The sequence below is a fragment of the Schistocerca piceifrons genome, chromosome 10 (assembly GCF_021461385.2).
Source record: "Schistocerca piceifrons isolate TAMUIC-IGC-003096 chromosome 10, iqSchPice1.1, whole genome shotgun sequence".
Classification (NCBI taxonomy): Eukaryota; Metazoa; Arthropoda; class Insecta; order Orthoptera; family Acrididae; genus Schistocerca; species Schistocerca piceifrons.
In genome coordinates this window covers 103,099,502-103,243,680 of record NC_060147.1, presented here as the reverse complement: position 1 = coordinate 103,243,680, position 144,179 = coordinate 103,099,502, and positions in this window count along the sequence as shown.

Below are 144,179 nucleotides of genomic sequence, written 5' to 3'. Positions count from 1 at the left end.
AGACCCACATTCCCAACATGTCCACAACACTGCATTCGTAGTGCCCCTAATAGATGTTTGCCCGTCATACTCATTACTCGTGGCAGATTAATCTACCAAGTCCCGTACGAGTTCGGGCATAGCGTGTGCGTTCGCACAAGAAGGTCAATGGCCGGGAAGCCATATTTTAACTATATATGACGGTAGTATCTGTTCCAGCCTGTTGCAGCTAGGGTGTCCGTTTAATTATCATTTCATTCCAGGAAAGCTGCATGAACAGTAACTATTCTTTCGGGAACAGGTACTACCGTCATATGTAGACTACAAGTACGTTAAATTATGTCGGTGGTGTTTTGTTATGTTTGCTTACAGTGTGCTTGTGTTTCACTTGAGCACATTTCGACCTGCTAGTCAGTTAGTGTGCGAGAGTCGTGTGTGGACGATGAGATTTACCAATGCAAAAAAAAAAAGCCGACATGCTCGTGGTGTGTGGAGATAGTAAGAAGAATTCAGTTCGTTCTTGTACGTTGTAAGAGCGGCAAGATGTCACAACAGAAGTCAACCATATCGGCAGTTATTTATCAACCTCTTCAACAAGTTACGTGAAAGTGATAGTGTAATAACTAGACAACGTGACAGAAGGAAACAAGTGACGACAGAAGAGGGGCAAATTAATGTACTTGCTACTCGTGCTGTTGATCTGCCCATTACTCAAGCATGTGTTTTACGCATTCTCTGACGACATAGGTTCCACATCTCTCTCCATCAAGACCTGCATGGAAATGACTATGTGAATCGTGTTAGCTTCGGTACATGGGCATTAAGACGGCATATTCCAGATGTACGAGGGTTGAGTGAAAAGTAATGCCTCCACCCTCGTAACTCTTCAACAGTTGGCAGCATTGGTATGCGGCAGGTACTGGCATGTTACGTAGCCTCTTCTCTACAGCTCCAGTTGGTGGGTAGTCTTAGCATTGAGCCGGCCGCGGTGGCCGTGCGTTTCTAGGCGCTGCAGTCCGGAACCGCTGGACTGCTACGGTCGCAGGTTCGAATCCTGACTCGGGCATGGATGTGTGTGATGTCCTTAGGTTAGTTAGGTTTAAGTAGTTCTCAGTTCTAGGGGACTGATGACCTCAGATGTTAAGTCCCATAGTGATCAGAGCCATTTTGAACCTTAGCATTGAACGGTTGTGTTGCTACAGTTAAAGTATGGAACCCTGCGCAGACTGTCGGGCAATGCGATTTAAGCAACGTGCAGTCATTGAATTCTTGACACCAGAAGTTCATGGTGATTGTGTTGCTGTGAGTACTGTGCGTCATAGGGCGAGTAAGTTTAAAGATGTTGAGGCAGGAATATCTGACATGCGTGACAAAGGAAGAGTTGGACGTCCTATGACAGTAACCACCGAGTTTCACAAGCAAAATGTTGACAGAGTGACTCAGGACGATTGTTGTATCACTCAGAGAGAAATTGCAAGCACGATCGGCATTTTACAAGAACGTGTGGATCACATTATTGATTTGCTTGGCTAAAGGAAGATCTGTACACGATGGGTATTCTGGATGCTGCTTCCTGAAATGAAAGCGCACAGACTTGAAATTTGCCAGGAACTCCTTTCGCGTTACGAGAATTGTGACGGGAGACGTAACATGGGCACACCATTACGATCCGGGGACGAAACGTCAGTCTATGGAGTATCGACACAAAGATTCGCCCAAGAAAAAGAAATTCAAGACGCAGCTCTCAGCTGGAAAAATCATGTTCACAATGTTCTGGGACGCAGATGGTGTTATCCATGTTGATTTCCTTGATCGTGGAACAACAATAAATTCAGAGCGTTACATCACAACGCTGCGAACTCTCAAACGACGGCTAACAAGGGTCCAAAAGGGAAAGGGAAATGTTTTCCTGCAGCATGAGAATGCAAAACCACACACTTCACGTGCCACCACAGAAGAACTTCAGAGACTGACTCTCACCACCGTACGGCATCCTCCTTACACTACAGATTCAGCACCGTCTGACTTCCATCTGTTCCCTATAATGAAAGACGATCTGCGGGGACATCATTATGCTTCTGATGAAGGCGCTGAGACAACTGTGAGACTGTGGTTGCGGAAACAGAGTGTCGACTTCTTCCGTGACGGCTTCAGAAAACTTGTTCATCGTTGGCAGAAGTGTATCCCATTGACTGGTGATTATTTGGAAAAGAGAATATTGGTAATAAAAAAAATCACGTTCTAAGGATTATTTCTGCGTTTGATTTATTAAAATATTCCCATCCAAATCCAGTTAACGAAGGTGGAGGCATTACCTTTCATTCATCCCTCCTATCATGTGTTTTGTTTAGTGATGAAGCCATATTTATCAATCTTACAAAGATAAACCGCCGAAAAATTCACTATTTGTCTGCTGACAATCCCCGTTGGCTTCATCAGGTGGAACGTGAGCGTCCATGGAGTGTAAACGTTTGGTTTGGGATGGTGAATCATCAGCTCATAGGCCCGTGTTTCATACACCGAACACAAAACGCGCAGAATTATCACTGCCTCCTAACAGACCATCCTTCACGGATGATAGAAGTTCCTCTGCACACTAGATGGAACCAGTGGTGCCAACATGGTGCTGCCAACATGGTGGCTGTCCAACCCATAGTGCACAAAGAACTACAGCATGTCTTCACGAACAGTTTCCGAATCGTTGGACTGGACTCAGAGGACCCGTCCATTGGCGAGCCGATACCCGGAATTTCATGCCTGTAGACATTTTTTTCTGCGCCGAAAACTGAAAGACGCTGCCTACAAGGACATATTTACTACACCCGATGCTATGCAACGACGTATTGCTGCGGCCTGCTCGGACATCTCCACTGAAATGCTAGCGCGTGTGCAGCAGTTGTTCCATACCAGACGTGAAGCGTATATTGCCGCTGCCGGTGGTCATTTTGATCACATCTTGTGACGGTCAGTTGTCTCGTTACTGGTCAGAATCCAAATAACTGTATATGCACTTGTGTTCTTTAGTGTAGCGGGTATTGTGCAAGTGTCAGTGTCGGAACTTTTCAAAATACGATGCCTCGTAAGCGACTCGCACTAGAAACCCTGCAACAAACGTCACCGACATTAAAATTTACTCAACTTTTAGTCTGTTAATGTCAATAGACATTGTTCTATTTAAAAAGTGTCTGTTTGCACAAAAAATACACTTCCTAACTTTTATTACAATATTCTTACTGGCTAACAGTACGAGCCCCTGATCACCAACACACTGTGTGGAAATCGCACATTAATACCACTTTCCATTCCCGCAATGTCTGCGATGTTGAATATGCCTTCCAGAAACCACGTTATGAATAGAGGTTCTGTCTACATCTACATCCATACTGTGGAAAGATCTGTGAAGCGCATCTCGTGGGATAGATCTACTTTCGACTGCACCACGTATTTTATTATGGTTGTTATCATTCCTGTACAAACCAGTAACCTCACAGCGAGACCCTTAAAGCATCTAACTCCCACGTGTGCAAACGTTTCAAACTTATGACTGCTCTCCAAATGAGTTAGTGTGCCAAATATTAGACGATGAAATGAATGAATATAGCATCCCTCATTTACGCTCCGTTTTGAACAAAATCTTACTTTTCAAGAACCTCAGTATCTATGACTTCATATTTCCTGAGTTATATGACATAATTTTGTATGCATATTCAGGGGTATGTGAAGATACTGTCTTCAAAATGTGTTAGTTTTTTTTACTTAGTTTCATGTTCTATGGATCATTTGCACGATAAATCGTAGTGATATTGAATGAGTTATTTTACATTCACATCGCAAATTTCTTTGTAAATTTAGATACATGGTAAACATTTATAAGTTTCATTATTATTTATTATTATTATTATTATTATTATTATAACGATTGTTCCCCTTTAGGAGAGCGATTGAACTTGAATTCATAATTTCATCTTCGGATGTTTTTCTTCTTTGCTTCCCAAAACCTCCTCATCCTCTCAGAATGCTCCTTCTTCCGTTCCTCTGTCCATTTTTTACCAGGCTGACGCGATGTTCTTTCCCCAAACTTCACACTTGTGATTTGATGCCGGCACTCGGTGCGATCTTCGAGATTTTTTATGTTGATCTGCTGTAGGTCCCTCTGGACTTCTTTCAGCCATTCTGTGCCACATTTACTCCTTGTTATAATATTGAATAATTTCTTTGCTGTTCTGGAGTCTTCCATCCTGTAGATGTGTGTATAAAATTTGGCTCGGCGCTTTCTGATTTCATCTGTTACTGTGCTGATCTTTCTATAGAGTTCGTTTTGTGGTCTCTCCATCCAAATGCCATTTTTATTGATTGGACCGTAAATCTTCCTGAGAATTTTTCTTTCCTGCTTTTCTATTTCCTTAATTTTTGAATGACCATCAATCACCATTGTTTCAGCTGCATAGATTGCTTCTGGAAGAATCACTGTTGTATAGTGCCTTAATTTTGCGTCTGTCGAAATGCACTTCTTGTTGTAATGCTTCCATGTTAGCTTGTAGGCCTTCTGGAGCTTGGTGATTCTTTGTTCATTGGCAATTCGGTTTAATCCTGAGGACTGTATAGTTCCACCGAGGTATTTAAAATGGCAGACTTGTGCAATTTTACCATATTTTGTTATTAAAGGGGATTTATTTTCTGGCTGCCTTTCCATATATTGGTTTTTTTCATAAGATATCTGTAGTCCGGTTTTTTGTGAAATTTCATGTAGTTTTTCCACTGTGTGAATCGCTTCTGTTCTGTTATTGGTGATAATTGCAATATCGTTAGCGAAAGCAAGGCACTTGACTTTAATTCGGTTCTCTTTCTTGATACCAATTTGGATACCCTTTACGTGAGCTTCCCATTCCCTGATTATCTTTTCTAGAACAATACTGAAAAGGATTGGGGATAGTCCGTCCCACTGTCGGACTCCAGATTTGATTTCGAAGGTTTCTGATACTTCGCCCATGAATTTCACTTTGGTCGTTGATCCTGTAAGTGTCTGTTCTGTGATTTTTCGTGTCTTTCGGTCGATCCCAAATTCTTCCATGATTTTAAACAGGATTCCAAGGTCCACTGAATCATATGCTTTCCTGAAGTCGATGAATGTAACTGCTGTGTTTCTGCATTTCCTCATTTGTAATATTGTTTTTAAGCACCAGATCTGTTCCGTACATGAGCGACCTTTTCTGAATCCGGCCTGGTATTCACCAATTAGTGTATCTGCTTGGGATTCTATTCTGTTTAAAAGCGCTTTGGAAAGGATTTTGTAAGCGACTGGGAGCAGGGAAATTCCTCTGTAATTGTTCATGTCTGTCTTGTCGCCCTTTTTGTGCAGCGGGTGAATTAAAGCGCATTTCCAGTCCTCTGGTATCTGCTCCGTTATCCATATATCTGACATTATATGGTGTAATTTCTGCATAAGTATAGGATCGTTTAGTTTCCAGAACTCAGCAATGATCCCATCTTCTCCTGGTGCTTTGTTATTTTTCAACTGCTTGACTATCTTCATAATTTCTTCAAGATCCGGGGCATGTGAGTCTGGGTGTGTGAATACTGGAGAAGAGAAGACAAGTTTTTCTTGGGGTGGTTCGCAGTAGCGGCGGGAACTGAAATATTGGGCTAAGATTTTGCAGTTAATTTTCGTGTTGGTTTCCAAAGAGCCATCGGGTTTCTTGAAGCACCAGCTAGGCGCTTGGTATCCCTGTAAGTTTTTTCTGAAAGTCTTATAAAAATTTCTTGTATTATTTTTGATGAAATCCTGCTGGATTTCAGAGAGTCTGTTGTTGTCATATCCCCGTTTTCCTTTTCTAATTATTTTTGAGGTCTGTTTTTGAGTTTGAAGAAAGTTCTCCCAGTTTTCTTCAGTTTTGTGACTGCTAAATTTTTTCCATGAAGTTATTCGGTTGTCGACTGCCTCATCACAGGTTGCATTGCACCAGCGATGTTTCCTGTTGCGAAGGGGTTGTCCTAATTTGAGGGCTTCCTAAATTTTCTCTGTTAGTTTCTTCCAGTCTGTTGATTTTTCCTGATTAATTTGCATGATGACTTTTTCTTTGTTGAGTTGCAGATATTCCGGATCTGGTTTGGTACTTTTGGGTGGTCTTTTTAGCATTCTGTTGGGTTGGAATTTTGTTTTTATTTGGAGATGATGATGATCTGATTCAAAGATACCTTTGCGGGTTCTGATGTTTTGAATTTCTTTTATGTTTTCTTTGGAAATTGCGACCTGGTCTATTTGGTATTCACCCTGTCTAAGACTGGGTGATCTCCATGTGGTTAATTTATGTGCAGGTTTTTGAAACTGGGTACTCATTATTTTAAGTCCAAAGTTTCTGCAGAAGTCGATTAGTTTTTCACCATCCTTGTTGGTACGTTTGTGTTTGGTGTGGGGTCCAGTGGTATCTCTGAATTTTTCATTATTATTATAATAATTATTATATTATTATTAGATATACCGATGTGAGTGAATAATCCTTGCCGAACACCAACTACACAATAATAGCAGTTCTTTTACGGAATAGGAGTTTTAAATGATAACATTCTTCCGTTTTTTTATTTCAAATTTTATTTTTAGTTTCAGCATTGTGCACCCAGTTTTGTGCTAAAGACAACATTTATAGAACGTAACGTTCTAGAGAGTAGGACCTGAATAAAAGGACGTGCAGGTAATGGCTCAAAGATTCTCGAAACACGTCAATGCATTGAAAAGAGCAGTTGTCTGAATGGTTCCCTCAATGTACCCTGCAAAAATGGCTGCTACTAGAACTTCAAAACCACATAACGATTAAAAATCACACTTCACAAATCTGGTGTACGTAAACTAACCTGTGACAGCTGTTACTATATAGGGCAAACAGGAAGAAACTTTGAAAATCCGATGTAAAGAACTCATTGACGCATTCAGCTTAAAAAGCCTCAATAAATTCTGTTTTGCTGCCTACCCAGCACAAACAGTCACTCCATTACAGACATAAAAAAAATCCGATCTTCATATTTTACACACTCTTGACAAGGGAGTAAATAGTGACTTTCTGGGACAATTAGAGATTTTAACTCACAACATTGAACCACACGACAGTCTCAAATGAGCGAAGTGATTTAACAAACAATGCATATTTCAGAATTTTAGAGAATCCTTAACTTTTAGCAGCTAAGAAGCTACTATGAAGCTACAGACCCAGGAGTAAAACACACACATACACACAATCCCCCCCCCCCCCACCCACAGACACACACACACGCACACACACACACACACACACACACACACACACACACACACACACACACACTAAAGACCCCTTACCGTACACCACCCTCCTAAATACCTCTGTAACTTATCATTTCATTAAATGAAGGCACCAGGATCCTAAGCTCGGATGTTTATCTCACAATGAACGTGTATTAACCAAGACTAAACATGTTAAACGTCATTGAACTAAGGGAGAATGTTTTACCTTGCAACACTTTTCATCCCTGAAATAAAAGTTTAACGTATTTTCTTGTTCCTTATTCAAATGACAACATTCACTTCACGCGTGCTGAAGCCTTTTTTCTGAATTCACAAAAATTGCTCCACAACAGTAAGTTTTTTCCAAATGTGAAAAACTGTTCCAAGGTACAACATGGTCATGCACTTAACAAAAAAATATTCTATTCACATTAAAAAGTTAGCAATCTAGAAAACCTTGTCAGTATTGTATTTAGTATTCTATGTGTTACATATTACTCTCATAGTCACCAATAATCAATCAGATTAAGAAGAAATATCATCAAAAACCAGTTACAAGTTAAAAACTTTGTGAAATGGAAGCTATTAGCTAGTAACACGAATTGTCATTCTGAAGGCGAGGAAAACGGATAAGACATTAAACTTCCATTTCAAGGCCCAAGATGGTGCACGACCACAGAAGTGTAGTTTGACGATCATTACGTTATGTAACTAGTTTTAAAAATATACAGAATTCTGCTCACCATACACTTGTGTAAAACAGTTTCCTCCATATAGCTTTAATGTATTACTCAGCACTCAAATATGTAGAAATCCTAATATTTACAGATACTGCACAAAAGACAGCCTCATGTCTCACGACAATAGAAGCAGTGGAAAATGTCAGAAACTGCTTATGGCAGTTTCTAGTGCGAATTTGTTCATGTGAGTCTAAAATCAATCATTAGAAGGAAAAGCCGACTAGGAAACATTATGTGTTCCTAGGAACATAGTTCTCCAGATACAACACTCTCCCCTAAAGACAACGAATGATCGTGGGGCTTTAATGGCCGGGAGGCCCCATCCACAGAAGTTCTGCCGCTGGGTTACAAGTCTTATTTCAGGCGACGTCACATTGGGCGACTTATACGTCGGTGATGACGAGAGGATGATGACGACAACACAACAACCAGCCCACGAGCGGAGAAAATCTTCAACTCGGCCGGGAATCGAACCTGGACCAGTTGCATGGTAGCCAAACACGTTAGCACTCCTTTTATTATCCGAATGACTTGGTACTATCATGACACTTTAGTAGACCATAGTCAAATCATCATGTAATATAAGCTGCAAATGTGAAAAAAAATTAATTATGATAACTGAATAATAAATAAAAGATGAAGGGAGAAAAAGAACCGAGAACGTAGCCGACAAACCACCACCAAGCCCACATGATATGTATCAACAAATATTTGATATGGTCTTTAGTAATTTTATACTTTTTTATTATTTTGTGTGTTTATGTATTTTTTATAGTATGTAATAGAATTTAAAAGGAGAAGGAAAAACAAAACCAGATTGCATTAGAAAAAGCAAACTAATGAAAATCCCAATTTGATTGCAAGGATTGTAGACACTCATGTGTATCTATACTTAATATTTACACACTTTAAAATAGAACTGGAGCGATGCTGAGTCAAAACACAAAACAAAACGAACAGGGAAACCAGGAGAGGACAGGCCGAAGCTACCACATGGAAATATACGTAACAAAGAAAAAAAACTTATCAGCGGAAAAATTAAATTAACCCACACCTTGCTGATGCTAAACAAGATTCAACATGTTGGCGAAGAGGTCTCCATATCGAGGCATTCGCAAGCATGTCCAATAGGCAGTGATTATGTACTGCACGAAGGTCATGTGATCTTCCCCTTCGCCTTCTATAACATAATAAACGAAGTATCCCAGTAACCACATAACGGTATGGGTTTTCGACCGTGGAAAGAAAGAAGAATCTGGGCTCGGTATCATGTCCGTAATGTACGCAGTCTCAGAAGATCGAGTAAGGAAAGCCAATGGTGTCCTGATCCAAGACCAGTTTGCCATATGACCCCCCACAAGTAAAGCGATGTCGTCTCGTATCTGGAGACGTACAACGACTACATAAATCCGTGTCATTAAGCCCAATACGGAAAAGTCGCTCGTTCGTTGGAATCAAGTTATTTACTACCTTATACTACGAGGACGCTACGTGCATCGGCAAAATCGGAAGACTGACACTGAATCTGTTGTCCAGGTTGTTTGGGCGATTCTCGTTCAACGAGGTTCGGGCAAGGGATCGCTTCCCAACGAGTGTTTAGGAACCTCATGGTGAGGACAGGTCTCCGTAAGATGTCAGCCCCTAAATAGCTCACCGCAAGAAAGAAGTCACGAATATGTTTTATATTTTATGCGACAAACATCAGTAGAGGGTTCAAGACTAGCAGGACGCACACAGAGAAATAAATGAGACGTGAATGTGTGAGTTTCTTGGGTCATCGTCAAAACAGTACGACGCACATATAGCATCTGCGTCTTCCTTCGTATATCAGGTCCAGCCTCGTGATCACCTCACACCGTAACCGAAATATATATCTTTTCCATAAGAAACGACCACGCAATTGTTGTAGTTTCTTCGCCATTATCGAGGGAAGCGGATAAACTTGGGCCACGTAGTAAGCTTTGCATAAGACATATGTCTCCAGTACTCGGACTTTCTGGAGCAGAGTAAGAGAACGCCTTTCATGCTCTAGTATCGCTCCTTGAATTTTTTCCGTAACAAACTTCCAATTGAGCGCCGCCATTCTGAGTGGACAACGATCGATGATGATATCGAGAGACGTATGCCGATCCAAGGCAGTAGCCCATGGAACAAGCACGTCATCAAAACCTCATAATGCAAGAAGCTTCCATTTACCTTCATTAAGTTTCGCACCTGAACTCTGACAAAAATCATCGATTACAGCCTTCAGCCGAAGTATCTCAGCAGGTTACTAATTAGAACCATCACGTCATCCGCGTATGCACGAACAGCTATAGTCCCGCCGGAAAGCGTCCAACCTGTCAGCTGGGATGCTAGCATACGAAGTAGGGGCTCCAGAGACAATGCATGGGGGCTTAACTAAATGCAATAAGATGCAATAATTTTAGTAGCTGTGTGACCGCCAGATGATTTGTTCACTGTACCTGTGACCAAGAGTCATTGTCATTAAAGAAAACTGTAATACCTTTTTACCTCATTATATATTGACGAAAATTTTCCATTACACCAGCATAATAAATCAAAAGGCCATCTCCTTTCTCAAATACACTGTGATAGTTGCAACATCTTCCATCTATACATTACACTAACCGAACAGCATCTACTCTCTCACCCAACAGCACAACAACTGCAGTCAACATCCTCTGAACTACTACTGCACCAGTGGAGGCGGCGGAATAATAATCTTTGGCGCAATCTCTGGCGCTGTGACCCAGTGTAGCCACCTTGACAGCGGACTTCTTTGAGGCACTCCCTTACGGATATTTATTGGGTGTGTCAGTGGGCCGGTAACAACTACCGAAGCCGAAATACCCGTAAACAGATTTGAGAGCACTCGCCGTGTGTCAACAGTGAAACCAACTGGTTCGAGAATTCGAAGCAGAAAGTCGTGATTAACACGATCAAATGCCATATCGAAGTCTACAAAAACAAGTGCACAAGGGGCGGACGTTACAGCAGCAACCGAAACCGAAAACATCAGTCAGGGGCAGCCGGTCCTGTGCGTTTCGGGATTAAAACAATTTTTCCCACTTTGAACGAGGTCGGCACTACTCTACCCTGTAACACTTCATTCAAAAGCGAGGTAAAGGTAACACCCAAACTCAGCTAAGCATGTGGCCTCTTCGAGAGTCAAATTGACTAGTATTCCAAAAATCGCCTGCAAATGGCTGACAATAATGGTTTCAACACAATGAAGTCGCGCACTGTCTGTATCACCTATATTTTAAAATATCAGCAAAGACCAGACCGGTCTCTAGTACGACGCATAGACTCGTCAGGGTATTTATAACTGCAGTTCACGGAAGTTCGACGTGCAGCCCTTACAAGGGAAAGATGTTCCAATGGATAGTTTGTCAGAAACTGAACACACATCAGGCATGAAAGCAGGAAGAAGGTGTACTGAACTGTGAAAAAGGAAGAAAAATAGAAACAGGGGCCAGTCCAAGCTCAAGATGTGCAACATAGAGCAAACTGCGTGGCCACATGATTGTGTGGTTACGGTTTTGGACTTCAAAGCAGAAGATCCATGTTGAAATCTTCTTGGTGCCCCATTTTTAAAATTATGGAGTTTCCATCCGGTCATTGACGTGTGTGTTCTCCTCGCAATTTTGACACTATACATTGGTTACGGAATACGTGTCATGTGATAATAATGTATTACTGTTGCAAGTAAATGTGATGAATAGTGAGAGCAGGTGAGATGCTGCATAGTCCTCTCACTGAAGTGAAAACTATAAATAAATGGGTATGAACTACGTTACGACACAGGAGTTCAAGAGTCAAAATTTCCATAACGGGACGCAAGAGTCGTAACGACGGTACTTGTATAGAACAAATAGGAGGTACGCGCATCTGGAGGTCCTTTCCTTACACCTCGGTGTAGCAAACGGACGTTATACCTCGACACAGACAAAAATTTGAATGCAGCGTACAGACACATCAATGACCCGACATACAGTTCTTAATTTTGTGAAAAAATGATTGGGGCACGAGTGAACACGGATCTCCGCCTTCGCAGTCCTACACCGTGAGCACATAATCACGAGGCAGCGACTATTGACAAGCGCTCGATGTCCCACATCTTGAGCTTGGACCCTTAACTATTTCTAATTTGCTTCTTTTTCACAATTCAGTACACCTTCTTCCTGTTTTCATGCTCGATCTGTGTTCAGTTTGTGACTGGGCCATCTTACCACTAGATCTGAAGGGATTGCGCTGGGGAATTTCCCTCGTCAGACCAGCTGGACACCATCTTCCACTGTGCGTGCTGTGACACGCAGGGCGCACGCAGGCCTGTTGCAGGCGACCGCAGGACCGAAACAAACGCATGCCTGGTGCAGGGCGGCTGGATATTGGCGCTAATTGGTCGCTGATGACGCGCCTAATGACGTCACGTGGCGCACCGCTGCCCTGGCTACGCGCTGTGATCCGTCGCGGGCTCGGCGGCTGTGTGCAGCACACGCGAAGCCAGCGGCGGCGTAACAGAGATCAGACGTGGAGCGAGCATGAGCGTAGTGCTGACGGCTGGTGGTAAATGTGAATACGTTCCTCAAAATTTTTTGCAAAATGAGTTAGTAGTATAAGGGTAATAAATTGAAGTCATGGACGGTGAGGCTGTTTCACTCCATAAACTGCGAAAACAGTGGTAAGCAATAAACTCCTTCCCTTTCATATTTAGTGGCGGGTGTCAATGAGAACAAGTCTCGTTGGGGTTTAAACTTTGCGGAAATTATGTCGCAAGTGACTATTTGATCTCGTTCTGAAATTGGTTATTTCAAAAATGGTTCAAATGGCTCTTAGCACTGTGGGACTTAACATCCGATGTCATCAGTCCCCTAGAACTTAGAACTACTTAAACCTAACTAACCTAAGGACATCACACACATCCACGCCCGAGGCAGGATTCCAAATAGATCTATTTCAATCACACTTGGTACACGTTTCCCTTACCAGCGACCGTAGCAGTCACGCGGTTCCGGACGGAAGCGTCTAGAACCGCTCGGCCACAGCGGCCGGCTCTCGTTATTTGTGTGGCATGAGTTAAACTCCTTTTTCACCCCTACCTACACCCATCTGAGTAGTAAATGAGATGGTTCTTACCCCCCCCCCCCCACTCCATGCCGTGATTCTTTCCAGACAGTAAGTGATACGTGTACCAAGTAGGACTGAAACCGATCTTGTTGGATTGTACACAAATGTATATACGGGGTGAGTCACTAACTATTGTCACCTAGAATAACTCCGAAAGTATGATAGTAGCTGAAAAGTTTGTGGGACAAATGTTGCATAGGACAACTGGGGCCATAATATGACGTTGGTTTTTTGTTGCTAGGTAGGGTCGCGTCAGAGATATGTAGGTCAACTTTCTTTTTTCTAAATGGGATACTATAGTTTGGTATTTTCTGATAGCGGCTATCGAGACGAATCCAATGATGTGTAGCAGTAAGGTCTTCGAAGGTCAACGAAGGTCGAAAAGGTGGCATGATGGTCCATTTACAGAGGGTGTTAGAAGTGATGACCATTGGTATCAATGCAGTGCTGCAATCTTCTTATCATGGATTGAGTGGTATTCTTTTTCTCTTCGGCACTTATCTAAGGACATGCTTTGACAATTCTCTCTCGTTTATCGTGCAAATAGTAAATATTCACCGAATACGGCGTGTCGATCTAACGTGCCATTGACATGTAAGCACCATTCGACGGCTTCGCATTACGACATTAATAGGAACGGTAAGACTCGTCGAATCACGCGAATGTAAATGATGTATTACTTCGAAGAACAAGTCGATATGCTTCTCACTTACGGAGAATACGAACGAAATTCAGTGAGAGCTAGAGACTTATACGCTGAAAGGTACCCCCAACGTACTCACCATACACGTACATTTAAATATGTGTATGATAAATTGAGAACAACTGGATCATTAACGCTTCGCAAACATATTCAGTAAAGGAAAGTTACTAACGAGAAAACGGAAACTGGTACCTTTGCCAATTCATCAAAGGCTATCGGGTGCGTCCTGTTGTCCTAGAGTCAGGAAATTTGAAAAGAAAAACGATTTCACAGTAAAAGTACAACAAACATACCGAAAATTGTTTATTTGACATTATACCACACGAAAAAATACTTTTTGTTGTTTTTTATACGTTTATCTGTCCATCTGTTAAGATCCTTTTTTGTCAAAGACGGGTAGGAGTCACATACGACAATTTGCGTCACATACCAAAGTCTAGCCTGTAAGGCTAGAGGGTAGGTTGTGGTGAGAAGTAATTGTTCAGAAAAAATTAGATACGTTGCGCCACTTTTTATTTAATTGGCATTAAAGTTAGTCAATCAGGCCGTTGCGTGAGCCAGTGCAAAAGGTTCACCAGAGACGGTGGCGCCAAACGAGTCCTTTATTTGGTTTCCTGAAATAGAAGATGAAAGCGATAATAAAATTGCAAATGGGACGATAGTAAGAATGGAAGCCGAGCGAAAGGCTGAGCAGTCTTGTGCGCTGTCAACTGCACTGTGAGAACTGTCATCAAACGTATCTGCCAGGACGCCCGAGACTGAGCGTGCAACTGCCTGACTGGCTAACTTCAATTCCAATTAACTCGGGAACCGAGCAACGAATCTAATTTTACTCTCAACAATTATTTCTCAACGTAACCTACACCCTTACGAGCCTTCCAGTTTGTTTCTCATCATCCTGTATTTTGATACAAACTCCCTAATCAAGACTTACAGCGTACTTCCCGTTGATCCAGAATCACGAAATTTGGCGAGATGCAACGTTTCACAGCACAAGGAAAAAAATGTGATAATTCTTAAACTGTTATTACATCACATAAAAAAATTGTTTTTCCATTAGATCTTAGAGAACATTATCATCCGTCGATAGTATAACAGAAAAATGTTACTGCCTACACACGTAAAAAGAAAGTTGGAGTCAGATTTTAGTAAGTACATAAAAACATTTTATTAAACCTACTCATTTCTAAAATGAAGCCTCGCTCGCTTCTTCTTGTATGCCAGGGCTAGTGTCAGGAACTACTGTAGAGATTTTGATATTCCCACCGAAAGCCTGTCAGTATCGATACCGAAAATATTTAAAAATTGTCGAGACTCGCGATTCCTAAAGTGGATGAACTGCCTATATACGTAATTAGTGTTGTACAGAATCATAACTATGTGAATCCTATTCGTACTTCGCCATTTTTTTATTTGGGACACTTGGGTCAAATGACAAACGCAAAATTTCATGTACATTTTGTGTCTTACCATCAGTGTATCATGCCGATACTGCATCAGATGAAAGTCTCTGGTAGACAGGTATTATTTTCAGCAATTTGGCAGCTGTCAGTGTGCCACAGAAACCACCCTCCCCCCCCCCCCCCCCATCCCCAGCGGTCCATATTTCAAATATTTCTTACATGACTTGTAATTCGAATACTGTCAAACGCTTTTGGGCTTAAGAGTAAATATTCCAAAGCTGTGAAACAGCCATTAAAACTTTTATGAAAAAAAAAGCTTTAGGGTAGAGTCTCCTGTTAAGACCAATGTTTGATACTAGTAGACATCTTTCTGCAGGAATGCCATCTCTGCTTGCGCTAGTCTCTTTTTTTCTGTCCTCCTTGCTTCATACACGACGTGTATTTTGTTTCGAAAGAAGGAACATGTCTTTATCCAATCTATTTCGTAGTCCTCAGTTTTCACGTTAAGTTTTTTTAGACCACTCATCATTACCTAAGTCTCTCTTCTTCTTACTATAAATATATATTCTGTGCTCATTAGACTCGACACACCATTCAACAGACTCTGCAGTTGTTCGCTTTAACTGACTAGAGCAATGTCACAAAATGAAAAGAAAATTGAGTATCTATTAGATGTCGATTAGTTTGGCTGTAGGAAAGGTAAAGGAAGTGTAAAATGGTGCAAGATGTTCGAAATTCTCAAAAAATAGAGGTAAGTTATAGGGAAAGGAGGGTAGTATATAGTATGTACAAAAACTAAGAGAGAACAATAACACCAGAAGATCAGGTAGGAAGTGCCCGGATGAAAAAGGGTGTAGGGGAGAGGTGAAGTCTTTCACCCTTTCCTTTCAGTCTGTACATCGAAGAGACACTGACGGATATAAGGGAAAGGATCAGGAATGGGATTAAAATTCAGGGTGAAAGGATATCAACGGTTTTCTGATGACATTTTTATCTTGAGTGAAAGTGAATAAGAATTACAGAACGAGCCGAATGGAATGAGCAGTCTAGTCAGTACAGTAGATGGACTGAGAGTAAATCGAAGAAGAAAGTAATGAGAAGAACCAGAAATGAGAACAGCTAGAAACTTAACATCAGCATTGATGGCCACGAAGTAGGCAGAAAATAACTAATGACAGATGGAGCAAGGAGGACATCAAAAGAACACTGCCAATGGCAAAGAGGACATTCCTGGCCAAGAGAAGTCTACTGGTATCAAACATAGGCGATAATTTGAGGAATAAATTTCTGAGAATGTGCGTTTGGAGTACATCATTGTATGATAGTGAAACATCGACCGTGGGAAAATCGAAACAGAAGAGAATAGAAGCATTTGGGATATGACGCTTCATAAGAATATCGAAAATTAGGTAAGCTGATAAAGTAAGGAATGAAGAGGTTCTCTGCAGAAACGGAAAGGAACATACGGAAACCACTGACAAGAAGAATCGATAGGATGATAGGGCAGGTGTTAAGACATGAGGGAATAACTTCCGTCGTACTAGTGGAAGCTGTAGAGGGTAAAAACTGTAGAGGAAGAGAGATTGGAATGAATCCAGCAAATAATTGAGGACATAAGTTGTAGTGCAACTCTGAAATGAAAAGATTGGCACAGTGGAGGAATTCGTGATGGATAGCATGAAAACCATTCAGAGGCCTGATGCCTCACAAAAACAGCTTACACTGTTTTTATAAAACACAGATCTTGAGATGGTCATTGTAGACCGAAACCGGCAATCTGTGAACAAAAAGTTTGTGACCATAGATGTAAATTAAAGGAAATTTATTCTATGTACGGGTCACTGTTTTATTCGAGACAATGTCGCAGCTTGTGAAAATAGCTTACTCCAATTTTTCGCTGAATTTCGAACATCTTACAGCATTTTAAAAGGCCTAAAGCTTTTTCTAGGGTGACTGATCCCCAAATTTCTCGTGTGTTCTTACTCGCTCAGGGCGACGAGCAGGCGCCCAAAAGTATACATTAGTCGAGTTGATTCTGATCAATCATAACATCTTACATCCGAAGCAGCAGTGAGGCAAGGAGAGTCTTTTGCTGTTCTCCGGGACGTGGCAGTATACAGTGACACGACGTCGGCAGAGAACGGAGGAACCATGTCGGTACGTTATCACTTGTCCATGTGCTATCCCCTTGCACGCCATCATAGTCTCACAGAAGAATTATGCGTCAGTGGAAAACCGAACGGTTTGAAGTGGTGGATAACAACCTGGGGTCACTCAAACCGAGCACGCATGCATAACGTACTTTATACCAACTATGCCGATGGAAGGAAGTGCTGCTCACCAGACTTATCATGGGGCAAATTTTCTGGTGTACCACTTCCGGTTCAGCGTGGTTTGGCTTAGTGTACCTTACATACTGGTATCAGGACAACCCTCGGCTTGGCTGGATATACGCCCACCATCCTCGCCGACCCCGCCACCAGTGTAAGACGACGTTTTGACATTCTGTGATTCGTCGGTCCGCTTCCCGTAAGTGTTGCAGAGGGGAGGTCAGCGAATTCCGAGTAGATAGCTCGCCCGAATAGTTAAGCATTTATGTTCATTTATGACAATAAGAGTTGTAAAGCCGGCCGCTGGTGGCGGGAGCGGTTCTAGGCGCTTCAGTCTGGAACCGCGTGACCACTACGGTCGCAGGTTCGAATCCTGCCTCGGGCAAGGATGTGTGTGATGTCCTTAGGTTGGTTAGGTTTAAGTAGTTCTAAGTTCTAGGGGACTGATGACCTGAGATGTGAAGTCCCATAGAGCTCAGAGCCATTTGAACCAAGAATTGTAAAATTACCATAGGCTACGATAGACTGTCGTAAGCAAGCATAGACTGCAGTAGTTCTGCTAGTAACTTTGGTAAATCAAAATCGCAATTGCATTACCTATATGTTACGTGTGATGCATATGTATCGAGAGTTACTTCATTTCGATTGCTTTGTTTGCTATGCGATCTGTGTCTTACTAGATTTCATAGAAACCGGAAGCACTGAACCACCTTGAAACTGAGTGTGGATATATTAAGGGCCGTGTAACCTACAGAACATTTTTGTTCTACATGTCTGTTAATTAAAAATAAACAGATTTCATGACAACCTTGAAACTTTCGTTGTTTAGTTGAGGTTTCATTCGAAAATTGTTGATTTTTAACGTGAAAGGTAGGGATCTCGTCGTAATTTTTTTTTAAAAAGACACACATTTCTCATATGGCGCTAAAAACGCTACTACTAAAAAAAGAGGGTAAAATTAAAAAAAAAATACAAAACAAAAAGATATCAAACATTGCTTTAGTGCTTCGTCGCGCTTATATAAAACATGTTTCTGTTATTGGTAACCAACTTCCACTCTTATCAATAAATATAAATGGAAATTCCTCCCTTTGATCACGATGAAAAACGTCCCATTGACTACAAAACAACAATAATTATATTGTTTTTTTGTGTTTGTGCATTTAAACTGTGCTTGCATAAAAAGTAAACGCTTTGGTTACATAAAAGAGTAGCAGTTTCGAGAGGAGCTAATTTTTATTAGTTATGAAATGCAATTTATATTCTGCAACGATATAAAATACACAGTGAATTAACACTAAACGATATGCGTTTCTAATTATGTGCAAATTAAACAAAAGATAGTTCCTCTCTCCAACATTCATTTATGTTCCTTTCGCTACCAATACAGCCGGTAATCCTACTATTTGTGTATTGCACCAAAATTACCGAACCGTACTTCTGGCAGAGAACAAATCTCGTCATAATTTACTGCACCATGGCGGCGGATTTTGTGAGTTAATCGTATATTTTTAATAAGGCACGAGTCTCAAATTTGGTGACTTTGAGTTTGTTGTCCCTCCAGATACTAAAAATGTAATTGTACAAATTGACATTCAAATGGTTTCAGTCCGTCCGTTAGTGTACATTCTGTGGGAATGTGAAGAACGATGTTTTTTTATACGGGCATCAATCAATGACTTACGTCCTTTTAAAGATAGAAAGCCATCGGTCGTGATTCGTGCCCTTTTCTAAAGAAAAGTTAAATAGCAGCACCGATGATGCTGCATATCTGAAATCTGGTTTCGGAGGATAGAGCGGATCAGGTTATGGTTGTGGAGGGAGCCGTAATCAGTTACAGTCAGTTGCACGAAACGCACAAACTTTTATTTTCCTAAGAACCACTTAATCACACATTGCATTAAAAGGATCGAAATAATATGGCTGAAGGCCTAGTTAAGAAAACTCGAGATACCTCCTGGGCTGAAGGCTCAAAACCACACCAAAACCAAGAACTGCTGAAGGCCTGTTGAGTCCTGGCGGCAGGACTCAACAGGACCAGCCATACCTCTGAGGATGTCCAACGTAGTATTGGACGAAACGTTAGGAACAGAAGTATTCCATGGACCACGGCCATATAACCCGGAAGAATTATCAACAATAGTACGATCCGGTAGTGAAAGCCTTCATTGTATGACAAGCTACACATGGTTCCACGAAAACACTTGTATAAACAACTCGAACAATACTAAAACCAGTGACTGTGGAACAACAAGGCCGAATCACAAGTCGACACAGACGGAGAATCCAGAAGCGGTCGGCGACCAAATACACGTCGTCCGATGACACGACCCACCGAACGACCAACCAAGGTCGTCCCCACTCAAGCAATGGTTGGGCGAGTCATGGCTGTCCGGACGTCACCGCTGCTCCGTCCCTAATCAACTCCGGACACACAACGATCCGCAAATACTAGTGGTCGCTCTGAAGATAGTACGACGGTGCTCTTATCGATAGGCGCTGCTGCTGCCACTCATGGATAGGCAAGCCAGCAACTTAGTGACGCCAGTAAATCAAATAAGAAACGGGACGGCAATACCGCAAAGACAAGATGTCAAAGAATAAACGGCACGAACATGAGCTGTGCAGAGCTCAATATCATTTGACACTTTCTACTCGCTTCTCCCCCTGTCCCCTCCCTGCCATCAAGGTATTTTTGCATAATTTCTGCAATATTCACTGAGGTGACAAATAGAATGGGATAGCAATATTTACATGGGCAGATGGCAGTAGTATCGCTTACACAAGGTATAAACAGTTGATTCGTGTGAAACGGTTTCTGGCGTGAATATGGCCACACGACACGAATTAACGGACACTGAATGCGGAATTGTAGTTGGAGCTAGAGGCATGCGACATTCCATTTCGTCGATGAATTCAACATTACGAGATCCACAGCGTTACGAGTGTGCCAAGAATACCACAGAACAGGCATTACCCCTCACCAAGAACAACATAGTGGCCAACGGCCTTCACTTAACGACCGAGACCAACGGCGTCTGAGTAGAATTGTCAGTACTAGCAGACAACCAACACTGCTTGAAATAACCGCAGAGATCAATGTGGTAAAGAATCAGTCAACGTAATGACTACATAAAGTTGTTGTTGTGGTCTTCAGTCCTGAGACTGGTTTGATGCAGCTCTCCGTGCTACTCTATCCTGTGCAAGCTGCTTTATGAAGCCTACATCCTTCGGAATCTGCGTAGTGTATTCATCTCTTGGTCTACCTCTACGATTTTTACCCTCCACACTGCCCTCCAATACTAAACTGATGATCCCTTGATGCTTCAGAACATGTCCTACCAACCAATCCCTTCTTCTAGTGAAATTGTGACACAAACTCCTCCCCAATTCTATTCAATACCTCCTCATTAGTTATGTGATCTACCCATCTAATCTGCAGCATTCTTCATTAGCATTACATTTCGAAAGCTTCTATTCTCTTCTTGTCCTAACTAATTATCGTCCATGTTTCACTTCCATACATGGCTACACTCCATACAATTACTCCCAGAAACGACTTCCTGACACTCGATGTTAACAAATTTGTCTTCTTCAGAAACGCTTTCCTTGCCATTGCCACTCTACATCTTATATCCTCTCTACTTCTACCATCATCAGTTATTTTGCTCCCCAAATAGCAAAACTCCGTTACTACTTAAGTGTCTCATTCTCTAATCTAATTCCCTCAGCCGAGTTAACTCGACTACATTCCATTATCCTCGTTTTGCTTTTGTTGATGCTCATCTTATACCCTCCTTTCAAGACACTATCCATTCCGTTCAACTGCTCTTCCAAGTCCTTTGCTATCTCTGACAGAATTACAATGTAATCGGCGAACCTCAAAGTTTTTATTTCTTCTCCATGGATTTTAATACCTACTCCGAATTTTTCTTTTATTTCCTTTATTGCTTTATCAATATACAGATTGAATAACATCGGGGAGAGGCTACATCCCTGTCTCAGTCCCTTCCCAACCACTGCTTCCCTTTCTTGCCCCTCGACTGTCATAACTGCCATCTGGTTTCTGTACAAATTGTAAGTAGCCTTTCGCTCCCTGTATTTTACCCCCGCCACCTTCAGGATTTGAAAGAGAGTATTCCAGTCGACATGGTATAAGTTTTAAAAAAATTCTCAATTTTCCATAAATTATATTTGTGTCGGGTGACGTGCAATGGATAGGTGGAGTGCACTGCATTAAATGCATTTTAAGGTGCTTCGTCTGTGTGGACAGCGTATGACCCCGCCCCAACAAGCACCCAACCACTACCAGAATAACTGATCCTATGAATGTGTTCCGAGTATTCTGGAGCCTTTAATCTAACATAAATCGAATCATCTGAGCTGCAACTTGGTGCCTTTACGTTTCCTACAGCCATGTCATCTAACAAAGGGTTCAAATGGCTCTGAGCACAATGGGACTTAACATCTGAGGTCATCAGTCCGCTAGAACTTAGAACTACTTAAACCTAACTAACCCTAAGGACATCACACCTACATCTACATCTACATCCATACTCCGCAAGCCACGTGGAGGTGTGTGGCGGAGGGTACCTTGAGTACCTCTCTCGGTTCTCCCTTCTATTCCAGTCTCGTATTGTTCGTGGAAAGAAGGATTATACTGCTTGACTCCTCGGTGAAGGTATGTTCTCGAAACTTCAACAAAATCCCGTACCAAGCTACTGAGCGTCTCTCCTGCAGAGTCTTCCACTGGAGTTTATCTATCATCTCCGTAACGCTTTCGCGATTACTAAATGATTCTGTAACGAAGCGCGCTGCTCTCCGTTGGATCTTCTCTCTCTCTTCTATCAACCCTATCTGGTACGGACCCCACACTGCTGAGCAGTATTCAAGCAGTGGGTGAACAAGCGTACTGTAACCTACTTCCTTTGTTTTCGGATTGAATTTCCTTAGGATTCTTCCAATGAATCTCAGTCTGGCATCTGCTTTACCGACGATCAACTTTATATGATCATTCCATTTTAAATCACTCCTAATGCGTACTTCCAGATAATTTATGGAATTAACTGCTTCCAGTTGCTGACCTGCTATATTGTAGCTAAAAGATAAGGGGTCTTTCTTTCTATGTATTCGCAGCACACTACACTCGTCTACATTGAGATTCAACTGCCATTCCCTGCACCATACGTCAATTCGCTGCAGATCCTCCTGCATTTCAGTACAATTTTCCAGTGTTACAAGCTCTCGATATACCACAGCATCATCCGCAAAAAGCCTCAGTGAACTTCCGATGTCATCCACAAGGTCAGTTATGTATATTGTGAATAGCAACGGTCCTACGACACTCCCCTGCGGCACACCTGAAATCACTCTTACTTCGGAAGACTTCTCTCCATTGAGAATGACATGCTGCGTTCTGTTATCTAGGAACTCTTCAATCCAATCACACAATTGGTCTGATAGTCCATATGCTCTTACTTTGTTCATTAAACGACTGCGGGGAACTGTATCGAACGCCTTGCGGAAGTCAAGAAACACGGAATCCGTGTCTATGGCCCTCTGAGTCTCGTGGACGAATAGCGCGAGCTGGGTTTCACACGATCATCTTTTTCGATACCCATGCTGATTCCTACAGAGTAGATTTCTAGTCTCCAGAAAAGTCATTATACTCGAACATAATACGTGTTCCAAAATTCTACAACTGATCGACGTTGGAGATATAGGTCTATAGTGCCGCACATCTGTTCGACGTCTCTTCTTGAAAACGGGGATGACCCTTGCCCTTTTCCAATCCTTTGGAACGCTACGCTCTTCTAGAGACCTACGGTTCACCGCTGCAAGAAGGGGGGCAAGTTCCTTCGCGTACTCTGTGTAAAATTGAACTGGTATCCATGCCTGAGGCAGGATTCGAACCTGCGACCGCAGCGGTCGCGCGGTTCCAGACTGAAGCGCCTGGAACCGCTCGGCCACACTGGCCGGCCAGTCATCTAACACATCCTCAAATTTCATTCGTACAACTGACTGCTTTGTAAATACTACGGCGCACTCGAGAAATGCGGTCGGAATGCCCAGTGCTTCACGACCGGTTCGGCGGGCGCGGGCGGTGGACTCCGGCGGCTGCGGTCTGGAGAGTTCTCGCCGGCGCGGCATCCCCACGGGCAGTCTTCTGCAGCAGCGAGTGGCCTAGCGATGGGTCGATATGCGAAGCACGCCCGCGGGAAAGTCGATGTGCGACTATCGGCACATGTCCGACCGCGACGGGCGAACAATCGAGAAGCCTGGAGCGCCACTGGAGGAACGCGCGGGCGACGTGCCGGCTGGTCGGGAATTCCAGTTCCAGCGGCGGCCTGGCGCAGGAGAAGGCAGCGGGCGAAAGAGACCCTCGTGAGCGGTGTCCAAAAATTGTGCTGGATTCCTCTTTTACGGTAGGTAAGGTTAACGCGCCAGAGAGGCAGCTCTGACGTTGTGGCTGATAATGGCGGCTAAACTTAACGGAAAATCGAGAGGCGTCGATAGGAGTTGACGACCCGGGAAACGCGTTCGACGACATAAAAGGAGCAAAATTACGACATTCTTAGAGAAACAGTAATAACCTACAGAGAAAGTCGATGAATATACTGTAAGTGGGCTGTTTAGTTTTTATGTTGGTAACGCCACGTAGCACTCTGTATGAAAATCGCTGATTGTGCTGTGTGCAGCCTGTGACTGGTTGGCATTGTTGGAATATTCACTATTGTAGTGTTGGGCAGTTGGAGGTGAGCCGTCAGCAGTGGTGGATGTGGGGAGAGAGATGGCGGAGTTTTGAGAGCGTACGACCTGGACGTGTGTCTCTCAGAAAAAGGAAATTTGTAAGACTGGATATCATGATCTAATTATATATATAATGACTTTTGAACATTATTAAGGTAAATACGTTGTTTGCTCATTTGTTAACTATGCCTATCAGTAGTTAGAATCTTTCATTTAGCTGGCAGTATTAGCACTGGCTGTGTTGCAGTAGTTCGAGTAACGAAGATTTTTGTGAAGTTAGTGATTCATGAAAGGTATGGGTTATTGTTAGTCAGGGCCATTCTTTTGTAGGGATTATTGAAAGTCAGATTGCGTTGCGCTAAAAATATTGTGTGTCAGTTTATTGATGATCGGAATAAGTAAAGAGAGAAATGTCTGAGTACGTTCAGTTTTACTCAGCTATCTCTGTATCAAATAACGTATAAGTTTACCAGCACAGTAATTTATAATTTTTCCAAGAGGAAGTTTCAATAGAAGCGGACAAAAATGTAGAAGCACCGCGGGAATTGCGTGCTTGAACATAAATGCAGGCTGCACTGTTGTGTCTGACCACGAAAGGCCCCTGTGTCCTGTCCTCAGTAGATTGCAAGTGACAATCGTGGACAGAACACTGTTCTTTGTAGTTATGAGTGCGATATGTTGGAGCTAAGTGGGTAAATTCGTTGGTGCTCGTATGGTGTGTCGTCCCGTTACCAAGGTTGCGCAAGTGTGTGCTTCGTGTTTCAACAGGCCCTTATCGAAGACTTATGCAGCATAGAGGGAAAGCCGAGAAACATCATCCGCTAAGTCACAATGACAGACGCTCATTGAAGAGGATTGTGACGAAAAATAAGAGGACAACAGCTGCAAAAGTCACTGTAGAACTGAAATGTACGCACTCGTGGATCCTGTATGCACGGTAACGGCGGAATAGGAAGGCGAACTGGAATTCCAAAATCCTTCACCAGTGATCCAAATTCCCGTAACTGGGAAACGTGGTTCCGAAGCCATAAAAGTGATGAAGACTAAGAGACGAGATTAGCGACAAAATTAGTATCGATATTGTTACCTTTAGACGAAAATAGTACAAGATGGACGAAGTAAGGAGGATGTAATAAGTGCCGCACATTTTTTTTTCAACACATATTTATTGTTAAGAGTCAGAATTAGGAGAAAATATACACCCAAATGTCTTGTCGATACCCTATTTTTCTACGAAGTCTCCATCACGTTCTACGGCCGTACGCCAACTTTGTAGAAGAGCATGTATTCCCTGCTGGTAAGAGCTCTTCACCAGTGATGCAAATTCCCGTAACTGGGAAACGTGGTTCCGAAGCCATAAAAGTGATGATGACTAAGAGACGAGATTAGCGACAAAATAAGTATCGATATTGCTACCTTTAGACGAAAATAGTACAAGATGGACGAAGTAAGGAGGATGTAATAAGTGCCCCACATTTTTTTTCAGCACATATTTATTGTTAAGAGTCAGAATTTGGAGAAAATATACACCCAAATGTCTTGTCGATACCCTATTTTTCTACGAAGTCTCCATCACGTTCTACGGCCGTACGCCAACTTTGTAGAAGAGCATGTATTCCCTGCTGGTAAGAGCTCTTCACCAGTGATGCAAATTCCCGTAACTGGGAAACGTGGTTCCGAAGCCATAAAAGTGATGATGACTAAGAGACGAGATTAGCGACAAAATTAGTATCGATATTGCTACCTTTAGACGAAAATAGTACAAGATGGACGAAGTAAGGAGGATGTAATAAGTGCCCCACATTTTTTTTCAGCACATATTTATTGTTAAGAGTCAGAATTTGGAGAAAATATACACCCAAATGTCTTGTCGATACCCTATTTTTCTACGAAGTCTCCATCACGTTCTACGGCCGTACGCCAACTTTGTAGAAGAGCATGTATTCCCTGCTGGTAAGAGCTCTTGTCCTGTTGGCGTAGCCATGTTAACACTGCATGACTGACTCTCACACTCGCGCCATCTTCAAAGTGTGTTCCCTGTAGAGAATCTTCAAGTGGCCCAAAGAGACGGAAGTCCGAGGGTACCAGGTCTGGACTGTAGGGTGGATTAGGCAATGATGTACAACCCAATTTGGAGATGTGTTCCCGGGTTCTGAGACTTGTGTGTGGGAGTGCATTATTGTGTTGGAGCAAGATTTTTGCTGGATTCTTGTCAGATCGAACACGTCGGAAACAGTTCTTAAGTTTATTCAGCGTCTTCACGTATGCCTCTGAATTGATGGTTTACTCTCTTGGCGTCACATCCACGAGAATGACGCCATCACAATTTGAGAAGACTGACTTTTCTGGCAGAGGGGGTCGTTTTGAATTTCTTCTTTTGTGGTGAATGAGGATGATGTCACTCCATGGACTGCAAAGTGGTGCACTCAGATTTCGCTCCGCGTAACGACCCGTAAGAGAAAGGCCTCTCCGTCGGCCTTTTAGAATCTTGTGGTCCGCTCAGAACATTCGTGGAACCCATCGAGAGCATCTCTTTGAATATCCAAGAGTCTCGATCATTGCAGGCGCACTTCCAAAGCTGGCCGACAGCTATAGAGCCAACTGTCGAATTCTGATGCGCCGGTCGACACGAGTAAAGGCATCTGCACGATTCAGCATGTCTGGAGCAGTGGCTGTGACAGGACGTCCCGAGCGTGGCTGATCATGGAGCTCTGTTTCTGCATTTCCTGAGGCTGTAGCTTTCTTTGCCCATTGCCCAACTGTACTCCTGTCGACTGCAGCGTCGTCAAACACTGCACACAAGAAATCAATAACAGCACGCTGCTTGTAACGTGAGTCGTACGTAGACGCCATTTCTACGCTGTACTACGGTTCTATCATCTGCCAGAAAGGTTCGAAACTTCCTCGGCGCACAGAACAAACATAAAATGTGAAGCACCAACGAGGACTTTTGTCTATGTATATTAATGGCTTTTTTGAAAAAAATGTGGGGCATTGAACGACCCTCGTATTTGACACGCACTGCTAGATACAGCCCTCGTGTCCACCTTTCTGCGATTTTCAGGTGTGCACATCAATATGGCCTCTGGACATTATCTAACTTCATCCACCCAACCAGGGTGTGGGGCAGAGTCTCAAAGTGGAAATATCCGTAGAGTCGAGACTGGATTCATTCGTTCAAATGTTTCTGGCTGTCGTAAGTCTCTTTAAATGGCGGTCGGAACGTTGTACCAATTGCATTCGTTCAGTTCGTCGACCATACAAATTCTAGGTCACAGAGCCATTCGAGAACGACCTCATCGTTGTAAAATCTCTTTTCCCCCTCGTGTTCTTTCAACTTGCCAATTGCCTTATCATCTTTGTCTCTGGTCGATGTCGATGGATTTCTTTCCTTCCCTGTCATCATCCACATCTGTGCAGCCTCGGCCAAATTTGTTGCGCCATTTCATTTAGCAATGCTCCGCAGTGCTCATCTGACCCTTCAAATGGTTCAAATGGCTCTGAGCACTATGGGACTAAACATCTGAGATCATCAGTCCCCTAGACTTAGAACTACTTAACTAATCTAAGGACATCACACACATCCATGCCCGAGGCAGGCTTCGAACCTGCGACCGTAGCTGCAGTGCGGTTCCAGACTGAAGCGCCTAGAATCGCTCGGCCACTGCTGACGTCTCATCGGTCCCTGTCTGTGAATACGTGAGGTCTGTCGATGTTTTTCTTTAGCGTTTCCACTTCGCCATCACCTCAGCAACAGCTGACTTGCGCAGCTTCAGAAGGATTCAGACGTCCCTGATGGATCAATTACTCAGGTGACTGGTCCAGTTTCGCAGTCAGTACGCTCTCCTGGCTGACCCATCCTGCTGTTATTGTTTCATTTCTGACCACACAATACTTCCTGTCTCCTTCTATACTGGCGGTTCCGCCTCTCCTGACATCTGGTGGCCAGCTCCAGATTACATGGGCGTGTCTGGATACTTTTGATCAGACAGTCTATTTTCGCCCATGTCAATTTTCTCTGTTTCCAAAATGAGATTTTCGCTCTGCAGCGGAGTGTGCGCTGATATGAAACTTCCTGGCAGATTAAAACTGTGTGCCAGACCGAGACTCGAAATCTGGACCGTTGCCTTTGGAAGGTAGGAGACGAGGTACTGGCGGAAGTAAAGCTTGAGGACGGGACGCGAGTCGTGCTTTGGTAAAGCGATTGCCCGCGAAAGGCAAAGGTCCCGAGTTCGAGTCTCGGACTGGCACACAGTTTTAATCTGCCAGGAAGTTTCAGTTTTCTCTGTTAATTATGATACACTCCAAGAACATGTAATACATTAATGAGTTTATTAAGAATAACATTTCATATACAAGCTTCCCGTGTATTTGTGTCAGCTATTACATATAACTGTATGCTTGTTTTCATGCAAAACTAGCCATCATCCAGAGCTGTACGCTCATTTCAGTAGTTTCGTTATGAAGAGCATTGGTGGTCCAGTAGCCTAGTGTGTCTGCAATAATATGAGCTGCCCTCCCATGTCTGCCGGTGTAGGTAAGCAAAGCTCATAATGATATTTTCACTCTGCAGCGGAGGTGCGCTGATATGAAACTTCCTGGCAGATTAAAACTGTGTGCCCGACCGAGACACGAACTCAGGACCTTTGCCTTTCGCGGGCAAGTGCTCTACCAACTGAGCTACCGAAGCACGACTCACGCCCGGTATCACAGCTTTACTTCTGCCAGTATCTCCTCTCCCACCTTCCAAACTTTACAGAAGCCTCCTGCGAACCTTGTAGAACTAGCACTCCTGAAAGAAAGGATATTGCGGAGACATGGGAGACAAGATACTGGCAGAAGTAGCGCTGTGAGGACCGGGCGTGAGTCGTGCTTCGGTAGCTCAGATGGTAGAGCACTTGCCCGCGAAAGGCAAAGGTCCCGAGTTCGAGTCTCGGTCGGGCACACAGTTTTAATCTGCCAGGAAGTTTCAAGCCCAACTCATGATGCGTGGCCTGCTCTGCCCCTCCCAAGCGGTCGCAACACGCGATGCGCCATCACACAGTGCATGCAGAGGGGCACACAAGGAGCGCCTGAAACCTGGTAGTCAAAGGGAGGCAGGATTCGATTACGATTGTGGACGGGGTCGTAATCAGTTACTGTTGGTTGCCTTTTACAGTTGCACACAATTTATTTTAATCCAGTAATTCCATACTCAACAATAAATAAAAAAATACCACACATTATTAGTGAAGGAATAAACAACAGCGTAAATAATAGTGTTTTCGGTGAGTTACAATTTAGCAAATCACCATTAAATACAGATACAACAGATAATGTGTTAAAAGCAAGCCACTGTGATCTGGGCAGAAAGGCCTTACACGCCCGGAATATCAATAAATTATGAATTGCTTAAAACTCGCTGCAACTTAGAAATTACAGGTATTGAAATACAGGGTGATTCAAAAAGAATACCACAACTTTAGGAATTTAAAACTCTGCAACGACAAAAGGCAGAGCTAAGCACTATCTGTCGGCGAATTAAGGGAGCTATAAAGTTTCATTTAGTTGTACATTTGTTCGCTTGAGGTGCTGTTGACTAGGCGTCAGCGTCAATTGATACTAAGATGGCGACCGCTCAACAGAAAGATTTTTGTGTTATTGAGTACGGCAGAAGTGAATCGACGACAGTTGTTCAGCGTGCATTTCGAACGAAGTATGGTGTTAAACCTCCTGATAGGTGGTGTATTAAACGTTGGTATAAACAGTTTACAGAGAATGGGTGTTTGTGCAAAGGGAAAAGTTCTGGACGGCCGAGAACGAGTGATGAAAATGTAGCACGCATCCAGCAAGCATTTGTTCGCAGCCCAGGAAAATCGACTCGCAGAGCTAGCAGAGAGCTGCAAATTCCACAATCAACTGTATGGAGAGTCCTACGAAAAAGGTTAGTTACGAAACCTGAACGTCTACCCGAGGCGATGGATCGACCGCCAGGCAGCCCGTGACAGAGCACTTCATCACTGGCCTCCAAGAAGCCCTGATCTTACCCCCTGCGATTTTTTCTTATGGGGGTATGTTAAGGATATGGTGTTTCGGCCACCTCTCCCAGCCACCATTGATGATTTGAAACGAGAAATAACAGCAGCTATCCAAACTGTTACGCCTGATATGCTACAGAGAGTGTGGAACGAGTTGGAGTATCGGGGCCATATTGAACATCTCTGAACTTGTTTTTGAGTGAAAAAAACCTTTTTAAATACTGTTTGTAATGATGTATAACAGAAGGTTATATTATGTTTCTTTCATTAAATACACATTTTTAATGTTGTGGTATTCTTTTTGAATCACCCTGTATCAAGGCAAGTCGCCACAAAAACAGCAGCCCTCGTCAGACGCCAGGAATGGCAGTAAAAAGATTTTAAAGGCTTTCTGCGTAAATAGAAATTAGAATTTTAAGGCAAGCGACCACAATCATGGCTGAAGGCCTTAAACGCCAGAAACGGCAATAATATAAAAATAAATTTTGAAACCTGCTGTAAAACAGCAAATACAATAGCAAAAGTTAGTTAAAAAGGCAAGCAACTGATCCAGACGGTGCTAGAGGAATCGACCTCTCAGAAGGTCCGGCAACAAACACTTTCGCGAGCGATGAGCCGGCCGCGGTGGTCTAGCGGTTCAGGCGCTCAATCCGGAACCGCGCGACTGCTACGGTCGCAGGTTCGAATCCTGCCTCGGGCATGGATGTGTGTGAGTCCTTAGGTTAGTTAGGTTTAAGTAGTTCTAAGTTGTAGGCGACTGATGACCACAGATGTTAAGTCCCATAGTGCTCAGAGCCAGCGAGCGATGAGATAGGCAGCCAAGAGTTGCATTCACTTCACAAGATGGTAACTCAGATTAGAGGCAGTCTAACGAGGACTAATGATAATCTTGCTGACGCTACCTCACGACCGATAAACAAAATGCAACGATGGAACAATACGCCCAAGCCGGAATCGGCGGTCTGCACTACACCCTTAGAATACAGTGTTGAGTGCCCGGAACGAGAAAGGAACCAGTACCACCAGAGTAGAAGAATCACCAACCGGCCTACAATCAAGAAAGCTGGTGAAATTACACGCCTTACCGGTCATCAGCGGCAAGGCGAGAAAATGTACACTGTCGTTACATACACTGACCCGCAGGGCAGGTAACTGGGGAGTTAGCAGCCACCAGCCAAGAAAAATTACACAATAGACAGAGGTACTTTCGCATTTATAATATTGGTGTAGATAATATTTTCAATTGCGATTTTTTTTCGTTATGCTCTTTTGTTGAAGTTTATCGACTTGCATGTCTCTAAACTATCCCAGTTATCCAACCAGGAAAGGGAACCTATAGTTGAACGTGGCATCTGACCACGTGTTGCTTCTAACGACTCCTCACATCATTGTGAGAGGAAGGCTAGGTTAAACCGAGGAAAAAAAAAACCGTGATTCGACTGGTGTTCGACGCCACAACCTTTTCGTTTCCAGGGTTCCGCTGTTACCGATTCCGATGAAGTTTGGTAAGGAGATAGCTTCTAAGGTAATGAATTATTATGACCCAGAGCAGACGTGCTGGACGCCTCGCGGCCGTACGCGCGAACCGTACTTTGAAATCAGTAGGTTTGAGAGAGAGCGCATTACTGGCATGAGAGAATGTGATGCATCTGTCCGACAAATTGTGGCCCGTGTGTGACGAAGCGTATCAAAATAGTCTCGAAGCGGTCTTAGATCACACCATCATTGGTTTGGAGCACAGCATAACGTGGGAGCAGCAACGTTTGAAAAAAAAAAAATGGTTCAAATGGCTCTGAGCACTATGTGACTTAACTTCTGTGCTCATCAGTCCCCTAGAACTTAGAACTACTTAAACCTAACTAACCTAAGGACATCACACACATCCATGCCCGAGGCAGGATTCGAACCTGCGACCGTAGTAGTCGCGCGGTTCCGGACTGAAGCAACGTTGAAGACGACCATGGCAATCGCGCCACGGGACATCATTTTAAATTTATTTACTTATTTTACGCGTCTAGTTTCTTAGGACCAAATTTAGGAGCAAATCTCCAAGGTCATGGAACGTGTCAGTACATGAAATAACAACATAAAAATAAAACTAGATATAATGTTTATGAACCCAAAAAAGACAAGCCGTAAGTTTATGTAAACGCAATCAACAATACAACACAGGAATCAGCTTAGCTTTTCAAGCAACTTCTCGACAGAATATAAGGAGTGACCCATGAAGAAACTCTTCATCTCCTATTTGCTGCTAAGATTTTTGAACTTTTCTGGTAGCTTATTGAAAATGGACGCAGCAATGTACTGCACACCTTCCTCCACAAGAGTCAAGGAAATGCGATCCAAATGCAGATTTGATTTCTGCCTAGTATTCAGTGAGTGAATACTGTTAACAATAATCGACAGTAAGGAATATATACACTACTGGCCATTAAAATTGCTACACCATGAAGATGGTGTGCTACAGACGCGAAATTTAACCGACAGGAAGGAGATGGTGTGATATGCAAATGATTAGCTTTTCAGAGCATTCACACAGGGTTGGCGCCGGTGGCGACACCTACAACGTGCTGACATGAGGAAAGTTTCCAGCCGATTTCTCATACACAAACAGCAACTGACCGGCGTTGCCTGGTGAAACGTTGTTGTGATGCCTCGTGTACGGAGGAGAAATTGGTACCATCACGTTTCCGACTTTGATAAAGGTCTGACTGTAGCCTATCGCGATTGCGGTTTATCGTATCGCGACATTGCTGCTCGCGTTGGTCGGGATCCAATGACTGTTAGCAGAATATGGAATCGGTGGGTTCAGGAGGGTAATACGGAATGCCGTGCTGGATCCCAAAGGCCTCGTATCACTAGCAGTCGAGATGACAGTCATCTTATCCGCATGGCTGTAACGGATCGTGCAGCCACGTCTCGATCCCTGAGACAACAGATGGGGACGTTTGAAAGACAACAACCATCTGCACCAACAGTTCGACGACGTTTGCAGCAGCATGGACTATCAGCTCGGAGACCATGGCTGCGGTTACCCTTGACGCTGCATCACAGACAGGAGCGCCTGCGATGGTGTACTCAACGACGAACCTGGGTGCACGAATGGCAAAACGTCATTTTTTCGGATGAATCCAGGTTCTGTTTACAGCATCGTGATGGTCGCATCCGCGTTTGGCTACATCGCAGTGAACGCACATTGGAAGCTTGTATTCGTAATCGCCATACTGGCGCATCACCCGGTGTGATGGTATGGGGTGCCATTGGTTACACGTCTCGGTCATCTCTTGTTCACATTGACGGCACTTTGAACAGTGGACGCTACGTTTCAGATGTGTTACGACCCGTGGCTCTACCCTTCATTCGATCCCTGCGCAACCCTACATTTCAGCAGGATAATGCACGACCGCATGTTGCAGGTCCAGTACAGGCCTTTCTGGATACAGAAAATGTTCGACTGCTGCCCTGGCCAGCACATTCTCCAAATCTCTCACCAATTGAAAACGTCTGGTCAATGGTGGCCGAGCAACTGGCTCGTCACAATACGCCAGTGACTACTCTTGATGAACTGTGGTATCGTGTTGAAGCTGCATGGGCAGCTGCACCTGTACACGCCATCCAAGCTCTGTTTGACTCAATGCCCAGGCATATCAAGGCCGTTATTACGGCCAGAGGTAGTTGTTCTGGGTACTGATTTCTCAGGATCTATGCACCCAAATTGTGTGAAAATGTAATCACATGTCAGTTCTAGTATAATTTATTTGTACAATGAATACCCGTTTATCATCTGAATTTCTTCTTGGTATAGCAATTTTAATGGCCAGTAGTGTATACGACAGTAGGAGCACCCTTACTGCAAATGTGAAGGTCAATCTGGTGACTCGATCTGTTGTGCTGCACTGACGAACAGCATTCCAGCGGGCGTTTTCCAACAAGATAATGCTCGCCCACATACCACTTCTGTAACCCAACATGCTCTACAGAGTGCCAACATGTTACCTTGGCCTGCTTGATCACCAGATTTGTGTCCAGTCGAGCACATATGGGTCATCATCGGACGGCAGCTCCAGTGTCATCCAACAACCTGCATTAACATACCCTGTACTGACTGAACAACAGTCATGCAACTCCATCCCACAAACTGACATCCGACACCTGTACAACATACACTGAAGCGCCAAAGAAACTGGTACAGGCATGGGTACTCAAATACAGAGATACGTAAACAGGTAGAATACTGTGCTGCGGTCGGTAACGCCTATACTGTATGAGACAACAAGTGTGTGGCGCAGTTGATAGCTGCTACAATGGCAGGTTATCAAGATTTAAGTAAGTTTGAACGTCTTACTGTCGGCGCACGAGCGATGGGACACACCATGTCCGAGGTAGCGATGAAGTGAGGATTTCCTTGTACGACTATTTCATGACTGTAGTGTGAATATCAGGAATCCGGAATAACATCAAATCTCCGACATCGCTGCTGCCAGAAAAAGATCCTGCAAGAACGTGACAGAACTGCAATCCTTCCGCAAATTGTTGCACATTTCAGTGCTGGGCCTTCAACAAGAACCAGCGTGCAAACCATTCAACGAAACACCATCGATGTGGGCTTTCGGAGCCGAAGGCCGACTCGTGTATCCTTGATGACCGCAGGATACAAAGCTTTACGCCTAACCTAAGCCTGTCAACACCGGCATTGGGCTGCTGATGACTGCTGTTACCTGGTCGGACCACACTCGTTTCAAATTGTATCGAGCGGATGGACGTGCACGGCTACTGTAACAACCTTAGGAATCCATGGATTCTGCATATCAGCAGGGGACTGTTCAAGTTGGTAGGGTTCTGTAATGGTGTTGGGAGAGTGCAGTTGGAGTGATATGGGACCCCTGATTCGTCTAGATACGATTCTGACGGGTGACACGTACGTAAGCATCCTGTCTGATCACCTGCATCCATTCGTGTCCACTGTGCATTTCTACGGACCTGGTCAATTCCAGCAGGACAATGCGACATCCATTACGTTCAGAATTGCTGCAGAGTGGCTCCAGGAACACTCTTCTGTGTTTAAAGAGATGCTCTGGCGACCAAACTCCCTAGACATGAACATTACTGAGAATATTTGGATGCCTTGCAATGTGCTGTTCAGAAGAGATCTTCTCCCGTCGTACTATTACGGATTTATGGACAGCCCTGCAGGATTCATGGCGTCAGTTCCCTTCAGCACTGCTTCAGACATTACTCGAGTTCATGTCACGTCGCGCTGTGGCAGTTCTGCGTGATTGTGGGGTCTCTACACGATGTTAGGTAGGTGTACCAGTTTCTTTGGCCCTTCAGTGTAATTCACGCACGTTAACATGCTTGCATTCAACATTACAAAATGGTTCAAATGGCTCTGAGCACTATGGAACTCAACTGCTGTGGTCATCAGCCCCTACAACTTAGAACGACTTAAACCTAACTAACCTAAGGACATCACACACATTCATGCCCGAGGCAGGATTCGAACCTGCGACCCAGCAGTCGCACGGTTCCGGTCTGCGCGCCTAGAACCGCGAGACCACCGCGGCCGGCTTCAACATTACATTTCACATTTTCCACTACTTATCTCGCTCTTATATTAACCTATGGTCTTGCAATGTTAATCACCTAAAATATGTTACCTACGCTAATATACTCCCGAAATTTCATTACTGTACATTAATTACTTTTTGTTGTTGCGATTTTTCCGTCAGTATTGAGCCGTGGTAAATCGGCTGTTATGAAGAGCGCGCCGCAGCGCGTAGTGTGAAGCAGTCGCCCTCAATCTCTGGCGGTGGCGCCGCTGTGGCAATCGCAGCTTTGGTGTCTCCCTCTGGTGGGAAAGGGGAAAGGTAGCTTGAGCTCGCTAGGCGGCGAGTCTGGTCAGTCGGTCAGTCGGAGTGAGTCTGGATCAGTCACTCGTCACCAGTTGCTGGTCTGTCTCTCGTCCGCATTTGAGCGGCAGTTAGTGTCTGTCGGTCGTTCGGAGTGCTAGTATGTCTATCGTTTGGATCAAACCTTTAGAGCCGGCAAAATGAGAGTCTTGCCACTCCGCCAGTAACAGAACTCAGCTAGTGGTCGCCCGTTCGGGGCTTAGTTCCTGCATCTGAGTCTGCGCGTTAGGCCGCCAGTCTGCTCGAGTTTGCTCAGGCTATGGTCATTGGCAGTTGGATCGATCGGTTGGTCAGTCGCGCACTGAGACACAAGATGACTGGTCCGCATTGAGCGTCGGCGCATGTGAGGTCGCCACATGAGTCCAGTGGGCCGCGCCGTATAGCGAGGGGTAGTGGCTTCGCGGCCGACACGAGAGCAACAGGAGTCAAACCACGACATCGGTCTGGCCGGGGCGAGCTGCGACGTCGTGAAACGGGAGATCGGCGCGCCTTGCTGCGTCCGTTGAAGCGGCTGGCAGCGGACGGTTCGGGAGAGCGTACTGGGGGTGCTGCGCCAGGTCTTCTCGAGAAATCGCAGTTTATTAGAAGTGATTGGTGATATGTTGTTTGATTTACTCTTGTTAAATTCTACTTGTTTTCTTGGTGAGGTCACCAGCCGTTTTGGTTTGGGGTCGTCCCACCATTGTTCTCCGTTTGCCCATCTGCGGGAAGGAGGTTGTTTATAAATTGGGTGGTCCGTTTTTCCTTTGTGGGTTAGAGCAACCTGCGGTTCGGGTTGTTCGGCAATCTCCCTGTCAATCTGCCATACGTTAATAGCTGCCTCTGTCATGTATGTCGGATTCGGTGTTAACGAATTTGTTGCTTGAAGTGTAACGGCCGAATTCCTGTAATATGTTTTTATCTTGCCTATCATCTTGAGAGGCTGTATGTGTGTAATGTGGAGCATGTTTGGCCAAACTTGTATATTTTATGTAAGACTGCATTTCACGGGTTTTTATTTAAATGGTCATTTTTGTATATAAAGTTGCCACCATTCCACCGTAAGAGTTTTTTTTTTTTTAATCAAGTTGCACCTTCCGCAAGTTAATTTTTTAATGTCAGTGTTTGTACCATTTCCATCCCTCGTACGGGGTGCATAGTCTATGTGCTTGTGTGAATTGTTAAATCTTTTACTTTAAGGTATTCTGGTGTGTTGCAGATTTGCACCTGTATAGTCTTTCAGTGGTTGTTATGAGCGGTCGTGACTATGGCCGTGTCAAAAGGGAGCGGCAAGTTTCTCAGCCCGAAAGCTCATACACTCAAATAAATATTTCTTTCCTTCTGCCTATGAATAAATTGTAACTTGATATTTAGAGGGTGCTTTCTGATTATAATTTTAAATCTGTTTCTAAAAAAAAAAAAAAAAAAAGCTTTTAGGAATAAAATTCCCATTTGTTAAAAGCAATTTTATTTTGATTTCAACAGTTACTCCCTGGCAACTACTTCGACGCTCACATAGTGTGATTAAATGTGTTAACGTTCTTGATGAATCGCTGGTAATGAAAGTAAATTATTGAGAAAAGTTTGAAAGTAAATTCACAGTTCAAATATATAACCAGTTGACTGTGTGAAATCATGTGTTACGTCAGGTCAAACGCTGAAAGTAAGAAACCAGGGAGTGAGATGAGGAGTAAGTTAACGACTTTGTGCAATGAGAAGACCGGCAGAGAGTGTGTGCTGGAGGCTGCAGAACACAAGGCGTGGGGGAGAGGTTCCGACTTTGCAGCGCGTAGCGACGTCCCACTTGTTACGCGGCAAGAGACGCGAAGCAGAAGCGCGCGACTATAAGCAGCCCCGGGGCTCTGCGCCGACACCTGCAGAAAATTGGGAAACGGCCGGAAAAGCGCTGGCAGCTCTGAGTGAAGGATGGGGTTGATGGAGGGGATGAGAGAGAGGGGGTGGCGGAGCGGCTCCGCGTCAAGATTTCTGCAAAAGGCAGGTGCGAAGGCGGCGGGGCAGCGCCTCGGGCACGTAGCGGAGGAAACCTGGATCTCGGCCTTCACTCGCATTAGGGGCGAGGTGCAGCAGGGGTGACGCTGGTGCCGACACGAGTGAAAGTGGCTTCAGCAGTAAACTGTATAAACGGGACTAGTCGGTGGTTGCAATTAGACTAAATCAAAATTCCAATCGTCTACTTTCGTCTCTTTGAGGTTCGCCGATGACCTTGTAATTCTGTCAGAGACAGCAAAGGACTTGGTAGAGCAGTTGAACGGAATGGACAGTGTGTTGAAAGGAGGATATAAGATGAACATCAACAAAAGCAAATCGAGGATAATGGAATCTAGTCGAATCAAGTCGGGTGATGCTGAGGGAATTAGATTAGGAAGTGAGACACTTAAAGTAGTAAAGTAGTTTTGCTGTTTGGGGAGCAAAATAACTGATGATGGTCGGAGTAGAGAGGATATAAGATGTAGACTGGCAATGGCAAGGAAAGCGTTTCTGAGGAAGAGAAATTTGTTAAGATCGAGTATAGATTTAAGTGTCAGGAAGTCATTTCTGAAAGTATTCGTATTGAGTGTAGCCATGTATGGAAGTGAAACATGGACGGTAAATAGTTTGGACAAGAAGAGAATAGAAGCTTTCGAAATGTGGTGCTACAGAAGAATGCTGAAGATTAGATGGGTAGATCACATAACTAATGAGGAGGTATTAAATAGAATTGGGGAGAAGAGGAGTTTGTGGCACAACTTGACTAGAAGAAGGGACCGGTTGGTAGGACATATTCTGAGGCATCAAGGTATCACAAATTTAGCATTTGAGGGCAGCGTGGAGGGTAAAAATCGTAGAGGGAGAGCAAGAGATGAATACACTAAGCAGATTCAGAAGGATGTAGGTTGCAGTAGGTACTGGGAGATGAAGAAGCTTGCACAGGATAGAGTAGCATGGAGAGCTGCATCAAACCAGTCTCAGGACTGAAGACCACAATGACAACATCTTCGTCTCCTTCTCGAAGGTTCTGATTACACAAAAAATGCGTAATGCGCGCATGCGTAATATCTGCCACATTCTGTGTGTGGTACACCAACACTTCCAGAAATTCTGCGTGTGCTTATGAAAGTACTACGTCCTAACAGCTGACTGCTTTACACATGTTCCGTTCGTTTTGTCGTCCAAGTGAGATATAACTGCTGGGCACTGCACCTGTCTCACACAGTTACTTGGAAACCTGAATATAAAAGTCTTTAACTTGACTCTCTGTGGTTATAGTGTGGGGTGTGGCTATAAAATAACGGGACTACTTCTATAAAAAATGTTCTTTCGACAAAGATAAATATTTACTTATTGTCATCGTCAATATACTCCACTCCTCTGTCCCTATAAAGCTCCATGCGAATTTTCCATTGATGAAAACAGTTCTGGAAGTCTTCCTCTGTGAGCTTCTTGATGACACGTGCTGTTTTCCTTTTCACTGCTTCAACGGACTGAAATTTCGTTCCTTTTAATGCAAATCTGATCTTGGGGAAAAGTAAAAGGTCGCAAGGTACCAGGTCAGGAGATTAAGGCGGATGGTCTAACACTGGGATGCTCTACTGCGCTAGAAAACTCTTAACAGACGATGTGGTAAGAACCAGTGTGCTGTCTTTATACGGAACCAATGACGTGCTCTTCTACAATTTGGATGTTTTCTTTTTCCTATTTTCTCACGGGGTTGAGCAAGAACCTCAAGATAGGTATATTGATTAATAGCTCTACCGTCAGGAACTCAGCGAAGATACACAATATCATTGCTTCAAATCCTGATTTGTTCATTAGAGTATTTTTCACTCTCGGTGTTGGCCCCTCCAGTGCATGGGTTGGCGCTTAGTTTCTGGTTAATAAGTGAAAAATCAATATTCTTCACAAATAACTGTTTCCAAGGAATTAGGTTTATTTTCGATGGTATTCCCCATTACCTTCAAAGCTGATGTGCTATTCCAGTACCACTGTGACTCAGTAAAACCCACGATGTAAGAAGAGGAAGAGCAAGATCGGCTGAATTGTCGGTTGAGTTTTTTGTTAGGGTGGCCACTTGACTAGGGTAGTCGATGCAGCTGTTTTACCCACAATGCCAGCGTAGTTCAAGCGGCACGGTAGCTCAGCGTGTTCGGTCAGAGGGTTAGCTGACCTCTGTAATAAAAAATATAAAAATAAAAATGCAACTGCGTTAAAGGATCAACGACGAACTTGAACGGGTGTCTTCCGACGTCCGTCCCGAGCAAATGCAGCGAACAAAATGAGATTTAAAAAACAATGTAGATAACACATCTGCTTAGTAAGCAAGATACCTGGGTTCAAGTCCTGGGCGTGGCACAAATGTTAATTCGTTATTTCATCTTTTATCCTTATTGAAAGTTTCAATACAAATAATTCTACGAGCTTCAATCGTGATAATTTTAGACATCTGTTTCGCACACATTTTTCTCAAGTCAAATTGGCTATGTGAGATTTGCCTTACGCCTTCTTTGTCAACTCTTGCAATCCCAGCAGTCGATGGTCAGAAAGAAACACATTACCTACTTTATCGATATTCTTATTCGGTTTTGATAGTGATGGGAGTTCCGGGAGTGAGTCATCTTCAAAGTCTTCTCGGCCATCTTCGATTCTGATGAACCACTAAAAACTCGCGTGTCTTGGCGATACACTTCATTCAGTGAAAGATAGGTTTCAGTAGCAATTTTTCCAGGTGTCGTGTAAAACATCAGGACTATTCGTTGCTCTATTATTACACTAATCGTTTTTCCAGTAAAACAACGTGACAGACCTTACACAAACGAAGGCCACGGCCTCTCTGATTTGTCTACGAACACCAGAGATGTCGCGTTCGAGTGAGAAGACTTAACGCTTCACAGCTGTTGGTTGTTCATCTTTGGCGGTTAAGTACTTACTTCGTCGCAGCGTCAGTGGCATTATTTTACAGCCACACACAGTCTACCGTATTCTCTACAAGCGGGCACTAGCATTCCTCCTTCCACATTTACAAATTGAACAAAACAGACATATTCTGTGAGCCTTTGCAATCGAGTAGTACCAAAAGATATACGCTAAAGAGTTAAAGAATATGGTACACATGCCTGCTATCGTGTAGGACTCCCGAGAGCAAGCAGAAATGCCGCAGCACGACGTGGTATGGACTCGATTCATGTCTGAGGGAGTGATGGAGGGAACTGACGCCATGAATCCTGCAGGAATGTCCAGGACTGAACGAGAGGGTGGAGATCTCTTCTAAGCAGCACGCTGCGAGACATCCAAGATATGCTCAATAATGTTCATGTCTTGGGAGTTTGGTGGCCAGCGGAAGTGTTTAAACTCAGAAGAGTGTTCCTGGAGCCACTCTGTAGCAATTCTGGATGTGTGGAGTGTCTTGCTGGAATTGCCCCCGGAATGCACAATGGACATGAATGCATGCAGGTGATCAGACAGGATGCTTACGTACGTGTCACCTTTCAGAGCCACATGTAGACGTATCAGCGGTCCTGTATCTCTCCGATTGCACACTCTCCACACCATTACAGATTGAACAGTCGCCTGCTGACATTCGGGGTCCACGCCTATATCAGTTTCTTTGGCGCTTCAATAGATTTCCCTCCAATGCCTGTTTATTCTTCATGAGCCTCGTATCATAGCTCAGTTTTAGACCATCTTCACAGCAGATTAATAGAAGTTCGCTAACCAATACTCAGAAACAATTGTAGTTCGTTCTAACAAGGCGACAGATTGAAAGAAATAGAAAACGCCGCACAAGTGTGAGTTGGAATCGCACTATGAAGGATCTTTCCAAACTTAACTGTACATACAGGTAATATTATTAATAATATTAATAATAATAATAATAACAATAATAATAACACAGCCACACATCGATCAAGACGCATCCAACACATACCTAAGAAAAGGCAATATATACAGTGAGACGGAAAGATTCATGATTGCAATACAGGATCAAACAATAAACACCAGATATTACAGCAAGCATATTATTAAAGATCGCAATACCACAACAGATAAATGCAGACTTTGCAAACAACAAATAGAAACAGTAGATCACATCACAAGCGGATGTACAATACTAGCAAATACAGAATACCCCGGAAGACATGACAATGTAGCAAAAATAATGCATTAACAGCTTGCCTTACAACATAAACTTATAAAACAACACGTTCCCACATACACGTATGCACCACAAAATGTACTGGAGAATGATGAATACAAATTATACTGGAACAGAACCATTATCACAGATATAACAACACCACATAACAAACCTGACATCATACTCACCAATAAAAAGAAGAAATTAACACAACTAATCGAAATATCCATACCCAATACAACAAATATACAAAAGAAAACAGGAGAAAAAATTGAAAAATACATCCAACTGGCTGAGGAAGTCAAGGACATGCGGCATCAGGATAAAGTTGACATTATACCAATTATACTATCAACTACAGGAGTCATACCACACAATATTCACCAGTACATCAATGCAATACAGCTACATCCAAACTTATATATACAACTACAGAAATCTGTAATTATTGATACATGTTCAATTACCCGAAAGTTCCTAAATGCAATATAACATATACCGTACAGTTAAAAGGAAGTGACGCTTGATCAAGGTCCGCGTCACTTTCCATTTTTAACCAGACTTAACGTCTGAGAAAGTAAAGAAATAATAATAATAATAGTAATTACAATTTCTTGTGGCTGAATGACCTGGTGCAAGTGTCTCTATTGGACGCCACTTTATCGACTTGCATGTCGATAAACTACCAGGGAAAGGGAACCTAGAGCTGAACGTGGAATCTGACCACGTGTTGCTTCTAACGAATCCTCACGTCATTGAGAGGGGAAGGCTTAGTTAAAACGAAGAAAAAAACCCGTGATTCCACTGGGATTCGATCCCACAACCTTTTCGTTTCCAGGGTTCCGTTGTTACCGATTGAGGTAAGGAAAGATAAAGTACAGCGTTGTTCGCTTAAGTGAAGTACATCATGAAGCAGAAAGCTGCTTTCGAATGAATTCAGGAAATCTCTTCTATTACTTTGATGAACGAAATCACAATCACAGCGGAAACGCAAATTATGTACACTCAATTACAATTTGACAACTTTAACATCAAAACGTAAATGACAATTGACAAACTCATTGCCACTGGAGTGGCAACACGAATAATGCAAAGTTATCTCTATAACCAGGTGTATCTCTGTAACTAATTAAAAGTGGACACACTTTATACGCGATGTTTTATTCGAATGAGTCTGTGCTAGCTCCTGCTAAAATATTTACTGAAATGGTTCAAATAGCTCTGAGCACTATGGGACTTAACATCTGAGGTCATCAGTCCCCTAGACTTAGAACTGCTTAAACCTAACTAACCTAAAGACATCACACACATCCATGCTCGAGGCAGGATTCGAACCTGCGACCGTAGCAGCAGCGTGGTTCCTGACTGAAGCGCCTAGAACTGCTCGGCCACAGCGACCTGCTACTAACACACAATCGTTCACCAAAAATGACTGTAAAACTAAATGCTGATGGCCAACTTCATAACAAAAAATGTCACAACAATATTTGAAGTTACAGTAACAGAAACTTTACAAGCAACAATCCTTTCTCCTTGGGAATCACAAAAGACATTTACAAGTAATTAAGAATTTCTTTGACGCAAAACGTAGATAACAAATATAAAAGAATTGGCCTGCCACATATTGAAGTCGTCAGATAACCTTCACACAACTGGCGGTCTAAAACATAGATAAACGAATGGTGCCAACTTGAGATCAACAGCTTCGCATATTTCGAATTATCTGGTGAAAAATATCGGCGCTGACAGCGCAGGAAATATTTAAAGGCAATCAACTGGTGGAAAACTTCATAATTTAATTTCTCAGTGAAACTTCACTCAAGAGCGATACCGTTACAAAGGTATGTAAGCAAAACTTTACACTAATTTCAAAGCTGGGTACGAACGAAACGGTTCTCGCTTATACTAGAGACAAAGAATCATATACAGAGTTTAACAATTGAGGAGGTAACAGTAACTCAACCATCTAATGACAGTGACATGACTTAAAGGTATAATTAAAAAGATAACCTCATAACGAACCACAATGACTGGCAAACCAACCACGCTTATACACATAGGAATATGTATACCATAATAAATCACGATGACTTTTGTGTATTTTTTTGTCTTTGAATAAAAGCGTAATTTGTGTTCGTCTCATTGCGTGTGTTTTTGAGTTAGTTTCTGGACTATAGTGTAGCAGTTCTTTCTATGTTTGCCTAGCAGCGTCACACTAATACTGGTTAACAATAATGTCTGAGTCTGGTCCCTTCAACCCCCACAAACCAACCAATAATGACTGCCACATAACGTCGCTCAGAAACTTAGCGAGCACATTTGACATGCCCATCAGACCGCTGAACCAGTAAGCCGGTCGGAGTGGCCGAGCGGTTCTAGGCGCTACAGTCTAGAACCGCGCGATGGCTACGGTCGCAGGTTCGAATCCTGCGTCGGGCATGGATGTGTGTGATGGCCTTAGGTTAGTTAGGTTCTAAGTTCTAGGGGACTGATGACCTCAGATGTTAAGTCCCATAGTGCTCAGAGCCATTTGAACCAGCAGCAGTTAGGTGGAAAACAGATGAAACAGCCTGTACGAGAGCAAAACATATGGCGAACTACAACACGCAAATGATGACTTCATTTTGGCGATTATGGGCGTGGCAGCCACAGCTGAGCACCATACTAATACGATCCCGTCAAATCGTCACCCATACCTAGCGCACTGTGACAGGCATACAGGAGCCGTATTCCGTATGCGCCGATGAGCAGACAGTAGGCAGAGATGGCCTGCACCCATTGATTGCAACTCGGCGGCATCTGTAGGGCTGTCTTATTCTGTACGCAGCACCAAGAAAATCACAGGCTGACAGCCTGCACGCAGTGCTCGTAACTGCGCAGTACCAATCCAGGCGCTGTACTCCATACACGGGCAGCGAGAAGTGGCAGACCAACGTACTGATGATAGACTCTAAACTAGCCAACAATACTGCACTTCCTCCACGGCCTCAGATTACATGAGCCACATCGCACTCGCAGCAAGCCTCCATAATATCAATTACCAGCGACGTTCCTGGCGCTGCTCATTCTACATCTACATATATACTCTGCTAGCCTCCAAGGTGTGTGGCGGAGGGCACAATTCGCGCCAAAGTCAAATTTACCCCCTCTGTTCCACTCGCGGATCGCACGAGGGAAAAACGACTGTCTGAGCGCCTCAGTACGAGCTCTTATTTCCCTTATCTTTGAATGATGATCATTACGTAATTTGAAAGTTGGTGGTAATAATATATGGTCTACATCCTCGGTGAAGATTGGATTTCGGAATTTTGTGAGCAGCCCCTTCTGTTTAGAGCGTCGTCTATCTGCAAGTGTGTCACACTTCAAACTTTCTATGAGATTTGTAACGCTCTCGCGATGGCTGAATGTACCAGTCACGAATCTTGCCGCTCTTCTTTGGACTTTCTCAATTTCTTGAATCAGACCCATTTGGTAAGTGTCCCATACAGACGAAAAATACTGTAAGGCTGGACGAACTAACGTATTGTAAGCTATTTCCTTTGTTGAAGGGCCGGCCGCTGTGGCCGAGAGGTTCTAGGCACATCAATCTGGAACCGCGCGACCGCTACGGTCGCAGGTTCGATTCCTGCCTCGGGCATGGATGTGTGTGATGTCCTTAGGTTAGTTAGGTTTAAGTAGTTCTGAGTTCTAGGGGACTGATGACCTCAGATGTTAAGTCCCATAGCGCTCAGAGCCATTTTTGAACCTTTGTTGAAGGACTCTATCGCCTCAGGATTCTACCCGTTACTTGTGTAATCTGATCATCCCATTTGAGATCATTTTGAATAGTCACACCCAGATACTTGACTGATGTTACCGCTTCCAAAGACTGATCAATTTATTTTGTACTCATACATTAATGGGGATTTTCGCCTTGTTATACGCAGTAGGTTACACTTACTAATATTAAGAGATGGCTGCCAGTCATTACACCACGCATTTATTTTCTGCAAATCCTCACTGATTTGTTGACAACTTTCGTGTGATACTACTTTCCTGTAGACTACAGCGTCATCGGCAAACAGTCATTCTCGAACGCGCGCGATATGTACAGGGTGTTCAGAGTGTCGAATACTTTGAGAGGTAGTAGTACTCATCGAAACAAGCAAAATAAGTCCAATAAACGTGGGTCCGGAAACGCATACTTTCCGAGATAAACACGTGTTCATAGGAAAGGCTGGACGACGCTCGGTTGCGGATATTAGCGCTCTGTCACATGTGTCGGCAGCGTATTATGATGTCTTACTCGCAGTACTGTACCTACCAGTAAGTGGTCTGCAGTCAGTTGTGTGACTCGAGTCGTGTTGTAGGCTACGTTAGTTTTCGTGTCTCTGTGGGTTGTTGTACAATAGCCAACCGTGGGTACGTATTATGGTGCTTCACCTTCTTCCAAACACGGATTCACTTATGTGTTTACCGTTATTGCGCTGTTTGTACGTACAAATTATGCAGTACATTTACATTTTATCTCTTCCAGCACGTGGAAGCCTGCTACTCGACTAGTGGAATGGCGGATATGATATTCTGCTATGGTTTAGCAAATGCACGTAACCTGCGAGCCCCTGACCACTGCGCTGAAAAATGTCCACAGCACAGAGGGTGTCAGAGGTAATATATTAAAAAATCCACCTCAGTTGCGAAAATGTTCTGGTCTTCACCCAGGTTTCGGCTAGAATAATCTAGCCTTCTTCAGAATCATAAAATTACTGGAACATGCCGCTGCCAACCGACCGCGTGGTGATGTGACGCCGGAGCTGGACTTCAGTTAAGCAGTTTTAATCCAACATGGTGCTACGGTACTATAGGTTTTAATTTTTAATCTTGACTGTGCCTTACTCTGGCATGTTATAGTAATTTTATGCTTCTGAAGAAGGCTAGATTATTCTAGCCGAAACCTGGGTAAAGGCCAGAATTTTTTTACAACTGAGGCGGGTTTTTCAACGTATTAGTCAATTACAGTTGCTGACGGGGCTGCAATATGCTAAAAATTCTTAGGTGTCAGAGGTGACAAGCTGTTCGGCAGACTTTTCAAGCGTCCGATGGATACAGGTACCCTTACACGTCGGAAGAATGACAGTGGTAGGCAGCGCACAGTCCGCACCCCTGTCACGGAGGGGCGTGTGCTACGTTCGGTGAAACAAACCCCGGGGCGCCAAAGTGCGACTATTAGCAATAGCAGAAGGCGTGTCTCGCTCTTGTATCTGGGGATACTTGATGACAATTTCTGTTCCCACATCATCTATAGAAAGTTCAGGGCCTCAGGCCACTGGATCATCAAGGCAGATGGCAGTTCAGTCAATGGCTGTTGCCGAAGCGTGTAGCAGATCCACTGTTCACAGCCAAGATTTAATTTACCCATGACACAGATTTCACACGACGTGGTGCTGTGAAAAACCAGCGAGTATGGGCAGATGTAAATCGTCAAGCAATTCAGGAAGAGGGCTTCAGCACCGATTCTCAATCAACGTATGGGCAGGTGTACTTGGCGATAAATTAATACGTGCTACCACAAAGGTTAACTGGAGGGCATATCTGGAATTTCTCATTAGTGTATTGCCTACCTTGCTGGAGGCTGTACCATTGTAGCAACGAATACAAACGTGCATCAGCACGCTTTTGCTACGATGTGCGCGAACTAGAGACACAGACATTTCAGGACCGCTGGATTGGGCCTCCTCGTTCCCCAGACCTCAATTCCCTAGAGTTTTGGTGAAGGAATTGGTCTACGTCATGCAAATCAACGATGTGTTGACACTAAAGGCTTGCGTCTACAAAAAAACATATTCAAAGGTGTCTGAAATCTTATGGGACTTAACTGCTAAGGCCATCAGTCCCTAAGCTTACACACTACTTAACCTAAATTATCCTAAGGACAAACACATACACCAACGCCCGAGAGAGGACTCGAATCTCCGCCGGGATCAGCCGCACAGTCTATGACCGCAGCGCCTCAGACCGCTCGGCTAATCCCGCACGGCTTGCATCTCCAGTGCGTACTAGGAGGTGCAACAACAATCGGATGTACCTTAATGGATGCGTCGTTCCTTACGCCAGATGACAGAGTGGTACATTATGAATGGATGCCACATTGAACACCTGCTGTAAACACGTGGTTATCACAAAAAGTATGCATTTCCAGACCCATATCTATTGCACTTACTTTTCTTGATTCGATTACTCAAAGTATTCGGCACTTTTTTTTTGAGCACTCTGTACAGTTTCCCGCTACCCATATGCAACTGGAACAGGAGAAGGTACCCTCCGTCACACACCGATTAGTGGCTTCCGGAGTATAGATATAGATGTGGATCTACAACATCTGTAACCACTTATTTTCAGATATTATATTACTGTAAAGTAATTCATTCTTATTTATTCAAGTAATGCTTCAGAGCTTTGCGTTCTTTGTTTTGTTTGCTATGAATGCCATGTTTTGTTTCATCCACATCTCAATCCCAATTTGCCATGTACTTTTACGAAAGTTTTTCTTTACGATAGCCGGTTTACATTTATTATCCCTCTGTAAGTTAGATTATTCGGTACTGAGATAGTTTTCACTCACGCTTCCTAATTATCTTTTTTTGGTTTTTTACTAAGGTCCTCCTAACATCCATTGCCTTTTAGAATATTTCTCTTTTCTCGTTCCTAATACTTTAGCGGCTGCTTGCTTTACAATTTATTTTATAGTATTCCGTCCTTCACCGATGTTGTCACGTACTGGCTTCATTTGATATTTCTTATCTACCTTTCTTCTTTCATATCACACGATTTTAGGGTTCGTTAAACCAATGACTTTTTAATGTTCCGCGTATTCGTCCAGTATTGTTTCATTGTTTCTGATCTTTCTTTTATTTTTCCTTCAGGGAATTGGATCGTTGGTTTGGTTTTGGCTTTGACTTGGAACCTTGCTTTCTTGTCTACGTCTTTTTCTTAAATTTTATCTGTGTGATTTGTGAGGTTTTTTTACAATTTTTCACAATTTTATTGTGCGATTTCGAGATTTCTTAAGACCTTAACCGTCTCCTAAAAGGATTCTTTTGTTTGTTTCAGAAGTAGTCAGGAATTGTTACGGTTAATCTGTTTGGGTTCATCCTGAGGATATGTCCATAAAAATCAATTACTTTCTTGTCGTTATGCCTGATAGTTTTCCGGTTGTTTCGTAAAGGGTTTCATTTCTGATATATAATAGTTTTTGTGGTGCAATCTGGGCCAAGAATTTTTCGTAATGTTTCCCTTTCTTCGATCTGCAGCCTTTCAATTAGGCCATGGTTGTTGACGGACCGTGTTCAATTGCAGACGTGGCTTCCGGCTTGATTACTGTGCTATAGGTCTTATGTTTGCGTTCCATGAGGGGGACATTTTGCTCTCGGACAACAGTTGCCTTTCTTTGGTCTTTCACGTGTTTTACTCACTTCGTAAACATATTAACCTCCTTCCGTAGTTGAATTGTAGCTTAATGGTGTGCTTTTCGGTGTGCTGCGGAATTCTGGCATAAAATGAAAACAAAATCTCTGCAGTACACCTGGACGCACACCATTGACCAATCACGCCAAAAGAAACTGAGGGATCTGAATAGTACTGTTCCCGCTGTCCACGCGCCAGAGCTGTGTTCGATTACTGGTGACAGCAACTACTTCACATGACCCGCCCATCACTTGAATCGCATCGGATGAAAGTATTTGCACAGAGATGCGAACCAAACGAGCTGTAATACGTGGCTGGATAAAAAACTAATGCCTCCTGTGTTATAAAATATTTGTAGTAAGTATATAGCAGCGGAATTAGTAGGGATCATAGCCTCTTCATAATGCTACGGTTCTACATATTCACACTCATTTGTACACATTTGAAACCAGGCATCAGAAGCTGTTTGGAAAAATTCTGGGATTTGCTTCTTGAGTCATGATTTAACCTCTTCAAAAAAGTGTATGTGGACGCTGCAGTGGACATCAAGAACGTGCTGCGTTAGGTGGAGACGTTGCGTAATAATGAAATGGACACCGCAAGTAAACCTTGCAGTGGCTGCCCCACGACCTCTATCACTGACACCAGTCGAGGGCATGCTGATAAAGTTCTTCGAGGAGACACACGGTTTAGAGGTCACAGTCAATAGCGAAACCCTAGTTTTTTTAAAAATCATGCGTCAAGTCAGGGCCAATCCACCCCTAAAAAGAAAAGTGTCACACGAATGTGAGTGTACAGTGTTCAAAGATTAGAAAATTAGTACGCCCATCCAACACAGTTCCTTCCTACGCCTTACCACCTGGATAACCAGAACAATCATGTTCAACAATGGTGGACGTACCCTCGTGGGGTGAGGGACGAGAACACACATCTTGGTCACAGGAACATTTTCAAACATGATCGTTTTAGTGGTCCAGGTGATATGATGTATGAAGACATAACACTGCAAGGGCGCACTGACCTCCAAATCTTTGAACACGGTATCCTCAACAGTCAACGTTGTGACACTGTACTCTTTTCATACAATGAAGTCTTTCACGACCGGTTGTTTCAACTGCCGAGAATTCTTCCGGGTTGTATGGCCGTGGTCCATGGAACTCTCCTATCCCTGACGTTTCGTCCAAAGCAACATCTTCGGAGGTGCTCAACATCTTCGGAGGTGCTACTGGTTGTGCTGAGTCTTACCGATTGACGAGTCGGACGTCGAAGAAACCTCTGCAGAAACCAACATGTGTTCCAATGATGATGTTGATCATGTTAAGTTAGTGGGGCGCTCAACTGCACGGTCATCAGCTCCCGTACAAAGTGCCAAGTTTTAGAGGTCCAATTTTTATACAGTTCTATCTAGCCACTGTCAGTAATGATGATGATAATGATGAAATGATGAGGACAACACACCCAGTTCACGGCCGGGAATCGAACCCGGGACCCCGTGATCCAGAGGCAGCAACGCTGACCACTAGACTACGCACTGCGTAAGTGTCCTGAAAATCACGATCGTGTGGAACCCGGCTCGCTCTGTTCGACCACGAGACCCCAAAGCAGTAGAACCAGACGACCAGATAGATTTCGTGTCCCTTGACTTCCGGAAAGGGAAAAACCATTAATATTTGAAAGAAGAGTAATGTTCCTCATATGGGAACCAGTTATAGATAATGGAGAATGGAGGAGGAGGAAAAACGAGGAATTATACCTTCTGATGCGACAACCAACTATCCTACAGAAGATAAGAGCAAAAGAATACAATGGGTGGGCCCGTATGCCATATGGAAGACAGGCGATGATGGCACTAGATGGGAAACCAAACACCAAACGCCCCATTGGATGACCAAGACAGCACTGGATGGACGACCTGGCGAAGGACCTAGCAGCCCTGGGAATTGAAGACACCTGGAGGAATCGGGCCAAAAACAGGAAGGAATGGAGGCAGTTTGTGGAAGCAGAGCGTGGTCTGCAGGGCCTGTGATTGCTGAATATTTATGTATCTGACTTCCGGAAGGCATTCGATACATTTCCACACCGCCGCCTAATGACCGAAATACGAGCGTATGGATTATCAGACCAACTGAGTTATTGAACTGAAGCGTCTCTAGCAAAGAGAACAGGTCATTCTGAACGGAGAGAAGTCTTCAGACGTAGAAATAATTTCGGCCGTGCCCCAGGAAAATGTTATAGGACCATTACTTTTCACAATACATTGATACACATTTTTGGAAAAAATCAGGTTTTATGGAATTAGAGACTATACACACAGCTGGTTTGAATCATACTTAACGAACGGAAAGCAAAATCTTGTGCTGAATAACACAAATAATGTTGGGAGGGTGGTAAATTCTAGTGAATGGGATCTCAAAGGAAGTCCCACATGGTTCAATTTAGTGTCCTCTGCTGTTCCTTATTCATGTGAATGACCTCTCACTTAACGTTCAGCAAGCAGAACTAGTACTTTTTTCAGATGACAGGAGTGTTATAATGAATCCCTTTCCAGAAAAAGCAGCTGAAGGTATTGTTAAGGATGTCTTTCAAAGAATGATTAAGTGCTTCTCAGAAGATGGACTCTCCCTTAATTTTGAAAAAACTCATTATATCCAGTTCTGTACACCGAATAGGATCATACCGACAATTGATGTAGCATATGAACAGGGCTCAGTTAACAGGGTAGATTTCTCCAAAATTTTGGATGTTCACATTGATGACAACTTGAACTGGAAGAAGTATATTACTGAGCTTCTCAAACACTTAAGTTCAGCTTCTTTCGCTCTCCTCATAGTCGCTAGTCTGCGTAATAAATAGATCAGCCTCCTCAATTACTTTGCATATTTCCACTCAGTAATCGTTTTCTGGGGTAACTCACCACTTAGACATGAAGTATTGATTGCACAAAAGAAAGTAGTGAGAATAATTAGTGGTGTACACCCAAGGACGTCATGTAGGCACCTATTCAACAAGTTAGGTATTTTAACTGCACCATCAGTGTACATATATTCCCTAATTAAATTCGTTATAAATAATCCATCTCAATTCTCGAAGAACAGTGATGTTGATACGGACAACACTAGAGGGAAAAAATGACCTTTCCTATCTGTTACTGAGGCTGTCAGTTGCTCAAAAAGTATTACATTGTTCAGTAACAAAAATCTCTCATCATTTGCCCTGCAACATAAAGTATCTGGCAGATAGCAGATCAAGTTTTAAATCTAGCTGAAAATCATTTCTTTTAGACAACTCCTTCTATTCCATGGACGAGTTTCTGTTTCAGAACTGGTAAAAGAAATTTAAAAAAAAATAAAATATGTACCACTAAATGTAGTCGCATGTGTAGAACTAAAAATTTCAGTAATATTAATGTTAGCACTATTCATATGTTTATATATACACTCCTGGAAATTGAAATAAGAACACCGTGAATTCATTGTCCCAGGAAGGGGAAACTTTATTGACACATTCCTGGGGTCAGATACATCACATGATCACACTGACAGAACCACAGGCACATAGACACAGGCAACAGAGCATGCACAATGTCGGCACTAGTACAGTGTATATCCACCTTTCGCAGCAATGCAGGCTGCTATTCTCCCATGGAGACGATCGTAGAGATGCTGGATGTAATCCTGTGGAAAGGCTTGCCATGCCATTTCCACCTGGCGCCTCAGTTGGACCAGCGTTCGTGCTGGACGTGCAGACCGCGTGAGACGACGCTTCATCCAGTCCCAAACATGCTCAATGGGGGACAGATCCGGAGATCTTGCTGGCCAGGGTAGTTGACTTACACCTTCTAGAGCACGTTGGGTGGCACGGGATACATTCGGACGTGCATTGTCCTGTTGGAACAGCAAGTTCCCTTGCCGGTCTAGGAATGGTAGAACGATGGGTTCGATGACGGTTTGGATGTACCGTGCACTATTCAGTGTCCCCTCGACGATCACCAGTGGTGTACGGCCAGTGTAGGAGATCGCTCCCCACACCATGATGCCGGGTGTTGGCCCTGTGTGCCTCGGTCGTATGCAGTCCTGATTGTGGCGCTCACCTGCACGGCGCCAAACACGCATACGACCATCATTGGCACCAAGGCAGAAGCGACTCTCATCGCTGAAGAAGACACGTCTCCATTCGTCCCTCCATTCACGCCTGTCGCGACACCACTGGAGGCGGGCTGCACGATGTTGGGGCGTGAGCGGAAGACGGCCTAACGGTGTGCGGGACCGTAGCCCAGCCTCATGGAGACGGTTGCGAATGGTCCTCGCCGATACCCTAGGAGCAACAGTGTCCCTAATTTGCTGGGAAGTGGCAGTGCGGTCCCCTACGGCACTGCGTAGGATCCTACGGTCTTGGCGTGCATCCGTGCGTCGCTGCGGTCCGGTCCCAGGTCGACGGGCACGTGCACCTTCCGCCGACCACTGGCGACAACATCGATGTACTGTGGAGACCGCACGCCCCACGTGTTGAGCAATTCGGCGGTACGTCCACCCGGCCTCCCGCATGCCCACTATACGCCCTCGCTCAAAGTCCGTCAACTGCACATACGGTTCACGTCCACGCTGTCGCGGCATGCTACCAGTGTTAAAGACTGCGATGGAGCTCCGTATGCCACGGCAAACTGGCTGACACTGACGGCGGCGGTGCACAAATGCTGCGCAGCTAGCGCCATTCGACGGCCAACACCGCGGTTCCTGGTGTGTCCACTGTGCCGTGCGTGTGATCATTGCTTGTACAGCCCTCTCGCAGTGTCCGGAGCAAGTATGGTGGGTCTGACACACCGGTGTCAATGTGTTCTTTTTTCCATTTCCAGGAGTGTATAATAGTTTTTGTGGTGCAATCTGGGTCAAGAATTTTTCGTAATGTTTCCCTTTATTCGATCTGCAGCCTTTCAATTAGGCCATGGTTGTTGACGGACCGTGTTCAACTGCAGACAGGGCTTCCGGCTTGATTACTGTGCTATAGGTCTTATGTTTGCGTTCCATGAGGGGGACATTTTGCTCTGTGCGTTTTTTGTGAGTCTGAAGGCCAGTTCAACTTCATTTCTTCTACATACCATTCCTTTTCCTCGAGTCCATTCCAGCTGACGCATTCTTCAAGAAATTTTAAGTTCTTTGGCGATCTCTATTTTTTGTTCTCCCACTTTAAAATATTCTGAGTGGTTTTTTATGTTTGTCTTTACTTTAGTCTCTTCAAAAAAGATTTTGAAACCAATTTTTCCAGCATGTTTCTGTAATTAGAAAACCTGTTCTTTAGCTTTTTTCCAGGATTAGGCAGTAGGCCATATCTTCTGTAAGGGCTACGCAGCTGACTCTGATGCCTTTGTTTTTGTTCCTCAAGGATTCCGCTATGGGTCTCCACTTCGCACACTCTGGCCATCTTTTTTTCTAGGAGCAGTTAAATACCAGTGCAGAGAGTTCGTCTCCTGTGCACCAGGTTCTGTCATATTCACTTTCCATACAGTAGATCGATACTGCATTATTGGAGTAAAAGTTCCGACGTTTCAGTCATGCATTTTGGGGAAATATACACTACTGGCCATTAAAACTGCTACGCCACGAAGATGACGAGTTACAGACGCGAAATTTAACCGACAGGAAGAAGATGCTGTGACATGCAAACGATTACCTTTTCAGAGCATTCACACAAGGTTGGCGCAGGTGGCGACACCTACAACGTGTTTACATGAGGAAAGTTTCCAACCGATTTCTCAAACACAAACAGCAGTTGACCGGCGTTGTCTGGTGAAACGTTGTCGTGATGCCTCGTGTAAGGAGGAGAAATGCGTACCATCACGTTTCCGACTTTGATAAAGATCACATTGTAGCCTATCGCGATTGCGGTTTATCGTATCGAGACATTGCTGCTCGCGCTGGTGGAGATCCAATGACTGTTAGTAGAATATGGAATCGGTGGGTTCAGGACGGTAAACCGGAACGCCGTGCTGGATCCCAACGGCCTCGTATCACTAGCAGTCGAGATGACAGGCATCTTATCCGCATGGCTATAACGGATCTTGCAGCCACATTTCGTTCCCTGAGTCAACAGATGGGGACGTTTGCAAGACAACAACCATCTGCAGCATGGACTATCAGCTCGGAGACCGTGGCAGCGGTTACGCTTGACGCTGCATCACCGACAGGAGCGCCTGCGCTGGTGTACTAAACGACGAACCTGGGTGCACGAATGGCAAAACGTCATTTTTTCGGATTAATCCAGGTTCTGTTTAGAGCATCATGATGGTCGCATCCGTGCATTTGGTTATACGTCTCGGTTACCTCTTGTTCGCATTGACGCACTTTGAACAGTGGACGTTACATTTCAGATGTGTTGCGACCCGTGGGTCTACTCTTCATTCGATCCCTTCGAAGCCCTACATTTCAGCAGGATAAAGCAGGACCGCATGTTGCAGGTCCTGTACGGGCCTTTCTGGATACAGAAAATGTTAGACTGCTGCCCTGGCCAGCACATTCTTCAGATCTCTCACCAATTGAAAACGTCTGGTCAATGGCGGCCGAGCAACTGGCTCGTCACAACACGCCAGTCACTGCTCTTGATGAACTGCGGTATCATGTTGAAGCTGCATGGGCAGCTGTACTTGTACTCGCCATCCAAGTTCTGTTTGACTCAATGCCCAGGCGTATCAAGGCCGTTATTACGGTCAGAGGTGGTTGTTCTGGGTACTGATTTCTCAGGATCTATGCATCCAAACTGCGTGAAAATTTAATCACATGTCAGTTCTAGTATACCCGTTTATCATCTGCATTTCTTCTTGGTGTAGCAATTGTAATGGAGAGTAATGTATGTGGCTGCGTGACTATAAGGGAAAATGTCCACCAGTACCAGTGGAGACTTCAGATGTGGGCTGGTGCCGGAGTAAACCCGCCTCGCTCGCCCACCAGCGCCTTTCGGTGTCGGCACAGCAGACACGGCGCGGAATCAAGGTGTAAATGCCGCAATATAGATGCTGATTGGAGACCCGCCAGTCGAACGCCTCCGTTCGCCTCCTCGGAGGGGGGACGGGCGCAGGAGTGTTCGGGCACGGGATGTGATTCGGGGTGGGGGATGGGGTGTAAGGGGTGTGAAAAGGCGCGAGGGCGCGCGCGGTCGACACTGGGTCGATACGTCAACACACCACCCTCACCCCGAGGGGTTCGTCTCCCGAGCGCCAGCGTGGCTCTGGGGCAGATCGAAGCAGACGTTTCTGTTGCCCTGATGGCCTCACCTGCTGACCGTCAATCTACAGCTGGTCTTTCTGCAGCTGCTCACGCTAACTGCCCTGCTGAAGCCAATACACTGGGCACTGAAAGTAAAATGGCGGACAGTTGCATGACTCGTCCTCTCAGGGTAGCCTAAAAATTTAATTATGGACGTCGGCAGTTCATCCATACCGGGAATCGAGAATCTCAAGGGTTTTGGTCAGTTATCGGCATCGATACTGGCAATGTATCGGTCCCGGAATTCCAAGACTTTCTAGAACGTTTCAAGTTATTTCTTCACATTTTTTTGTGCAATTTCGGATTCACTATTGTAATTTTTCCATTTATTTTATCATTTTTCGAGTTAAACTAACGTGCTATGCTAACTGGCAATTGAAGATGCGTCGACTTCGCGAGCTCTTGTTCCTGTAGCGATTAGTGGTAAGATTTGACGGAAGTCTGCAGAGAAGACAAAGTTGGCCAGTTGCGATTAACACCCGCGCAATGAGAGTTCCGTAGGGCAACGGATACAGTGGTTCCCGTGAGATCACCGAAGTTAAGCGCTGTTGGGCGTGGCCGGAACTTGGATGGGTGACCACCCAGCCGCAATGCGCTGTTACCATTTTTCGGGGTTCACTCAGCCTCGTGATGCCAATTGAGGAGCTAGTCGACCGGATAGTAGCAGCTTCGATCAAGAATACCATCATGACGACTGCGAGAGGGGTGTGCTGTTCCGAAGCCCCTCCTATCCGCATCCTCCTTGAGGATGGCACGGCGGTCCGATGGTCCCGGTAGGCCACTCGTGGCCTGAAGACGGAGTGCAGTGAGAGTTCCGCAAAAACGTAATTATGTATAAGGCGGTTCGGAAAGTTTCTAGCATAACAAGTAACGACTGACAGAAATTTCGTAATACCAATTTATTTCACAATATATAGTACCGTGTACACTAATACATTTGCAGGCACGCTCAGATAACTTCCACAAACCATTCAAATAAAAGATCTTCGATTTCGAGTCCAACCGAGCGTTCACAGAATCAGTCACTGCATCGTCATTGTCAAATCATCGTCCTCTGATATTTTTTTTAGGTTCGTGAAAATTTTCAAGTTTGTCATCGGAGAAGAAATGACAAAAGAAATTTTTTTTTCTTGCGGTGTAAGTACAAATTAACGATTTCCGGAGTTTTCTCTTTACCTACACTGTGAAACCTTGCTTCTTGCAAAATTTCTTGATTCTAGGTCACCCTATAGGTTTTGATGAGAGAGTTTACGAGTATCAAAATATGTGACATACAGCGGCGTGCCTTTTGCTTAAACTAACTTAAACGCTAACGTTTATTATACCGTGAACAGACTGTACACTTCAGTATGTGACTTAAATACGCCCACCCGTTCCTTAGAAATATGGGTCTAATAGACGGACGAATAGGCAGAGAGTTAGATAAAAAAGCTCTCCGCAACAAATGGACCATCCGACAGCCGTGTCATCCTCCGCTGAGGATGTGGATAGGAGGGGCGTGGGGTCAGCTCACCGCACTCCCGGTCGTTATGATGGTATTCTTGACCGAAGCCACTACTATTCGGTCGAGTAGCTCCTCAATTGGCATCACAAGGCTGAGTGCACCCCGAAAAATTGCAGCAGCGTATGGCGGCCCGGACGGTCACCCATCCAAATGCCGGCCACATCCAACCACGCTTAACGTCGGTGATGTGGCGGGAACCGGTGTATCCACTGCGCCAAGGCCGTTGCCGAGAGTTAGATAAGTAAGAGCAGAAAAAATTACTTCAAATGGTTCAAATGGCTCTGAGCACTATGGGACTTAACTTCTGAGGTCATCAGTCCCCTAGAACTTAGAACTACTTAAACCTAACTAACCTAAGGACACACACACCCATGCCTGAGGCAGGATTCGAACCTGCCACCGTAGCGTAAATTATTTCGTATGATACAACCACAAATTCTGATCTTTTCTTTGGTTGTACTACAAAACCTTCCTTTTTGCCAAATTTCATGATTCTAGGCCAATGGGAAGTACCCTATGAGTTTTGATGGGTGAGGTTGCGAGTGGTAAAATATGTAACATACGGGATATTGGAACTTCATTCGAAACAATGGAAGTAGAACCCTGCATCAGTTACCAGTGTTACTTTGCTTTGAAACATTACATATGACGTACGTGTCGTACGCGTAGATTGTCACGGAATGTTTGTACGCAGAATGAGCTGTTCGTTAGCTACCTGCAATGCAAGCCCTGGCGTGGCCTTATGTCTATCGCTGCTACGTCGCAAGGGCATCGTTTTTACAGCACCAGGGTACTGCACTTGGTCACAGCTCAGTCAGCTACAACGAAATATACAAGCCTTCGTGCCGCTGGAAACCAGATCAAAATCACTGCAGTAGTTCCAGAGATTCTCGATGTGGTGTCACCGCCAGACACCACACTTGCTAGGTGGTAGCCTTTAAATCGGCCGCGGTCCGTTAGTATACGTCGGACCCGCGTGTCGCCACTATCAGTGATTGTAGACCGAGCGCCGCCACACGGCAGGTCTAGAGGGACTTCCTAGCACTCGCCCCAGTTGTACAACCGACTTTGCTAGCGATGGTTCACTGACAAAATACGCTCTCATTTGCCGAGACGATAGTTAGCATAGCCTTCAGCTACGTGTTTTGCTACGACATAGCAAGGCGCCATTACCAGTTACTATTGATACTGAGTCATGTACAGTCAAGAGCGACGCTCATAATTAATGGATTAAAGTTAAGTATTCCACCAGCTACGTCTGTTTTTCTAAAGTCTAATTTACTTGTCCTGTTCCAGACCTCACGCCAGCCTGCGTGAGCTAAAACGCGTGCCTTTCGGCTTCCTCTAATAATACGGTGTTGGCTCTCCTGCCAACCCACAACACTCGACACATTAAGAATGACGTGCAAGTTTGTAACAGCAAAAATATTTGTTTATGTGATATAATTACAAATTAGGAATTTTTTTGGATTTCCTTTGCTTGTACTGTGAAAACATGTTTCTCACCAAATTTCACGATTCTAGGTCAACTGGAAATACCCTGTGGGTTTTGAGAGCGAGTTTGCGAGTATCAAAAAATAGCCGTATTTTTTGATTTCATTGACTTAGAAATTTAAGTTTTTCGCATCGTCAAGGGACCGTAGATCTTAGTATGGGACCTAAGTTTAAACTTCATACCTCTACCAGTTCATGAGAAAAAAGGGGTTGGACAGGCAGACAGACAAAGGGACAAAATGATGCTATAAAAGTTCCGCTTTTACCGATTGAGATACGAAACCCTAAATTGTCTCCAACTCAAATAAGACCATTGGGTTCGATCGTGGAAGCGCCGTGTCAAAAGGGAGTGGCAAGGTTCTCTGCCCGAAAGCTCATACAGTCAGAACTTGTTTCTTCCTGCCTCTGAATAAATTGTAACTTTGATATTGAGAGGGTGCTTACTGATTATAATTTTAAATCTGTTTCTTTTGAAAAATGCTTTTAGGCACTATTAAAATGAATAAAATTCCCATTTGTTAAAAGGAATTTGGTTATGATTTCATCAGTTACTCCCTGGCAACTGCTTGCATGCTTACATACTGTGATTAAATGTGTTAATGTTCCTGATGAATCGCTAGTAAATAAAATATATTCTTAAGAATATTATTTGAAAATAAATCACGGTTCAGGGTGGTTATAGAGGCTGGATGGCTAATAATATCTGCAGGTGATTTTCGACGACTTGTTGATCGACGCCACATCGAGTTTCTGCACCAAGCTGGTCATAAGAAGGTCCCACATGTTAGCAGGTAGTCTATGGCTTCTGTCATCTCAGCGAAGTCACTGGGGTTGCTTAGCTGAACTACTGTGGCGTCACTGCTTCTCTGCTTCCACCAAAATACTCTCCGCCTGGTTTTATTGCGGTGGGTACAGCCCTGACCGCATCATTTCCGCATTACACAGGGATGGTGAGACAATCAGATAGTGTAACTCTAAAAATAAGTTGTTGATTGCAGTAGAATTCTCGTCCCATTCGTCTACAAACAGTACCACATGGAAGTGACAACGCCGGCCGCGGTGGTCTAGTGGTTCTAGGCGCGCAGTCCGGAACCGCGGGACTGCTGCGGTCGCAGGTTCGAATCCTGCCTCGGGCATGGATGTGTGTGATGTCCTTAGGTTAGTGAGGTTTAAGTAGTTCTAAGTTCTAGGGGACTGATGACCACAGAAGTTAAGTCCCATAGTACTCAGAGCCATTTGAACCATTTGGAAGTGACAACATATGGATCACAGATCGTGCACGCTATACGCTGCAGGATAAAGAAAAGAGACATGAAAGGGGAGATGTCACACCCCCCTCTCATTTAGTAGCGTTGTTGTTCTTGTGGTCTTCAGTCCAGAGACTGGTTTAATGCAGCTCTCCATGCCACTGTATCCTGTGCAAGCTTCTTCATCTCCCAGCACCTACTGCAACCTACATCCTTCTGAATCTGCTTATTGTATTCATTTCTTGGTCTCCCTCTACGATTTTTACCCTGCTCGCTGCCCTCCAATACTAAATTGGTGAAGCCTTGATGTCTCAGAACATATCCTACCAACCGATCCCTTCTTCTAGTCAAGTTGTGCTACAAACTCCTCTTCTCCGCAATTCTATTCAGCACCTCCTCATTAGTTATGTGATCTACCCATCTAATCTTCAGCATTCTTCTGTAGCACCACATTTCGAAAGCTTCTATTACCAAACTATTTATCGTCCATGTTTCACTTCCATACATGGCTACTCTCCAAACAAATACTTTCAGAAACTACTTCCTTACACTTAACAAATTTCTCTCCTTCAGAAACGCATTCCTTGCCTTTGTCAGTCTACATTTTATATCCTCTCTACTTCGACCATCATCAGTTATTTTGCTCCGTAAATAGGAAAACTCAAAAAATGTTCAAATGTGTGTGAAATCTTCTGGGAATTAACTGCTAACGTCATCATTCCCTAAGCTTACACACTACTTAACCTAAATTATCCTAAAGACAAACAGAGGCATCCATGCCCAAGGGAGGAACCTCCGCCGGGACCAGCCGCACAGTCCATGGCCGTAGTGCCATAGACCGCCCGGCTAATCCCGCGCGGCAATAGGAAAACTCCTTTACTACTTTAAGTGTCTCATTTCCAAATCTAATTCCCTCAGCATCGTCCGATTTAATTCGACTACATTCCATTATGCTAGTTTTGCTTTTGCTGATATTCATCTTATATCCTCCTTTCAAGACACTGTCCATTCCGTTCAACTGCTCTTCCAAGTCATTTGCTGTCTCTGACAGAATTACAATGTCATCGGCTATCCTCAAAGTTCTTATTTCTTTTCCATGGATTTTAATACCTACTCCGAATTTTTCTTTTTTTTTTCCTTTACTGATTGCTCCGTATACAGATTGAATAACGTCAGGGAGAGGCTACAACCATGTCTCACTCCCTTCCCAACCATTGCTTCCCTTTCATGCCCCTCGACTCTTATAACTGCCATCTGCTTTCTGTACAAATTGTAAATAGCCTTTCGCTCCCTGTATCTTACCCCTGCCACCTTTAGAATTTGAAAGAGAGTATTCCAGTCAACAGTGTCAAAAGCTTTCTCTAAGTCTACAAATGCTAGAAACGTAGGTTTGCCCTTCCTTAATCTATCTTCTAAGATAAGTCGTACGGTCAGTTTGCCTCAATTGTTCCAATATTGCTACGGAATCCAAACTGATCTTTCCCGAGGTCGGCTTCTACCAGTTTTTCCATTCGTCTGTAAGGAATTTGCATTACTATTTTGCAGCCGTGGCTTATTAAGGTGATAGTTCGGTAATTTTCACATCTGTCACCACCTGCTTTCTTTGGAATTTGGACGTATGCTGCCCACTGTGGAAACCGCCCCCAGACGTGGAGAGTCGGCACCTCTTCCGCCACCTCCACAGCCGCAGTGGCGGTGGACGTGGTGAGTGTGGGTGGAGACGGTGGATCAGCTGGGGTGTGGGCCAGCGCGCAGCACGCAAGCGCCCTCTGATCCTGCCGACTCGCCGTGACGGCGGGCCAAAGTTTGCATAATTAAAACTTGGCGCCTCGTTAATCAGCGGCCGGCTGTAATTAACGATAAGCGCCGGCTCCCCGTCCCGGGCAGACGCGACGCGGCGGCCGCAGTTCGCGTGTGTGGCCTCTGCTCGCATTGCGCCAGTCTACACTATTACTGGGGCACCCTCCGAAAATGGAGAACTGCCGAAAATCTACTACCTGTTCTACTCCTCTTCTTCTGTTTACTACTTTTCCACACAATGCGGCGTCTCTCGCATCCGAGTTTCCAGCTCTTTCCGTCTTTCTAGTCCTTCTCTTGCGTGGCTCTGGTCTCCATCTCAGTCCGGCGTTGTAGTGCAAGCGCTGTCTTCCACTTTTCCTGTGTCAAGCAAGTGTCCCCACTATGTGATCAAAAGTATCCAGACACCTGGCTGAAAATGACTTACAAGTTCGTGGCGCCCTCCACCGGTAATGCTGGAATTCAGTGTGGTGTTGACCCACCCTTAGCCTTCATGACAGCTTCCACTCTCGCTGTACTACGTTCAATCAGGTTCTAGTACTGCACTGAGGAGTATCGATGTCGGTCGGTGAGACCTGGCACGAAGTCTGCGTTCCAAAACATCCCAAAGATTTTCTATAGGATTCATGTCAGGATTCTATGCTGACCAGTCCATTACAGGGAAGTTGCTGTAGTGTAACCACTCCCCCAAAGGTCGTGCATTATGAACCGGTGCTCGATCGTGTTGGCATCCCCGAATTGCTCTTCAACATTGGGAAGCAAGAAGGTGCTTAAAACATCAATGTAGGCCTGTGCTATGATATAGCACTCCGTCTTCAGGCCACGAGTGGCCTACCGGGACCATCCGACCGCCGTGTCATCCTCAGAGGAAGATGCGGATAGGAGGGGCGTGGGGTCAGCACACCGCTCTCCCAGTCGTTATGATGGTATTCTTATCCGAAGCCGCTACTATTCGGTCGAGTAGCTCCTCGATTGGCATCACGACGAGGCTGAGTGCACCCCGAAAAATGGCAACAACACATGGCGGCTTGGATGTTCACCCATCCAAGTGCCCACCGCGCCCAACAGCGCTTAACTTCGGTGATCTCACGGGAACCGGTGTAACCACGGCGGCAAGGCCGTTGCCCCTGTGCTATGATAGTGCCACGCAAAACAGCAAGTTGTGCAAGCCCTCTCCCTGAAAAATACGACCACTCCATAACACCACCGCCTCCGAATTTTACTGTTGGCACTACACACTCTGGCAGATTATGTTCAGCGGGCACTCGCCATACCCACACCCTGCCATCGGATCCCATATTGTGTACCGTGATTCGTCACTCCACACAACGTTATTCCACTGTTCAATCGTTCAATGTTTACGCTCCTTACACCAAGCAAGGGGTCGTTTTTAGCATTTATCGGCGTGATGCGTGTGTTATGAGCAGCCGCTCGACCATGAAATCCAAGTTTTCTCACCTCTCGCCTGTCATAGTACTCGCAGTGGATCTTGATCCCGTTTGGAATTCCTGTGTGGCGGTCTATACAGATGTTTGCCTATTACACGTTACAACCCTCTTCAACTGTTGGCAGTTCTCTGTCAGTCAACAGACGAGGTCGGTCTGTACGCTTTTGTGCTGTACGTGTCCCTTCACGTTTCCACTTCACTATTACATCGGAAATAGTGGACCTAGGGATGGGGAAATCAGGCGTATTGATGTTTGACACAAGTGACATCCTATCACCTGACCACGTTCAAGGTCTGTGAGTTCCGCGGAGACACATTCTGCTCTCTCAAGAAAAATGGTGCAAATGGCTCTGAGCACTATGGGACTCAAAGTCTGAGGTTATCAGTCCCCTAGAACTTAGAACTACTTAAACCCAACTAACCTAAGGACATCACACACATCCATGCCCTGGGCAGTATTCGAACCTGAGACCGTAGCGGTCGCTCGGTTCCAGACTGTAGCGCCTAGAACCGCTCGGCGACTCCGGCCGGCCTCTCTCAAGATATCTAATGACTACTGAAGTCGCTGACAGAGTACCTGGCAGTAGGTGGCATCACAATGCACCTAATATGAAGAACGTATGTTTTTGGGGGTGTCCGGATACTTTTGATCACGTAGTGTATTTTAGAAGGCCATCGTTCCTGAGGCATGTCTATACTTCTCTCTCTTCTTGTTACTTCATAACTTCCAAAACTACCTTTCCATCGTTTTTATTTCTTCTTATTGAACCTGGTTCTCAATTGCCACCTTAGCATTTTCAATTTTTTCCCTTGGGTCCTCAGACTGGTTTCAGGTGGCTCGCCAAGAATTCCTCTCATGTGCCAACCTCTTCATAGTAGAGTAGCACTTCCAATCTACGTCCTCAGTTATTTGCTGGATGCATTCAAATCTCTGTCTTCCCCTACAAGTTTTACCCTCTACTGTTCCCCCTAGTTATTCCCTGGTGTATTAACAGAGGTCCTATCATCCTGTCCTTATCAGTGTTTAACGCATATTTCTTTCCTCGCCGATTCTGCGGAGAACCTCCTCATTCCTTACCTTATCAGACCACCTAATTTTTGAGATTCTTCTGTAGCACATTATCTCAAATGCTTCGATTCTCTTCTATTCCAGTCTTCTTACAGTCATTATTTCACAGCCGTGAAACGCTGTTCTCTAAACGTACATCATCAGAAATTTCTTCCTGACTATAAGGCCTTTGTTTGATACTAATAGACTTCTCTTTGACAGGAACACCATTTTTACCAGTGCTAGCCTGCTTTTGATGTCCTCCTTGCTCCGTTCGTCATGTGCTATATTGTTTTATGTAATAGAATGCCTCAACTAGATCTACTTCATGATCACCAATTATGATCTTACGTTTCTCGCTATTCTCGTTTCTCCTACATCTCATTCCTTTCGTCTTTCTCCAAATTGTTCTCAGTCTACATTCTATACTCAATAGACCATTCATTCCATTCAGCAGATCCTTTCACTGACGATAGCAATGTCATCAGCCAGTCTTATTGTTGAAATCCTTTCACCTTGAATTTTAATTCCATTCTTCAATCTTTCTTTTATTTCCGTCATTACTTCTTCGATGTATAGATTGAACAGCAGGGGCGAACGACTACATCTTTTTCTTCCGACCTTTTCAATCTGCGCATTTCGTTCTTGGTCTTTCACTCTTGTTATTCTCTCTTGGTTATTGTACATATTGTATATTACCCCTCTCTCCCTATCTTTCCCAGAATTTCAAACTTTTTGCACCGTTTGACGTTTCGAAAGCTATTTCCAGATCGACAAATCCTACGAAAATGTCTTGATTTTTCTTTAGTCTTGCTGCTATTGTCAACCGCAATGTCAGAATTGCCTCTCTGGTTCCTTTACCTTTTCTAAAGCCAAACTGATCGTCATCTAACACATCTTCAATTTTATTTTCCACTCTTCTGTATATTATTCCTGTCAGCAACTTGGATTCATGAGCTGTTAAGCCGATTGTGCCATAAAGCTCACACTTGTCAGCTATTCCAGTCTACGAAATTGTGTGTATGCTATTTCTTCGAAAGTCAGATGGTTTATCACCAGACACAAACATTCTACACACCAACGTGAACAGTCGCTTTGTTGTCATTTCTCCAAATGATTTCAGAAATTCTGATGGGGTGTTATCTATCCCTTCTGCCTTAATCGAATTTAAGTCTTCGAAAGTTCTTTTATATTATGATTCTAATTCTGGATTCCCTCTCTTCTTCATTGAGTCCTGTTTCTTCTTCTATCACGTCATCAGATAAGTCTTTCCACTCATAGAGGCCTTGAATTCACTCTTTCCACCCATCCACTGCTTCCTCTGCATTTAACAGTGGAAATCCCATTGAATTCTTAATGTTACCGCCCTTGCTTCTAATTTCACCAAAGTTTGCTTTGACTTTTGTGTGTGCTGAGTCAGTACTTCAGACAATCATTGCTTTCTCGATTTCTCCACATGTTTCACGCAGTCATGTCACCGTAGCTTCTCTGCACTTTCTATTTATTTCCTTCCTAAATGTGTTGTATTTCTAAGCTCATAAATTTTCCTGAACATTTTTGTACTTTCGTCATCGATCAACTGAAGTATTTCTTCTGTTACCCATAATTTTCTCGCAGTTACCTTCTTTGTACCTTTATTTTTTCCCAGCTTCTGTGATTGCTCTTTTTATATATGTCCATTCCTGTATAATTGAACTGTCTACTGAGCTACACCTCAGAGAACTTCATGCGTATCTTGTCATTCCTTAGTACTTTGCGTATGGATTCTTCCTGACTAATCTCTTCAACTTCAGCTTACTCTTCATCAATACCAAATTGTGATATGAGTCTATACCTGCTCCTGGATACACCTTACAATCCAGTATGTGATTTCAGAATCTCAGCCTGGACATGATGTAATTTAAATAAAATCTTTCCGTAACTGCCGGCCTTTTCAAGTACGTGTCCACCTCTTGTGATTGTTGGACAGCGCATTCGCTTTTACTAGGTGAAATTTATTGCAGAACTTAATTATTGTCTCTCACTCCGAGTACCGAGCCCATATTCCTTCATAACCCTTTCTTCTTCTCCTTCCCCTACAAGCGCATTCCAATCCTCCATGATCATCAGATTTTCATCACCCATTACCGTTCAACATCGTCGTATACTTTTCGACTTGCGAAGTCGGCATGTGTACCTGAACTATCGTTGTCGGTGTTGGTTTTCTATGGATTCCGATGAGAACAATCCTATCACTGTACTGTTCACAGTAACACACGCTTTGCCATATCCGCCAATTCATAATGAATCCTACTCCCGCTATACTATTTTCTGCTGACGTTGGTATTACCCCGTACTTATCTGACCAGAAATCCTTGTCTTCTTTCCATATCTCTTCACTGGACCCCACTCTATCTAGATCGAGTCTTAGTATTTCCCTTTCAGATTTTATAGCTTCCCTGCCAGCTTAAAATTTCTGGCATTCCACGCCCCGACTAGCAGACGGTAACTTTTCGTTGTTTATTCTATTCCTTCTGATCACCTCCCCATTGGCAGTCCCCTCCCAGAAATTCTGGAATCTTTTGTCAATGGAGAGATCATCGTGACACTTTTACAATTACAGGCCACATATCCTGTGGAAACACGTTATATGTTTCCGTCGCCTTCTGCATCATTGCTCTGATTCTTCCACCTTTAGTGGCAGTTTCCCGCCCCAAAGGCAAGATAGTGCCGAAACTCTCCGGCTCCTGTGGCCTCTTTGATATGGCCGTTTGTAGATCGAGGATAACTAGTTATTATCGAAGTTTTAGGTCGTCATTGTTTGTTGTTTAAGCCGGGGTGGGAGTTGAAACCGGGACACAAGACGTTTTACATTACATATATTACATATATTCGCAGCTGCTTAGTGGAATGAGGACAATAAAAATTTTTGCCGGACCGGGACTCAAACCCGGATTTCGCCAGCGGTCACGACTCACGGCCAGACCCAAACTTCCATAGGTTGTAAACCATTCATCTACAACCTTTAATCGCACTTTAGTCCTGTTTATCTGTTACTTTATTTTTCATTTTATTGGTATTTCTACGTAATGTCAGTCAAGTGTAGAACTGTTAATACTTCAATATCGTAATCAGATTATCGCAGAAGTATTTAATGGCGATTTCTTTGGATTCGGGCAAGACTGTCATCTTTGACTTTGAAGTTCTTTGACTTGTTTTGCTGTGCATCACATGTTGGTTGGTTGGTTGTTTTGGGGAAGGAGACCAGACAGCGTGGTCATCGGTCTCATCGGATTAGGGAAGGAAGTCGGCCGTGCCCTTTTAGAGGAACCATCCCAGCATTTGCCTGGAGTGATTTAGGGAAATCACGGAAAACCTAAATCAGGATGGCTGGACGCGGGATTGAACCGTCGTCCTCCCGAACGCGAGTCCAGTGTCTAACCACATCACATGTTCTTGTGTCAATGTGCCATCATATTTTAATCTCGCCACAATTTTGCATTTTTCTTGGCAATTGTGGTTTTCCTTGGTAACTTATGTCATAGCGTCTTTGACATATGATATATCTGTGATAATTTTCGTTTGTATTTCGATCGATTTAACCTTTCACCTGTCACATTATCCACTTTTGTATGTTGTACATCTGTAGTTGATCATGGTTCAGAACCGAAACCGATAACAAAATAAAATAACATTATTACTGGCAGCACATTGTTACGCTTTTTTTAAAAACTGGTACTTGCTGTTGACTATCCTCTAAGCAAGATATTCATTTTGTCTACTTTTGTGGTCGTACCTCGTATTGCATAATGCATTTAAATATAATTAAAAATGGTTCAAATGGCTCTGAGCACTATGGGACTTAACATCTGAGGTCATCAGTCCCCTAGAACTTAGAACTACTTAAACCTAACTAACCTAAGGACATCACACACATCCATGCCCGAGGCAGGATTCGAACCTGCGACCGTAGCGGTCGCGCGGTTCCAGACTGAAGCGCCTAGAACCGCTCAGCCACAACGGCCGGCTAAATATAATTACCGTTGTGTATCAGGTCATAATTCGCTCACACAGACAACATAACAAAACTTCGTCAGACAACTACATTGTTGCAACTCTAAGGTCGTTGAGTAATGGCAGTAATCTGAAACAGAAAACATGGGTTCCAAATGGTGCCGACTGTTAAGGATTAGTACTCAGGAGCCGGTGGCCAACTTACCGCGTCCTTACTGTAGCTTCTCTACTGGGGACTCATTACATACTAATTTATGAACGTTACAAATTACTAATAAGATGGGTAAATATGCAGGCCGAGATGCCGCCCCATAATACCAGGCCTGGCTATCGAGCCAAGAAGTTTGATGACCTCTGTTCTACATCAATGTTACCTGTTCATTACTCTCCGTTACCAGCACTTTTTCTTATCCCCGAAACACTTCTGGAACTCGATACGGCTTCAACTCCCTCAGCGATGCACTTTTCATCTGTACTTGTACACAACAGGTCTTTACAGTGTTCCTTATATTCTGGGAACTGGAATACATCTCACGCGGCCAGTCTAGCGAAATAAGGAGTCCGGGACATCATTAGAGTATTTCTTTCGGCCAAACATGCACAGACTAGCAACAAAGGAAGAGTGGAGGTATTATCACGTTACAAAAACCACTAACTGTTTCGTCATTAGTCTGGGAGATTTTTTTGAATTATTTCAGGCAAACGGCGTTGAACCTGTATGTAGTACCCCTAATTTATACTTCGACCTATTGACAAGAATCCGTTGTGCACTATGGAGATCGAAGATCACATTACGTATATAACCTTCATATTTGACCACACATGTCGACCTTTTTTTCGACCTTGGTGATCAAGAATAACTACACCGTGTCGACTGTGCCTTAATTTCGACATCAAATGCTTGAATGCATGCTCTATCATCCGTTATGACATGTTTCACTAGGTCTGTATCGTTGTTGACTTTATCTAGCGATTACTAAGTAACTTCCATTCGCCGGTGTTTTTGTTCGAAATTTAACATTTCTGTAGGAAATTTATCTGTTGCACGTTTCGTATCCGAAATATCTGAAAAAGTTCTTGGTATGCCAACACCATCAGTGACTTTTGTAATTCCGATTTAGCGATCGTTTATAATCATTTCCTCCATTTTTTCCAACGATTTCAACGGTTGATGATCTGAGGCGACTATGGCACTGGTTATGTTTTGTCTATACGGCCGTCATGGCAGTCGTAAATCCTTGATATATTGGTAGTTGCCTCATCAAAAGGAATATTTAGCGTTTATGAAACCAACGGCATATCCTTCCGTTCTTATAGCTTCATTTAATACAAAGATATGGCTCATTTTCGTCAATAATCACCAATACTGTTCAAACACATGTAACCTTTACCACAGGTGACAAGAGACTAAATAACTGATACGGATGTTCAGGTACTTTTCACCCATGTTTACCAACACAACAATGAAAAACATCTTGCATATCGGACTCAAGGAACTCTCGAAATTATAGACTTCCTGTTAACTCATATAACAAGAATAATTGAAAGCAGATATAAAATCGGGAATTAGCCACTACGTGGTGGTAGACTGGAAACTGTAGAACGAGCCACGTACAAATCGCCGTGGTAAATAAATTCGGGACAGCAATGCACTCACAAGGTGTAAATGCTGTCGTTCGGAGCTCTAACAACAGTGATAGATGTCGTATTAAAAATTCCAACAATTCCATTGCATGCTTTGCGCTGCGTCAGGATAAATAGGACGGGACTACCAACCAGTCGGACAAATAAGAGGAGATTACCCTTTCCCCCCTACTGTGCACCGCGGAAGAGTAGATTCACGTCACGCAATGAATGCGAACAACCCAATTTCTGCGCCCATCACTTGGGTGGCGCGCAACTGGCGGGTAATTTGAGGAATAAATTACCATACGTAATGGCGGCGGGCTGTGATTATTGGCGTAACAGGTGCGGGGAGGCAGATAAGCCGGAATAAATTATGATAATCCATAGGCCATGTGGCGGGGGTGGAACGAGAGGTGAGCTCCACAGCACAATTGTCACCTGCTGATGTCACTTTGTCACGCCGTAGTTCATGCCAATGGCGCGGTCGGCGCTGCAGTGTGTGGTAGGGCAAAGTGGAAATTTGTCAACCTCGCACAAAAATGTCGTCGACATTACGTTTTTGTTACGATGTTACCTGCTGTGTAATAATGCACACTGATGAGTCTACATGCTATTACCACTGTCCACCGTGAGTTGAACATCGCATGACGGCCCAGCAAGCAATTGAAATAATGTTAAGAAAAATGGAGCACTCACAAGTGGATGAGGAAACCGAAATGAAACTTGACATAATGTTAAGAAAAATGGAGCACTCACAAGTGGATGAGGAAACCGAAATGAAACTTCACAAGTTGAGTGGTATTTGATGTTACCACTAAAATTCAAAAATAATCGAGTGAAATTCAAAAATAACTTGCCAGTATGAGGCGAGTTATCAGTGTGATCTAGCATAGTGTGGGTAAGCATTGATTTGGTTGGGAAGGGTGTCATAAAGGCTTTGTATCCTCCCCCGAAGCATACCAGCCTATAACTGTTTTAACTGATCCTTGATGTCTTGGATACAGGGACAGAGTTGACATTCGAGCTAGTCGCACACATGTTTTATGTGTGATAGATTTGGCGGCCGTACTACTCACAGGAGTATTACAACAACACGCAAACTGTTTATAGAGACATGTAACGTGTGTGGACGAGACTGGTCTGTTGGAAAAAGGCTGTATGAGACCGTCGTGAGAGAGGTAACACATAACTGATTGATTGATATGTTGTGGGGGGTTATGGGACTAAACAGTGAGGGCATCAATCCCACAGTTCAAAAATTACTTGTGTATGACAGAGGTGGCTGCTAAAAGAGGGCAGATGTCAAAGAGGCCAAACAATAAAGTGAGTCAGATAAAAATACACATACTAGAAGGCGTAAACGGATAATCCAAATCTAAAAAGCTGGAAAAACAGATGGATAAAAGAGTGGTCTTTGCACGGGGGAATGGTCATGGGTGCCAGACCCAGAAAACATGAAGAGACACCCCAAGAACAACCACCTGCCCCTGCTCCAGGAGGAAAGCATAACCTTATAACTGAAAATGAAAACCACTTTCACGACCAGTTCAATCATCCATGAATCACCTGATAATATTAAAGACAAGGAATCTGGAAGGCTATACTTAGCAAGAAGGGCCAAAATAAATGGAGATTCCACCAATATATGGGATACGGTCAGTCTGGCTCCACGACCACTGGGAGAGGTGGTGATGGTGGTGGTGGTGGGGGGTGGGTGGGGGGGGGGTCTTGTTACGCAAGAGAAAATATGACCAATTCGTAGACGCCAAACTGCAGTAGTCTCCTTGATTATGCGGAGATTATTACTGATAGCGGTAGCGCACCAAATCTTATTCCAGTTTTGGACAAAAAGAGATTTGGTGTGAATGCGCATATTTGCACCTGGAATCATGAAAGAGAATGGGGAGTGTGCCTCCCGACGAACAGTCAGCCAGTTCATTCCCTGGGATGCCCACGTGAGTTGGGACGCAGAGGAAGACAACTGAACAGACAGCACAGCCGAGGGCAGAGAGAAGCTCATGGATAGCAGAGACCAACGGGTGGTGAGAGAAGCATTTGTCTATAGCCTGCAGACTGCTCACTGAGTCGGAACATATTAAAACAGTGTGTAGGCCTGAGCAGCAGAATGTTGGGCCCTGTTAATGGCTAGCAGCTCTGCTGTGAACACACAACGTGACTCTAGCAGTAAATCGTGTTCCTTGCGAGTAGGAGACGTAAAAGCACCCCTTAATATATCCGTTTAGAACGAGCAGCAAAGAAGATGGTAGCACCTTGGAACTCCTCAAGGATGGAATATACACTCCTGGAAATTGAAATAAGAACACCGTGAATTCATTGTCCCAGGAAGGGGAAACTTTATTGACACATTCCTGGGGTCAGATACATCACATGACCACACTGACAGAACCACAGGCACATAGACACAGGCATCAGAGCATGCACAATGTCGGCACTAGTACAGTGTATATCCACCTTTCGCAGCAATGCAGGCTGCTATTCTCCCATGGAGATGATCGTAGAGATGCTGGATGTAGTCCTGTGGAACGGCTTGCCATACCATTTCCACCTGGCGCCTCAGTTGGACCAGCGTTCGTGCTGGACGTGCAGACCGCGTGAGACGACGCTTCATCCAGTCCCAAACATGCTCAATGGGGGACAGATCCGGAGATCTTGCTGGCCAGGGTAGTTGACTTACACCTTCTAGAGCACGTTGGGTGGCACGGGATACATGCGGACGTGCATTGTCCAGTTGGAACAGCAAGTTCCCTTGCCGGTCTAGGAATGGTAGAACGATGGGTTCGGTGACGGTTTGGATGTACCGTGCACTATTCAGTGTCCCCCCGACGATCACCAGTGGTGTACGGCCAGTGTAGGAGATCGCTCCCCACACCATGATGCCGGGTGTTGGCCCTGTGTGCCTCGGTCGTATGCAGTCCTGATTGTGGCGCTCATCTGCACGGCGCCAAACACGCATACGACCATCATTGGCACCAAGGCAGAAGCGACTCTCATCGCTGAAGACGACACGTCTCCATTCGTCCCTCCATTCACGCCTGTCGCGACACTACTGGAGGCGGGCTGCACGATGTTGGGGCGTGAGCGGAAGACGGCCTAACGGTGTGCGGGACCGTAGCCCAGCTTCATGGAGACGGTTGCGAATGGTCCTCGCCGATACCCCAGGAGCAACAGTGTCCCTAATTTGCTGGGAAGTGGCGGTGCGGTCCCCTACGGCACTGCGTAGGATCCTACGGTCTTGGCGTGCATCCGTGCGTCGCTGCGGTCCGGTCCCAGGTCGACGGGCACGTGCACCTTCCGCCGACCACTGGCGACAACATCGATGTACTGTGGAGACCTCACGCCCCACGTGTTGAGCAATTCGGCGGTACGTCCACCCGGCCTCCCGCATGCCCACTATACGCCCTCGCTCAAAGTCCGTCAACTGCATATACGGTTCACGTCCACGCTGTCGCGGCATGCTACCCGTGTTAAAGACTGCGATGGAGCTCCGTATGCCACGGCAAACTGGCAGACACTGACGGCGGCGGTGCACAAATGCTGCGCAGCTAGCGCCATTCGACGGCCAACACCGCGGTTCCTGGTGTGTCCGCTGTGCCGTGCGTGTGATCATTGCTTGTACAGCCCTCTCGCAGTGTCCGGAGCAAGTATGGTGGGTCTGACACACCGGTGTCAATGTGTTCTTTTTTCCATTTCCAGGAGTGTATATCCGTTTAGAACGAGCAGCAAAGAAGATGGTAGCACCTTGGAACTCCTCAAGGACGGAATATACAAGATGGCGGTATATCATAGGGGCGACAGAAACCTTAGGATCCTGGAATAGGTCTGTCCTAATCCGTGGTCGAGGCACCATCCAAAAGGGGGTGCGGAAGGAAATACACAGGGACTTTCCAGTGAATGGAGATGGACATTCCGACAGAAGGAAGTGAGACGCATTCCAACCAACAATACCCTCTGAGGACGGATATCAGAAGGGTGACATTAGCCATTTGCAAAGAGGACAGCGTAAACTGGATGGTCAGGAAATTGTCGAATGGCGACTGCGTAAAGAACCAGGAATTGGCTCCGTCGTATGTACAGAACGGGAATCCCCACTTCTGCAAGGAGGCTGTCGCCCCATAATGATGAACAGGATCAAGGAGTTTCAGAGTGGAAGGAGCCGCTGAGCAATAAAGCTGACAGCCATAATCTAGTCTGGCATGGTAAAGATGGAGAAGGGTAACATGGTTTGCATCCCAAGATGTGGGGATCAGGAGGAGGAGAGCATTACGCTTCCGTCTGCATGCAGTCTTCAGGTGTCGGATATGGGGCAGCCACGTCAGCGTTTTGTCAAGAAGAAGGCCCAAGGAATGGAAATGAGCTACAACATCTAGTTGTCGATCGCCTAAATAATGTTCTGGATCGGGATGTACTATGGGTCTACGGCAAAAGTGCATAACCCGTGTTCTGGAGGGAGAAAGTTGGAAGCCATGCGTGGTGGCCTACCTAGAGACCCATCGGATGGCACCTTGGAGTTGGCGTTCAGCAAATGCTACCGAGTGGGAGGTGCACCAGATGCAAAAATCTGTCGACATACAACGATGGGGTAAGCAGAGGCTCAACATAAAGTACAACGCCGTTGACTGAGGAAAAGTGTGACACTTGACAAAGAAACCTGTGGGATACAGTTCCCCTCGGTCCAAGAGGTGCTGAGTAAGGTGTCAACCCGACACAGAAAAGTCAGTGGGACAAAAACTCGCGGGCAAAAATCGGAAGGTGGTCGCGAAAGCCCCATTCATGTGGGATACCTAGAATGTGACAGCGCCAAGCCATGCCGTATGCTTTGTATAGGTCAAAGAAGACCGCGACAAGGTGTCGGCGATTAGTATAAGCCTCTCGGATTTCTGTTTCCAATATGAGTAAATGGTGAGCTGGAGATCGACCTTCCCGGAAGCCATACTGATACGGTGACAAAGGGTCCCGAGATTCGAGTACCCAATAATCTGAAGCTAACCATTGTCTCGAGCAGTGTACAAAGTACTTTGGTCAGGGTAATTGGTCGGTAACTGTCCAGAGATGTTGGGTGCTTCCGGAGTTAAGGACGGGTATAACTATATTGTCTAGCCATTGCAAGGAGAAAGCAACTGTGAACCAAATCCGGTTGAAGAACCTGAGCAGATGTTGCCTCTGAGTAAAGTCCAAGTGTTGGATGAGCGTGCACGAATTCCCATTCAGTGAAGGGTTCATTACAGGCTTCAGCTAGATGGGCCGGCCATTGTGGCCGAGCCGTTCTAGGCGCTTCAGTCTGGAACCGCACTGCTGCTACGGTTGCAGGTTCGAATCCTGCTTCGGGCATGGATGTGTGTGATGTCCTTAGGTTAGTTAGGTTTAAGTAGCTCTAAGTCTAGGGGACTGATGACCTCAGATGTTAAGTCCCATAATGCTTCGAGCCATTTGAACAATTTTTCAGTTAGATGGGGGTTGACGGACCGATGAATCAGTATACGGACCACCCTGTGAGTTGATCAGTATACATCGGGCTTTTGGAAGACTGCCATACACACAGTTCACAAGGTAGCGAAGACGGTTAAGTACAAGAGAATTGGGAAAAAAATACACTATTACAGCAGACCAGTAACTTTTATTGAATGCTGAACTACACGTCAAAGTGACACAGGTAAATGAAACTATTTTTCAATGTAGTCACCAAGTGTCTGTAAGAATCAGGACAGCTGGTTGTCGCTGGTGGCACAGAAGGCTACAGAGGTTGGATACTACTTGTGATGAAGAGACATACGTCCCGAGAGAGGAAACACAGCGCTCCTAGCAATCCCTTTTTAATCTGCTTAATAAGGCAGCCGGCTTTAGCACAGAGAAGATGAAAATGACAAGGCTGATCTGTGAAGGGTGTCGTTTATATCGTTGCAACGCCCTCGGAGGTTCTGGATAGCGATTGCTATGTCCTTGGTCCACTACGGTACTGGTCGACGACGAGTGAAACGAGCATTACTGTTGCTAACTTTCTCTTGCTTGCACAGGGCATCTGCACATCCGATATTCAACGGTATCAGTTTTAAGGTGTTCCTGCTGGTACGATACACACAAAAGGTGGTCAGGCAAGTTTTAATTTTCACAACCGCTGAGGATATTGCGGCGTCGATCATTACACCTGTCAATCATAAATTAGAATAGTAACATGTAACAGCAGTACATGCACCAGAATATGTAGCGAAACCGGCAGTGCGAATCTGCAAGGACTTCAATATATTCAGCAATAGCAGATTAACGAGCTTTCATTACCCTAAACGTCCATCAGTTTTACCCATTATAACATTTACAGCACATATAATGTCCAGACAGTAAAGAAAGAACATCTGGAGCAAAGATAATTTACAACAATGGCGGTTCTTCGAATGGCTCCAAGATTTCTATCGTCTAATAATTAGCAGTCCGTCTTGAGGCCACAAGTAGCCCATCGGGACCATCCGACCGCCGTGTCATCCTCAGCTGAGAATGCGGATAGGAGGGGCGTGTGGTCAGCACACTGCTCTCCCGGTCGTTATGATGGTTTTCTGTGACCGGAGCCACTACTATTCGGTCGAGTAGCTCCTCAATTAGCATCACGGCTGAGTGCAACCCGAAAAATGGCAACAGTGCATGGCAGTCCGGATGGTCACCCATACCAGTGCCGGCCACGCCCGACAGCGGCAAGGCTGTTGCATCGTCTAATAATTGAACGACTAGTATTATGTTCCAACCGTTCTTTACAAACACTTGGTGACTACATTGAAAAATAGTATCATTTACTGTGTCACTTTGACGTGTAGTTTCAGCATTCAATAAAAGTTACCGGCCTGCCATAATAGTGTATAACAGGTTTTTTTTTTTTAATTTTCTCGTACTTAATCGTATTCGCTACCTTGGGAACTATGTGTATGGCAGTCTTCCGAAAGCCCGATGTATACTGATCAACTCACTATGTTTAATTTCGTTCTCTTCGCAGGTGCTACCACCTGTGTGACTCGTGACGCTGTGTCCTGTATTAGTCCTTTACCGGACTGTGGAAGCAATTACTGTCGCTTATCGGATCGGGCGGAAAAGAAGCCTCGAAGACAGCCCCACCGCAAAGTGCGTGCTTACAACGTTCCACCCAGATACGCGAGTGCGGACGCACGCAGCTGATTAATCGCCGGGCGGGCTGGCTTTAAGCGGGGTCCGCGCAGTAAACTCCGGCCAGGAAGTTGGAGTTGGGTTCATCGCTCGGCAAGTTGAGCCGTCCTTCATTAATCACGCGAACGGACGGTCTTAAATTCCTCCGGCATCCCGGGGAAATATTTGCCGTCAGTAGGGCAACTCGTGTCGGCGCAACTTTACCAATTCAGCGAGTGCCCGAAGATTGCTGCGTCCATCACCGGCTCCAAGTAGGCACCTCGAGGGCTTGCGCACTCTATGAAATTACGAGAAGCTCCCTGAAGTACCTGTGTAACACAGTCGTCACATATTGCTCAAAAAAAGGACGTGAATTTAGTTTGGTAGTATCTCGACAACTACAGACGAGTTTTGCTGACCGATATTTCGCTTATGTATGGCAGCGTAAACAATTTTTTAAAAATGTACATATACAGGGTGTTAGGTGTATACCTACAAATATTGTGATTATTAATACGTACCTACTTCATTTTGCAAGTTGTTTTTTGTCTGCGTCTAACAGACTTCCCGCAAACGCGTCACATAATTTACTATCTGATGTATTCTGCAAGTTCATCTATCAATATAGACTTCCCGTTTTGCGCCCACGCATCCACAATTCAGTGATGCCTGAGAGAAAATAAACATTAATGGCTTACTTCCACCTTGCGTACTTGGAAGTACTAACCAACCTAAAACGTACTACTCGCAATGGCTACAATTATTATTCTGCAGATAAAGTAAATATTGACGTAATGTTGTTCAGTACTCTGGCACCAGTTATCAGTAACAATATCTGCACTTATATCCCTAAAATCCTGTATTTCAAATTGCATGTTTCACATGTATTTTTACATATATTGCATCTGTATCTGCACTGACTTTCGCCTTCCACCTTCACCTGAATCTACGCTATCCTCCTGTATTTCAAACTATATATTTCACATATACATAACATATTTCATACATATTCTTACATGTATTTGATCTGTACTTGGAGTGAATTTCCCCTTCCAGGTTCATCTGAATCCAGACGAAATTTTCAATTCTGTTAGGGTTAGATGTATTCAAAATGTCTTGGAGTACGGTTAAAATTTTTACGTGTGCAAATCGAACAATCGCTTTTTTTTTACTTCTGTAAAAGTGTAATTATTTCTTCTCGTTTCGTCCCTTTCACTTACTTTTCTTCCTTTTTGGGTTTAATTGAAATACTGACAATAGTAACTGATTCTCGCCACGAGAAAAAGGACTTTTGCTGACAACTGTCTCATTCTCCGCTGTCTTATGCATGGAGATGTAGTAAGGTCAGTTGTCAAGATGTTACTAACCTCGAGATAACATCCTCCATGTGACTTCCCCCAAATATTAATTTTTGGTGGCACTATTTTGGTAAAAAATGCCAGTTTTCGTCGTTTATGCGTACACCAATGTTTCTCATTATAGCGTAAGGAGTAGAGGAATCACATTTTATTCGTAAGTGGACTCACTCAAAGAATTTTTCCTTTACATACATAAACCTTGGTAATGGTTCAAATGGCTCTGAGCGCTATGGTACTTAACTGCTGAGGTCATCAGTCCCCTAGAACTTAGAATTACTTAAACCTAACTAACCTAAGGGCATCACACACATCCATGCCCGAGGCAGGATTCGAACCTGCGACCGTAGCGGTCAAGCGGTTCCAGACTGAAGCGCCTAGAACCGCACGGGAACAACGGCCGGCGGTTGCAGGTTCGAATCTTGCCTCGGGCATGGATGTGTGTGATGTCCTCAGGTTAGTTAGGTTTAAGTAATTTTAAGTTCTAGGGGGCTGATGACCTCCGATGTTAAGTCCTAATGTTTTGGGCTATATAACATGGTGGCTGGCCCCTCATGAGGAGCGCTTTGTAGACCGCACGTGTGTGACCAAATCGTAGCTATCTGTCGCTGATCGCTGGTCACATTGAAATTTCAGATAATCTGATGCACTGCATGCGATTCGTGCAAGCAAGATGGCTGCCGGTATGTTTAGCAGCGGTGTGCGGCAATATGGCTGCGATTCGTGTCTGTGTTTATGAAGCGTGGTTGTGCTTCACTCACTTTGAGTAAGAAATTTAAGTTAGAATTTAGTTATTCAGGGACGACGATCTACTCTGAGAAGTGAAGTTGGAGCCGGAGTTGTCATTTATATTAAGAAATAGGCTAATACGTCATTCTATGCTGCAGTGATTAGCATTTTGAAGCCTGTGCTGTAGAAGGAGTATTGATGGAAAGTGCTTAGTAATAGTCGCGATAAAATGGATTCCCACTTTTGATTCTGAGTTAAAAAGACATATGTTATACTCACACAAACAAAGTTGAGAAATGACGTCGTGGCCGATGGGAGCGACTGCAAATGGGAAATGCCTTTATGATCGTTCCCATCAGCAAGCGCGTCGAATACAAACTTCGTTTGCTCTTACAGTGCCTATTGCAGCGTAAAAGAGGAAACCTTAATTTAAATGTTCCGGCAATTTTACACACATCAAAAAACGTTTTCCATCACGGCGGTTCCCAAAACTCCTGAAGATAGATGTTGACTGTGGATATTGTATGACAGTCACAGTCCCTTTGACTGTTCAGTGATGTCACTAAACCTGCCCAAAGATGTAAACAACCACGCATGAGAAGCGCCTATTAGATGGAGGGGGTCCGACAGTCGATCAGTTCCAGTCGTTCCACCAGGAAGGAGGTGCACGCCTCGTGTTGTCCGTAGTTCAACCATGCCTAGACGGCCAACACCGCGGTTCGATCGCGTCCGCATTGTTAGTTTGTGCCAGGAAGGACTCTCAACAATGGAAGTGTCCAAGCGTCTCGGAGTGAACCAAAGCAATGTTGTTCGGACTTGGAGGAGGTACAGAGAGACATGAACTGTCGATGACATGCCTCGCTCAGGCCGCCGAAGGGCTACTACTGCAGTGGATAACCGCTACCTACGGTTTATGGCTCGGAGGAATCCTGACAACAGCGCCACCATGTTGAACAATGGGTTTTGCGTAGCCACAGGAAGTCGTGTTAAGACTCGAACTGTATGATGCGCAACTTCACTCCCGACGTCCATGGCGAGGTCCATCTTTGCAACCACGACAGTTTGCAGCGCGGTTCAGATGGGACCAAAAACATGCAGAATGGACCGCTCAGGATTGGCATCACGTTCTCTTCACCGATGAGTGTCATATATGCCGTCAACCGGGCAATCGTTGGAGACGTGTGTGGAGGAAATCCGGTCAGACTGAACGCCTTAGACACACTGTCCAGCGAGTGCAGCAAGGTGCAGATTCCTTGCTGTTTTGGGGTGGTATTATGTGGGGCCGACGTACGTCGCTGGTGGTCATGGAAGGCGCCGTAACGGCTGTACAATACGTGAATGCCATCCTCCGACCGATAGTGCAACCATGTCAGCAGCATAATGGAGAGGCATTCGTCTTCATGGACGACAATTCGCGCCCCCATCGTGCACATCTTGTGAATGACTTTCTTCAGGGTATCGACATTGCTCGACGAGTGTGGCCAGCATGTTTTCTAGACAGGAACCCTATCGAACATGCCTGGGATGGATTGAAAAGGGCTGTTTATGAACGACGCGACCCACCAACCACTCTGAGGGATCTACGCCGAAACGCCGTTGAGGAGTGGGACAATCTGGAATAACAGTGCCTTGATGAACTTGTGTATAGTATGCCACGACAAATACAGGCATGCAGCAATGCAAGAGGACGTGCTACTGGGGATTACGGGTACTGGACTATCACCTCTGAAGGTCTCACTCTGCGGTGGTACAACATGCAATTTGTGGTTTTCATGGACAATAAAAAGAGCGAAACTGATGTTTATGTTGTTCTCTATTACAATTTTCTGTACAGGTTCCGGAACTCTCGGAACCGAGGTGATGCAAAACTTTTTTGTTGTTGTGTGTATAATACATACTCAAGTCCGTTATTGTTTCATATGTCTATCTTTCATTCACGTAAATTATAGTAAGAGTTACGGTAATCAGTAGTGCTGCTACTGAGAACTCCACGGACGCATCGACACAGCGAGTAAATTATGTGAATACCTGCAGCCAAATTGTTATAACTTTGAATAAAGGAGAAATTTAGGACTAGTAAACATAAAAGGAATTGTAGTGTCACACTGGAAAAGGCATTCCATTTGGCGTCCGTGAAATATATATAATATATTCTGTAAAGTAACCCACAGTTTCCAAGAAAAGCGTTTCAAAACCATGTTAGTAAACAACAATTCTCGTTCATTTTAAATTTATATTTGGCAAGTATTCGTGGGGATACGGGAATCAGCTGCAACTGCTGTTGAACAGCAGAATTTCTCGACACAGCGCCGTTCATGATGATGAGTGAGTTATGTTTGGCAGATTGCTCGTGTGTGAGGTGACGAGGTGAGCGAGAGACTGCAGGCGATATCGCATGTGACGCATTGTGTGTGGGGTCCTTAATATTAGCATGGAGAGAACTCTAATGAATTAAGACTACTACGGCCTGGGTTTTTGTGGGTTACGGATGTAGTGAACGCAATCATCATAGTGTACTACTGTTGGCATTCTTCTCAACAATTCTGTAGTTGAGAGAATTATGTCCGATTGTGGGCGACTTTAGAAAAGTCATTGTGACTTAAATGTTAGTGATTGTTAACGGCCTATTCTCGGAACATACGGTACTATGTTACAGGTAGGTGTCTAGTGTTTTCCTTACATTTTCGTGAACCAAAGTTATCGTGTTTAAACATTTATTTCAGTGCAAATTGTAGGGACATATGAAGGATGACGGGTTAAATAGAACCGAGCGGTTGTATATGATTGCTAACTATGGGGCTGTCGAATCAGCATACTCGCAAAGGAACCTTATTAGTACATCTGGACCGGAGGTCTTGTCTGTATAAAGTGATTTAAGCTACTTCGCTACGGATATCTGCTCGTAAGTTACTCATGTCGGCAGTTGTTCCGAATTCGACTTCTGGAATATTTATTTCGTTTTCTTTTCTGAAGGAGTTTCGGAAAACAGTCGTAAATAAAGTCATCACTCTTCAATAAAATTCTTCAGGGTATCAGACCGCATCGTCATAATTTTAAAATGCGCCAACGTTTCGGCCAGCGTTGCAGCTAGCCTTCATCAGGGCCCTACGTTAACTGCTAAATGAACACACTTGGTTCCTTAAATAGCTGCGCGAGAAAACCGTGTCGTTACTTGATTGGCTGTAAAAGGAGGAGGAGGAGGGGTGAAAGGTATGCTTTGTTGGTGCAGTGTACAAACTACACACAGCTGGCGTGTATGAAATTGGTTGTGCGTGTTGATTAGTCTACATAGGTGAGACGGGAAGTCCGATTAGCACAAGGCTCTCGGAACATGAAAGATATATCCGCCTGAAACAACACACTAAGTCAGCAGTGGCGGAACACCGAGACGAGTGCGGGAAACCAATATTTTTTCAACAAGCCCGCGTCCTGGCGAAACAGCCTCAAACTTTCAAAACAAAGATTAGAGAGGCGATAGAAATAGCCAAAAGACCCGCCAACATGAATAGAGAGGACGGGTACAAGCTTCCGAGGTCTTGGCTGCCTGCAATAGCAGGGCTACGGAGCGGCGGCCCATGCAGACACGCGGAGAGCCGCAGTAGTGGTCGCGAGCACACAAAGCAATTGCACGCCGCAGCCGGCTTCTGGACAGCATGGAAACAGTGTGACGTCACAGCCATCACCTGTTCGCTATTCGTCCGTCTCCTCCAATGGGGTGGATTAATATAAAGACCAATAAAAAACAGCTGTTTAAGCCAATGACAGATAATAAAGGAAACACCAATAAAGCATACCTTTCACCCCTCCTCCGCCTCCTCCTTTTACAGCCAATCAAGTAACGACACGGTTTTCTCGTGCAGCTATTTAAGGAACCAAGTGTGTTCATTTAGCAGTTAACGTAAGGCCCTGATGAAGGCTAGCTGCAACGCTGGCCGAAACGTTGGCGCATTTTAAATTATGACGATGCGGTCTGATACCCTGAAGAATTTTATTGAAGAAGACAACGGCCGCGGAAGCCTATGCTTACATTTAACGTCATCATTGTTATCGCGCGGTGAAGCTACTGACGGCGTCTTCCCACTGGTGTACTTTACGTATGATGAACTCTGAGTTTTCCACCCAATCTTTAGACCGATGTGGAAAGTATTAAAAGCTTGTCGCATTGGGGTTTGCGCTAATCTTCGACCTTCTGTAAGACTTCGTCAGTCTTGGGGATTTTGTGCTTCTTTAAATTTGGCATGGTGTTTTTTCGTTGCTTCTACATCAATGTTCTGACCTCCTATCTCTACCATGGTGGATCAGTATCATCGTTTATTAATTTATTTCTACATATACATATACATGGATACTCTGCAGATCACATTTAAGTGCCTGGCAGAAGGTTCTGAGCCGTGGTTGGCTCATGCTGTGCGTTGGATTAAACCTCGGTTGCTGTTCTGTGTTTAGTCTCCCGCGGTTATCGCGACTATGCTGTTATCCTCTCTCTCTCTGCAGGTGGCCACTGCGGTGTGTATCGATGTTCGCACCTTGGAATGTCTTTGGCCTGGCGCTTATAGTTTTCGGCTGTGCTGTGTGCGGGCATTTGGTTGGTTGGTGTGGAGCTGCGAGGAAATCTCCACGGTGCATAGTTTGGCCGGGCCCACTGGCAGCCTCTATGAGGTGTTGGAGTGTGTGATGCTGTTCCCATTCGTGGTTGGGCGGACTGTCTCTCTCACCTAAGCTAGCGTTAGTGTGAATTCCAGGCCGACCCACGGAACTTCTGAGCGCTCTTGGGTTTACTACCCTTTCTTGTTTGTTCTTGTTTGTACTTGTATGGCTTCTAGCCGATTTTTAGATTAAGGTTGTTCTGACCTTAAGGCATCAGATGGTTTGGGCCTTCAGCCTAATTCAACAATAGTTTTACATAAAGACTTTGGCATTTTTAAAATTAATGGTCTTAAGTGTTGGGCCTTCAGCCGATTTTGAATTTGTTTGCTCTTAAAGTGTCAGATTATTTCGGCCTTTAGTCCAATTAAGGAACTGTTCTAAGATAACGCTATGCCTTTTAAATTTCTGATTTTGGTTGAGCTCTAAGTTATTGGCTGTCAGCCTTTGTTAAATTACCGTGGTTTTGCTCTTAAGGCCACTAATTAAGTTCCAAAACTAAAGCTGTGTTTTTTTTCTAAATTTTTTTGGCTCTTTCAGTGTTTGATCAAATAAAATTTTATATGTTCAGTGTATTCAGTGTATGACTAATGCATAAACAGGATCGTAAACTGATCAAGGTTGCACTGTGCCTGGCAGTTCGCGTTACGAGTGCTGTGCTTTCACAAAACGGCGACAAAGCAAGAAAAGAGTTTTTGTGTCTTCGAATGATGTTTATCTGCTACAACAGTGTTTCCTGCATTGAGACGGAACTGTGGAAAAGAACCGCTGTGTAAATAGAGCATTGTGCGTTGTTATCGACAATATAGGGTTCAAAATGGTTCAAATGGCTCTAAGCACTATGGGACTTAACATCTGAGGCCATCAGTCCCCTAGACGTAGAACTACTTAAACCTAACTGCCCTAAGGACATCACACACATTCATGCCCGAGGTAGGATTCGAACCTGCGACCGTAGCAGCAGCGCGATTCCAGACTGAAGCGCCTAGAATCGCTCCGCCACAGATGCCGGCAATATAGGGACATCAGTTGTCTCTGTAAGCTGAAAAGCACCGAGTGTGCCAGATGCAACTGTGGAGAGGGTGAGGAAAAGTATCGTACACATTCCCAAAAAATCCACAGTCCACGGAAGCCACCAACTTGGAATACCGCAGCGAACCGTCTGGAAGATTCTGCGACGACCGTTACATTTCAAACAACGTCGGTATTCGTGCGACGGTTAAAACCGGAAGATTACAACCGGCTGCTTCAATTCTGCATCAGAATGCAAGGAACACGAACGTTTTACCTCCAAGCTGATTTTTAGCGACGAAGTAACCTTTTATTTGTATGGAAATGTTCATAGCTTGGATTCCAAACAGCATTTGACTCAGTACCACATCTAGGCTTATTGTCAAAAGTATTATCGTATGGGGTATCAAGTGAAATTTGTGACTTGAGTGAGAACTTTTTGATAGGAAGGACGCAACATGCTATCTTGGATGTAGAGTCATCGTCAAATGTATATAACTTCGGATGTGTAACAGTGTGTCGAGGCCCTTGCTGTTCGCGTTGTATATTAATGACCTTACAGACAATATTAATAGTAAAATGAGTCTTTTTGCAGATGATGCAGTTATCTGTAATGAAGTACTATTTGAAAGCAGCGGCATAAATATTCAGCCAGATCTTGAGAAGATTTCAGCGTGGTGCAGAGATTGGCAACTTGCTGTGGATGTTCAGAAATGAAAAATTTTGCATTTCACAAAACAAAAAAAAAAAAGCTGTATCTGCGACTACAATATCGGTGAGTCACTGCTGGAATCGACATACAAATTAAATACCTGGGTGTAATACTTCGTAGGGATATGAAATGGAATGATCACACAAGTTCAGTCGTGGATAAAGCAGTTGGCAGACTTCTATTTATTGGTATAATCCTGTGGAAGTGCCATCAGTTTGCGAAAGATACTGCGTTTTGCACGACCAGGTCAAATGTGTCGGATCCATACCAAATAGTACTAACTGGGGATATTGAACGTATAATGTCTCCATGCTCGTCAAACATGGGGTGTCTAGGAAACCTGCTTTCTCGGATCGCTAGGTACCATTCAAATAATACGTATTAATGAGTTTTATTACAAAAAAGTAAATGACAAGACTTAACTTTGACAACTACACAGATGTGTCGCAAGCAAAGGGCGACATTACATTTATAGTTTTCCATGAATGCCTTGGAGAGGAGTCTCTGGGATGTGGAAAGAGTTAAAAGTATTTTTTTACTCAGATACACGGATATTATACAATTCTAATGCAGACACAGTAATGAGCTTTAATCCTTGTGAAGATATTCATCGATGGAGTAGAAGGAGTTAGCCAACAGGAAGTTCTTTAATTCACTCTGAAACCGATCTTTGATGTGCTCTGGTGAGCTTGTTGAATATATGAGTACCTACGTATCTGACTTCTTTTTGTAGTAATATTAAGCTTTTATAGTTCTTGTACAGATTGCTTTGGTTCTGGTATTATAATCATGTTTTGCACTATTTTGTGTAAAAAGAGATATGTTGGAAATAACAAAGGACATCAATGAGTATATGTACTGAGAAGTAGTAGTTAGAACATCAAGTTTCTTAAAGAGGTCTCTGCATGATGATCTAGGACTGATATAATTCTGATGAATCGTTTCTGAATTTTGAAAATGTCCTCTTGGTGAGAAGAGTTTCCCCAAAAGATGATTGCGTAGCTGATTAGTGCATGGAAGTAGGCCGAATAAACTAAATTCTTCATTTGTAACTCACGTTTTTCTGCTATCATGTGTACTGCAAATGTAGTTGAACTAAGGCGTTTCGTTGAGTCTAGAGTGTGAGTTTTCCAATTTAGGTTGTGGTCAATTTGCAGACTTAAAAATTTGACGCTGCCTACAGCTTTAATTTCACTGTTTGAAGAGATTATACTTATAAGGTCAGGTATTCTTTGTGAGGTACTAAACTGTATGTACTGGGTATATTCAAAAATCAATGACAAACCGTTTGCTGTGAACCACCCATTGCTACTTACAAATATTTGATTAGCTGATTGCTCAGTGAGATCACGGGTGCTGTTTTTTATACCACTACTTGCATCATCTGCAAATAAGACAGAATTTGCATTTTGTGACACTGTATATGGAAGGTCGGTAATATATACGTACTACTAGCCATTAAAATTGCTACACCAAAAAGAAATGCAGATGATAAACGGGTATTCATTGGACAAATATATTATACTAGAACTGACATGTGATTACATTTTCACGCAATTTGGGTGCATAGATCCTGAGAAATCAGTACCCAGAACAACCACCTCTGGCCGTAATAACGGCCTTGATACGCCTGGGTATTGAGTCACACAGTGCTTGGATGGCGTGTACAGGTACAGCTGCCCATGCAGCTTCAACTCGATACCATAGTTATCAAGAGTAGTGACTGGCGTATTGTGACGAGCCAGTTGCTCGGCCACCATTGACCAGACGTTTTCAGTTGGTGAGAGATCTGGAGAATGATCTGGCCAGGGCAGCAGTCGAACATTTTCTGTGTCCAGAAAGGCCCGTACATGACCTGCAACATGCGGTCGAGCATTATCCTGCTGAAATGTAGGGTTTCGCATGGATCGAATGAAGGGCAGAGCCACGGGTCGTAACACATCTAAAATGTAACATCCACTGTTCAAAGTGCCGTCAATGCGAACAAGAGGTAACCGAGACGTGTAACCAATGGCACCCCCATACCATCATGCCAGGTGATACGCCAGCATGGCGATGACGAATACACACTTCCAATATGCGTTCACCGCGATGTCGCCAAACACGGATGCGACCCTCGTGAAGCTGTAAACAGAACCTGGATTCATCTGAAAATATGTCGTTTTGCCATTCGTGCACCCAGGTTCGTCGCTGAGTACACCATCGCAGGCGCTGCTGTCTGTGATGCAGCGTCAAGGATAACCACAGCCACGGTCTCCGAGCTGATAGTCCATGCTGCTGCAAACGTCGTCGAACTGTTCGTGCAGATGGTTGTTGTCTTGCAAACGTCCCCATCTGTTGACTCAGGGTCGAGACGTGGCTGCACGATCCGTTACAGCCATGCGGATAAGATGCCTGTCATCTCAACTGCTAGTGATACGAGGCCGTTGGGATCCAGCACGGCGTTCCGTATTACCCTCCTGAACCCACCGATTCCATATTTTGCTAACAGTCATAGGACCTCGACCAACGCGAGCAGCAATGTCGCGATGCGATAAACCGCAATCGCGATAGGATAATATCCGACCTGTATCAAAGTCGGAAACGTGATACGCATTTCTCCTCCTTACACGAGGCATCACAAAAACGTTTCACCAGGCAACGCCGGTCGACTGTTGTTTGTGTATGAGAAATCGGTTGGAAACTTTCCTCATGTCAGCACTTTGTAGGTGTCGCTACCGGCGCCAACCTTGTGTGAATGCTCTGAAAAGTTAATCATTTGCTTATCACAGCATCTTCTTCCTGTCGGTTAAATTTCGCGTCTGTAGCACGTCATCTTCGTGGTGTAGCAATTTTACTGGCAAGTAATGTATAATAGGAACAACAAGGGACCTAAAATACAGCCCTGGGGCACCCCTTGTCTGATGGTTTCATATTTTGAATGACTGTTGTTATGTGGTAAGCCTGATACAGACACACACTCTTTTCTGTTAAAAATATAGGATGAGAACCATGAGCCTGCTACTCCTGTTATCCCAGAATGTTTTAACTTTTGTATAAGGATATCATGCTCAGCACAATTAAAAGCTTTAGCCACATCACAGATTATTCCAAGTGGGAATAACTTTTGATTTTTTGATTCTAATATATCATCTGTAAAAGTGAATATAGCTTGATCAGTTGACAATCCTTTCCAAAATCCAAACTGATTGCGAATGAGGATATTTTTCCGTACTAAGTGTTTATAAAGTCTATCGTACATACAAAATAAGCAATGTCTTCAGTATAGAAATTCCCAATTCCGTGTTACGTAGATTGTACAAGCGAAGTAACGAGCGTTGACACTTCTATCCAAGTCGCTAGTCCTAAAACTACTATTCAACGAGGTGTCGCCAGTCGGTCCCGGCGTTATGTCCTCTTCACATAGGGAGCTCTGCTGTCGCGTTGTCGTCCTGGAGAAGGGTCGGTAGGCGCTCGATTGGCTGATGTTCTAGAGCCGTCTCTTCCTTGTCGTTCCTGACTGGTTTGCCGGCACTTGACTTTACGCCGTAACAGAACGTATACAGAGAAGGCCATTACTTTTGTCTAACCGAGAAGTGAAAAACCAGTTTTCATAAATTTACCTTTAAAATTTTGTTAATGTAACGAAATAATTTCTTAAAATTTTTCATCCCCTTTTGCACCCCTTTAGGGGTTGAATTTATTTGTAACCGAGAAGTGAGGCACCTGTTGTCATAAATGCTGCTTTAAAAATCCTATAGCAGTGCTTTAGTAATTATGCATTTTCTGAAAAAAAAAACTTTCACCCACTATTTTACCCCTTAGTGGTTCAATTTCCAAAATAGCTGAAACAAGTAATTTTTTTTCTTACTGAGAGACCAAGTTCTAGTTTTTGTAGTTGTAGCTTCAAAATTAGCTTAATACCGACATACTTTCGAAAAGCCTTTCACCTTCTACTTCACCCATTAGGAGTGGAATTTCAGACAATTCCTTGTTAAACGATCTCTACAGTAGAAGATCCATTCCCTCTGCAAACTTCAAGCTTCTATGCTTTGCTTTGGGCTGGGTGATGATGAGGCAGTAAGTCAGGACATTACCTTTTATATAGAGAGAAGAACATGATTTCGCAAGCCCAAAGATATGCAACTCATCACGTCCGCTGTGCTACGCTCGGTGATGGAGGAAAGCTTGGGTTTGTTTCCCATTACAAACAAAATTACGTATGTTTAAACTGGAACTAAACCCATAGAGCGGTCGAAAATTAGTCTAGTGCGGTACTTGTTTTATTGGTATGTATTAACAGGAACACTAAAACACAAAGAATAACCATCCTGTTAGAGATCCTATTTCGCTTCCTTGGGGTACATCCTATGTAACTTTCGTGCGCCGTTCAGCATAGCGTACTGGGTTCTGTTAGTCAAATATTCCTCCAGAGAATCAAGCTTTTGCGAAGATACTCTGTATAATTATGGCTTGATTAGTAGTCGGTGATGTAGTGCATTGAGGAACGCCTTACGGTAACCTAGAAGTACAGGGTGATTCAAAAAGAATACTACAACTTTAAAAATGTGTATTTAATGAAAGAAACATAATATAACCTTCTGTTACACATCATTACAAAGAGTATTTAAAAAGGTTTTTTTTTCACTCAAAAACAAGTTCAGAGATGTTCAATATGGCCCCCTCCAGACACTCGAGCAATATCAACCCGATACTCCAACTCGTTCCACACTCTCTGTAGCATGTCAGGCGTAACAGTTTGGATAGCTGCTGTTATTTCTCGTTCCAAATCATCGATGGTGGCTGGGAGAGGTGGCCGAAACACCATATCCTTAACATACCCCCATAAGAAAAAATCGCAGGGGGTAAGATCAGGGCTTCCTGGAGGCCAGTGATGAAGTGCTCTGTCACGGGCTGCCTGGCGGCCGATCCATCGCCTCGGGTAGTTGACGTTTCATAACTAACCTTTTTCGTAGGACTCTCCATACAGTTGATTGTGGAATTTGCAGCTCTCTGCTAGCTCTGCGAGTCGATTTTCCTGGGCTGCGAACAAATGCTTGCTGGATGCGTGCTACATTTTCATCACTCGTTCTCGGCCGTCCAGAACTTTTCCCTTTGCACAAACACCCATTCTCTGTAAACTGTTTATACCAACGCTTAATACACCACCTATCGGGAGGTTTAACACCATACTTCGTTCGAAATGCACGCTGAACAACTGTCGTCGATTCACTTCTGCCGTACTCAATAACACAAAAAGCTTTCTGTTGAGCGGTCGCCATCTTAGCATCAACTGACGCTGACGCCTAGTCAACAGCGCCTCAAGCGAACAAATGTACAACTAAATGAAACTTTATAGCTCCCTTAATTCGCCGACAGATAGTGCTTAGCTCTGCCTTTTGTCGTTGCAGAGTTTTAAATTCCTAAAGTTGTGGTATTCTTTTTGAATCACCCTGTATAAGTTGAAATTAGTTTAAGTAGTGTCTAGGGACCGATGACCTAAGCAGTTTGGTCCTTTAGGAATTCACACACATTTGAACATACATAATAAAGCAAAATATCCATTTCAAGGCGTATATGCGTTTGAGACCATTCTTCTAGTTACACAGCATGACACAATGCTGGAACATGTTTGAAGAAACTTTTATTTTTACCCTGTAAATTACTATTATTGGTCACACATTGAATGACACATCATAGGAAAGATTCCAAAGTGAGAAGCTGTGTAAACTAGAGGGAAACAAATGAATTGACCACCTAATGAAACAAAAATTCTATTTTGCATGGGGGTAAATTTCAGTAATCGTTCTCTTTAACCAGCTGCGACATAGTTGCGTATGCGAACAGTGATCCAATACTGTCGAATGTTTTTTATTCCAGTCTTTGATCACAATATCAATTCTCTTGACGATGACCGGTATTTGTCCGTGATGACTGTTGTGAATTGGCAGGAGCCAATTCACGGAGTTTGGAGGAAGCCGAAATGCACGCTTTTAAGCTCACGCAAACTGGCGTGAGGTCTGGAACAGGACAATGTAATTAATATAGCCAATAAGGTACGTTGCTGCTGGAATACTTAACTTTAATCCATAATTGGTGTACATCGCTCTTGACGGTACATGTTTTACTATCTCAATATTAAGTGGTAATGGCGCCTTGCTAGGTCGTAGCAAATGACGTAGCTGAAGGCTATGCTAACCATCGTCTCGGCAAATGAGAGCGTATTTGTCAGTGTAGCATCGCTAGCAAAGTCGTCTGTACAACTGGGGCGAGTGCTAGGACGTCTCTCTAGACCTGCCGTGTGGTGGCGCTCGGTCTGCAATCACTGACAGTGGCGACACGCGGGTCCGACGTATACTAACGGACCGCGGCCGATTTAAAGGCTACCACCTAGCAAGTGTGGTGTCTGGCGGTGACACCACAATGACCATCCTCAGATGGTGTAGAAAAGATCTGAGGATGGTCATCACGGACTAAAACCGGTCATCGTCAAAAGAATTGATATTGTGGTCAAAGACTGTAATAAACAATAGCATACCTTGCTTGTTTCCTCATTGCACAGTTTATGGGCTAGCAAAGAACACGTAAGTTTTTTTTTTTTTTTTTTTTTTTTTTTTTACGAATGTGAACTTTAAAAGTGTGGTGCATATGAGTTGAAAGCTGAAAATGTTACGAAAAAGAAGCAATACGAATAAGCAAACGACCATTAGATTTGGAGTTCCAGCTTCAATTGCTGTCGATATAAATACTGTAAAACTAGAATTAAATGGATTACGAAAGCATGCTTTCCACATAGCTTCATTATCTTCCTGATTATTCGAAATATATTAACAAAAAACAAGTTACATTAACGAGGCCAAATTTGTCGTATTACTAGAGCTAATATGCGTCCAAGAACAGGAAAACGGTCGAAAGTGCTTCCCTGACCCTATGTTATTTATGTAAGCAGCTGTTGCATGCACACGGCAGAAATAATGAACAAGGAGCAATCGTAAACAGTAGTCTCGGACTATTTAAGACGGCTGCTGGCTCAGCCCACTTCGGCTTCAAAACAACATACAGCTTAAGTCTATAGCGCCACTTCACTTCTTTTCTTATTTCCATGGTTATTTAAGTTAAATTTTGTTCTGGGTATATTATGTTTTATCCCGGATCTTTGTGGATAATGTCAAAGTCCTCGATAAGCTATCTATATTTAAGGTGAATTTATTGAGAACTTCATTGACATTATGCACCGAGGTCCAGGATAAACAACCGGAGACAAAGTTTGACTTAAATAACACAGCACCACAGACATCGATTCAACATAACCCACGAACATCGCTGGTACAATTGTCAAGAAGCGGATGTAGCCATACAGTATCGCTGATCATCTGACGCGGTTGCTGTCACGAGTTTTCAACTGGAAATGAAGTGTATTTCTGACCATTAATAATGAAATATCAGAACATAACACTCAAGTGATGACTACTAGAACAACAAAGGAATAACTGACACATGAATAGGGCTTATTTGCAGTGGGTTCACAACATGCGTTGTAGGTGCATTACGTCTGCTGGATGTGCTAACCGAGCTTTTATTTACCTTTGGTTTAAAGTTACAATGAACAAAGTGACTTAGATCTTTTATGGCGTGACGAAATATTGTTGGAATGAAATGAATAAGGGCCATAGAAATGTTCAAAAGAAAGGAGGGGAATTTTGCAAAAACAGACATAATGTCTTATGGGATAACAGCAATCAGTGATTTTATAATGTTACTTTAAATCCGTCTTGATTGCAAATTTTTTTTTTATTATTCATATGACCGGTTTCGGTTCATTCAGAACCATCTTCAGATCTGATATTTAAGTTACAGGAGTCACATGTGACGTAGCATGTGAAAGTTGCTGAATTGGACGGGTTACTCCTGTAACTTAAATATCAGATCTGAAGATGGTTCTGAATGAACCGAAACCGGTCATATGAATAATAAAAAAAATTGCAATCAAGACGGATTTAAAGTAACATTATAAAGGAGGGGAAGGCGTATGTGTGTCAATTATGGATGCAACAAGCAGGAGCATTGTAAGTGGAATTGGTATAGCTGGAGGATTACACTCTGTACGACTAGCTCTGGAACGGCCAAGTTCGCGTGTATATGTGTGTGCGTGTGCGTGTGCGTGTGTGTGTGTGTGTGTGTGTGTGTGTGTGTGTGTGTGTGTGTGTGTGTGTGGTAGGTGGGTGTGTGGGTACGCGTGCGTGAAGTTGATCCGCGCTTAACAGGGCGGGACGACTCGACACCGCCGGTGAGAACGCACGACGGCGGGGCTTAATTAAACGGCGCAATAAGCACGGCTAATTGGCCGTCAGGACCGAGACACGAAATCTGTGGGTCAGGGTGTGTTGGCGGGTGCGGAATAGGGGGTGGCGCGTGTCTGACACCGATACAGAGCCAGCAGAAGGGCGTAACAGCGAGAGACACTCGCTAGGCAGCTATAACAAGCAGGCACTCGGATGCTGCTCTGCTGTGTGCTGATGCTGCCAGACACCAGTAGGAATCGAATGTTAACTCAACACACTACGGCGAAGCAGTTCAATTATAAATGAATGGATGATCACGTGTTACACTGGCGTCCGAAATTAAAGCAACAAACGGAAATTTTGCAAGGTGGCGTTTATTTTGCCACAAAATGTTATAGACAGGTGATAGGAAAGTAGAAACAATGTAAAGAATGCAAAAAAAAATGGTTCAAATGGCTCTGAACACTATGGGACTTAACTGCTGTCGTCATCAGTCCCCTAGAACTTAGAACTACTTAAACCTAACTAACCTAAGGACAACACACACATCCATGCCCGAGGCAGGATTCGAACCTGCCACCGTAGCGGTCACGAGGTTCCAAACTGAAGCGCTTAGAACCGCACGGCCACACCGACCGGCCGTAAAGAATACAGAACCTACTCAAATGCAACATGCAAAAAGATAGCCAAAAATATTCTTCGTTTTTCGCCAGCTTAGCTGATTTGCACACACGTTCTGACAACTGTCCGCAGCTCGTGGTCTCGCGGTAGCGTTCTCGCTTCCCGCTTCAGGTTCGATTCCCGGCGGGGTCAGGGGTTTTCACCTGCTCGAGATGACTGTCTTGTTCTGCCGTCTTCATCATCATCAAGTAATGGCAAACCACCTCCGCTAGGACCTTGTCTGTTACAGTGGTGCGGATCTCCCGCATCATCCCCTACGCTCTGTCGAGGAGTATGGGACTGACAACTGGTTAATGTGTTCAGTTTGGGGTGTGACCAACTCTGGCACCAATACAGGCCAGACAACGACGGGACATGCTGTCAATGCGCCGGCCGCTCTGGCCGAGAGGTTCTAGGCGCTTCAGTCCGGAACCGAGCGACCGCTGCTGTCGCAGGTTCGAATCCTGCCGCGGCCATGGATGCGTGTGGTGTCCCTACGTTAGTTAGGTTTAAGTAGTTCTATGTTCTAGGGGACTGATGACCTCAGATGTTAAGTCCCATAGTGCTCAGAACCATTTAAACATGCTGTGAACGACGTCATAAATCTCATGTTGAGGCAATAATGCCCATTCTTCCTGCAAAGCTGCTGACAACTCTTGCAGCTGACGCTGACGTGATGCAACCCACCGTCTTAGCGCAAAAAAACAAAAAGGTTTAAATGGCTCTGAGCACTGTGGGACTTAGCATCTGAGGTCATCAGTCCCCTATAACTTAGAACTACTTAAACCTAACTAACCTAAGGACATCACACACATCCGTGCCCGAGGCAGGATTCGAACCTACGACCGTAACGCTCGCGCGGTTCCAGACTGAAGCGAGTGTAAACTAACGCCAGTGTCTGAAGCAGAGTTACTAGATATTTATGTAAGATAATAAAACTGTTAAAGTTTAAACAATAAGGATCCTCCCTGGACAGTACGAAGATAAAATCTCTGCTTCTAATCAAGTAAAAAGTGTAAAGTAAAGTAAAACTAGAAAATATCTTTTCGAACGTGACGTGTGTGAACGGCGATTGCAAATGTTAGTCATGCAAACGGAAAGGAAAGCACAATAACAATCTGTTTCTGGTCGGTGTGCTGAAGTTTTGCAATCGTGATTTGGTTTTCGTTTGAGAATGTCGAGTCGTTTCCTGACTAAATTAAAATGTTCTTTCGTGTTACAATCGAATCAGCGATCTATGGACATCAGATTACAAAATTTGACGGTCTACCGCTCTAACAACTGAGCCACAAAATAACTGAGGTGTACTTGGGTGAAACGATAATTTTTACTAGCAGTTTAATTTCGTTGAATGAAGCTGTCCGTCGCTGTGACAGTGGGATATAGATGTATGTGTACAGTACGGTTCTATACACCATTTGTAACCCATTTTCCGAAACGCAAATTCCAAAACATGACATCACTGTGAAGTAGCATTAAGGCAGTAGGGGTGCGAGCTAACAAGTGACGTCACAGGCGTCACGTGACTCGAATGGAGAGTTTCAGCGGGCTTTCCAATTATTTGAATCAGTTAAAAACAGTCTTGGTTGCAATTTTAGTTTTTCATTTTTCAACGACGCGTTTCGCCTTATTTAGGCATCTTCAAGTTATCTTTTCTAGATGGACGCGAGTGTCACCAGTACCTGCATAACGGGTTCCCGTTCACGGGAGTGAGGAACACAGTAAGCATAATGCTTACTACGCTTACTACCTAAGCCATCTTACTCTGTTACTCGCTCCTGTGAACGGGAACGCGTTATGCAGATCTTGGTGCCTCTCGCGTCCATCTAGAAAAGATAACCTGAAGATGCCTAAATAAGGCGAAACGCGTCGTTGAAAAATAAAAATCTAGAATTGCAAACAAGGCTGTTTTTAACTAATACTGTTAAGCACTGGTTTGCTGTATGCCACATACGGATTGGAAGAATTATTTGAATTTCATTTCCTTTTTTATAAAAGAATACTGAAATTGCATAGAATGACACAGTTAATCATTTAAGGCAATTTGCACAAAACAAATACCCTATTGCCCACCGGCGCCGTCGAGTTCCTTGCTAAACCCGGGTCTGCTCCGAGTCACCACCGTACTGCAGCCCTTTCCTGGCGTCGACTCCCTCTAGACCAGGCGCGGCATGCCTCCAAATACTCTCCTCACCAGCCACCATTGCCCCCTATCGGCGTAAGTCACAGACTCCGCCCATTCAGATCAAAGAGTACGTACGCTAAGTATCGATACCGAACTGGCGCCAGCTGGCAGTCACAAGCGCGCGGCACATTATGCTCTTGGCGATCATTAAGTTCCTGCGACGAACAGAAGTACATAAGTATGCACGTGGACATTACTTTATGCTCGTGGTGTTATTCTTGTGCCGAGTGAAAGGGAGGATCTCGAAACTCAAGTCCAAACTTGCTATGATCGTCTACAAAGATTTGCCCTGCGTTTAAATATCCTCGAAACGATTGCAGCTCCTGGAACTACACGAGCTCCTCTCGCAAAGACAGATATATTTCGGTACTTAGGTGGTTCTTCACTGCAGAGAGACGGCTATGTGTATAACGATCTGCCAGCGAGAATCAAAGCGACATGGATGCGATTCAGAGACGTCACTGGTGTTCTTTGTGATAAGAAGATGCCCGTGCGTTTCGAATTAAAAATATATCGCAAGTGTTCAGGCCAGCTGCGTCATATGGTGTCAGCCGCCACCTAGAAGAGCTGAACACACAATACATGTCATGCAGTTACAGAGGAGATCATTAGACATTTCTCTGCTAGATAATGAGGATAACGAAACGATCCGACAACTAGATGGAGTAGCTCCAATCAATGAGAGGAGCCAAGAATGGAGACGATGCAGTAATCAATCCATCATCTCACCGTCGAAGGTCAGAGACAGCGTGGAAGATCTAAATTATGGTGGCCGCACACTGTAAACACAGATCTAAAATCAAGTAGCCTAAATCCACTGGAAGCGTTAGATCTTAAGAAATGCTGTCCATTGGCCCAAAAAAAAATACGAACCCTGTTCCAATCGGAAGGTGCTGTGAACAAGAGAAGAAGAAGAAGAAGAAGAATTGGGAGGAAGTTATTTATTAAAACTTCGAGGAATCCTTCAACATTGTGCCCATCATCACAACTACCTTATTCTTTGTCTTCTTTTACCATGTATCAGCAAGTATAGAAAACTTCGTTTGGAACTCATTACTGTTCTCCCCTCCTCATTGGTCATCTGAGTAGTTTTCATCTGCTTGACAGATCTGTAGGCGGCCTAGCTACACGGGAACAATCCCATACAACCGTGATTCTGTGTAGCCTCTTCTAAAAATTCATTCGTTGACCCCGTAAGCAGATATTTTTGATGTGTGCTGCTCTGTCTCAGTGGGTGGTTATCCTATCGCTGGCTGCTGCAGTCAAGCCATGAGCCTCGCTCAGTCATTGAAACATTCCTTTCCTGTAACTTCCTGGCGGATTAAAACTGTGTGCCGGACCGAGACTCGACCTATGCCTTTTGTGGGCAAGTGTTCCACCAACTGAGCTACCCGTGACGATTCACGACCCTTGCTCACAGCTTCAGTTCCGCCAGTACCTCGTTTCCTACCTTCCAAACTTCACAGAAGGTCTTCTTTGAACCTTGCAGAACTAGCACTCCTGGAAGAAAGGATATTGCGGAGTGTGCGCTGATATTAAACTTCCTGGCGGATTAAAACTGTGTGCCGGACCGAGACTCGAACTCGGGACCTTTGCCTTTTGCGGGTAAGTGCGCTACCAACTTTTTTTTTCATTTTGTTCGTTACTGATCGTTGTGATTGGTCGTTTTGGTCGTTGCGGACGTCGCAAGACATCCTGTATAAGTTCGGTGGTTGATCCTTCCACTCAAATTTTTATTACAGAGGCCAACCGGCTCTCTGACCGAACACGCTGAGCTACCGTGCCGGCATTGAGATACCTGTACACGACTCACGACCTCTCCTCACAGCTTCCTTTCTTCCAGGAGTGCTAGTTCTGCAAGGTTCAAAGAAGAGCTTATGTGAAAGTTTCGAAGGCAGGAGACGATGTACTAGCAGAAGTAAAGCTGTGAGTACCGGGCGTGAGTCGTGCTTGGGTAGCTCAGTTGGTAGAGCACTTGCCCGCTAATGGCAAAGGTCCTGAGTTCGAGTCTCGGTCGGGCACACAGTTTTAATCCGCCAGGAAGTTTCATATCACCGCACACTCCGCTGCAGAGTGAAAATCTCATTCTGGATTCCTTTCCTGATTTTAGTTTGCAGACCAAAACTAAAGTGAAATAGAATAGAATAGAATGTATTAAAGAACACTATGAAATTTTAATTTACAAATGTTATTTTTATTAATTTTATACGAGTGTTTTTAATCATTCAAAATATAGCTCTTCTTGTACTTAAGTCGGCATTGTGCCTTTTCTATTAAATCCCCACGCAATTTCTGTGTTTCATCGTCAATGTGAAGGTCCCAGGGATAGAGTAAAGCTGCAGTTGTGCATCGGAATCTAATACTGATCTCCCAGGAAACGCTCAAAGCAAACCACAAACAATGAGAAGATTTATTCTTCTTGTTCTGAAGTCGGCATTCTGCCGTTTGCATTAAATCCCGGCGCAATTTCTGTGTTCCATCACATTTAAAATCATGTTTACATCCAACAGCTGCAAAGAAATGAAAACCAAAAGAACACTATAGATTAATACTACTGACTGACGACGTGACAGTAGTAAATGAATGAAAAAAACACGCTACACTAGTGTAATATTCTACAGCATTTATGTAGGTCTGTCACGCCCTCATCAGGTATAACGATAAATATGTGTGGCTATAAAATTTTTGTAGGGACAAAGATTTTAACATAGCGCGACTACAATCTCAGTTAGTTTCTACGGATGACAACTGTTAATGCTTGATTTAGAAGTAAAACGACAGATATTCCCTCAGAAAAAATGCGATTTAAGAAGATGTGGGATAGATTAAACAATGAGCTACTCGACAAATTCTAAGAATTTGTCAGTATCAATGATATTCACTAACAGCCGTGTAATTTAAGATGTTATTTTATGTAATTTAAGGCCACCCTTTCAGCATTTCAATATGCCATCTTCTGGCTTCATATGCATCTCTACAAATAAACGAAATTATCATATAGAGCTATAAATCTCTGAATGTTGTTCATTCAATTGTTATACTAGTGCTTCGTTGGAAGACTTGATAGCAAATGAGTCCAACTGTAGTCCAAGAAACTTCTTAGACAGCAGGTGTGCTCAGCTAAGTTGATCAGTATATAGTAAAATTTGGTAACACGTACCAAGAGGTCAAGCGAACAAGATGAATTTGTTCTTGAAAGCTCCAAAATTACAAAATGATGCAATATAACAAGTGGGACTAAAAAGGTAAATGAAACAATTGTAAATGCAAAGTAAAATTTTAACATGGCAAATGAGACTATGTTGTTGTTGTTGTCGTCTTCAGTCCTGAGACTGGTTTGATGCAGCTCTCCATGCTTTTCTATCCTGTGCAAGCTTCTTCATCTCCCAGTACCTACTGCAACCTACATCCTTCTGAATCTGCTTAGTGTATTGATCTCTTCGTCTCCCTCTACGATTTTTACCCTCCACGCTGCCCTCCAATGCTAAATTTGTAATCCCTTGATGCCTCAAAACATGTCCTACCAACCGATCCCTTCTTCTAGTCAAGTTGTGCCACAAACTTCTCTTCTCCCCAATCCTATTCAATACCTCCTCATTAGTTACGTGATTTACCCACCTTATCTTCAGCATTCTTCTGTAGCACCACATTTCGAAAGCTTCTATTCTCTTCTTGTCCATACTAGTTATCGTCCATGTTTCACTTCCATACATGGCTACACTCCATACAAATACTTTCAGAAACGACTTCCTGACACTTAAATCTATACACGATGTTAACAAATTTCTCTTCTTCAGAAACGATTTCCTTGCCATTGCCAGTCTACATTTTATATCCTCTCTACTTCGACCATCATCAGTTATTTTACTCCCTAAATAGCAAAACTCCTTTACTACTTTAAGTGTCTCATTTCCTAATCTAATTCCCTCAGCATCACCCGATTTAATTTGACTACATTCCATTATCCTCGTTTTGCTTTTGTTGATGTTCATCTCATATCCTCCTTTCAAGACACTGTCCATTCCGTTCAACTGCTCTTCCAAGTCCTTTGCTGTATCTGACAGAATTACAATGTCATCGGCGAACCTCAAACTTTTTACTTCTTCTCCATGAATTTTAATACCTACTCCGAATTTTTCTTTTGTTTCCTTTACTGCTTGCTCAATATACAGATTGAATAACATCGGGGACAGGCTACAACCCTGTCTCACTCCCTTCCCAACCACTGCTTCCCTTTCATGCCCCTCGACTCTTATAACTGCCATCTGGTTTCTGTACAAATTGTAAATAGCCTTTCGCTCCCTGTATTTTACCCCTGCCACCTTTAGAATGTGAAAGAGAGTATTCCGGTCAACATTGTCAAAAGCTTTCTCTAAGTCTACAAATGCTAGAAACGTAGGTTTGCCTTTTCTTAGTCTTTCTTCTAAGATAAGTCGTAAGGTTAGTATTGCCTCACGTGTTCCAACATTTCTACGGAATCCAAACTGATCTTCCCCGAGGTTTACTTCTATCAGTTTTTCCATTGGTCTGTAAAGAATTCGCGTCATGAGACTATAAGAAACCGAAATGAAGGAAAAATGGAGCACGTGAATTGGAGGTATAATTTACTAAGTGTTCTGGATGACTTTTTTTAGTAGTATTTGCAGTTAGAAGTGGCGAGTAAGGGAGGTGGGCAAGTGGACATATACCAATGGATTACTGACATGCTCAATTTGTGAAGTTATTTCTCTCGACTAACTCAGCCACTTTTTCTGAAGTTGTAATTATTTGTTTGTATGTACATGTGCATCACATCTGCCGATTTCCCTACCATTCGGATAATTCCTTCGTTGTACGTCGTTATTTTATCTTAAACTGTATATCAGCTTCCAATATTTCGAGGTAGTTCATCTTCCTCCCTTTGTTGTTGTGATGTTAGACTTCATGGTGAATCTTGTAATTGTAGCCTTCTATAAGCAGGTGGTCTGCAAAACTAGAGCCTCATTATCTAAGTGTTCCTTCAAGTGGGTGGGTATTGCTCTACCAGACTGACAGGAACTGAATTATAAGTGATTTTGTATATTCCACTGTTTTCGAAGCTGATGTGCTCTCTTCATCATTGGCAAAAAAGTGTTGTACACATGAAATGGTGTATCAGATTTACTGGATTTAACCTTTCTGGCCACTTTCAGAGAGACTTTTCCGAGATTTGGTACGGTGCACCACTTATTAAGGTCTTTACGCGGTGCGTGAATCCCAGGTTAAATAAGAGAGGAAATCTGTTATTTCTGCTTTTTATGCATTATGATGTCCATAAAGGCAAGAGTGTAACTATTGTTTGGCATTACTTGTTTGATTACGTTTAATACAATTTGGAAGTTTTCATCACTCATCTGGGTGGAAATTAGGCGATGTGTCATTAAACAAAAGCTTGCTAACAGGTCACTGGGCGCTGAAAACTGGCAAATATAGCAATTTCAGTGGTGGTGGGCTTCCTGTAAACTTTGAAACTACGAATGTGATCACTGATATCTATGATTAAATTTATTAAGTGACCCCCAAAGTCCATTCTGAATTTGATATGGTTGTGCTTACAATTTAGGTACTTCAGGAATGTCTGAAGCTGCCTGTTAGTATCAATCCATAAGCATAACACATCATCAGCATACCTAAATCAGCATCGAACCTTAGAAGAGAATGGGCTGTTTTCCTAGAAAGTAGTTGTTCTGTTTTAAAATCTTTGATCCCACAAAAATTTCACAGCCACACATATTTATCTTTATACCATGCCATGGGGTAACAGCCGATAACGGGGTGGTAAAAAAATTAATGCTGTAAAATGCTACGTGAATGTGGCATATTTTTCTTTCCTGACGTATCAAATATTCTAACAAGAACCGACAGAACAGTCAATTGATACAAAATTAATGAATCAGATTCTCTCTTATATAAATGCTTCAGATAATTTTTGGCTTCTATGTTGACATTTACAAAGTGATCAATTTAAATAAAAATAATATTATAATGAATACTTCTTCCTGTCACCACCTAAATTTTTCCTGAAGTCGCATGTAGCCAAATAATCCCAAAATCAACTGAAAAAAGCTGTAGGCCAAAGACTTCTTGTTACATCTATTGTAGTTCTGGACAACCATATTTGAGTCTTAGCAGTGTGCTGAGACTCTGTTTCGAGCCAACATGCGGGTTCGAGTAGTATGTATGTGGTACTTACATTTTTAGATAAAATGACGAAGCATTTTTGGCATGTTACTGTACCATATAAACATCTGCTACTTGTACTCAGGTCTTCAATCCGTTCGTCATAGACTGAAATTAATTAACTGATGTAAGACATTGCGGTATGTCATTAGGACAAATATAAAAAAGAAAACATGCATCAATGGGAATTTCGCTGAAATTCTGTCGCAACTTTCGAAAAGAAACATGCTATTTTCTTTTTTTTATACTTACTATCATGTTTTCCACCCACTGCCGAGAAATAGGGCTACTGAATAATAAAATTGAGTGGAAATAAATAAGCATGAAAATATTGGAATTTGAGAAACTCCTTTTACGAAAAGCTACCATTTGCCCATTTGAGTGAGGCAGAGTTATACAGTTTGTATGAGTTCATGTCTTACAATTTTAGTTGATTTTTACTTGGCTACTAGACAACACATCAATTCACAATCTATTTTCAGTTCTTCTATAGCAGAATGCATTGATACTTTCTCTTTATCTATCCCACTTATCGTTTACTTTCTAATGAGATTACATATTTACAAATTTGGCACTCTCAACCACGCAGTAACTATTCTTCCCCTCACATCTCCTCTGTCCCCCAACGTATTTCGAGTCATCATTTGTTTGTGAGAGATAACTCGCGGGTATAATCTTAGAAAATTATATGAATGTAGTGTTTTCTTTTCATTCATAATGTATAAAATATTCTTACATAAACCGACTGAACAGTCATTTGATGCAAAATTAATGATCCAGTCTCCGTGATATTTAACTGCTTCAGAAAATTTTTGAAAACGTTCAGTGACCTTCTGTCATTTGCAAAACAGCATTAATGTAAAGACTTCTGCTTTTCGGCACACAAATTTCACCTGCAGTCACAATCAATAGAATCCGAATATTGTCAGAAAAAGTTGTAGCACAAAGACTGTTGGTCACATCCCTTGCAGTTACGGATCACAATATGTAGGCCCTAGCAGTCTGCCGAGAAAGTGCGAGTACTTTGTATGTGACACTTAAATTTTTACATAGACCGACGAAGTTTTTTTCACTTACTAATTTTTGTCTCTACTATGTTTTCATTTGCGACTGATGTGACTGAAAAAGTTTGTTGAAGCTGCCTATCATACAGTACACCGAAATTAATTACGACGTGTAAAATATTGTTGTCCATAAGTGGAACAAATGTAAAAAAAAAAAAGCTTTTCGGAATCACTACGAATTTTGAGCTCGTGACAAAAAAAGGTGTTTGTTCATCTATTTGCGACTGTTATCACGTCCCGGTACCCACAGAGAAGAAATACGGCTATTGAACAATGAAAGTAAATCGTGTGAGTAATACGTGAAACTAAATAAGCATGCAAATAATGGAAATAGAGGAAACGTCTGTTAGGCGAAGCTACCACAATATAATCACGTGAAAAGGACAGGATTCGCTACATTTTGTAGTTATCGTATCAAATAAGCGAGGTACAACCTTATATGAGTTTATTTCTCACATTATTAGTTGATTTTTACTCAGATATTGGCAAATACATCAGTACAGTATCTATTTTCCGTTCCTCTTCGGCAGAATCGGCTGACGAACTTCTGTTCGTCCGTTCCGCTTATCGTTTACTTCTTAATGAGATTACGCAGTTCCCAAGTTGGCAGTCCCGCTTCCCGCCCCGGTGCGGTTTTAAATTTCCGCCCAGCACAATGTTCCCAGCAACGCAGCAGCGATTTTGTCCCCCCCCCCCCCCCTTATTTTCGAGTCGTCATTTGTTTGCGAGAGGCAGCGCGCGGGTATCGACTTTTGCTTATCGCCGTCCGCCGCTGTTAGCAGCGCGGGGTTCTATTTTTGCGTTCGCACGCCCGCTGCCTTTTTCTAACGGTCCGTACCACCCACTCCTACCCCCCCTGCCTTTCAGAACGGCAGCCGTTTGCCCAGCTCTGCCGTTGGCAGCACTGCGACGCGGACGGCCTAGTTCCCTGAAAGGCCGCGAGGGGCGCTGGTTGCGCCGCGCTCCTCCGCTCATGAAATATTCGCGCTTGTTTAAAGGTTCCTTTAGAAATCTCGCCCCCTTGCAGCCCCCGAGCGACCTACTGGAAGGGGGTGGGGAGGGGGGGGGGGGTCGGCGGAGCGTTTTATTCCCGTCCCGCACAGTCTGGTCCCGGGACACTCAGAACAAGCGAGCAGTGCTCGGCAGGAAAGACACAGGAGGTCCCTGAGTGCGCGATGTTCTACTGCGGTTATTGGTCAGCCACCACGTGACTCCCTGTGGAGGCCACAAAACTAAACAAAAGGAATTTTAGGAGTTTTAGTTGCTAGTGAATCATCCACGTTGCATGGACTTTATGAATTTTTCCACACAATTTCTCCATTTTCATATGGAAAAACGAACATTGAGCTCTGGGCATAGCAAATAAAAAAGTATCGCAGTGGTATCACTATGGGGATGGTACAATTTTGGTTTCGTCACATGGCCAAAATACTGGGTGATCAAAAAGTCACTATAAATTTGAAAACTTAATAAATCACGGAATAATGTAGATAGAGAGGTAAAAATTGACACACATGCTTGGAATGACATGCGGTTTTATTAGGAAAAAAAACAAGTATTGCTAGACGCATGAAAGATCTCTTGCGCGCATTGTTTCTTGATGATCGTGTGCTCAGCCGCCACTTTCGTCATGCTTGGCCTCCCAGGTCCCCAGGTCCTTGCGATTATTGGGTTTGGGGTTACCTGAAGTCGCAAGTGTATCGTGATCGACCGACTTCTCTAGGGATGCTGAAAGACAACATCCGACGCCAATGCCTCACCATAACTCCGGACATGCTTTACAGTGCTATTCACAACATTATTCTTCGACTACAGCTATTGTTGAAAAATGATGGTGGACATGTTGAGTATTTTCTGTAAAGAACATCATCTTTGCTTTGTCTTACTTCGTTATGCTAATTATTGCTATTCTGATCAGATGAAGCGCCATCTGTCGGACATTTTTGAACTTTTCTATTTTTTTGGTTCTAATAAAACCCCATGTCATTCAAAGCATGTGTGTCAATTTGTACCTCTCAATCTACATTATTCCGTGATTTATTCAGTTTTCAAATTTATACTGACTTTTTGATCACCTGGTAAATTCATTTGTGATTTTTTTTGTTTCGTTAGACCTACCTATTAAACTTTTTGGTAGTAAAATTAGTGCGCGTTACTTCCCGGTCTCCCCTCGTACATATCGGCCCGTGTGTGACAATTCACTGTACCAATACGTTCCAAAAACAAGAGCACGAAAATGGGAGTTTTCAGGGGGCCATATCTTGCGTTCTATTGATCGGTGTTGTGGATAGCCCTTCGCCTAGCTATCATTCATATACCTATCGGAAGAACGGGAATACTGCATCTGTCCTGCAGTCCAGGGTCAAAATTTAAACATCACGCCCTTTCTCCAGCCCAGGAAAACTGAGAAAATATGTTGGTTCTTTCGCATTAGGTGCAGACTAGAGTGGGTCTTGGTCGGCCTATAAAAGTACCATTTGTTTATGGGTGTTTCCTGAGTTAACTCCGAAAACCATGATTTTTGGGTACCAAAAGTACCAACAGTCCGAATGGCTTTCTTCTATAATTTCTATTCATCGAAAATCGTTGAAATTTTTTTCTTAAGATGATATTCTCTGGGCACCTTGAAACCTTTTTCAGTGTCAGTACCCATTACCGAGATCCAGATTTTCGAAGTTACTGTACTTACGCACATAAAATATACATGTAATATCCGGTATAACGTAATAAACACATGTCAGGGGTTCTGGGGTCATCGTAGGGGTTATGACGTCACAACAGTATATTTTAATCGCCATTTTTTCGCCAACAAAGCTATGACGCAAAACAAAATTTTGAAAAACACAGCCCTCAGTCGCGAACACAATTAATTTGCGACCTAGGTTTCGATGTCACAAGGGACACCTTCTTCGGACAGAATTAAAACTAAAGGTTACAGCATAACGTACCAAAAAATACGAAAGCTGCGATCATACCTGACAGCGTCAGATAGTCAAATTAAAATGAAATGCAACAGAGGTGCAAGACACTAGGGGCTGCCATGTGTCTTCTGCCATTGTTCTTCGACATTTCCGGTCGAAAAAATTCCAGTTTGTAGAGGAAATATCAATAAACATTTTGACCAAATTTGACATTGATATCTATAACACATCCCGAGAACATGCTTTTTTCGGGCCAAAGATAGTAAACTTTCACTTAACTGAGAAAGTATGCGTTTCCGGTCCCATGTTTATTGAATTTATTTTTCTTGTTTCGATGAGTACTTTCACCTCTTAAATTATTGGACACTTTTTGCGAACACCCTGTATTATGTGTTGTTTATGTGTGTAAAAATATGTGAATGTGTTGAAATGTGTATAATCAAGTGCTAAAAATTTACTGACCTACTGAATTCGTTTTATATAAGCAGCACACCCTGTCGTCACAGGGAAAAGAGGGATACAGGCTGAAACGTTTTTGGCGAGGAAAGCGGGATGAGCACTCAGGAAGCTGGTTCCCCACTTTTCTGTCAGTCTTTTAAAGAGGAACATATTCGACTCCGACAGGAGTATTTTTCAGCTGATCCCAGCAATGATTGCTGACTAATCCGCCACGTGACTCAGGCAGACGCCACCTCACAGCCGTCCTCGTTTCTTTGTGTAATGTAGCTTTATTTTAGACTCGTTTGGTGTTGGTGTGCAACACGATGACACAGGCCTTTCATCAGCAATAGTTCGACCGATGCTCTGTCCGCGTGGCGTAGATGCCCACTTCTTATGGCATAGTGTCCTCAGATTGAAAGCCGCATGTGCTGGCCGATCCATTACAACTGTCGTTATTGTCTGTAGAAGAACAAACGGTGATATTTTCGTAATCGGAAACCTTACCGTTATCAGCGTCATTGTCATTTCGCAGCCAGTCATTTACATCTATAACATTTGTGTCAAAGCACCCCTAGAATCATTTTCAACCCCCTAGTCAATAGCAGTGCTTTTCAACAGTTCCCCTCTATCCACCCTATACAGTGCAGCTAACGTTTTGTCTGTACACTAGCACCACCTCAGTTTATTTCTCCTTGACGTCATCATAAACTCGCAACAAACGAGGACAATACACTGTTGTTCAGTTCAGTGTCAATCTGTTAACTCACACCGCACCACGACCTATGTATGGCGAGTGGCTAAATTTGACTTCAATTGCTCTCGTCGTAAATTTTTGCCGGTGTTATGTCTGGAATATCAAATACAATTACTGAAAAAAAGAATTACTAAATATTGTCGCATATGACAGAAGGGGCCAGCAATTTTCCTGACGTTTCTTTCTTGTGAAGCAAAATAATTGCAGCATTTCTGGAGACCTGTGTTTTTTCACAACATTCTATAAACAATGTAAACATTTTGTCTCTCTCTCCAGCTTTAAGAATTTCTATCGAAACCCCGTCGTCTCCTGGAACCTACCCTTTCTTCGTGGTTTAACTCTCTACAGACACCTAATGTCACATACTTCTGGAATATTAGTTATTTCAGCAATAATTTTCTCTATATGTACTAATTTATTATGAATGAGCGCAATATCAAATTCATTTTAGGAAGCACGTTACTACAGCGAGTAAACGATGTTACGGATGGCCTTTTAACTTTTCTACCATCATCTTGTCACGTAAATTCATGTACACTTTGATAAAGGACACAATATTCTTTACTTGCTAAAATAATTATTCACACTTACCTGATAGCAACAAGTTAAGTTCATTTGGAAGAATAAATCGCCATTTGACTATGTATTACTGTATTTCTCTTTCGTTATATCCAGCTTTTGACATTTATGCCATTATCATGTACAGTGCTAAAGGTTCTTAGACCATTTACATGTCATATCTATTACGGTAGTCTACTCTAATGTTAATGATTTAAGAATTTTTATCACTGTACTTGATAATGGCATAAATGTCGAAATCTAGACAGTACAGAAGATAAATACTGTAATACACAGTCACACGGCGATTTATTCTTCCAAAAAATATGGCATGACTGTATCTGAGCACCATCGAAATTTTAGTTGTGTTTAGGAACATATTAATGAAGTTTATTTCAGTCGTAGTTATACACATCATCCTCAGATTTGAACAGATAGTCCCTGAAAAGTATCTTCCTAGTAGACGGTACTACTGCTGGTAGCCATGTCTTGGGATTACCCCTTTTTACATGCACACATCCCGCATTATCAAAAATCTGAAATTGGAGACAGAGCTGCCATATCTGGGTTAATTGCGGAACGGTAAACTAATATGAATAAAGAACATCACTTTTTAAATACAGTAACTCTGTTTCTGTCCCTTCCCACTGTCGGCGGCCAGTGTGTTCTAATTTTCATTGTATCGTCTCACACATTCACGAATATATTTACGAATTTTTTTTTTCCATTCAACAAATTTCATCATGTTGCTGTTATCATTTGCTTAAAAGGGGTGTTTTCCTTTTAATAGCTCCCTTGTTCCTCAGTAAATTCCCATTTACTGTTAAGTAAAACCAGCTAACAAAATAGCGTTAGTTAGTCCCTAGAAAGAGCACAGTAATGATAAAGCATATGCTAATGCGCACAACGAAACTCTTTTTATAAGCAGCATTAAGTACTAAATGTAAAGCGAAAGTACGCAAACACGGGATCTATTGAATTGACACTTCGCTATAAACACAGTCAAGCAATACAGAAAGGCCAGCCGAAGTGGCCGTGCGGTTAAAGGCGCTGCAGTCTGGAACCGCAGGACCGCTACGGTCGCAGGTTCGAATCCTGCCTCGGGCATGGATGTTTGTGATGTCCTTAGGTTAGTTAGGTTTAACTAGTTCTAAGTTCTAGGGGACTAATGACCTCAGCGGTTGAGTCCCATAGTGCTCAGAGCCATTTGAACCATTTGAAGCAATACAGAAAGACTGCGCAAAGCTTGCAGAATTTGGCATAATATTTAATAAGGTAGTCTAGTTTTTTAAGGGAATATCTCCTTGCGGACATTAAAATGTGCTTAAAAAAGGAAAAAATAAATTCCCTTTTGTCTTCATTTTTTATTTCAGAGGGTCGAAGTTTCGGGCTACAATCCCATTTTCTAGTGGTACTACCATAAATGTCGTTATTCATGTCATGTGGTGTGCTGTGAAGCGAAATTTGTACAAAGACCAATGATAATTCTGAGTAGATAAAAATGTTACAACATAAGCTAACAAACTGATGATGACACAGAACTTTGTTACGGTAAAATACAGGGTGATTCAAAAAGAATACCACAACTTTAAAAATGTGTATTTAATGAAAGAAACATAATATAACCTTCTGTTATACATCATTACAAAGAGTATTTAAAAAGGTTTTTTTTTCACTCAAAAACAAGTTCAGAGATGTTCAATATGGCCCCCTCCAGACACACGAGCAATATCAACCCGATACTCCAACTCGTTCCACACTCTCTGTAGCATATCAGGCGTAACAGTTTGCATATCAGGCGTAACAGTTTGGATAGCTGCTGTTATTTCTCGTTTCAAATCATCAATGGTGGCTGGGAGAGGTGGCCGAAACACCATATCCTTAACATACCCCCATAAGAAAAAATCGCAGGGGGTAAGATCAGGGCTTCTTGGAGGCCAGTGATGAAGTGCTCTGTCACGGGCTGCCTGGCGGCCGATCCATCGCCTCGGGTAGTTGACGTTCAGGTAGTTACAGACAGATAAGTGCCAATGTGGTGGCGCTCCATCCTGCTGAAATATGAATTGTTGTGCTTCTTGTTCGAGCTGAGGGAACAGCCAATTCTCTAACATCTCCAGATACTGTAGTCCAGTTACAGTAGCACCTTCGAAGAAAAAGGGACCAAAAACTTTATTGTCTGAAATGGCGAACAAATGTATAACTAAATGAAACTTTATAGCTCCCTTAATTCGCCGACAGATAGTGCTTAGCTCTGCCTTTTGTCGTTGCAGAGTTTTATATTCCTAAAGTTGTGGTATTCTTTTTGAATCACCCTGTATACTTAAATGGATTGTTGATAATGATGGAAATGGATTACGGACTTCACCATTGCTTACAAACCACCCAGTAGTGAGCAAATACCCCCCTAAGAGCCACAGCATTCAGTACACTTGACAGTCCCACTAGAAGTAATAAGTTTCGTAATTATGATGTTCAGTCCGCTGTACCAGCATGTGAGCTGAGCATACACTGGATAGATGAGAGCCTAGCAGAACAGTTCACGATAGGCTAGAGTCTCCATTATACGATATCCAGTCACGTTAACGTAACGAACTGTCAGAAGCCTGAATAGGCCTTACGACAAATGGTTCAAATGGCTCTGAGCACTATGGGACTTAACATCTGAGGTCATCAGTCCCCTAGAACTTAGTACTACTTAAACCTAACTAACCTAAGGACGTCGCACACATCCTGCGACCGTAGCGTTCGCGTGGTTCCAGACTGAAGCGCCTAGAACCGCTCGGCCACAACGGCCGGCGCCTAACGACATTTGCAGTGCGGACATCTGAGAGGCGCGAAGGAAACGAGTAACCGGAAGGCTCTGGAAAGCATCGACAGGGATGTGGATCCATGCCGACTCCCTCACCGTCGCCAACTGCGCTAGGTATCTCTCTTGAGGATGCATGGCTCGAACACCCCGATAGAGGCGGTCGCACGGATCATGGATTAGGTTGGGAGACTGGTGGCCAGAAGGGTACGCTAAACTTATCCTGGCGCTCTTCGAACTATTGCACGTACGCTGTGAGCTGTGTGACACGTTGCATTGTCCTGCTGGTCGCTGCCATCGTGCCGAGGAAAAACTAATTGCACGTAGGGGGGAAAATTTTCCCAAGAGGAAATGCACACTTGTACTGACTCACTGCACCTCCAAGAAAATGACGAGATTACCTACGGAATGTCACAGAAACATCTCCCTGACCATGATGCACCCTCCTCCGGCCTGGACCATTCCGCGGTTGTTGCCGTGTGTTTGCTTTTAGACATTTAGCGCCCTACACGCCGAAGAGCTTCGGTCCGAAAGAGGATAAAACGTGACAGATCTGCGAAGGCCACCTGCCAGCACTCAGTCAGTTGCGGTACTAGTGTGCAAATTCCAGTCTTCGTCGCCGATGAACCGCAGTCAGCATGGTGCATGAACCGAGCACCCCATGTGGAGGCCCACACGCAGCTACGTTCGCCGAAGGTCGTTGAGAAGACACTGCTGGTAGTCCCTGGGTTGAACTGGGTGGTCAGTTGTTCAACAGATGCACGTCTATTGGCAGCCGTCGTCTAACTCTCATCTGTGGCTTGTGATGAACCGCAGTTGTCTCAGCGCCGGTTTTGGGTTCGCCGTTTTTCCATGCATGGTTTACTTTAACCATGGCGGTATGAGAACCGTTTACAACAAACTTAGCCATTTCGGGAATACTTCCTCCCTTGGTCCGAAAGGCAGTGATCATGCCATTATGGATTTCAGATAAATCGCTCCGTTTCCACCATTACGACAACAACTGCATTGCTTTCAACCCCCCCCCCCCCCCTCCCCCACGCAACGTGATATGATCCCAATTTTAAGATTTATCTTTTAACTTTTAGTTTTTGGATATTTATTTTAGTGATGTTATTTTTCTTATACCTAAATAACGCCACCCTCACCGACATACACTCATGCTCATAAATTAAGGATAATGCTGATACATGGTGAAACAACGCTCTGGCGGGCGGTTTGTGGATTTAAATCACCTCGAGGTATGACCATGCGGTGCATTTGACCTGCGGTCGTCGCACTGTGGCGCTGGCAGCAGTCCACATATGCAGAGGTGTGTTGGTGCATGTCAGAATACGGTGCAGCGAGTATGTGTGCAGACGTTTTCAGACGTGCTAATGGTGACTGTTTGTTGAAAATGGCTCAAAGAACACATATTGATGACGTTAAAATACTAGGGAGACTGGAGGCTAGTCAAACACAGCAGGTCGTAGCACGGACCCTCCGTGTGCCTCAAAGTGTGATCTCAAGATTATGGCAACGATTCCAGCAGCCAGGAAACGTGTCCAGGCGCTACAGTACGGGACGTCCACAGTGTACAACACCACAAGAAGACCGATATCTCACCATCAGTGCCCGCAGACATCTTACCGCAGCCACTGGAACAGTTGTCTCCAGACACACAGTCTACAGACGACTGAACAGACATGGTTTATTCACCCAGAGACCTGCAAGGTGCATTCCACAGACCGCTGGTCACAGGAGAGTCCATAAAGCCTGGTCTCAAGAACATAGTACATAGTCATTGGAACAGTGGTCCCAGGTTATGTTCACTGACGAGTCCAGGTATAGTCTGATCAGTGATTCTCGCCGGGTTTTCAACTAGCGTGAATCAGGAACCAGATACCAACCCCTTAATGTCCTTGAAAGGGATCTGCATGGAGGTCATGGTTTGGGGTTGGATTATGATCGGTGCACGTACACCCCTGCATGTCTTTGACAGAGGAACTGTAACAGGTCATGTGTGTCGGAACGTCATTTTGCACCAGTACGTCCGCCTTTTCAGGGTTGCAGTGTGTCCCACCTTCCTCCTGATGGATGATAACGCACGGCCCCACCGAGCTGCCATCGTGGAGGAGTACCTTGAAACAGAAGATATGAGGCGAATGGAGTGGTATGCCTGTTCTCCAGACCTAAACCCCATCGAGCACGTCTGGGTTGCTCTCGGTCGACGTATCGCTGCACGTATTCAAACCCCAAGGACACTTCAGGAGCTCCGAGAGGCACTGGTACAAGAATGGGAGGCTATACCCCAGCAGCTGCTCGACCAGAGTATGCCAACCCGTTGTGCGGCCTGTGTACGTGTGCATGGTGATCATATCCAGTATTGATGTCGGGGTACATGCGCAGGAAACAGTGGCGCTTTGTAGCACATTTGGTTCGGGACGGTTTTCTCAACTTATCACCAATACCGTGGACTTTCAGCTCTGTGTCGTGTGTGTTCCCGATGTGCCTATGCTGTCAGCTCCAGTTTTTTGTAGTGTGGAACTACATTCTGCAATTATCCTTAATTTATGAGCATGAGTGTACTTTATACGCCGTCCACTGCTGGTGATGCCACCTGCTGTCTGTGAGTGGTTATTACACTTTGACGTCGAACACAGCCGTTAGTCGCATCAGTGTGACTGAACCGCGTGTATTATGTGATTTTCCTGCATTTTTGTAAGCACTCTTACAGCATTCTGATGGAAAATGCAGCAGTGCAGCCTGCACATGTTGCAAGTGGTCAAAGAAAAGTTCTTTTTTAACGCGTTTTTATTAGGTAGCTTTCTTGTCTGTATGTCTGTCCAGCACAAATTTTTCAGTTGGTTTTAAAGTAACTTCCTGATGAACTGCAAAAAAAGGCTCCAAGCACTATGGGACTTAAAGCTTAAAGTCATCAGTCCCGTAGACTTAGGACTACTTAAACCTGACTAACCTAAGGACATCACACACATCCATGACCGAGGCAGGGTTCGAAACTACGACCGTAGCAGTAGCGCGGTTCCGGACTGAAGCGCCTAGAACCGCTCGGCCGGCTTGATGAGCTGCAGAGTGGAATCTGTCAGCAGAGCTCAGAACTGGATGACAATGCAATATTAACCTCCTTTCTTGACTGATGCGTGACGCATGGTACTTTGTATTCTACTGGTATTTCTCCTGTACCTTTTCCAGTCGCAAATGTTTGACGGTAAGAATGATTGTTGGTAAGCCTCAATCTGACCTCGATTCCCTTTAATTTTTACCTTCACGATCTTTTCGCGAGATATACGTAGGAGGAAGCAATCTATTGTGTGTCTCAGGTGAAAAACAAAAATAAACCTGTAATTTACCACACGTATTTTGCAGCTTCATCAAAATATCTGAAATCAGTTAAAAAATTACATACGCACAAGACTATAAACTAGAAAGTAATTATTTAAATAAACCTGTTTTTAATATGATACCATTTTAAAACGGACTATAAAGTATAAAATAATTTGTCCTAGCCCAACACAGATTCCTAACCCTATACGGACAGTCCTGCAAATTTGTGCTCGTGAATTTTTATGAGTTCTTACAACAGCTGTAAACGTGGTCTTGTGGCTAGCGTTGCTACCTCTGGATCACGGGGTCCCGGTTTCGATTCCCGACCAGGTCGGCGATTTTCTCCGCTTGGGGTCTGAGTGTTTGTGTTGTTCTCATCACCATTCGGGGAGTGGTGAGATTGGACGTGGAAAGATTGGGAACTTGTACTGGCGCTGATGACCACGATGTCGAGCGCCCCACAAACCAACGTCACCATCATCAACAGCTGTAAAACGTAAAACATGGATGCGTGTAGTAGATAATAGTTAGGACTGCAGAGATTAACTGTCATATCGTTTGCAGTGCAGTGAAGTAAAATTGTTAGTGAGTTAGGTGAAATGTTCATGCATAAGTTCTCTATTGCATGAGCCCGACGTTTTTAGTTTTAAATTTTACAAGTTTGTCATACGTAACAAAAACTCGTAATGACAAATTTTCGGACCTAGCTGTATGGGATGAGGAATGTGTATGGGGCTATGAGAAATGATTTTAACCTTTTTACTTCCTTTTGAAAACGTGTTATATTTGGAAGCTTTTTATATTTGTGTAATTATTTAGACTTCATACGTCAGAGCTTTTACATTTAGTAAGGCTGAGATTGGTATGGAAGATGGTCTATAGCACGATCTCCATTACACTAAATGTGTAACGAACCGTCTAACTACTCTTATCCCCCTTGTGCTACTAACTTATAATTTCTTTCTCTGACACATGAGTCTGTTTCCCTATTGCGCTTGCGAAGAGTTAACTGTTGTCGCCACATAAATCACCGTCGGACCCGTTTACACCACGAAAATGACGTGCTACAGACGCGAAATTTAACCGACAGGAAGAAGATGCTGTGATATGCAAATGATTAGCTTTTCAGAGCATTCACACAAGGCTGGCGCCGGTGGCGACACCTACAAAGTGCTGACATGAGGAAAGTTTCCAACCGATTTCTCATACACAAACAGCAGTTGACCGGCGTTGTCTGGTGAAACGTTGTTGTGATGCCTCATGCAAGGAGAAGAAATGCATACCATCACGTTTCCGTCTTTGATAAAGGTCGGATTGTAGCCTCACGCGATTTCGGTTTATCGTATCGCGACATTGCTCCTCACGTTGGTCGAGATCAATGACTGTTGGCAGAATACGGAATCGGTGGTTTCAGGAGGGTAATACGGAACGCCGTGCTGGATCCCAACGGCCTCTTATCACTAGCAGTCGAGATGACAGGCATCTTATCTGCATGGCTGTAACGGATTGTGCAGCCACGTCTCCATCCCTGAGTCAACACATGGGGACGTTTGCAAGACAACCATCTGCACGAACAGTTCGACGACGTTTGCAGCAGCATGGAATATCAGCTCGAAGACCATGACTGCGGTTACCCTTGACGCTGCATCACAGACAGGAGCGCCTGTGATGGTGTACTCAACGACGAACCCGGGTGCACGAATGGCAAATCGTCATTTTTTCGGATGAGTCCAGGTTCTGTTTACAGCATCATGATGGTCGCATCCGTGTTTGGTGACATCGCGGTGAACGCACATTGGAAGCGTGTATTCGTCATCGCCATACTGGCGTATCACCCGGCGTGATGGTATGGGGTGCCATTGGTTACACGTCTCGGTCACATCTTGTTCGCATTGACGGCACTTTGAACAGTGGACGTTACATTTCAGATGTGTTACGACCCGTGGCTCTACCCTTCATTCGACCCATGCGAAACCCTACATTTCAGCAGGATAATGCACTACCGCATTTTGCAGGTCCTGTACGGGCCTTTCTGGATACAGAAAATGTTGGACTGCTGCCATGGCCAGCACATTCTCCAGATCTCTCACCAATTGAAAACGTCTGGTCAAATGTGGCCGAGCAACTGGCTCGTCACAATACGCCAGTCACTACTGTGGTATCGTGTGGAAGCTGCATGGGCAGCTGTACCTGTACACGTCATCCAAGCTCTGTTTCACTCAATGTCCAGGCGTATCAAGGCCGTTATTACGGCCAGAGGTGGTTGTTCTGGGTACTAAAATGCCTCTGAGCACTATGGGACTTAACATCTATGGTCATCAGTCCCCTAGAACTTAGAACTACTTAAAGCTAACTAACCTAAGGACAGCACACAACACCCAGCCATCACGAGGCAGAGAAAATCCCTGACCCCGCCGGGAATCGAACCCGGGAACCCGGGCGTGGGAAGCGAGAACGCTACCACACGACCACGAGATGCGGGCCAAAGTGTTCTGGGTACTGATTTCTCAGGATCTATGCACCCAAATTGCGTGAAAATATAATCACTTGTCGGTTCTAGTATAATATATTTGTGCAATGAATACCCGTTTATCATCTGCATTTCTTCTTGGTGTAGCAATTTTAATGGCCAGTAGTGTATACAGATTTTTACTTTAGCTAATATAAATGAACTGAAGACAACAGTTAGCTTTCAACAGTTCGCGTCGCTGCCTTCCCTCAGTGTGAACACGACGATGCTGCCACCACGGCCAGATCCTCAGTAACCTTTCCCACGGCTTCCAGAAATCACAACTTGTAATTGGTAATTAATTACAGGACGCGGGAATCGAAGTGATGCGTTTTCTTTTTTAAACGACAAATTAGTTCAGTTCTAGAAATTTCGACTGGCCCGTCGGTCAGAGATTAGCAGTCTAAACGCCGCAATCCCGTGGCGACACACAGCGGCAGGTGTGGGTAGCTTCCCGGCCTGCGCTTTCGGACTGCTCACCGCAATCACAGAACGTGGAGCGGATTCCATGCATTTAAATGAACTCTGCAGTCGGCCAGCACCGGCAGGGGGCACAAGTAACGAGCCAAGCCCGCTGAGCTGAAAGACATTTGCTTCCCTGCCTTTTGATAACATTTCACTTCCCTTCTGCCGACGCGACACACATAGAACTTCATTCTTACACTCATTTCTATGGAAGGTTAAAAACATTGAGTTTGTAACGTTAGTGGATTTCGATAAACATAACTGGCTATGGTTTTCTTTGGTTTGCGTTGCTTTATTCCCAGATCCACGTCCTTAACCCGCAATTTCTACGTAATCTTTTGTCGTTCTTCATTGCTAATCCTTGTTAGGTAGAAGTTAGGTATTATTTTCATGTAAGTATTATTTTGACGGTATTCTACCTTGAGTAAACACTTTTTTCGTGTCGAATGACAGGTAAACTGTACCGTAATAACACAAGGGCGAATCATATGAGAAATCAAAAAGTTGTAAATACATTATCTATAGATTTATCTCTCATACTCGTAATGCATCCATTCCAGCGCTTCAGAAGCACAAGTATACGTCGTGAAAAGAATTCTTTCGGCTATGAATGTGCCCACTGGGACACAGTAGAGTTCTTTGTACTCACTTAGCACAAAGATTATTCCTTCCAACTGCCAAATTCGCAGCACAATTTCTAGGAATTTTATTGCAGCTTTAAATTCTGGAATCGTGCTCATTATAGGCAATTAAAAATGCAGTAGTAAAATACACTGATGCGCCAAAGAAAGTGGTGTAGGCATGCGTTTTCAAATACAGCTATATGCAGAATACGGCGCTGCGGTCGGCAACGCCTATATAAGATAGCAAGTGTCTGGCGCAGATGTGAGATCGGTTACCGCTGCTAGAATGGCAGGTTATCAAGAATTAAGTGAGTTTGGACGTGATGTTACAGTCAGAGCACGAGTTACGGGACACAGCATATCCGAAGTAGCGATGAAGTGGGGATTTTCCAGTACGACCATATCACGAGTGTACCGTGAGTATCAGGACTCCGGTAAAACATCGAATCTCCGACACCGCTGCGGCAGGAAAAGGATCCTGCAAGAACGGGACCAACGACGACTGAAGAGAATCGTTCGACGTGATAGAAAGGCAACCCTTCCGCAAATTGCTACAGATTTCAATGCAGGGCAATTAACAAGCGACAGCGTGAGAGCCATTCATCGAAATATCATCAATATTGGCTTCAGCAGCCAAAGGCGCACTCTTGTACCCTTGATGTCTGCACAACACAAAGATTTACGCATCGCCTAGGCCCGTCAAAACCTACATTGGACTGTTGATTACTGGAAACATGTTGTCTGGTCGAATGAGTCTAGTTTCAAATTGTATTGAGCGGGTATGGAGACAACATCGTGAATTCATAGACACTGCATCTCAGCAGGGGACTGTTCAAACTGGTGGAGGCTCTGTAATGGTGTGGGGCGAGTGAAGTTGGGTCGACATGTGACCCCTGACGTGTCCAGATACGAATCTGATAGGTGACACGTACGTAAGTATCCTGTCTGATCACCTGCATCCATTCACGTCCGTTCCCCATTCCGAAGGACTAGGGCAATTTCAGCAGGACAGTGCGACACCAACAATTGCTACAGGGTGGCTCCAGGAACACTCTTCTGAGTTTAAACATTTCCGCTGGTCACCCGACTTCACACACGTGAATATTATTGAGCATATCTGGGATGTCTTGCATTGTCCTGTTCAGAAGAGACTTTCACCCCTGGTACTCTTACGGATTTATGGACAGCCCTGACGGATTCATGGTGTCAATTCCGTCCAGCACTACTTCAGACATTAGTCGAGTCCATGCCATGTCGTGTTGCGGCACTTTCCCGTGCTCGCGGGTGCCTTACACGATATTAGGCAGGTGTTCCAGTTTGTTTGGCTCTTCAGTGTACATACCGTAATAGCGAAGCCTAAGAAACATGTAGGTAGGTATTTTGTTAAAATATTTGTATACAATGACCACAGTCTAAAAATTATGATCTAAATATTTTGTTAACATGTCTCATAATGACCACAGTACCAAAATGATTTGTATCGTCTTGTAAGAATGTACCAATTATTCGACAGAAACAGCCAGGGAACCCACTGATGATGCTAAAATATAGCCGAAACATGCACGGATGAGAAAAAAAGAAGAAAATTGTTTTGTTCAAGGCAGAATGCCTTCGTGTTTCAGTATTTGCTTCAGTATTGCTAACCACGGTTTTCGCTTCGTCATCGAATGTCACAGTACGAGCTTTGATGTAAATCGAAATTCTGTGCTTTTTCTTGAATAAGTATCATGCGTTTCTTGAGGTGGTTGTTCCTCTGTAATCTACACTACACAGGATACCCGTAGAATTAACGTGTATTTGTTAATCCCCTGGCAAAAGTTGACGTACTCGACCTGCTTAATTCCATCACCTATTGAAATTCACTTGTAATCTCAAAACAGAGTAGGCACACAATTCATTGTACGAGTACTCGACTGCCATAAACAGTGACTGGTAAAACAAATGTGCGTGCTACACCTCTCTATCAGCAAATTAGTAACCATGAACAGATCTCTTCATTGGCCTAGGAGTAGCGTCTTTGATCTGTAACCAAAAGCCGGCCGGGGTGGCCGGGAGGTTCTAGGCGCTACAATATGGAACCGCGCGACGGCTGCGGTCGCAGGTTCGATTTTTGTCTCGGGCACGGATGCGTGTGATGTCCTTAGATTAGTTGGGTATAAGTAGTTCTAAGTTCTAGGGGACTGATGACCTCAGAAGTTCAGTCCCATAGTGCTCAGAGCCATTTGAACCATTTTTGTAACCAAAACGTCCTCGATCCCGGGTTAGAACCCAGCCACTGTTTAAATTTTGGCTAATAATCTTCATTAGCGGCCCAAGACTTACGGCATAAGAAGTCACCCTCATTCTGCCAACGACGTTGCTAAAGAGGGTGGAGGGGCAGGCAGAGTTTCAGGTCAGTCTCTTGTTACTGACGTGGGAAACTGCCCCAAAAGACGGAAGAATCAGCAAGGGTCAACGGCATGAGGATGCAGAAGGCTGTGGAAAGCACTGCATTAAAGACACGTTACATGGGGCCTGTAATTCAGAAACTGTCATGATGTTCTGTACATTGACAAAAGATTCCACAATAGTCATCCATTCGGATCTCTGGGAGGGGACTGCCAAGGGGGATGTGACCATGGTAAAAAGGTTGAATAACCGACAGGATAACGTTCTATAAGTCGGCGCGTGGAATGTCAGAAGATTGAACGTGGTAGGGAAGCTAGAAAATCTGAAACGGGAAATGCAAAGGCTCAGCCTAGATATAGTGGGGCCCAGTGAAGTGAAATGGAAAGAAGAAAAAGATTTCTGGTCAGGTGAGTATTTGGTAGTATCAACAGCAGCAGAAATTGGTATAACGGGAGTAAGATTCGTAATGAATAGCATGGTAGGGTCGAGAGTTCGTTAATGTGAACAGTTCAGTGATAAGATTGTTCTTATCGAATTCGACAGCAAACCAACACCGACAACGACAGTTCAGGTATACATGTCGACGTCGCTAATTGAAAATGAAGAGATAGAGAAAACATATGAGGACATCGGACGTGTAATACAGCACGTAAATGAAGATGAAAATTTAACGGTCGTGGGGGACTGGAGTGCGGTTGTAGAGGAAGGTGTAGAAGAAAAGGTTGCTGGAGAATGTGGGCTTGGTACTGGAATGAGAGGGGAGAAAGGCTAATTGACTTCTGTAATAAATTTCAGCTAGCAATAGAGAATACTCTGTTCAAGAATCACAAGAGAAGGAGGTATACATGGAAACAGCCGGGTGATACGGGAAGATTGCTGTTACATTACATCATGGTCAGACAGAGATTCCGAGATCAGATACTGGATTGTAAGCCATACCCAGAAGCACATATAGACTCAGATCACAATGTAGCATTGATGAAGAGTAGGCTGAAACTTAAGAGTTTAGTCAGGAGGAATCAATACGTAATGAAGTGGGATGGAAAAAAAAGGGAAAAAAAAAATGAAGTGGGATACGGAAGTACTAAGGAATGACGAAATACGCTTAAAGTTCTCTAAGGCTATAGATACAGCAACATGGAATAGCTCGGTAGGCAGTACAGTTGAAGAGGAATGGATATCTCTAAAAGAGGCAATCACAGAAGTTGGAAAAAAACCATAGGTGCAAAGAAGGTAACTGCGAAGAAACCATTGGTAAGAGAAGAAATACTTCAGTTGACCGATGAAAGAAGAAAGTTCAAAACTTTTCGGGAAAATGCGGGAGTACAGGGATAGAACTCACTTAGGAAGGAAATAAATACGACGTGCAGAGAAGCTAACGCGAGATGGCTTCATGGAAAATGTGAAAAAAAACCAAAAAGGTTTGACTTTCGGAATAACTGTCTTAGTGTATAGGAAATTCAAAAGGATGGTAACATTAAGAGTGCAACTTGAATTCCATATTAAGTGCAGAGGAGGTGTGGATAGGTGGAAAGCTTACACTGGAGGTCTGTATGAGGGGGAAGATTTGTCTGATGTGATAAAAGAAGAAATAGGAGTCGATTTAAAAGAGATAGGTGTCTCAGAACCAGAATTCAAAAGACCTTTCGAAGAGTTAAGATCAAATATGGCAGAAGCGCTAGAAACATGCCATCAGAATTTCTAAAATCATTGGAAGTGGAAACAATAGGACTATTTACGATGGTGTGTAGAATGTGTGAGACTGGCGATATACCATATGACTTTCGTAAAAATATTATCCACAAGAGCTGACAAGTGCCTGAATTGCCCCACAATCAGCTTAACAGCTCATGCATCCAAGTTGTTGACAAGAATAATACTCACAAAAATGGAAAAGAAAATTGAGGATGTATTAGATGACGATAAGTCGGCTTTAGGAAAGGCAAAGACACAGGAGAGACAATTCTGACCACAGATCGATAATGGAAGAGAGACTACAGAAAAATCAGACACGTTTATAGGATTTGTCAACCTGGAAAAAGCGTTCGACAATGTCAATGGTGCATGATGTTCGAAACTTGAGGAAAATAGGTGTAAACTAAGGGAGAGACGGTTAATATGTAACAAGTATAAGACTCAAGATTTCCGCGCTGGATTAGGCGAGCGGTCTCAGGCGCTGCAGTCACGGACTGTGCGGCTGGTCCCGGCGGAGGTTCGAGTCCTCCCTCGGGCATGGGTGTGTGTGTGTTTGTCCTTAGGATAATTTAGGTTAAGTAGTGTGTAAGCTTAGGGACTGATGGCCTTAGCAGTTAAGTCCCATAAGATTTCACATACATTTGACCATTTTTTGACCAAGACTCAAGAGGGGATAATAAGAGTGGAAGTCCGAGAACAAAGTTCCCCCATAATATTCAATCTGTACATCGAAGAAGCAGTGATGGAAATCAGAGAAAGGTCCAGGAGTGGAATTAATATTCAAGGTGAAAGGATGTCAATGATACGATTCATTGATGACATTGCTATCCTGGGTGAAAGTGAAGAAGAATTACATGACCTGATGAACAGAATGAACTGTCTAATGAGTGCAGAATATGAATTAAGAGTAAATAGAAGAAAGACCAATGTAATAAGAAGTAGCAGAAATGAGAACAACGAGAAACTTAATATTGATTGATGCTCACGAAGTGGATGAAGTTAAGGAATTCTGCTACCTAGGCAGTAGAATAACCCATGATAGTCGGAGCAAGGAGGGTATTAAAAGCAGACTAGCACTGGCAAAAAGGGCATTCCTGGCCAAGAGAAGTCTACTAGTATCAAACATAAACCTTAATTTGAGGAAGAAATTTCTGAGAATGTACAGTACTGAATGGTGGTGAAACATGGGCTGTGGGGAAACAGAAACAGAATAGAATCGAAGCATTTTAGGAGGTGTGGTGCAACAGACGAATGTTGTATGAACTGAAAAGGCAAGGAAAGAGAAGTTTCTTCGAAAAATCGGAGAGTAAAGGAACATGTGGAAAACATTGACAACAAGACGAGACAGTATAATAGGACATCTGTTAAGGCATCAGGGAATAACTTGCAGGTCTAGCGGTTCTAGGCGCTCAGTCCGGAACCGCGCGACTGCTACGGTCGCAGGTTCGAATCCTGCCTCGGGCATGGATTGTGTGTGATGTCCTTAGGTTAGTTAGGTTTAAGTAGTTCTAAGTTCTAGGGGACTAATGACCACAGATGTTAAGTCCCATAGTGCTCAGAGCCATCTGAACCATTTTGAATAACTTGCATGGTACTAGAGAGAGTGGGTTAAACCTGTGTATGAAGACAGAGGTCGGAAGACGTCTAGCAAGTAAATGAGGACGTAAGTTGCAAGTGCTACTCTGAGGTGATGAGGTTGGCAGAGGAGTTCGTGGGGAGCTGCAGTAACACACAATGAATGTAACTAAGAGGCATCTTGAAAGTACGAGAGCGAACAACAAAAAGACTGCTTCGTGAGTTCTAGATTTCATCTCGTTTCATCCCCTTCACATTTCGCTACACCTACAGATTTTTGGCAACGACTTCCCAAATTGGTTACAGCTCTCCGAATGTTATTTACGAAAAGTCAGGAGGCGTATGTATACAAAACTTTGTTTAAGGATGAAGAATCGCTTAAAAACCACGGGGGAAGTCAATGTTCGTAATATGCACTAACCATCAGTTAGGAATCCACGCCGGCCGCGGTGGTCTAGCGGTTCTAGGCGCTCAGTCCGGAGCCGCGCGACTGCTACGGTCGCAGGTTCGAATCCTGCCTCGGGCATGGATGTGTGTGATGTCCTTAGGTTAGTTAGGTTTAAGTAGTTATAAGTTCTAGGGGACTGATGACCTTAGAAGTTAAGTCCCCTAGTCCCCAGAGCCATTTGAAACATTTTTTATTTGAAACCTGAAAGACTCTGTCTACAAGGAGATAAAAACTATACCCGATAATATGCAGCGACGTATTACGCAGCCTGCTCGAGTCTCTCCACTAGCACACGTGCAGCAGTCGTTCCACACCAGACTGGAAGCGGGTATTGCTGCTGCCGGTGTTTTTTTTTTTAACACAACCTGTGATGGTTAGTTGTCTCGTTACTGGTCAGAATCCACATAGCTAGTGTATGCATTTGTGTTGTTCTTTAGTGTGTGCTACCACAGGTATTGTACAATACGATATCTGGTAAACGACTCGTACAAACACCACCGACACACTAATTTACCCCTATTATAGTTTTTTAATGTCAATATGCACTGTTCCATTTAGAAAAATGTATGTTTGCACAAAAAATGCACTTTATAATTATTATTATACTCCGTTGATTTGCTAACAGTACTAGCCCCTGGCTACGAATCCGTTCTGTGAAAACAGCACATCAGTTGCACTTTTCATTTCCGCAATATTTGCGATGCAAGTTTTAGGCAATTCACCACGTATAACCTCAACTGCTAGTGTTGTTGCCTGCTGTCTGTTAATGATAATTGTACGTTGACGTCGAAAATAGAGGGTGTATAAATTTTGCTTGGAGGAGTAAATCGTTTCCCTGGGCTTCCGCGATATTTCTTGGATGGACATCTTCAGCACACACACACTGACTGCCATCACTAATTTTGCTTAGAAATTATGAGAAATCCGTTTCGTTCTGTAATGTCGAAGGCAAATTTTCATATGTCCGAAATGCTTCCTCTGTAGTCTGGTCCCTTCAACCCCCCCCCCCCCCCCCCCCCCACAACCCAACAGATACGCTTGCACTGAACCTCATCACTTCAAATGTAAAACTATGCTCTTCCGATTTTTTTTTTTTTCAAGTTTGTTAGAAAACACTGCACTGCGGCAAAAATTTTTATTGTCCCCGTTTGCAATTTTGTTTTTATTTTTAGCATGCCTCTTAATTGTTGGCTTAGGTACATTTTATATGCGTGCACATTCATTTAACCCATGATCCCCAAGATAACACTTGGTTCAAGAATCATGAAAGAAGGTTGTATACCTGGAAGAATCCTGGAGATACTAAAGGGTATCAGATAGATTACATAATGGTAAGACAGAGATTTAGGAACCAGGTTTTAAATTGTAAGACATTTCCGGCGGCAGATGTGGATTCTGACCACAATCTATTGGTTATGAACTGCAGATTGAAACTGAAGAAACTGCAAAAAGGCGGGAATTTAAGGAGATGGGACCTGGATAAACTGAAAGAACCAGAGGTTGTACAGAGTTTCAGGGAGAGCATAAGGGAACAATTGACAGGAATGGGGGAAAGAAATACAGTAGAAGAAGAATGGGTAGCTCTGAGGGATGAAGTAGTGAAGGCAGCAGAGGATCAAGTAAGTAAAAAGACGAGGGCTAATAGAAATCCTTGGGTAACAGAAGAAATATTGAATTTAATTGATGAAAGGAGAAAATATAAAAATGCAGTAAATGAAGCAGGCAAAAAAGAATACAAACGTCTCAAAAATGAGATCGACAGGAAGTGCAAAATGGCTAAGCAGGGATGGCTAGAGGACAAATGTAAGGATGTAGAGGCTTGTCTCACTAGGGGTAAGATAGATACTGCCTACAGGAAAATTAAAGAGACCTTTGGAGAGAAGAGAACCACTTGTATGAATATCAAGAGCTCAGATGGCAACCCAGTTCTAAGCAAAGAAGGGAAGGCAGAAAGGTGGAAGGAGTATATAGAGGGTTTATACAAGGGCGATGTACTTGAGGACAATATTATGGAAATGGAAGAGGATGTAGATGAAGATGAAATGGGAGATAAGATACTGCGTGAAGAGTTTGACAGAGCACTGAAAGACCTGAGTCGAAACAAGGCCCCGGGAGTAGACAACATTCCATTAGAAATACTGATGGCCTTGGGAGAGCCAGTCATGACAGAACTCTACCATCTGGTGAGCAAGATGTATGAGACAGGCGAAATACCCACAGACTTCAAGAAGAATATAATAATTCCAATCCCAAAGAAAGCAGGTGTTGACAGATGTGAAAATTACCGAACTATCAGTTTAATAAGTCACAGCTGCAAAATACTAACGCGAATTTTTTACAGACGAATGGAAAAACTGGTAGAAGTGGACCTCGGGCAAGATCAGTTTGGATTCCGTAGAAATGTTGGAACACGTGAGGCAATACTAACCTTACGACTTATCTTAGAAGAAAGATTAAGAAAAGGCAAACCTACGTTTCTAGCATTTGTAGACTTAGAGAAAGCTTTTGGCAACGTTAACTGGAATACTCTCTTTCAAATTCTGAAGGTGGCAGGGGTAAAATACAGGGAGCGAATGGCTATTTACAATTTGTACAGAAACCAGATTGCAGTTATAAGAGTCGAGGGGCATGAAAGATAAGCAGTGGTTGGGAAAGGAGTGAGACAGGGTTGTAGCCTCTCCCCGATGTTATTCAATCTGTATATTGAGCAAGCAGTAAAGGAAACAAAAGAAAAATTCGGAGTAGGTATTAAAATTCATGGAGAAGAAGTAAAGACTTTGAGGTTCGCCGATGACATTGTAATTCTGTCAGAGACAGCAAAGGACTTGGAAGAGCAGTTGAACGGAATGGACAGTGTCTTGAAAGGAGGATATAAGATGAACATCAACAAAAGCAAAACGAGTATAATGGAATGTAGTCAAATTAAATCGGGTGGTGCTGAGGGGATAAGATTAGGAAATGAGACACTTAAAGTAGTAAAGGAGTTTTGCTATTTAGGGAGTAAAATAACTGATGATGGTCGAAGTAGAGAGGATATAAAATGTAGACTGGCAATGGCAAGGAAATCGTTTCTGAAGAAGAGAAATTTGTTAACATCCAGTGTAGATTTAAGTGTCAGGAAGTCGTTTCTGAAAGTATTTGTATGGAGTGTTGAAACGTCCCCTTTGAACAATTTATACATGACTGACCTTAAACTGACACACAATATTTTGTTAGCGCAACGCAATCTGACTTTCAAAATTCCCTACAAAAGAATGGCCCTGACTAGCATTAAACTATACCTTTCACAAATCACTTACCTCACAAAAATCTTCGCTGCTCAAGCTACTGCAATACAGCGAGCGCCACTACTGCCAGCTAAATAAAAGATTCAAACTACTGAAGGCACTAACTACTGATAGGGATAGTTAGCAAATGAAAGATATTAATAGAGAAGAAACAATGTATTTACCTTAATATCATCACAAGTCATAATATATATCAGTTCATGACAAATTACAAAACTCCGCCATCTCTCTCCCCACATTCACCACTGCTGGCGGCTCACCTCCAACTGCGCAACGCTACGCGCTGTTCACATCCAGCTGCCGCTGCCCAACACTACAATGGCGAGTATTACAACAATGCAAAGAAGCCACAGACTGCACACAGCACAGCCAGTGATTTTCATATTGAGCGCTACGTAACGTTGCCAATAAGAAAACATAAACAGCCTACTTACATAGAATGCAAACTAGCCACAGACTGCACACAGCACAGCCAGTGATTTTCATATTGAGCGCTACGTAACGTTGCCAATAAGAAAACATAAACAGCCTACTTACATAGAATGCAAACTAGCCACAGACTGCACACAGCACAGCCAGTGATTTTCATATTGAGCGCTACGTAACGTTGCCAATAAGAAAACATAAACAGCCTACTTACATAGAGAAAACATAAACAGCATACTTACATAGCCCCCATGCTCCCCACAAAAAATTTTACAAATTTTTTTTTTTTGGGGCAGTGGCCAATAATGATTTGATAAAATTTTTCATAATTACAATAACAAAGAAATCAAATGCACACACTTATTGATATTATGTTGGTCAAAAGCTCAAATTTTCTCACAGTCCATAAAGACAGTCCTAATCGTACATAACAGGAGAATAGCAGTGTTTTTCTCAAAGTCTGAGCAGTAAAAGAAAATGCACACGGAAGTAGTGGATTTCCATGCAGTCTTGAAGAAGTAGTGTTGTCCTTCCAATGGAAAGACAGTGCTGACTCTCGACATGCTGACAGGTAATGGGCCACAACAGAGCAAACCTACTGCAGAGTCAGTCGAAGTTTTGATGAATATTGGTAGGTAGGTCATCACAGAGCAGACCCACTGTAGTCCTGGTAGAGAGTATGGTATTGGTGGGCCACCAGAGGTGCAGACCCACTGCAGTCCTTGTAGAAATAATGGCATGTTGGGTCATCATAGATGCAGACCCACTGTAGTCCTTGTAGAGATAATGGTACTGGTGGGTCATCAAAGATGCAGACCCACTTTAGTCCTTGGAGAGATAGCCAGCAGCCATCTGTTGCGACTGTGCAGGTGCACAATCACCATTGAAGAGTCTTGCGGATAATATAGCAAGTCCATAAACCATCACTTGTGCACTCACAAAGTTTTTGGAATTGTCCTTAGAACCAGCAATGCTGTTATCCAGTCCCTTGCAGAATTATTAACAAACGTGCAAACACTAACAGTCCCTACTTCTCACATATTGTCCATATACTATGACCAACAGAAACGTGTGCAGTGAAATGTAACTAAAAAGTTAATAATAAGATGAACTGGTGTCAATTACAATTTTATAACATGAGAATACAATTACAAAGGTACAAAATACATCATTAAAGAACATAATACAGATAACATTTGTAGTAATATGGGCTTTACAAAAGAATCGAAATAACATATACATCAGTGTTACAGGAATTATGACATGAGTACATACATAAAAGATCAGAGTAACTTTCGAAACATCAACTTCACACATGAGCATTAAAACAAAACAGAGTAAATAATGTGTAAGCATATTTATAAGGTAAATAACATATTATTAATGCAAATTATATTTGAGGATAACAGTATTCCTCATCATAGGTCATGTAGCTGAGTATGAGAAAAATTGTACAACATAAGTCTTATGACGTAAACATATAAAGACAGGAAGAACATATATACACAAGGGTACCCAAACACATACTGGGATAACACAAAAGGAAAGGACAGGGTTTGTTTCATTGCAGTATTTTGCAAACAAAACTTTCTTTGCTTCTTGGAGATCTCCCTTCATTCATCATTATTCCCAAAAGTCCTATCTAAGCCTGCCTTCTGTATTTTGTTCACATCCTCTGTCAAAAATAGTTTTTCTCTCTGCTTTCTGTATTCTGTTCACATCCTCTGTCGATAATAGTTTTTCTCCACTGTACAGTATCCTTTTTATCTTGCCAGGCCATTTTCTGATAGCTTCTCAATGCATTTCTTATAAATTTATAATAGTTAGTTTCTTATATAGTCTCCTCTTAAGCTAACTTAAATCTACTGAGCTCAGATACTAAACTAAGGGACGAGGCAATGCAGCAGCACATAACAAATTAACACAAACAGCAATGCAAAAAAAATGGAAAATTGCAAAGCAAGCTACAGTAAATGTAAATTACCAAGCAATGCAGCATTACAACTAATATGAGCTAATGTACAGTAACAAGAAAAATAAGTCAGTAGTAAAACTAGCTTAACAGAGTAACACAATTTAAAATTCAGTAGCACTATGCCTGGCAAACAGCAGCAGAAAATTAAATAACTTCTACCTAAACATGACATAGCTAAAGCAGAAAAATAATACACTAAAGATAACAATGCAGATAAGGGAAATGTATATTCACATCTTAATGTCTATGTAATTAAAGTGGTGCACCACAACAACTGATTGTAAAAAGAAATATTACCATGTACTTGAAAAGAAAATTATGTGTTACTGTTACTAGTTCCTTCTTATTGTTCTTTCCTTTCCAAGTGCTCCTTTTTTAAAGAATGTGGATCATAAAATAATTATTTAATAGATCTGTTGACAGAAAGTGCTCACATTAGCAAATGCATTTCATTTTATAAAAGCAATGCTGCAACACAGCTGGAAACCAGATATCAAATGAAATAAGCAACTATGAAAAGCAAAGTATAAAAATATCATTCAGTAGTCATGTGACATTTCATAAGTTAGTAAAAAAATCTCTCATCTAGAAAGACAGTAGTCATAGTCAGGTGTGTAAACAAACTATTTCTTGTCATTTCATTAGGCATTTCAGTAAATATCAGAAAGTACGATATGTTTCCAAGTAATCAGCGTGTCGGATTTGCGATGCTTTCTCTAAAGGAATGACAATGACCAGGATAATGGCCTCCCTTTTTTTTTTCCTGTGCTCTGAAAGGCACGCGCTAATGGCTCTTTCTCCAGGCGTCTGACACAGCTGGGTGCCCACGACGCATTACGTGCAGGTGGTCACTTAATTTTCTTACGGAAATATTTACGACAACAGTTTCCGCTACAGTGGCAGTCTCATATAAAAATATTTCACAGGTCAAGAATTAGCGTTGCAAATCTGTAGAAAGAAAATCCTATAAATATAAGTGTCCAAATAAAATATTCGTCAGCATTGTGATACAGTCACTCATATACACACATTTCATAACTCTTAAAGTACGATTCTTGGTTTCCAACAACCTTTTTCACAAATCAGAGTCCCTAATCACTACTCATTATTCCTTACCTTATTCGCCGACACTTCTTCAGTATTTCATCATAAGAAATACGTAGCATAATAAACATTCCTCAACAACATAATACACATCGTCGTCGTAATAATAGCATCATAAAACTTCAGTCAAATCTCAAAATCGTCGTAACTTCCTCCAATAATTTCTAAGCCTAAAAAGAATTCTCTGCTCATTTAAATAGTGTCATCTACCTCAAACGTACTTTAAAAATCATGATCTCATACCAAATACATCATTCAAAGCTCTCATAATATCACAATGGTTCTGAAAAAATATGAACAGTTCAGAAAGTACAGACTAAATACCATTTCATAAGTGTGAAGTTACCCAACTGTGTAATTGCGTAAACATGTGTCACTGATGTAGTAAAATAAATGTTTGTCTCTCTCAGTTAAATGATCAGATAGCTGTGTAATTTGTGTGTTAGAGAAATATGGTACCGATGTGTAAAGTTGTATAAGCAAATACCATATTAGCTAGGGTTCCTTGTGGTTGCCACACACATGGTACACAAAGTAAGTGTGTACCCCCCTGAGGATAGGGTCGCCATATGAAACGTCCCCTTTGAACAATTTATACATGACTGACCTTAAACTGACACACAATATTTTGTTAGCGCAACGCAATCTGACTTTCAAAATTCCCTACAAAAGAATGGCCCTGACTAGCATTAAACTATACCTTTCACAAATCACTTACCTCACAAAAATCTTCGCTGCTCAAGCTACTGCAATACAGCGAGCGCCACTACTGCCAGCTAAATAAAAGATTCAAACTACTGAAGGCACTAACTACTGATAGGGATAGTTAGCAAATGAAAGATATTAATAGAGAAGAAACAATGTATTTACCTTAATATCATCACAAGTCATAATATATATCAGTTCATGACAAATTACAAAACTCCGCCATCTCTCTCCCCACATTCACCACTGCTGGCGGCTCACCTCCAACTGCGCAACGCTACGCGCTGTTCACATCCAGCTGCCGCTGCCCAACACTACAATGGCGAGTATTACAACAATGCAAAGAAGCCACAGACTGCACACAGCACAGCCAGTGATTTTCATATTGAGCGCTACGTAACGTTGCCAATAAGAAAACATAAACAGCCTACTTACATAGAATGCAAACTAGCCACAGACTGCACACAGCACAGCCAGTGATTTTCATATTGAGCGCTACGTAACGTTGCCAATAAGAAAACATAAACAGCCTACTTACATAGAATGCAAACTAGCCACAGACTGCACACAGCACAGCCAGTGATTTTCATATTGAGCGCTACGTAACGTTGCCAATAAGAAAACATAAACAGCCTACTTACATAGAGAAAACATAAACAGCATACTTACAGTGTAGCCATGTATGGAAGTGAAACATGGACGATAACCAGTTTGGACAAGAAGAGAATAGAAGCTTTCGAAATGTAGTGCTACAGAAGAATGCTGAAGATAAGGTGGGTAGATCACGTAACTAATGAGGAAGTATTGAATAGGATTGGGGAGAAGAGAAGTTTGTGGCACAACTTGACTAGAAGAAGGGATAGGTTGGTAGGACATGTTTTGAGGCATCAAGGGATCACAAATTTAGCATTGGAGGGCAGCGTGGAGGGTAAAAATCGTAGAGGGAGACCAAGAGATCAATACACTAAGCAGATTCAGAAGGATGTAGGTTGCAGTAGGTACTGGGAGATGAAGAAGCTTGCACAGGATAGAGTAGCATGGACAGCTGCATCAAACCAGTCTCAGGACTGAAGACCACAACAACAACAAACCCAGTACGATGTACTGTTACAGCAAAATGCTGTTCCCCTGCCACCGTCTAATACAAAATAATTATTTAGCTAACAACAAAGGATAAAGAACGCATTATAAATATCACGACATCGTTTTTAAACACTACGTCGCACTATTAATGGTAAACACATTTTTAAGATCTTTATACAGGCAAGTTTTTTAAATTGTACCGGTACGATATGGGAAACTTCAAGCGGTGTATCATAAGCAACGTCGCAATTTTCTCTTTGTTATTTTCCTACAAACCAACAACAAAGATTAGAGATTCGTGAATGCATATTCACCCACAAATAAAACATGTTGCCATTTATCGTGTAATAGTAATTCTCTTCGCCACTTATACAAAAAAGTTAGATGAAAACTATAAAAAATCGGTGATCTCTTCTGGTGATCTGTTCCTCAACGCACAGAGCTGTTAGCGGTCAATATGGCTGCACGCGATACTGAACTTCGTAAGTGCTGGAGAGTGCGACAGGACCGCCTACCATGTAAGGGGACCCGGGTTCGAATCCAGGCAGGCGACTGGGTGTTGAGCGGTGTTGAGTATTCTTCATCATTTTCATCATCATTGACACGCAAGTCGTCGAAGAGACGTCAACTAAAAAGACTTGCAATACGATGGCCGAACTCCGAAGGGGATATCCCGGCCAATAAATGCCAAACGATCATTTCATTTTCAGTGCGACAGGCATGAATTTTATAGCTGCGGTACAAATAAGGAACTGGTAGAATGTGGGAAAGTTTCCCTTATAATTTTCTTTAATAGGTTCTCTTGTTTAATCCCTCTGAAACTTTCCAGTGGCCGAAACACTTCACATAATCAATAGAATACAGTCAAAATCACTTAAATTACACGAGATCCAGACCCACATTAGTGTAACAACTATGTTTCCCGTCAAATGTGTCCCGTCAACGGGTAATAACCTTTCATAGACGGCAGGTGGCAGCACGAGCTGTGGAGGATATATAAAGCACGTTGGTGGGACGCACAAAGCAGTCGTTGTCGTAATGAGGACACGGAGTGATTTATCTGACGTCCAAAAGGGCATAATCATTGGCTTTCGGGCCAAAGGTGAAAGTATTTCAGAAACAACTAAGTCTGTGAACTGTTCTCCTGCGGTCGTGGTTATAGTATACCGTACATGGCAAATTGGCACTATGCAAAACCGGCGCCGAGGCAAAGGTCGTGCACCACGGGCCATACATGTCAGGGGTGAACTACAGATGTGGAGATGTGTACGGGAGAACAGATATGCGACTGTTGAGCAACTGACAGCCCAGGTGAACCAAAGGGATATCAACAGTGTCTCCTCAGCGACCGTTCAGCGAAAGTTGCGAAAGTATGTATAAAAATCGCCCGCCCGCCGCCTCAGTACTCGCCGCGACGTCAGTATCGAGATCGGATTGGAGTCTCTGGTCGCCGCATATCTTTTGGCGAGTTGACTTCCCGCACGAAGAACGAAGAAGAAGAGTGTTGCTGTGAGTTGGTTCTGGACTGTGCTTGAGGAGCGACGTCGGTGTCGGAGGGCAAGGCAGCTCGGTCTGTGGGCCCCGCAGGACGCCGTGGGCTCGAAGATCGTAGTGTGGAGGACCGGTGTTGTCCCGATGGCGGTCATCGCTAGGTCATTCAAGGGCTGAAAAGCGATTTCTTGGGTCTGGCCTTGGATTCTGACGAAGAATTACGGCAAGTTTCGTGTATGAGAATTCTAAAAAGGTGCACTTTGGTGGCGCGTATATCGGACTTGTGAGAGATGTAAGCTTTGCTTCGGTACTGGAGTCTCCAGTTAGAGCGCTGCCTGGGAAGAGAGCGTTGATATCGGCCTTGTCGTCTACTTAGCTGCTTTAAAGTAAATGACTGTTTTGGATAGAAGGTGGATCCAAATGAGGGACCGAATCATTGCTTGTCTTATTAAGAGACCTAAGTTGGCTTCCCGTGTGTTAAACTCTGTTATCTACAGTTATAACGAGTAATTTGAGACCTTGGTAGTGTCCACGAGTAAACTTGGGAGATACTGTTAAGTGTTTGTAGTAATGGAAAGATTGACTGTGGAGCTTTTCAGTCGGACGCTTGTGAAGTGCAGTTCACTTCTTACGGTATTTTATGGTTCTACTCGTCGTGGCGAAATCGCCGATAGTATTTTCATAATTTAGCTTGGGACGTCATTCTGTGGTTTGGTGTGGCCAAGAAGCTCAAAATATTGTCTTACTGCCTTAGCTGAGGTTGCCTTGCAACAATTGCTGATCTGTCTCTTGTCTACCCCACCGTACTGCTGTTTGGTGCGGTATAGTCGAAGTGTTCAGTACTACCGCATCTACTCCCTCGCCCGTTTAAGATTTGCGAGCGGCATCCATATCGACGTATAATTCTAGTATGCAAGTTGTGTAAGTTGGTTGCGCCCTGTTAACGCTTTGTACATCGTAGAAAATCTCTCCGTACCACATGTGATCCTGAAGGAGAGTACGGTGAACAACAGCGCATGACTACGACGAAACCAAAAGATACGTATTGTATATTATTTTTTTAACGGATGTAACCACTAAGCATAAGAATTGATTTGTGTGGTTTTTTATATTTATTTGGAAAGGAAAAGATTTACATAAGTGGTTAATTATAACAGCTATGCTTAATTGTTTGTCATAATTCGTTGGGTGTTCTATGCATCACATGTAGGGAGGTTTATGGTGTAAAGTGTTTAAAAAGAAGGAAAATATTTTGTCAAACGATGCGCATCGTAGAGGCTACGGGGTTTGAGTGTACGCTGACAGCAATTAGAATTTACTGCATTTATGTTGTTACTTTAATTAAAATTTTGTGATCAATATTGTATTGCCTTTAGAGATCACAGGAGTTAGCTAGCAAAATTTTGGTATTGCCACGTGGCGTTAGAATGTTTTATTTAACCTTGCGTTATGCAATTCGCGTTTTTTCCTTTGATTAGAAAGCGATTTTTAGTGTTGTAAATTGATTCTGAGAGCTGTTCTTTCATCTGTTATTATTAAAGAGATTGTTGGTTAAATAATGCTTCAGGAACTTTCATTAAGAAACTATATTGAAGATTTTGCTGTTCATGATAACGAATGTTCACTTACTATTTTAAAATCAAGTTAATAAAGTTGTAAAATTGTAAAGGTAAAAATGTACTTTTATTAGAGAAACTGTGCCTACCAGTACTCCCCACAACTTCCACATGTTCAAGGCACTGGCCTTCGGGAGTTGTCTGATGTTTTCCCCGGTATCTATCCCAGCTAACGCCTGCATAGCCATGTCAGCAGGTTATAATGATTCAAGTGAGTTTGACCGTGGTGTTATAGTCGGCACATGAGTAATGGGGGACAGCATCTCTGAGGTAGCGATTTTCCTGTGTCACCATTTCACTAGTGTACCGTGAATATCAGCAGTCTGGAAAAACATCAAATCTCCGAAATCACTGCGGCCTGAAAAACATCCCGTAAGAACGGGACCGACGACGAATGAAGTAAATCGTTCAACGTGATAGAAGCGCAGCCTTTCTATTTGGCAAATTGCTGCAGACTTCAATGCTAGGCCTCAACAAGTGTCAGCGTGCGAACCATTCAACGGAACATCATCCATATGGGCTTTCGGAGCCGAAGGCCCATCCTGTACCCCTGCTGAAGCTTAACGCCTCGCCTGGGCACGTCAACACAGAAATTGGAACGCTGATGACTGGAAACATGTTGCCTGGTCGGACGAGTCTCGTTTCAGACTTTATCGAGCAGGTAGGAGTGTACGGGAATGGAGACAACCTCATCAATCCAAGGAGCCTAAGTTAGCAGAAGGCTGTTCAAGCTGGAGGAGGCTCTGTAATGGTGTGGAGCGTGTGAATTTGGAGTGATATGGGACCCCTGACACTTCTGGATACGACTCTGACAGATGCACGTATGTAAGGATCCTGTCTGACCACTTGTATACATTCACGTCCATTGCGCATTCGGAGGAACTTGGACAGTTTCAGCAGGACAATGCGACACCCCACACGTCCAGAATTGCTACGGAGTGGCTCCAGGAACACTCTTCTTAGTTTAAACATTTCCTCTGGCCACCAAACTCCCAGACATGAAAGTTATTGAGCCTGTCCGGGATGCCTTGCAACGTGCTATTTAGAAGAGATCTCCACTCCATGGTACTCTTACGGATTTGTGGACGGCCCTGCAGGATTCATGGTGTCAGTTCTCTCCAGCGCTACTCCAGGCATTAGTCGAGTCCTTGCCGCGTCGTCTAGTGGCACTTCTGCGTGCTCACGGGGACCCTACACTATATTGGGCAGGTGTACCAGTTTCCTTGGCTCTTCAGTGTAGTACATTGGAACTCATTTAATACGTGTGTGGCCTAATTTACAGAGCGCCTCGTCCTTGAGCGACACGGTAGAACGCGGTATATCGTCGGGCCCGGTTGGCTGCCCGGTCCGACCAGCGCCGGCGGCGGTGGCCTAATTCCTGTTATCCTTTCCGGACGCCTCCCGCACTGCCACTGCAGCTCGGCGGTGGGGTGGCGGTGATCGACCGCGCAGATAAAGACGTCGCAAATCGATTTGCGGGCCCGCACAGTCCGCGGAGAAACTGAAAGCGACTTGGCTGGCAGGCGGGCCGACGTCAATGCAGAGCGGGGTGAGGACGGAGGCTGAAGGCTGAAAGCTGAAGGCTGGCTCTGGGAGCGGGGGTGAGTGGGGGCGTCAGGCAGTGACTGCTTCTGGTGGCTCCGCCCGCAGACCTACTAGGCAGCCGGCGACAACACTCTGCGTAGCGAACGTCCCGCCACATGGTACACATTACGAGGTTCGTGACATGGCTGACTGATGTCAACTACAACTAATCTAACCTAATCTTATCTACATCTATATGTCTACTCCGTAAGCCCCAGTGAAGCCTATGGCAGAGGGTACATCCCATTCTACCGTTCCATTCACGTATGGAGCGCATGAAAAATGATTATTTAAATGCTTCCATGCTTGTTGAATTAATCTCATTTTGTCCTCACGAACCGTACAAAAGCCGGATGTATATTCCTAAAGTTCTTGAAACATTGTTAGCAGACTTTCTCGGGAAAGTTTACGTCTGCCTTCAAGCGTGTGCCAGTTCAATTGCTTCAACATTTCTGTTACACTCTCGCACAGGTCGAAAAAACTTGTGACCATTGGTGCTGTCCTTCTCATTATCTACATCTACATCTACGTCTACATTTATACTCAGCAAGCCACCCAACGGTGTGTGGTGGAGGGAACTTTACGTGCCACTGCATTACCTCCCTTTCCTGTTCCAGTCGCGTATGGTTTGCGCGAAGAACGACTACCGGAAAGCCTCTGTGCGCGCTTGAATCTATCTAATTTTACATTCGTCATCTCCTCGGGAGGTATAAGTAGGGGGAAGCAATATATTCGATACCTCATCCAGAAACGCACCCTGTCGAAACCTGGACAGCAAGCTACACCGCGATGCAGAGCGCCTCTCTTGCAGAGTCGGCCACTTGAGTTTGATAAACATCTCCGTAACGCTATCACGCTTACCGAATAACCCTGTGACGAAACGCGCCGCTCTTCTTTGGATCTTCTCTATTTCCTCTGACAACCCGACCTGGTACGGATCCCACATTGATGAGCAATACTAAAGAATAGGTCGAACGAGTGTTTTGTAAGCCACCTGCTTTGTTGATGGACTACATTTTCTAGGACTCTCCCAATGAATCTCAACCTGGCACCCGCCTTACCAACAATTAATTTTATATGATCATTCCACCTCAAATCGTTCCGAACGCATACTCCCAGATATTTTACAGAAGTAACTGCTACCAGTGTTTGTTCCGCTATCATATAATCATACAATAAAGGATCCTTCTTTCTATGCGGGAAAAGCCGCATGGAACTTCCGACACCATCTATTAGGTCATTTATATATATTGTGAAAAGCAATGGTCCCATAACACTCCCCTGTGGCACGCCAGAGGTTATTTTAACGTCTGTAGACATCTCTCCATTGAGAACAACATGCTGTGTTCTGTTTGCTAAAAACTCTTCAATCCAGCCACACAGCTGGTCTGATATTCCGTAGGCTCTTACTTTGTTTATCAGGTGACAGTGCGGAACTGTATAGAACGTCTTCCGGAAGTCAAGGAAAATGGCATCTACCTCGGAGCCTGTATCTAATATTTTTTGGGTCCCATGAACAAATAAAGCGAGTTGGGTCTCACACGATCGCTGTTTCCGGAAACCATGTTGATTCCTACAGAGTAGATTCTGGGTTTCCAGAAATGACATGATACGCGAGCAAAAAACATGTTCTAAAATTCTACAAATTATCCCTTTAATATCTCCTGCTTGTCCTATTTGGTGTGATTCATACACACCCGAGCAGTATTCTAGTATGAGTCGGTCGAGTGCTTTGTAAGCAACCTCCTTTGTACGCTTATTGCATTTCCCCAGTATTCTACCAACAAACAGAGGTCTGCTTCTTGCTTTACCCCAGTATCTGTATGAGTTACCCTATTACAGCCTACACTAGTTGATATTATGGTGATAGGATTCTACGCTTTTTCGTTTTGTGAAGTACCCAATTTGACATTTCTGAACATCTAAAGCAAAGTCGCCTGCCTCTGCACCACGTTGAAATCTTATCAAGATCTGATTGGATATTTATGCTGCTTCTTTCAGGCAATACTTCACTACAGATAACAGCGTCATCTGCAAAAAGTCTGGGGTTGCTGTTAACATTACCTGCAAGTCCATTAATGTACAATGAGATCAACAAGGATCCAAACACACTTCCGTGGGGCATACTCGAAATTAGTTTTACGTCTGACGACGACTCCATCTAAGATAACGTGCTGCGTCCTCCCTAACAAAAAGTTCTCAATCTAGTCGCAGGTTTCAGTTGATACCACACATCATCGTAGTTACGTTACTAAGCATAGATGTGGTCCTGAGTAATTTTCAGGAATCAAGAAATACTACATCTACCTGACTGGCTTGATCCAACCCTTTCAGTAAGTCATGTGAGAAAAGTTACAGCTTGGTTTCCTATGATCGATGTACTAGAAATCCCTGCTGGTTCTCATGCAGGAGATCATTCAGACGCTCTCACCAAGTAGCAAATTTCGTTTCTGGGACATCTGGTTTCTAAGGGTGAAAACAGACTCGATCAAGACCGTACTTCCGGTCCCAAGAAGTTTTCTCCCCCTACAAGTAAAAAGGGAAGTGTCCTGTTCATCGGGATTACCAACTACTTTCGGCAGTTTGTCACTAATTCCGCTCAGTTAGCTGCCCCTCTTAACGATCTTCGTAAGAAGGCATGCAAATTTATTAGGGGAAAAGAGCGAGGAGGCCGCATTTGAGGCGATTATGACAGCTCTATGTAACCCGCCTGTACCAGCGACCCCTGTTTTTTGGTCATCAGTCTACTGACTGGTTTGATACGGCCCGCCACGAATTCCTTTCCTGTGCTAACCTCTTCATCTCAGAGTAGCACTTGCACCCTACGTCCTCAACTATTTGCTTGACGTATTCCAATATCTGTCTTCCTCTACAGTTTTTGCCCTCTACAGCTCCCTCTAGTACCATGGAAGTAATTCCCTCATGTCTTAGCAGATGTCCTATCATCCTGTCCCTTCTCCTTATCAGTGTTTTCCACATACTCCTTTCCTCTCCGATTCTGCGTAGAACCTCCTCATTCCTTACCTTATTAGTCCACCTAATTTTCAACATTCGTCTATAGCACCACATCTCAAATGCTTCGATTCTCTTCTGTTCCGGTTTTCCCACACTCCATGTTTCACTACCATACAGTGCTGTACTCCAGACGTACATCCTCAGAAATTTCTTCCTCAAATTAAGGCCGGTATTTGATATTAGTAGACTTCTCTTGGCCAGAAATGCCTTTTTGCCATAGCGATTCTGCTTTTGATGTCCTCCTTGCTCCGTCCGTCATTGGTTATTTTACTGCCTAGGTAGCAGAATTCCTTAACTTCATTGACTTCGTGACCATCAATCCTGATGTTAAGTTTCTCGCTGTTCTCATTTCTACTACTTCTCATTATCTTCGTCTTTCTCCGATTTACCCTCAGACCATACTGTGTACTCATTAGACTGTTCATTCCGTTCAGCAGATCATTTAATTCTTCTTCACTTTCACTCAGGATAGCAATGTCATCAGCGAATCGTATCATTGATATCCTTTCACCTTGTATTTTAATTCCACTCCTGAACCTTTGTTTTATTTCCATCATTGCTTCCTCGATGTACAGATCGAAGAGTAGGGGCGAAAGGCTACAGCCTTGTCTTACACCCTTCTTAATACGAGCACTTCGTTCTTGATCCTCCATTCTTACTATTCCCTCTTGGTTGTTGTACATATTGTATATGACCGTCTCTCCAATAGCTTACCCCTACGTTTTTCAGAATCTCGAACAGCTTGCACCATTTTACATTGTCGAACGCTTTTTCCAGGTCGACAAATCCTATGAAAGTGTCTTGATTTTTCTTTAGCCTTGCTTCCATTATTAGCCGTAACGTCAGAATTGCCTCTCTCGTCCCTTTACTTTTCCTAAAGCCAAACTGATCGTCACCTAGCGCATTCTCAATTTTCTTTTCCATTCTTCTGTATATTATTCTTGTAAGCAGCTTCGATGCACGAGCTGTTAAGCTGATTGTGCGATAATTCTCACACTTGTCAGCTCTTGCCGTCTTCGGAATTGTGTGGATGATGCTTTTCCGAAAGTCAGATGGTATATCGCCAGACTCATATATTCTACACACCAACGTGAATAGTCGTTTTGTTGCCACTTCCCCCAATGATTTTAGAAATTCTGATGGAATTTTATCTATCCCTTCTGCCTTATTTGACCGTAAGTCCTCCAAAGCTCTTTTAAATTCCGATTCTAATACTGGATCCCCTTTCAATGTATTCTTTCCACCTATCTGCTCTCTACTCTGCATTTAACAGTGGAATTCCCGTTGCACTCTTAATGTTACCACCGTTGCTTTTAATGTCACCAAAGGTTGTTTTGACTTTCCTGTATGCTGAGTCTGTCCTTCCGACAATCATATCTTTTTCGATGTTTTCACATTTTTCCTGCAGCCATTTCGTCTCAGCTTCCCTGCACTTCCTATTTATTTCATTCCTCAGCGACTTGTATTTCTGTATTCCTGATTTTCCCGGGACATGTTTGTACTTCCTCCTTTCATCAATCAACTGAAGTATTTCTTCTGTTACCCATGGTTTCTTCGCAGCTACCTTCTTTGTACCTATGTTTTCCTTCCAAACTTCTGTGATGGCCCTTTTTAGAGATGTCCATTCCTCTTCAACTGTACTGCCTACTGCGCTATTCCTTATTGCTGTATCTATAGCGTTAGAGAACTTCAAACGTATCTCGTCATTCCTTAGTACTTCCGTATCCCACTTCTTAGTGTATTGATTCTTCCTGACTAATGTCTTGAACTTCAGACTACTCTTCATCACTACTATATTGTGATCTGAGTCTATATCTGCTCCTGGGTACGCCTTACAATCCAGTATCTGATTTCGGAATCTCTGTCTGACCATGATGTAATCTGACTGAAATCTTCCCGTATCTCCCGGCCTTTTCCACGTATACCTCCTCCTCTTGTGATTCTTGAACAGGGTATTCGCTATTACCAGCTGAAACTTGTTACAGAACTCAATTAGTCTTTCTCCTCTTTCATTCCTCGTCCCAAGCCCATAATCTCCTGTAACCTTTTCTTCTACTCCTTCCCCTACAACTGCATTCCAGTCGCCCATGACTATTAGATTTTCGTCCCCCTTTACATACTGCATTACCCTTTCAATATCCTCATACACTTCCTCTATCTATACATCTTCAGCTTGCGACGTCGGCATGTATACCTGAACTATCGTTGTCGGTGTTGGTCTTTTGTCGATTCTGA